A 144179-nucleotide genomic window follows, 5' to 3' on the forward strand; every position below is an offset into this window, starting at 1 on the left:
TCTTGGGTCAAGCCGAGCAGAGCTGGGAGTGCTGAGCAGACTCACTTGCTCTCTCACAGTCAGTGAGGCTGGCTGACGGCTGCTCTTCCCGTGCCTGCTCGCTGTCCTGTCACAGCTGTTTCTGTTCATTTCCAACTTACGAATAGTTCCTGCGAATGGAACCCAGTTGCAATTGGGACTTGCTGTAATAGACTTCTCAACTAGCCATGGTGATTATATTCTACCAATTAATCAAAGGCTGACCTCGCTGTGAAGAGGGTAATGGCAGGTCCAGCGACCTATCCCTGCCTCTTTTCACTCTGAGATTCAGTATTTCTTTCACCAGGCTGCTCGGTCCACTTTCCTCCCAAGCTGATGATGGTATCTGCTGCAGGAATGCTCAAGTGTACCCATCCCAGTGGACTGAAGGGTAAAAGCATAGTTTGGCTCTGTCCTGGAACCCAGCAGCTGTAGGGTTAGGTGGCAGAACTGACTGGGTTCTCGCTGAAAACAGATGGAAGAACATTTAATATAAACTGTGGGTATGGATGGAGAGATGACTATTATTGACTTTATACACTTATTTTACTTAATATATTTAGAGAGGGATCTCTGCCATTTTAATAAGGGGACTCAAAATTGCGTAAGATGTATATAGAGTCCACAGTGTTCTCTCCATTCCCAAAGCAATTCTTCCCCACACTCTGTCTTCATAAATTCTTCTTGTGCAGTTCCTTGGGATCAAGGATGACTTCCACTCTGGTCTTGTGGGTTCTGAGGTACAGTATATGTTGGAGTCAGTGTGGGAACTGCAGACTTCCACACACAGGACAAGAGGTGGAGGATCAGGTAGGTGCAGAATTTGTGTAACGGTACACCTCTGGCCCACGGATTACCATAAAACATTTCATAGAAGTGAAAATCAGTTTCAGCTACTTAATGGAAATCAATATGAGTTCTGGAATGTGCAGTAAAGCTGGTTTTTGTTCTAAATATTGGTTCTTTTTAGAGAAATCAAACTTGGTTCTGTGGCTCTAGAGAAGTTGTCCAGTCGAACAATTTGAGGGAAGTACCACAGAGGAGCACAAAACATTGAAACCACTGTGAGTCACACTGCCTCAATAGGATGTTGGGTCTGAAAAGTGCTCAAGTAGGGAGATGTGAAACATAGGGACTGTTTCTTTTGAGCAAGGCAAGAGGTTCAGAACTTGAGTATTTTGTTGGGACATGAGTAAAATTTATCTTCCTCTATCTGGGATTTGAGGAGGTCACAATCAGGATACCGAAGGGAAAGGCTTTGACAAATTTTGTTACACTGTCGCAAACATTTCAAGCTTTAACAAAGACTTTTTTTGGTGTTTTGAAGCAAAGGAAGAAACGGGGCTCCAGGGAAAGGTTATATTATAGTGCGTACAATTGTAGGAAATAATTGTAGGAACAGACGGGAGTACAATGGCCAAACACTGGTGGCTCGCGTTGCTACGAGGTCCTACATCAGGTTGCCATGAACTAGTTTTTGGATACTAAGGGAATTGGGGGAAAACCAAGCAGAAGTTGCCATTGTTTTAAATCGCAGAGCATACTTGAGAGTTGAATATTTCTCATCACCTCCCATGCTGAAAGTGCTCACAGAAATCGGCTTGATGTTCACACCAATGATTTCTGTCCAAATGTGAATCTAGACTGCGCCAACAAACCTGTACAAAGCTGCAGTACACACATATTTATAGGAAGGTCGGTCCTGATGCAGGGTTTCGACCTAAAACATTGACCATTCCTTTCCCTCTACAGATGCTGCCTGACCTGCTGAGTTCCTCCAGCAGGTTGTTTTTAGCTGCAGTGCAGAAAACTGCCTTCAGCAAGTTCTACATTTCTGTAAGATTGTTTAACTCTGACTTTGGCTCAGTATCCTTTTTTTTAAGTTAAAAATGTCATTTAAAAGCAGAAGGAAAATGGCTAAGACATTAAACAAATATAGTGCTCACTGGACAAATAAAATAAACATTCCAGAAAATGACAGGTTCTAACGACAGAGGAAACCTGAGAAAGTAGTGGAAAACTTCAGGGAATTAAATCTGAGCCTGCATGTTAGTGATGAACTCAAGTTCCCTAGATTATTAAAGTCCCAGCAAATTGGAAGGTTTGAATATGCTGCAATTTATTATAAAGGCCCTTAAGATTTGTCAACCTTTATTTACTTAAGTTTTTATTGAGGTTTTAATGTACAAGTGAGGGAGAAGCTGTAGATAGTTAGATTTTCAAAAGGCATTTGATAAAGCATCACAGTAATACAAGGGTATAGAAAGCTGTGAGTAACATCAATGGGATTAGAAGGCATAATGGGAGGATTGAATGTGTCTTTCAGGGTTGGCAGGATTACAATGAATGAGCCTTCACTTACAACCTACAATGAGATGAAGTTGATGTTTGCTGGTGTTGCAAAACTGGGTGGGGAAGTGAGTTGAGGATGTCGATGGATATAAAGTTGACTGGACAACAGTGGCTCAAGGAGCTTGATAGGGGCAGTGCTTTTGCAGGAAGAACACAAGTGCTGGTTTATAAAATCCAGGAGGTTAACAGGTACACAGCAAGCAATTCCACAGGTAAATGGTATTGATTTTATTACCAGCACACTGGAGTACAAGAATAAATAATTCTTGCTGCAAATGTACAGGACTCTGAGACCATACCTGCAGTACTCTGCTATTCTGTTCTCCATACTGAAGGAAAGAGTTACTTGCCTGGGCTGAGGAAATGGGGTGATCTCATTGACAGGGTGGCCGGTTCAAGACTCTCCAGCCACAGAAACAGTGGGCATAGTCTCAGCATAAGGGGGTAGCCATTTAGCACCAAGGTGGGGAACTTGACAGTATCATCAAAAGGCAATTACCAATGTTCATTTTGGGCTTCTTCAGAACCACATTGTTTCAAACCCCATTAAATCCTTGGTTCAAAGAACTGAATCCCAAGGGTGTAAGGCAGTGATGATTAACGTTCAATGTCATTTGCAGCCCAGACAACACACAGGTATACGCTCAGGTACAGGGATGTGCCAATAAACAGTCCTGCCACACAAATGCCAGCCAATGCCTAACTAAATACTCTTGACATTGTGACTTTACCACCAGAAACTTATCCTGTGGTGATTGATCCACTATTGTTGCAAAGTTTTTCCACCATCTACATGGCAGGAGTGTGATTAAAATACTGTTTGGCTGGGTGAGTGGCGATTCAATGACACCTAAAGTGGGACACCATCTACTCCCTCCAGCACAGGCACGCTCTGGTATAGTGTACAAAATGCAATGCTGCTAATTATCTGACTAGTGTACCACTATGCCCAGGGAAGACAAAGGCAGCAGAAACACCACCACCTGCAGGTTCCCTTTGAAGTGTATCGCTGCTTCTTCATTGGAACCAGCTTTAAATCCAGGAGGTTGAGGGAAATGGGGATTAGCTGCTAAAGTAGATATAGTGCACAACTGGATTCTTATTGAAAGTTGGAGCATGTGCAAGGGGCTGTAAGGACAATACACATCACCCAGCATCAGAAAATGCATTGATGTGGTTACACAAGGTAACAACTATTGAGGCAAGTACTGTAGGTTTCCTCCGGAAGGTTCCGGTCTTCACTGTGTTCCAACCAGTCTGAAACAAACCTGGAGGCCGGCTTATGAATCAACAACTTCACATTTCCCCGATGCTCAGTACAATGTTACAGACAGAATGAACATGGGATGTAGTAGGAGAAGCCCAGAGGTACCGACCCTGCAGTGGTCAGAGTCTATTTGCTGTCACACTAGGGAGTGTCCATCCCTTCTAAAGCTACAACGGACAAAGTCCTACGTTATCTGAGCAGGAACTGGCGCATCCATTTTACATTGATTGCACTTGTCTCCTGAGTGAAGAAGCCAGTAGATTTTACTCCTATGAAAGTGCTGAAGTCTGCAGGTAAAACTGTGGCAAAGGGAAAGCGCTCAACAGTGCTTGATCCTGCTCACAGCGTCTGTTTCTGCACCTGATGCAGCAGGTCAGTCACATGCACGGAGGCCTGTCATTGCCGCGAGAACGTCTAGTCTACCACGTTAAATACTCCATGACACGGCAGGGGAGTTCTACAGCCCCACCTGCCTTTCGTGTCCGATTCGGGTGTGGTGTCTCCACCCTGGGTCCTCTGCTACTCCCGGGCACCGTGGCTCGTGACTCCCTCTTGGGGTGGGCCCAGGATGTCGAGCTCATCCACCTGTGGGTGATGCGGGATGTCGGCGGAGGCCAGGTTGGTGATGGACTTGCTCCTGACGCACTGGAAGTCCACGTGCCTGCTCTTCCCTTCTTCCTTCTCCCAGGACATGTGAATGAAGGGGCGCTGCACGTAGTTATAGATCACCTCGTAGCGGCCGCCGGGCCGCAGCTTCAGCTTCTCTTTACAGGTGGGGTAACCTGAACAACAGAGAACAAGCACATTAACCGGTTGGTCGTTGAGTCGTACAGTGCGGGAACAGGCCCTTTGGCCCAACTCATCCATGCCAACCAAAATGCCTGGCTGAGCTCGTCCCATTTGCTCAAGTTTGGTCCATATCCCTCTAAACCTTTCCTATCCATGTACCTGTCCAAATGTCTTTTAAACATGGTAATTGTACCCATCTCTACCGCTTCCTCTGGCAGCTTGTTCCGTATACCCACTGTCTGAAAAAGTTGCCCCTCAGGTCCCCTTTAAATCTTTCCCCTCTCACCTTAAATCTATGCCCTCTAGTTTTAGACTCCCCTACCCTGGGGAAAAGACTGTGACCATTTACCTCACCTACACCCCGCATGATTTTATACATCTCTGTAAAGTCACCCGTCAACATCCTACACTCCAGGGAAATAAAGCCCCTAATGTGTTAGTTGAACCTTTCCGTGCACAAATTCACTGTGGAGTTAGTCCACACAGCAATGTCATTATAGTCCTTCCACATACAGGGCTTCAGAATGTGCAAGTCTTTCTTGATGTGTAGGTAGCACATTGTCTGAGTCAGAGGCTCACAGGTTGATGTCCGTACAGACACTGAGGAACGATTGTGCTGATACAGGCAGCATGGTAGTGTAGCGGTTAGCGCAAAGCTATTACAGCGCCAGTGACCTGGGTTCAATTCCTGCCGCTGTCTGCAAGGAGTTTGTACGTTCTCCCTGTGTCTGCGTGGGTTTCCTCCCAGGTACAGATTAGTTGTGGGGATGCTATGTTGCCGCCGGAAGTGTGGCGATACTTGCGGGCTGCCCCCCAGCACGTTTTCAGTAGCGCAAAAAGATGTATTTCATTGTGTGTTTCGATGTACATGTGACTAATAAATAATATCTTAGTCAAAAGATATAAGATATTTAAACGTAGGTCCCATCTTTCCTTTGAAGAGGGGCAGGGGAATTATTCCCAGTGTCCCTGACTGGAATTGCAATGGGAGATTTTAATCTATATATTGATTGGACGAATCAAACCTGCAAGGGTATTGTAGAAGAATTTGTGGAGTGTGTCAGGGATTGCTTCTCAGAGCAATATATTACAGAACCTACCTGGAAACAGACTATTTTAGATTTGGTCATGAGTAATGAAGAAGGATTAATGTGAGATCTTGTGGTTGAAGTTCCCTGAGGAGGTAGTGATTACCATATGATAGAATTTCAGATGCAGTTTGAGGCTGAACACCACAGTGCCAAAACCATCATCATTAACTTAAGGAAGGGCAATTATAATGGTATGAAGGTGGACTTAGGAAAATAAGCCAAGACATATCAGTAGGTGAACAGTTATCCCAATTAGAAAGAGGGATTCCATGAGAAAGAGGCACAATTTGTGGCTTAACAAAGGAGGTAAGGGATAACGATAAATTGAAAAGTTGGCCACAGAAAGTGGCCAGGGCACAGGGAAGTTTTAGGATCCAGCAGTGAGACTAAAAAGCTCAGTGTCAGCAAATTGATTTTGAGAGAAAATTTGCGTGTAATACAGAAACAATCAGTGAGAGCTTCTATGGATAAATAACTAGGAAGGCGGCGGCTAAGTGAGGTGTGGGACCTCTAGGGCATGAGGCTGGTGACTTAATTAACAGGAAACAAAGAAATGGCAGATATGTTAAATCAGTTTTTTGCATCAGGCTTCATTGTGGACAGCACTGCAAATAACCCCAAGATGGGCTAATTTCAAATGACAGGGAGGAACTTGTAAAAATCCCAAGAACAAGGGATAAAATATTAGAGGAACCCAAAAGCAGACAAATCACCAGGACCCAATAGCCTGCACCCAGGAGGTGGCTACAGAGACAGTGGACTAGGTTAGTTGGAAGTTCAGAACTTGCTAAATTCAGGGAGGGTACCAGAAGATTGAAAAACAGTCAATGTGACTCCTTTATTCAAAAAAGGGAGGAAGACAGAAGGCAGGGAACTCTTGGCCAGTTAGTTTAACAAGATGATCAAGGAGGAAATAGCTAATGATTTAGGAAAGCTGAATATAATCAAACCTAGTCAATGTGGTTTTATGAAAGGTAGATCATGTTTGACAAATTTGCTTGAATTCTTTGAGGATGTGACAGGGAGAGTTTCGAGGGGAGTCTGTAGATGGGGCGTGTTTAGATTTCCGAAATCATTTGACAAGGTGCCAGATGAGGCTGGTGCATAAGTTAAGAGCCCAAGTTACTGAAGAGTGAAAACTAGCTGTTACATAGAAAACAGTTGGAATAAATAGGTCCTTTTCAGGTTGGAGAGATCACCTGGGGTCAGTTCTTGGCCCTCGATTGTTTACTATTTACGTTAATGACCTGGAGGAGGGAACAAAATGCAAGGTTTCCAAGTCTGCCGACGAGATGAAAAGAGGTGGAAGTACACGTGATGAGGACATTGTGGTTCTGCAATAGGATAGACATAGATTGAGTAACTGGGCAAAAACCAGGCAAACGGAGTTTAATGGGGGAAATGTAAGAGGATTAATTGCATGTTAGTAATAGGATTCAAAATGCGAATTATCTAAATGGAGAGAGACTGCAGGTGAGTGAAGTTCAGAGGGATCTAGGGGTTCTAGTGCATGAATTACAAACAGTACCAGGAAGGTCCAACAAGTAGGTAAGACAACAAATGGCATGTTAGCCTTTATTATTAAAGGAGTTGGAGTTTAAGAATAGGGAAGTTTTGTCACCATTGTACAGGGTGTTGGTGAGGTCACACCTAACACTGTGCACAGTTTTGGTCCTCATGCCTAAAAGAGGAAATAGTAGCATTGGGGACAGTCCGAAGGGGATTCACCAGGCTAATTCCTGGGATGCACAAGGAATCCTGCAGATGCTGGAACCCGGAGCGATCCACAAAAGGTGCTGGAGGACCTCAGGTCAGGCAGCATCCGTGCACCTGCTGAGTTCCTCCAGCACTTTTTGTGTATAATTCCTGGGATGAGAGGCGGAACAGTCTGTGTCTGTAATCATTGAAGTTCAAAAGAATGAGGGGTGACCTTATTCAAACATGCAAGACCCTAAGGAGCTTGTCAGAGTAGATGCTGGGATGTTTCCACTAGTGGGAGAGTCATGAACAAGGGGACACTGTTACAAAATAAAGGGAGGGTGTTTAAAAACTAGGTGCGTAGAAATTTCTTCTCTGAGGGGAGTGAATCTCTGGAGTTCTCTGACTCTGAGGAGGGTGCAGGTCAGATCATTAGATATATTTACAGTGGAGACAGATAAATACTTGAAAGATCGAGGAATTGAGGGTGACGGGGAACTGGTACAGAAAAGGGGTTGAGGCCAGCATAGATCAGCCGTGATCATATCGAATGGTGGGCAGGTTTGAGGGGCCGAGTGGCCTCCTCCTGTGTTCTTGACAGCTTCACCCCTTCAGGCAACATCACCGAAACATTATCTGGTCATTATCACATTACTGCTGGCCTACACCTTAAAGCAAACTTCAATGGTTACAACACACACAGGGATGTTCCAAGGTTATGAGAGGGTCAAATACAAGTGCTAATCTTCCTTCAATGTGTGCTGCCTAGATACTGCAGCTCAGGTTGTTATGAAGACTACTTTGCATTTAATGGAGTCTGAAAGATTGAAGGGTGATCCAATGTGTTTGTAAAATGTTGAGAGAAGTTAACAGGATAGAGGGAGAATCTAGTGCCTCTAGTGGGGGGCAATGAAAACCATGGGAATATAATGTTAAAATTGAGGATTAAATGCTTCTCCCTGCAGAGAGCAGTGGAAATTTGAGAGCTGGGGCTTCCAGGATGGAGGTCAGTTGATTTTTGAGGGGTGACGGTTTTGAGGAAGAAGATGAAAAGGCAGTGAAGTGGGTATGAGTTAATTAACTGAACAGGACAGGCAGGAGGGAGCAAGTGGCTTGTTATTATGCCTCATCAACACACTCAAAGAATTAATTGTCCTTCAGCTCCAGTGCACACCCATGGACGCAGGTCCAAGGGGTAGAATGGGCTCCCTATTTGGATTGCGGGGCTCCAGCCCTTAAAGAGAACCCATTTATTTATTTTCCCTCTATTCCGATTCATGTGGCTGACTGTGTCACCTAACTCAGTGGCATTAAACTTGGATGTTCATCCGAACCTGTCAGTATGCACAAAAAGCAGAGGCCTCTGACCATATCACTGGAGTGCAGGAAAATGGGATTGATGGGTGAGGCTGCATTTGGAATGCTATGTTCGGTTTTGGTCACACTGCTATGGGAAAGATGCCATTAAGCTAGAAAGAGAGCAGAAGAGATCTATGAGGATGTTGCCGGGACTTGAGGGACCGAGTTATGGAGAGAGGTTGAGACATTTTTCATTGGATCGTAGGAGAATGAGGGGTGATCTTATAAAGGTATATAAGGTCATGACGGGCATAGATAGGATGAATGAGCACAGTCTGTTTCCCAGGGTTGGGGAATCATGAACTAAAGGCCATAGGTTTAAGGGGAGAGGTTTAATAGGAACCTGAGGGGCAACCTTATCACCCAGACGAAGTGGTCGAGGCAGGTACATTAACAACATTTAAAAGACAGTTGGTCAGGTACACGGATAGGAAAAGTTTAGAGGGATACGGGCCAAATGGGACTAGTTTAGATGGGAATCTTGGTCAGTATGGACCAGTTGGGCTGAAGGGCATTTCCGTGCTGTGTGACTCTATAACTACGTCTCTACCCTTTGTCCCCATCTTGTCTCCTTCCTCCCAACCCATTTAATAATTACTTACCTCCCAGTCCATCCACACAGCTTTCACCATTAATTGCCGAACTTCATCAAATGTCTGTGACTTCCCCACACAGATAACATGGTTAGACACTCATTTCTCCCCCATGGCTGTGGTCCCCTTTAATGAGCTGTCAGAAACACCAGCAACTACACTGACAACTCTGATCAGCTGAGTCACTCCATCCCCAGTACTGATGACAAGAACCTCCCCACAACTGACAGATCCTGGTTTCTTAAAGAACAATGACATTTGTAGATTTCCAGTCCAAAGGCCCAACTCCAGAACCCAAATCGAAAATTCTGACTAATCAAAGAGTGACTGCAAGCACAGAAACCAGAAGCCAGCTGTTCCTGGCACCTCCAGCTCACCTTCAATTCCAATGCGGATGTTCTTCAACCCCCGTTCTTTCAACACCATTTTTGCAACCTCACGGTTTTCGATATACTTGAAGAACTTGTAGAGTTTGGTGCTATAAATAACTGAAACACAGAAGACATCAGAAATCCTGTACCTCTGCTATGTAGGAGAATCACTGTCAGACCTTTGGCAGGGTGATGTGGACAGTGCTGGATGATTTCTTTACTTCCTCCCTCCCAACAGAAAGAATGACAGACACTCTGGCAGAAAAGGACAAACTAACTGATCCTAGGCCAAAGAGTAAAAAAAAAGGCTGCGTTTGACGATCCTGGATGAGAGGGTTGCAAAATTAGCCGAGGTTTACACATGGGTGTTCAGAAGACACAGGTAACCTTACAGAAACAATTCTCAGGGGGCTTGACAAGGTCGATACTGAGGATGTTTCCTGCTCGTGGGTGAATCTAGAACTAAGGGGCAAGTTTCAGAATAAGGGGTCTCCTGCTTAAGAGCAGAGATGAGGAAGGACTTTCCTCGGGGAGTTATGTATATTTAGAATGTTCTACCCCAAAGAGCTCTGGCAGCAGAGTCACTGAATATATACAGTACAAGGTCAAGATAGATTTTTAGTCAATAGGGGAGTCGAATATTATTGAGATCAGGGCAGGAAAGAGGATGAGAGACAAGATCAGATCAGATAGCAGGTTCAAGGGACCATACAGCTTTACTCTTATTTATTATCTGTTTCTCTTGATATGCTACTAGAGAGAGATTAAAGTGGTAGGAAGAAAAGCAGAGATAAGCTGAGCAGCATTACGTGTTTCTGTGACTTACATTTGACAGTAATCTGTCCAATGGTTTTCAGGAAGTTAAAATCATCATATCAGGCTCACAGACTGCAAATCTCACAGTGATAGCACTCAGTTTAAGGACTGCCTGGTCACATTCAGGTCTTACTTTGAGAATATTCCTCTCCCATCTGAGGTGGGTGCTGTTCGTCCCAGTCCACCGTGTCCTCACGTGTCAGTACCACGATGTGACACTCCCGCTCCCCCTTCCGGGCACTGGACATCATCAGGGGCAACACCAACTCCTCCAAGTTCCTCTCAAACTGCTTCCGTGCCCCGTCATTTGACAGTTCATGTAACAGGGCACCTGCGAGAGGAGATTGCAAGAGAAAGCCGAGAGTGGGCAGAAGTCTTAGGGTCTGACAATTCAAACTAAACAAAGTGAACAACCGGGGCCAGTAAATCCCAAGACTTCACCAGCACCTCCCAGCTCCATGACCTTTACCACCAGACAGTTGCCAGGAACAATTCTTCCTCATCCTTCTGCCCACAAGGCAAGGCCACACTGATTTGGAAACATACCATTGTTTCCCCAGTGTTGCTAGTTTAAATACTGAAGCCCTCTACCCAACAGCACTGCAGACCATCCTCACCACATGGACTGCAGCATTTAAAGAGGATGTCCCCCCCTCCCCCTCCACCCCCCCCCCCCCCCCCCTACTTTTTCCACAGGGAGCCAGGGATGGGTTTGTAGCTTCATCAGAAAAGCCAAATCTCAAGAGCAAATTAAACAAAAATATGGTTGCTCTACAGATTGCACCAGTGACTTATAGCTGAGAGTTTTCTGTTGAGTAACAATATGTTATACCCCTAGGTCTGGGTAACAAAATGCTGCATCAACTTCCAAACGAGCTTACGGTACTTCGTCAGCTCCCTGTTCAAATGAAGTAGTAATAAATGTAGGATGAGAAGTGCCTTGGGCAGTCCTTTAACAGCAGTTACATCTCTCTCACAGTTCAGCGACTGTGTTTGTTTACTCGAGGCGGGTTACCTCAAATGTAACAGAGTCACATCTCTCCCATTGCAAAACCTCAGAAAAAGGATGTTACCCAGCCTTAGAACATGCACTTACTGAGGTCCCGACAGCGGATCGTATTGTGATTGAAGTTGATGCACAGATAGTCACATGCATCCCTGAGTTCTTGGATTGCAATTCCATCCGGACACTGAATGATTCCAGTGGTGTAATAATCCTGGAATGGTAAGAATACAGTTAACATGTCACTAATGGTAACTAATTCACCAGATACTAAACAGTCTGGTTTCCCAAAAGCCAATCTTGTGTTCCAGTAGGGTGTAAACAACAGGGAACAACATGGGCAAAGAAACCTTCTTCTGATCACCACACGCTGTCCTTCCTCTGATGGTGAATCAGTGCTCTTCAATATTGAGCAACACTCGGAAGAAGCACTGGGAGTAGCAAGGGTACAGAATGTGATGGGTGGTGGACTTCCATGTGCATCACCAAACAAGGCCTGCCTCGTGATATTCTACAACGGTGCTTAAGGAACTCACACAGATGTATCAGCTCAAAACTAGGCATCCATGACGCTCTCACCATTGGGAGCAGCAGAACTGTACACCACCAAGTAGCCGAAAGCATCAAGTATAAAAGTCAGGAAGTCATGTTGCAGCTGTATAAAACTTTGGTTAGGCCACATTTGGAGTACTGCGTGCAGTTCTGGTCACTGCATTACAGGTAGGATGTGGAGGCTTTGGAGAGGGTGCAGAAGAGGTTCACCAGGATGCTGCCTGCATTAGAGAGTGTTAGCTATAAGGAGAGGTTGAAACAAACTTGGAGTGATTTCTCTGGAGCGTCAGAGGCTGAGGGGCGACCTGACGGAATTATGAGAGGCATAGCCAGAGTCTTTTTCCCAGTGTGGAAATGTCAAATACTGGAGGGCAGAGGTTTAAGGTGAGAGGGTGAAAGTTTAAAGGAGATTTATGTGGCAAGATATTTTTTTTTAAACACACACACACACACACACACACACACACACACACACACACACACACACACACACACACACAGAGTGGTGGGTGCCTGGAACAGGCTGCCAGGGGAAGTGCTGGAAGCAAATACAATAGTGATGTTTAAGAGGCAATATGAACAGGCAGGGAGTGGAGGGATATGGACCACGTGCAGGCAGATGTGCAGTTCTAATTGGGATCACAGTCGGCACAGACACTGTGGGCCGACGGACCTGTTCCTGTGTCACACTGTCCTATGTCCTTATATCCTTCCTTCCACCATCACAATCAAACCTGGTTCATGAGGCGTGCAGCAGGGCATGCTGGGAACAGCACTCAGCGTACCTGGCGAGGTGCCTACCTGGCAAAGGTACAGCACAGCAAAACAAGCACAGATAACGAGAGCGAGGTGATCCCACAACCAAAGGGTCTGCGATGGCGATGGACAATTGAACAGCTAATGGGAAGAGCAGCCTACAAGTACGTCCCAATCCACAGCAACAGTGGGGCTGTGAGCGAGTGCTGAGGACAAGGCTGAAGTATTCACAAGCATCTTCAGATAGAAGTGCCGAGCAGATGATCCCCCTCAGCTTCTTGAAACCCCACCATCATAGAAACCAGTCCTTAGCCAGTTCGAGTCGCCTCAACAAACAGCTGAGAACACTGGGTAATAGTAGAGGCTACAGGACCAGAAAACATCCTGGCTGTCATACTGTAAACGTGCACACCAGTGATAGCCAAGCTGGTCCGGTACAGTTATAAAACAGGTATCTGTGGGCATCAGTGTGGCTACTTGCCCAGGTACATCCTGCTCAAAAAAAGAACAAATCCAATCCAGTTCATTACCGCCCCATCATCAGCAAATTATAATCAGTTTATAAAACTATGAGAAGCATAGATAGGGTCAGAATCTTTTTCCCAGGGTAAAAATGTCAAGTACTAGAGGACATGCATTTAAGGTGAGAGGGGGAAAGTTTTTGTTTTTTCCCCCACCCAGTGAGTGGTGGATGCCTAGAACAGGCTGCCAGGGGTGGTGGTGGAAGCAGATACGATAGTGGCGCTTAAGAGACTGTTAGATGGACACATGAACATGCAGGGAATGGAGGGATATGAATCAGGTACAGGCAGAAGGGATTTAGTTTAATTCGGCATCATATTCTGTGCAGACGTCCTAGGCCAAAGGGCCTGTTCCTGTGCAGCACTGTTTTATGTCCAATGTTCAAAGGATGGAATGCGTTGTCAACAGTGTTACCAACAAGCACTTACTGCTTTTCAAAAACAATGATTGGAGCCAGACCTCACACAGAGGAAAGTGGTTGTGGTTACCCTAAGAACTGCAAGCAGCCCAAGCCTGCCCTGCCATTCGAGAGGATTGTGGCTGATCCAAAATTCCTTGTTCACTTCCCTGTCCTTTCCCCATAACCCTCAATTCCCTCACTGATTAGAAATCTGTCTGTCTTAGCCTAAGGGATGCATCGGGACTCTGTTCCTATGGCTCCCAGTGGCACGGAGTTCCAAAGACACTCAATCTTCAGAGGTTCCTCTTCATCACGTACAGCCCCAGGACCTCAGTGTGGAAGTTCCTCAGGGCAGTGTCCTTTGCCCACCCTCTTCAGCTGCTACATCAACCACCTTCATTCCATCGCCAGGTCAGCAGTGGGATGTTGGCAGATCGCCCTGTGTTCCATTTCATTCACACCATTTCAGAAAATGAAACAGTCCATACATGCACACAGCAAAACCTGGACAAGATGTGGCCATGGCTGATTGGTGCCTGGTTATATACACGCCGCTCAAGTGCCGGACAAAGACCATCTTCAACAAAAGAGAGTCCAATCCCCGAGCCTCAGCATTCAAATGGCATTGTCATTGCCGAGTCCCCCACCATCAACATCTTGGGAATTTGACCAGAAACACAACTGGACCAGCCAGAAAAATACTGTGGTTACAATAGCAAGTTGGGGCTGGGCATCCTGCAACGTGTCTCATCTCCTGACACCCCAAAGCCTTTCCATCCTTTGAGGCACAGTATGGGATGTGATCGAATACTCCCCACTGGTCTGTATGAAAGCAGCTCGAACCATACTCGAGGAACATGACACCATCCAGATCAAAGCAGCCCACTTCATTGGCACTCCCCCATTTACCACCCTTGCACCAGGGCTGCAGTGTGTACCACCTACAAAATGCATTGCACCTACTTGCATAGACTACTCCAACAACACCTCCCAAACCACAGAGGTATGGGAACACCACCATTTGAAGGGTCCCCTCCAAACTGCCCGCCATCCTAACTTGGAAACGTATTGCCCCTTCTTCATCGTTATTGGGTCCAAGTCCTGAAACTTCCAAGAGCACTGCTAGTGTACCCTCAACAGAATGACTACAGTGGTTTAAGGAGGTGGCTCTCCACCAGCTTCTCAAAATCAGTTAGGAACGAGTAATGAATGCTAGCCTTGCCCGCATCCCAAAGTGAATAAAAACAGGGTGTAGACTCATTATCTTGGTCGGGTTTATTTCCATTCAAGAGTTGCAGATACTTTCACACAGGGATTATGACCACTGTGAATGTGAACTCACTCATCCTACCCATACCCCAGATCAGTAACTCCAAGTTGGCGCCAATTCACAATGTGACTTCACTAAGGGGAATGACATAATGTGCCCCAGTTTGTATCAACTTCCCCAGTCAATGTATATTGTGTCACTTCCCCAGTCTGAGAGAATTTACAGTGTCTATCTCTCCCAGTCTGTAAGAATGCACAATGTGTTATTTCTCCATTCCATGCATAATGGGGCAAATCTCCCAGGCCATTGTCGGGTCCTTCTGGTGTTCAGCCATTGGAAGCAAAGCGTGTTCTGGAATTACGCAGACATACCGAAGCCCAAAATGGACAGAGTGCCAGATGCTGCTGCATCTGTCCTTAAGCACTGCAACTAGTCTCCACGTAGTGTCCAGTGATGGAGCTGTCTTGCCAGGATTCCCCAGTATCATGCTGGTAGATCCTCTGTCTGACCCTACACCAGATTCCATTCACTTCCATGGGCACTCCCAGTCTTTCGCAAGTTAACTTTTTCCATTAACAACGAACAATCTGCTGGAGGAACTCAGCGGGTCGAGCAGCATCTATGGGAGGAAAGGAATTGTTGACATTTCAGGTCGAAACCCTGCATCAGTCCTGATACAGTGTTTCGACCCAAAACGTCGACAATTCCTTTCCTCCCACAGATGCTGCCCGACCCGCTGAGTTCTTCCAGCATACTTATGTTGTTCCAGATTCCAGTATCTGCAGTCTCTTGTGTCTCCATTAACTTTTTCATTGGTTTTCTTAAATTACTTCTAAATTTTTAATGTGCTAAATTATTTTATTGAACTTTTACATTTTACTCAATTCATCACTTCTAACTTTAATAGTTTTTGAAGGTTTCTGGTGTTCAGGGATATGTGAAAAACAAAATTATTTCACACCTTTGACACCAGAAGTTCTCCGCTCCCAGTTCTGTCTCCTGTGAAAACCTCTCAGATGTACTGGAATTGGAGTCTCAGCAGTACATCAACTGAAGTCCAGGTGTCGCTGAGACCTCAGTTCCTGACTCCAGGGTGCAGGGGTCTTGTCGGACTGTCTGTATCGTGACCAGGGAATACACATGTGAGCGGGCTCTGTGCGTAGCTATGGACTATTCTAAATGCACAACTTTCCAGATCTGTTTCCCTGTACCTCAGTCCCTTCTGTAAGCCTACACTTCTCACACAGGTTTCATACTGTGGTTAGAGTGGATTGGGGTAGATGTTGTGAACCTTTAGGGGAACTAAACAGAAGTGCCACGAAGAGGGAACTCACCAGGACTGCGCGGAAGATGGTGGAAGTGATGCCTTCAGCAATCTCGTACTCGCCCTTCTCGTTTGGCTGTACAACGTTATGTTCTCGTGCTGAGGTGAACATTCTGAAAAGGAAAGGGGCAAGGCCATCAGAGCGAGCATCAGACTGCTCCCATACTCCCTACACAGGAGGGCAGGAGGTACAGAAGCCTGAAGTCCCACCCCACCAGGCTCAGGAACAGCTACTTTCCTACATCCATCAGGTTCTTGAACCAAGCCGCCCAACCCCAACCCTACCTCAGCAACACAACACTACGGACCACCTCTTGTGTATAATTTGTATTCTGTGTGTTGTCTGTACCTATGTGCCTGTGATGCCGTTGCAAGCTAGTTTTTCATTGTAATGTACCTCACCGTACTTGTGTACATGACTATATACTTGACTTGACCTGACTGAGGCACCTACTCCAGCCCCTGGGCCAATGTTGGTATCCAACAGTGCTCCTGCTTACCCAATGCTGATTAAAGTTGCTCTTCTCTCTCTCCCTGCCCCTGGTTCACCTCTACCCTCAACCAGATCCCCTGAGAGCTTCAGGTCTGTACATTATAACACAGTCCAGGATCGAACTGGGACATTCTGGGTCAGCACAAACCGGGATTGTTCAGATCAGCTCGGACCTGGATCTGAACAGCTCAGGCAGATCAAAATTGAAGCAGGAACCCTGTGCTGCTTGAAAAATTAAGCCATTAAACCACTGCCTTTCTATTGCCAAAGGCCTGAAGGCCATAGACCAAGTAAATGAGATTAGTATGGATGGGTATTTGATGGTCGGCATATACGTGGTGGCTGAAGGACCTGTTTCTGTGCTGCACAGCTCTAGGGACAACTGGTAGTGATCAATAAATGCAGCTGAAGGCAGGAGCTCTGGTGGAACGCACACAAAAAGTGCCAGAGGAACTCAGCAGGTCAGGCAGCATGTATGGAGAAGAATAAACAGCTGACCCTTCATCAGGAGCTCTGGTGGAATGCACAGAGATGAGCACCTACCGTCCCAGCATGGTGTCAGGGTGTGCGGCAAAGATGACAGGGTCGACCACGAACCGTGTGTTGTCAACAATCAGTACCACCCGCTCACAGGCCTTCCAGGACTTGCAGCTGCCTTTGGCCCGGATGTCCGCCACGGATCTTTTATTCTGACCCGTGTTTTGCCCCACATGGGGAATAGCCCATCCGTCCTTGGGCCACAAGATGGAGGCTGGCTCGAAACTGGAAGGGCTGAGGTCGTCCTGCGAACCACAGACGGGTGAGGTGACACCTTTACATGGCTGTGGGCTTGAGGTCTGAGGGAGTCGCCCCGGGTCAGGATCTGGAGATGGTGAGAGAGAAAGAGAGAGAGATGCTGGTTTTATCTGATGGTGCTTCTCAAACACAGAGTGCAAGGTGGCTGGAGGCTGGTGACTGGGGTGGTTGGAGGTACCAGCCAGATGATTCATCTGCACTGATGACCACTGATCACCGATCACCCAGCACACTTGGGACTTCGGTGATGGGGGACTGACACATTTTCCAGACTATTGGATGTTATTCCTATTGAAACGTCAACAGCCTTAATTCACTTATTACACAGTATCATAAATTTTCCAGTGAATACAGTAGGTTAAAAGGGAAATCAGGGATGGGGGCCCCAGGGAGTGGGGGAGGGAGGGTGGGGAACATTACCTGATGCTGAACCACTGGGTTTTCCGAATGATCGGATAGTAGATCCTTGGGACCTTTGTACTTCCTGTCCCTCAGACAGTAGCAAACCCAACCTTCTGGCACCATCACTGGCAGTTTCCAGAGTCCCCCCATGCCCAAACACTGTGGCAGAGGAACTCTCAGCAGCACTTGGTTACCCTACCAGAGACCAGGTGAAGCAAACCAGGCAAAAGTATCTGGAGTTACCCCTACACCAGTGAAGAGATAATAGGCAGGAATATCTGGAATCAGCCAGATATCTGTGGATGTGCAGAGTTACCACAACGCCAAACCCTGTGACAACAGGTGACAGTCTCCAGAGTGGCCCAGTGACAAAGGTGACAAGCCGAGTTACTCCAACCCTGGAGCTAGTGACAGAGCAACATGCACGAGTATCCAGATTGATCCCAAACACGGAGACTGGATAACAAGCAAAAGTATCCACTGTTATCCCTTTCTTGGACCATGTGATGGGACATGTGGGAGCCCCTGGAGTTTCCCCAACACTGGACCTGGTGACAGGATAGCCTGTGGGAGTATCTGGTGCTGGGCCAATCTTGGAGATGGGATAACAGCCAGGAATATCTGGTGTTATCCCACCCTGGATACCTGGCATAACACACAGGAGTATTTGGAGTTATCCTAGCACTGGAGATGGGACAACATGTGGGCGTATCTAGTGTTATCCTCAGCTGGCCAAGCCATCAATGGGATAACAGTCCAAACTACCGACACTACTTTGGGTGTGCGTCTTCGCCGATGGTACTTGGCTTTAAAGGGAAAGGAGAGGGAGGAATAGGTTCTTGTCCTTGACTCGTCTTCTGCTTCAGGGAGAGGACCGTGGTCAACAGAAGACGAACAGCCCTAGTCACTGGTGGCAAGGTCGTAGCAGAAAGTGAATCCAGGAGAAGGGCACAGTAGCTACTCCTCTTATATCTCCCGTTTCTAACTTGTGTGAAGCAGAATCATTCAGCTTTCGCTGTCAGTAGCGTTTACCTTCACTTCAGCTCAGAGAGTGGCCAGCGTCCACTTGCCAGTCATTACCCAGTGACCTTCTCATCGTCACTCGCTGGCCGGGAGGAATTTCCCCATCTCTTCATCAGCAGGTGACCTCCACCAGCATTGATCCAGGCTCAGAGATTTCGGACCGAGTGAGAGGGAGGAGGCTTCCAGCTAAGTGAGACTCCAAGGAGGAACGAGAACCCTGACTCAAGTGTGGGGCTTAGATGGGGCTGGGGATCAAAGCCAGATCAAGCGAGTTGATCCAGCCCAAATTAAACTCATGCTCACTCCCGCACATGAAAAGCACCAGGACTAAGGTGCACGATCTCTCGACAATGTGCCTTTTCCTGTGGATGGTCACAATATACCCTCTGGGTTCTATTGCCACTGTCTGAAATCAATGACTGATGAAAGTAACCATCTGTGGATAAAATAGAGATACAAGAGACTGCAGATGCTGGAATCTGAAGCAAAAAACTAAATGCTGGAAGAACTCAGCGGGTCAGGCAGCATCTGTGGAGCGCAATGGACCCTTGTCCAGTCCAGATGAAGGGTCTCAACCTGAAATGTCAACTGTCCATTTCTCTCCACATATAAAACATAGACTCAGGTAGTCACGGCACAAAGAGAGGCAGCAGGGATAATATTTCATTAAGTCTAATAATTTCAAATTATTCTAGACCTGTATAAACTGGACAGGTTGCATCTGAACAGACTTGGATCAAAATCCCACAGGGAGGTGTGGTGGTACAGTTGGGTAAGGTTCCGATAGCTTGGCTGGGGATGGGAACCTGAGCTTTAAGTCAAAGGTTCAAAGGGAAGAGAAGTAAATCCAGCAACGGAAGATATACATTGGTGAGGCTGCACTTGGAGTACTGTGTACAGTTTTGGTCACCATATTATAGGAAAGATGTCATTAAGAGAGAAAGAGTGCAAGGAAGATTTACGAGAACGTTGCCAGGACTTGAGGGACTGGGTTATTGGGAGGATTGGACAGGCCAGGACTTTTTTTCCTTGGAACAGAGGCTGAGGGGTGACCTTATAGGAGGTTTATAAAATCATGAGGAGCTTAGATAAGGTGAATGCAGTGACTAAGGTCTTTTTCCCAGGGTAGGGGAGTCTAAAACTAGAGGGTAAAGGTTTAGGGTGAGAGGGGAAAGATTTAAAAGAGATCTGAGGGGCAACTTCTTCATGCAGAGGTGCATACGTGGAACGAGCTGCCAGAGGAAGTGGTAGAGGCAGGTACAATGACAACTTCTAGAAGACATTTGGACAGGTACATGGGTAGGAAAGGTTAAGAGGGATATGGGCCAAATGCAGGCAAATGGGACTAGCTTTTATGGGCATCTTGGTTGGCATGGACGAGTTGGGCCAAATGGCCTTTATCTGTGCTGTATGACTCTGACATTTAGTGAGTGTGGAAAGCAGAAGAAAGAAAGACTAGAAAACAGGCAACAAACATACTTGGCAGTGTACAATGGCAGTGTATAAATAAAGCAGAAAACACTCCGTGAATAAAGACGACGAGCTGAGGGCACAGTTAGAGACTGAGATATGATGTAGTTAATCCTCAGGGAGGCTTGGAGGACAGGATCGGCAGCACAACATCCCTAAGTGAATAAAGTTTTGAAGTGGAAGAGAGAAGAGAATAAATATAAAGTGAGGGGCTATAATATTGGTTAAAGACATGTTTACAGCTGAATAGAGCTATAGTGTACGGGAAGGATCAACATTGAGACTGAATCAGCTAAGGTATGAATGGAAAAGGAGCAACCACACACCTGGGAGGGCAAAACAGGCTTCCAAACAGTCAGCGGTAGAGAAGTGCAAGCATTTGGGCAAAATTCTGATAAGTAAAAAGACAGGAATCGCATAGAACAGCAACATTTCTGATAATGAGACAGATTCGGTGCAAAGAGTATAGATGGAACGGAAGCAGTGGGAGCAATGCAGCAATATGAAATGCAGCCACAGAGGCGGCCTGGGAAACAGAACGGAGAGGCGGAGTGAAGCAGGGCACCAGGGTTCGAGGCCAGGAGACCGACTCGAAACACAAGCAGAAATGCAAAGCGCAATATCACAATCAGACCAGAGGAGGTCAGCAGAACCAAAGGGAACGAGGATAAGTCTGTATGGAGGGACAATAAAGATCTAAAATCAAGCAACATCAACAGCACGCTGCCAGATCAGTGTCCAACTAGCGACATCTTGTTGGATGGCAAGGGAAAGTCAATTTCAAACTAGGACAAGAATTTAAATGTAAATTAAAATATAAAGGGATATTACATTGCTGGTTTAATAGGGTTTTTGAGGTCAAACAGAGAGAAGAATCAAAAGGAGTGCGTCTGTTTAAACCATTTAAACTTGTTCTTTTCTTTAAAACCAAGTATTTAAAATATAACTCTGAAACACTGCTTAAATTGTGAACAAATTTGAACTACCAGAGTGTCAAGTAGTTCAGGGAGAGTGCAGGAAATTGGTGTTGAGCACTAAATTAGATCAGCCGTGATCTGCTTGAATAGTGGAATAGCTGTTTCTTATGTTCTTCTGTTTAAAAAGAGGGTGCTCAACAGTTGTAAACAAATGAGTAACAAATGTATTTGTAAAGGAAATAAAGAAATACAGGTTTTCTTAGATAATGAATTGGCTGCTATTTCCTTCAGTTCCTGTGACATGTGGGTACAGCCCTGGGGAGTGTTGTAGAATAAAAGACCTAAGTGTACAGGTACATGGCTCCCTGAAAATGGCATCACAGGTAGACAGGGTGGTGAAGACGACTTTTGGCACGTTGGCCTTCGTCAGTCAGGGCAATGAGTATAAAGGTTGGGAGGTTCTGTTGCAGTTGTACAGGATGCTGGTGAGGCCGCACTTGGAGTACTGTGTACAGTTTTGGTCGTCCTGCTATAGGAAAGACATGGTTAAACTGGAAAGAGTGCAGGAAAGATTTACAAGGATGTTCCCAGGACTTGAGGGCCTGAGCTATAGGGAGAGGTTGGACAGGCGAGGACTTTATTCCTTGGAGCGTAGAAGATTCAGAAATGACCTTATAGAAGTGTGTAAAATCATGAGGGCATAGATAGGGTGAAAACACTCAATCTTCTTCCCAGGATTAGGGAATCAAGAATTGGAGGGCATCAGTTTAAGGTGAGAGGGGAAAGATTTTATAGGAACTTGAAGGGCAACTTTTGTTTTTAAACAGAGGGTGGTGTGTATATGGAATGAGCTCCCAGAGAGAGTGGTTGAGGCAGGTACAATAACAACTTTTAAAAGACATTTAGACAGGTACATGGATGGGAAAGGTTCAGAAGGATATGGGCCAAACAGGGGCAAATGGGACTTGCTTGGATGGGCACCTTGGTTGGCATGGGCCTATTTTGATGCTGTATAACTCAAATCTTGGGATGCTGCAAATGAAGAAGTTCCTCTACCTGGCTGATCAAGTTCAATATCAACATTTCCAAATTTGAGGGGTAGCTGGAGCCATTGAGGAGCAGAAGGAAGGTTGAAGGTTTCTTGGACTGTATGTTCCAGAAGGTGGTCACTCTGCAGTCGAGGTGTGTTCACGAATATCCAGGGACTGTGCACACTCAGAACGGTACTCAGCAAAATCTTATGCATTTTACTTAGATCGCCTCTCATTCTTTTAAACTCCAATCAGTCTAGGGCCAACCTGCTCAACCTTTCTTCATATGTCAGCCCTTTCACCCCAAGAACCAACCTGGTGAACCTCCTCTGCACTGACTCCAAAACATCATTCCTTAAATACAGAGATCAAAAATGTATGCAGTACTCCATGTGAGGTCTCTATCAGTACCCTGCGAAATTCTATCAAAGCTTCCTCTCTTTTATACATCATACCTCTTGCAATAAAGACTAACATCCCATTAGTGTTCATAATTACTGCTGTACCTGTTTGCCTACTTTTTGTGTTTAATGTACATGGACCCCCAGCTACCTTTGTTCAGTAACAATTTGTAGTCTGACCCTGTTTAACTAATATTTTTCTTTCTCATTCTTTCTTCCAAAGTGGATATCCAAACAGATTTCTCAGTGATAAATTCATAAATCCACATTGACTTTGCCAAATCCTATTCTCAGTTTTGAAGTGCCGTGTTACCACTTCTTTAAAAACAGATATAGCAATGACAGGCTCACTGCTCTATAAGCTCCCTGTTTCCTCTCTCTCTCCTTTCTTCAATAACGTGGTCACATTTGCTATATTCCAATCTGTGGGAACTGTTCTGTACTCCGGGGAATTTTGGAAGATGACAAACAATCCATTCTCTGCAAAGTTACTTCTTTCAAGAGCATGGGATGCAGGTCATCATATCCTGGGGATTTATTGGTGGTCAGTCCTATTTATTTCTCCTTTTTTAAACTAGTTTAAATGCCATTTTCTTTTAGCACCTCATTGACCTGTTCTCACTGATGTCAGCCATATGATAGTTGTACAGGAGGAAGGGGGTAATTACAGGGCTTCGAGGGATAACGTTAAAGCATAATTCAGAAAGGCATGGATTAATCAAAGGCAGTCACCATGAATTTGTTAACAGGAATCAGGCCCGATTAATGAACAATTTTTTTCTGATAAGGCAAAGGATCTTATCGAGCTCTTTGACAGGATGGCATGTTAGAAGACGAAAAGGCTGTGTGACTGAAGGGAAAGTGACAAGTTGGATCCAAAATTTGAGCAATTGCCAAAAGGTGTTCTTTGATGGGAAGGCTGCTTCCTGAGTGGTGGTCTCAGCACTCCATCCCTTGCTTTTTGTGATGTTTCAATGAGATAGGCTTGAATGTAGGCACAGTGATTAAGAGGTTTTCAGATAAAACAAATTATTTGTCTGACTGATAAGGAAAAAGCTGTGGAGTGCGGGAAGATATCAATGGTCAAGCAGGCAGAAAAGTGGCAAATGAAATTCAAACCAGAAAAGGGTGGAATATTGCACTGGAGGATAAACAAGGTTGAATTTTTTGTGGAGGTAACAAAATGTATTGATGAAGGCAATGCAGTAGATGTGGTTTACACAGACTTCAGTAAGGCCTTTGACAAGGTTCCACATGGGAGATTGGTCCAAAAGGTTAGGGCCCATGGGATCCAGGGCAAGTTGGCAAACTGGATCCAAAATTGGCTTGGCAATGGGAGACAGGGGGTGACGGTAGGGGGCTTTTTTGTGAATGGATGCCTGTGGCTAGTGGTGTCTCACAGCGATCAGTGCTGGGACCCTTTCTGTTGGTAATATACACGAATAATTTGGATGCGAGTGTAGGAGGCATGATCAGCAAGTTCGCAGATGACACTCAGATTGGTGGAGCTGTTGACAGTGTGGAGGGTAGTCATAGGCTACAGGGTGATATCGATGTGTCAGTGAAATGGCAGATGGAGCTTAATCCTGAAAAATGTGAGGTGATGCATTTTGGGAGTACTAATGAGGCTAAGACGTACACCATGAATGGCAAGGTCCTAGGGTGTACTGAGCAAGAGGATACCTTGGTGTGCAAGTCTAAACATCCTTGAAGATGGCAGATAACATGGTTAAAAGGCATTTGGGATGTTAGCCTTCATTAGTCAGGGCATTGAATACAAGAGCAGGGAAGTCATGCTCCAACTTTATAAAACGTTGTTCAGACCTCACCTGGAGTACTGCATGCAGTCTGGTCACCACACTATAGGAAGGATGTGATGGTGCTGGAGAAGATGATGCAGAAGAGAATCGCCAGGATCTAGCCTGGGATGGAGCATCTCAATTTAAGAGGAGAAACCAGAGAGGCTAGGTCTGTTTATCTTGGAGTGGGGGAGGTTAAGCAGGGACGTGATTCAGGTATATAAAGTTATGAGGGGTATAGATAGGGGGGATTGCAGGAAACTTTTCCACTTATTAGAGGTGAAAAAAAAAAGTGGTAAGAGACTTAGAGGAGATCTGAGGGGGACCTTTTTCACCCCGAGAGTGGCGAGTACCTGGAATCCACTGGGTGTCCACTGGTCGGCATGGATGTGATGGGCCGAATGGCCTGTTTCCCTGCTGTATAACTCTGTGACTCTAAGGTAAACAAGGCAAGCAGACACACAATAAATGGCAGTGTGGTGAGAAGAGGAGAGGAGCAAAGACAACCAAGGATCTCAAGACAGGCAGATAACTTCCTTCTATTAGATGAGGCTCAGAATGCAAGCTGAAGGAGGTAATGATGCAACAGTGTATAACACTAGCCAGAGAGCTGCATATGGTTCTGGTCATCATATTACAGGACGGCTGTGATAGAGCAAGAAAGCACACAGCAATTAATGAGGATGGTGATGGTACTGGAGAATTTTAGCAAAGAGGGTAGATTTATTGGCCAAGTTATTTGGAACAAAATTGGCTGACAAGAAATTTAACAACTCCATAAAACTGAGATAGGTCTAGATAGGGTCAACAGGAAGGAACAATGCCAGAGGGTACATATTGAAATGAGTTGGTAGAAGGGTTAGAGTGTTGGGACTCTGGAATCCACTGACAGAAGGAAATGTAAAACCCTCAAGATGTTTTAAAAGTACTTAGGGGTGCACTTGAAATGCCATGCCTGACAAGTTTACAGAACAAAGGCTGGAAAGTTGGGCAGTTCTCTTTTCATCAGCATGAACATTGGCTGAAAGGTCTCCTTCCATGCCGTAAATTTTGAGGATTCTGTGAACATCAAGGCAGCTTCCCCTGCTACCTTGGCCACCACTGATCGCTCAAGCACTGATTATCACTTTGTTGTTTGGAGAGTCTCACTCTGTGCAGATTGGTGGCCACTTTTCCCCACCCACATCACAACAGTGACACACTTAAAGGTACTTCATTGTGTTAGAGAGCATTGAGAGGTACTGAGTGCTTCCTAAATGCAAGTCAACCCTTTTCTAATTGCTGAAAAGCTGATAAAAGTGTTGTCGATCCACCCACCTGGAGTCCGCTGCCTGACAGAAGGGGCTGTGTGGCGGAGGCAAGGGAGGAGATTGCCTTCTTCCCTTTGGTCGGGGCCTTGGTTGATCTGCTGTGAAGGATACGAACTCTTGTCGGCCACTGCCACAGTTCCATGAAGACTCATCCTAGGACTCCGCACGACTGGCTGCCTCCGCAAGCGTGTCAGGGACCTGCAGGTGGAAGGGGGAGGGAGCCAGGAATTATTCACAGCACACACTCTGGGGTTTCCTACTGCATCAAGGCGAGCGTTTTGAAGTTAGCAGGATAATGTTACTTCAGTGAGTGCCAGCTGGTGCCCTGGCCACCGAGCCACGGTATAAAAAGGCAAATACTACAGTCCTTTTGGGCTCCAACATCAGTATTCTGCACTGTGCACACGTTGGAAGTGCCGTCTCCTTGCTTTTGACCAACCAATGGGCCCAGTGGTACCAATAACCCATCAATACATTAAAGAGAATTTGGGTTGTTACAGGTGTACCTGACTAATGTGGGTAAAAATCATCATGGGGTCCATTGCAAACTGAAAGCAATGACGGGAATTATTATATTGAAAGCAATGACACAAAAGCCACAATGCACGAAGAACGGGCAGGTTTACTGGTCAACTACAGTTAGTATGCCGGCAGCAACACTAGCGAGCCCTGTTTTCTGTAATCAACAGCTGTTGGAAGTGCAGTTCAAAGAATAAATATTGAACAGTCCCTACTCGACATCCGCCAAGAACAAAGACAGCACTCTGCATTGTTACCAACCTGTCACAGGTGGACCCATGACGGTGCTGGTGGGATTAATCACCACTCAGTCCTTTGTAGGGGCAATGTCCCCTCTTCACATTGAGAGCACCATAATGTGCAGAAATATCTTAATTCTAAAGGACATTGGCTCAGAACAGATCTAGCAGTTCAAAACTGAGCATCAGGGACCATCATCGTTGTACCCCATCAGATCCAATATCTCATTAAGGGGTGCAGGTGGGTGGCCAAGAAGTATTGGTATTGGTTTATTATTGTCACTTGTACCAAGGTACAGTGAAAAATTTGTCTTACAAACCGATCTTACAGGTCAATTTATTACACAGTGCAGTTACATTGAGTTAGTACAGAGTGCATTGATGTAGTACAGGTAAAAACAATAACAGTACAGAGTAAAGTGTCACAGCTATAGAGAAAGTGCAGTGCAATAAGGTGCAAGGTCACAACAAGGTAGATCGTGAGATCAGAGTCCATCTCATTGTATAAAGGAACCGTTCAATAGTCTTATCACAGTGGGGTAGAAGCTGTCCTTAAGTCTGGTGGTACGTGCCCTCAGGCTCCTGTATCTTCTACCCAATGGAAGAGGAGAGAAGAGAGAATGTCCCGGGTGGGTGGGGTCTTTGATTATGTTGGCTGCTTCACCAAGACAACGAGAGGTAAAGACAGAGTCCAAGGAGGAGAGGCTGGTGTTTGTGATGCGCTGGGCTGTGTCCACAACTCTCTGCAGCTTCTTGCGGTCCTGGGCAGAGCAGTTGCTGTACCAAGCCGTGATACATCCAGATAGGATGCTTTCTATGGTGCATCGGTAAAAGCTGGTGAGAGTCAAAGGGGACAAACCAAATTTCTTTAGCCTCTTGAGAAAGTAGAGGCGCTGGTGAGCTTTCTTGGCTGTGGCATCTACGTGATTTGACCAGTGGTGGGGGGGGAGAGAGAAGGGAGACAGATGAAACACTCCAAAACACTTGAGCCCTGTGCTCCATATAATCTTTTTGTATGGTTCAGGTCAGTCTGTGCTGCCTGGTTTTGACATTGGAAGTCTATTACAATTTGACTTTTATAGAGTCCCAGAGATACAGCAGATAATTCTGCATAAAAAAAAGCATTCCATTAAGTTTCCTCACAACTTCATCAAGGCAAGATGCTGCTTTAAATATCTTGTGAAATTGAGTTTCTAAATCCCTCTGCAGTGCCACATCATCCAGTCAAGTCCCTATCTGTATAATTACCACTCTGGTTAGCCAAACTGTGCCACTTCACATTTAACGACATTGATTTTCCATCTGCTTTTTCTTTTAAAGAAAACCTCCTTCTCCTATCTTCTCCACTTATCTTTGCACATTCCTTTGGCCCCAAGAATTATTTGCTATTTGACATTTGTTTGACATTGTAAGTTTGAACTGTGTTCTTTAATCCAACAGCCAAAAGAGTAACATTTATGTTAAGCAGAAGTGAGTCGAAAACAGAGCTAATCACATCCTCAACTTCTATTCATACTCCTCTGCTTCCCCTCTTCTGCAAATCCAATTTTGCAAATCCAATGTGCTGCCCTTTTCCTAATTCTATACCCATTAATGCTCACCTGCGTGATAGTGAGGCAAAGGACTTCTGCAAGTCCACGTCCCCGGGTCAGCTCTGTTTTCCTTCTGATCACTTCTTCGAGAACACATCCATTCTTAATGCATCTTCCTGGGCTTCTGCTAGTTCTGCCCAAATCTCTCAGGAGCCTTGGATCTATCCCATCAATTTCTGGCAACTTTTCTTGAAAGCCTTCCTTTTATTGTATCTATTAACTTACTTTTAACCAATTTAGTAGTTTACTAATCACTGGATATTTTCCTCCTTTGTAAATACAGTTAACCAGTCTGTCCCCGGGTAACAAATGGGTCCTGTTTTTACAGACATCCTCAAGTCAATTTTGTCCGTTAAGTCGGAAAATACACAAAGAACAATCGATATGGTAACCATACCTCCACAGTATTGATGACATCAAAAGCACATAAAACTGATTAAAAAGAACATTTACTAAAAGTGGGGAGAGGGAAGAAACTAGTTCTGCCATTCACATGAACAAACATATGTACGTATGTCAGACTTTTGAATTTAATAATATTATGGGAGCTTGAACGTATGTAGGGATGCTATAACCCAGGGATGGCCCGTATATACAATATACACAGAAGTTCCTGTTTATTCTCTCAGCAATCCCGCATGGTCTTTAACTCTTTACTAATGTATAGGATACTACTGGTTACACCTATATAGTCTTTGGTTCAGTGCAATGATGGAACGACTATTCAATGCTGCTCACTGTCAAAGATACAAAGAAATTTGATTTAACCCTCAATTCCCCATGATGCTCAACACTCTCCAGGATGTGCTGCAGTTTAACTTTGTTTGTCTTCCTTTGTGTTCCTAGCCAAACTTATCTCTGTAGAATATCAAAGATCACTGAAGATATCAGGTTATGTTGCAGCTCTGGTTAGACCACACTTAGAGTACTGCGTTCAGTTCTGGTCACCTCATTATAGGAAGGATGTGGAAGCTTTGAGAGGGTGCAGAGGAGATTTACCAGGATGCTGCCTGGATTAGAGAACATGTCTTATGAGGAAAGGTTGAGCAAACTAGGGCTTTCTCTTCGGAGCGACGCAGGATGAGAGGCGACTTGACAGAGGTGTATAAGATTATGAGGGGAATAGATAGAGTAGACAGCCAGCACCTCTTCCCCAGGGCGGCAATGGCCAATACCAGAGGACATCAGTTTAAGGACAGAGGAGGAAAATTTAGGGGAGATGTCAGGGTAGGTTTTGTTTCTTTTCTATACAGAGAGTGGCGAGTGCCTGGAAAGCACTGCTGGGGCTGGTGGTAGAGGCTGAAACAATAAGGACATTTAAGAGACTCTCAGATAGGCACATGAATGTAAGAAAAATGGAGGGTTATGGGCTGTGTAGGAAGGAAGGGTTAGATTGATCATGGAGTAGGTTTATATAGGTTGGCACAACATCATGGGTCGATAGGCCTGTACTGTGCTATAATGTTCTATATAACCCCGTTTGGCATGGTGCTGTGGCTTTGACGAAGCAGTGAAGGGGATAAGTAGCTTCAACATGTCCAGTGTAGGGACAGGTCTCTTGGGCCCCACTGTACAACAATCAGGCACCACTGACGAAAAGCGCTTGCGAAAGAATCCATGTGGCATCTAAAGATAGCCAGCACTAATGAATGCCTTTTGGCTGGCACCTCCATCCTTCCCATTCACTCCTTCCCTCCTGCATTCTGTGCTGCGATCAGTCCTTCGTCCTCTCCTCCCTTTCGTTTTCTTTCTACATCTTAAAACATTTTCAGCTCGAATTCATGCCAATTGTGATTCAAGGTAATGGAGATGAAATATTAATTGCTTATCTCTCTGACAAAGCTGTCTGACCTGAGAATTTCCAGCATTTATCACAGGCTCTTAAGTATAATTTGCCTGATGGTCATGGATGATAGTTGAAGGAGTTGAAACCTTCACACTCAGTGGAAATACATTGAAGTGGGTTTCCTCCACTGGCTACAATCAATCTCTAATGAGATTGAGGAGAGCCATTTTTCCAGAGAAGGTTCAAAACCATGGCACTTCCCCAAGCAACATAAAATAACCTATAGCACTACAGAAACTAGTGCTAGGAGATCATCTTAACATTGGTCCACCGTCAGTCTCTCACCCACCATATCAACATAATCAGCGCATTCACTTTCTTAGGCGTCTGAGAAGATTCGGCTTGTCCACGAGGATTCTCTCAAACTTCTACAGATGCGCTACGGAAAGTACTCCGACATGTTGCATCTCAGCCTGGTATGGCAACTGCTCTGTTCTTGACTGACTGAACCTGCAGAGATTGGTAAACACTGCCCAGTCCGTCACAAGCTTGTCACTTCCTTCCATTTGGTCCGTCTCCATGGTGCGTTGCATCATGAAGGCTAGTAGTATTGTCAAGAATGCCTGCCACCCTGGTCTTTACCTTTTGTCTCTTCTGGGAGAAGATACAGGAGATTGAAGGCCCAGACATGCAGACTTAACAGCCTCTTCCTCACTGCTTTCAGACTCCTGAACCAATCACCTCTTTCACATCCCCTTCCCGGTGGTGCTGCCACGTTCTTGGACTCTTAACTCCAACTCTCTCGGTTATTCTGGTATCATCATTTTAGTAATATTTTGCACTACCATGTATACTGTGAGCTTCAGGTGAACAAGGAATTTCATTACAACCTGCTGTATATGACAATAAACTAATCTAATATAAAGCGTGCACTTGATATTTAACCTTATTCATTGTTCAAGATTTGTCACAGTTGGATTCCACTTGAAGTTCACTGGCTGTGAAGCACTTTGAGCTGTCCTGACTATCATGTTTGCCTTACCCTGCACATCCTTCTTTCCTGTATTGGACAAAATGGATTCAAGCTGGGAGACAGCTGCTGCCCACAAAGTGCCAATCCAAACTCAAAGCCACTTCCATCCACAAGTATAATGCCTCCATTACAGCACTATAGTCAAGTCCCACGAGGTGCTTGTTGGGCTCCCTTGGGATTATAATTAACGATAAACGACTCAATCTTTGCTGAAAATAGATTTAAAAGTGTCAATTAGGACTATGCTTCAATTGTTAAAAATAAACTCCACGTCAATGGTGGATATTCATACGGAAAAAGAAAACGTTACTTGCAAGCAAGAGCATAGCTCAGAACACAGCCAGTTCCCTAACCAGTTAGTACCCTGATCAACTAGCCTAACATTAAGAGTGGGGGTTGGACAAAACATGGGGAACACAGTACAGTCATAGAAGACATACAGAGCAAGAAGAGGTTTGAAGGGGACAGGAGGGGAGGATTTGAACCTGCTCAAAATGTGACATTAATCAGACTGCAATAGCGTTCCCACATGTAATGCATGGTTATCACTGCAAACTGTGTCAAATAGTCGCCTACTCTCAAAATATGAGACTAGATTAAATAAACAGAAGGATTAAAAAAAAACATTGGTGCGAATTTCAATGAATTCTACGAATACAGTGATCTGGGTATGGAATGAAGACCCTAAGGTTATTTCAAACACAGTTCTCTGGTTGGATGGATCTGCGTAGGTTGAAGGCCTTCCGGACCTGTGCATTGTGAAATGCACTGCCTTGTATTGATAGTATGCTGACTGTGAGAGTCTCTGGGCTCCTATTAGGACACCTCCCAGTGTAGGTGTGGCTGACACTCAATCCATCATTAATTATTGATGCCACAGAGTACGTGAGAAATCAGAGTTGCCTGGAAGAGAACAGCAGTTCGCCATTCACATTGAAAGATCCCACCAGCACCAACAAGATGAGCAAACCTGTCCACTGCACCCAGAAAAAGATCCATCTCCAGGACAATAACACTCCATTTCCCTCTACAACATCCGGCCCTGGAAAGTGAGCCACACCAAGTCAACGGAAGCTCTGCCCAAGTTGATCCACAACCTTTCACTCTCACATTTCCACCGATGGGACTTTTTAGTACTTACAATGAAAGGGAGGGGGAAGGGTGGAAGGCAGAAAGGGGAAAAGCATATAGGGAGGGTACGAGAGCACGAATGCAGGGACGAAAAGTTGAGAAGTTTTTACTAATTAATTTACAGATGTGGACATCACCAGCAATGCTAGCATACACTGTCCATCACTAACTGCCCCTGAATTGAGAAAGCAACTAAGTGTAACTGCACTGGTGGATCCAGAGACACAAAAAGACCTCTCTCTTCTTGGGCAACACACAACATGCTGCAGGAACTCAGGTCAGGCAGCATCTGCGGAGGGAAATGGACAGTCAACATTTCGGGTCGAGACCTTTCATCTGGACTGGAAAGAGAGTAGATAGCTAGTATAAAAAGGTTGGGGGGAGAGAAGGGGTTGAGCAAGAGCTGGCAGGTGATAGGTGGATCCCAGTGAGGGGGTGTGATAGGCAGAAGAGGATTCACTTCTTGGGATTGAGTTAGAGTTGTACAGCACAGAAACAGGCTCTTCGGCCCATCAAGTCCATGCTGACCTTTTTGCCCATCTACATGATCCCATTTGGCTCTGACGTTTGATGACGAGTTGCTTCCATTCCGGCTCCAAGTTGAACATTGAGGCTAGTGTGGGAACGTCAGATTTTGCCACAGATGGGGTGGGAGGTGCCTGGCAGGTGGGTAGTTTGGAGGGCAATCCCCTCCTTCCGCTGTTTACAGGCAGGAGTGGCCAGCTCAGACAACAAGACAACAGATACACCTCCTTCTGGAAGGACAGTTTGGAAGAAGGTTATCATGTTCATGGAGCTGGCTTGTCCGTCAATAACGTGCTCATCCGGTGCCCGAGCAGCTCTCCCTGAGGCCTCATGGCCTTCCAAGTTCACTCGGACGTAGGACCCTGACCCACAACTGATACTCTTGGCGACTTCAGCACCAGAGGGGCAAAAATGCAATCCTCTGCATTAATAGAACCAGTTCTGGAGCAGGAAGGATTCAGTCAAGGTAGGCGAGAGTACATGAATAGAGCTGGGGCCAACGCCTTTGCTGGAGTGTTAACCAGTGCAGGGAGATGGTCACCAGGGTGCAACATTTGACAAGAGGAACCAGGAACACAATGTACTGGGGGAAGATACAATTCAGAAATAGGAGCACGCATTGCCACCTTCTCAAGGATGATTAAGAAAGGGCAATAAATGCTGGTCTTGCCAGTGTCATATCCCAGGTATGACTGAAAACAAAATCAGAAAGCACAAGAAAAAATGTATCACTAATGCTGTCTCTGCAAAATGCTGCCCATTCACTGGAAGAATAAGCAAATCAACATCAACATACATCCTCAGGCCAACTTCCCAAACACCGAGGCTCTGACTACACCCACTCATCTAGGTTGGGCGGGTGACACGGTTCGCATGCCTGACACCAGATTCCCGAAGCAGACACTTTATTCCGAGCTCTGTCGTGGGACGAGATCACCAGGTGGACAGAATAAAAATAAAGGGAGTGCTCAAGGTTTCCTCGAAGGAGTGCAACATCAACTCCTGGGAACCTCTGGCCCATGACTGCTCAAAGTGCAGGAGCAGCATTTGGGATTGTATCGAGAACCTCAAGACCATGCACTGGGAGCACGTGGAAACCCTACATAATAAATGGACAACCACCTCACAAACTAGCCATCTGCCCACCCCCGGTAGCTACCTGCTGACCATCTCGGTAGAGTCTGCTGTTCTCATCAGTCACTTTTGCAAGACTGCAGTGAAAGCAAGTCAAGTTGAGTGACTTAGATGAAAGAAAATAGCGTGTTAATGAAATATATTGCTTTCAGATTTAGATTAAGTTTCTCCACAAATAAGAGCCTCAAGTTACAGGAGCCCCTTGCTTAGAGAGCGGGCTATAGATGAGGATTGTGGCTGATCTGTGTTTACTTAAGCCTGGAGCTGGAGGTTTACACTGGGATTAACAATGTGATAAAAGCAGGGGATTTTTAACCTGCTGCTTTCATGGACACCATTCCAACATTTGTAATGAGCAACTGTTTTCACGTCAGATACTGGTCACAACGAGCATATTCAGAGTTAAAATAAAACCAGAACATTCTAGAAATAGTCAGCATCTATGGAGACAGGATTAAAAAGAAATTAAAGAAAGAGCAGCCATACGGACTTAAGCCTGCTTTAATAATTTCATATCTGATCTCATTTTGGCCTCAATTCCATTTTCCATAACCTTTAGTCTAAACTCTGCCTTAGTCTTGCAATTAACCAATGACTTAGTTTCCACTGTCCTCTGAAGTGGATTCACGACCCTCAAGAAATTTCACTTCATCTCAGTCCTACATGGGTGTACCCTTACTCTGAAAACAAGTCTCTAGATTCCTTCATGAGGGGAAATCATCCTCTCAGCATCTAACCTGTCACAAGCTCCTCAGAATTTTGTTTTTATTGTTCTAAAGTCCAGTGAGTTATATTCCCAATCCTCTTTACACTGTCTCCAATGCAAGTATATCCCCCTTTTAAATAAGAGGGCCAAACCTGTAGTTTTTCCTGATGGAAGTCATTGATTGACCTGAAATGTTAACCGTTTTCCTTCACAGATTGTGCCCAACATACTGAATATTTCCTGTACTCTGTTTTAATTTCAGGTTTCTGACATCCACAGAATTTTGCGATGCCGAGTCATTTTAAGCAAGCTGACCTGCTGGCTACAGCAGATTGATCACCACCAGGGAGCACAAGGATCCACTTGGATCAGCCCACTCACAACTTCTGTTTGTGACTGGAAGGAGGACATATCATTGATGACATCTAAAACTCTGGCCTTATCATCTCTCACACCAAATACCATGAAAAAAAATCTTGTGTTGAACAAAATAGAGCAAAAAAATTGAACTTTGTGGTCAGGTTGTAAATGTGACCTGCCATTCTGCTCAGTTACACTCCTCCACTTGGCTGAAATAGCCTGTGTTCCAGCTCTTCTCCCCTCGAGTCAGGGTTCATTCCACTCACTTGCTTCACTCTAAACTGCTGTCATAGAGCTATACAGCACAGAAGCAGGCCCTTCAGCCCAACTCATCCATGCCGACCAAATTACCTAACTGAGTAACTCCCATTTGCCGGCGCTAGGTGTCTCTAAACCTCTCCTATCCAGGTTACTGTCTAAATGCCTTTTAAATATTGTAATTGTACCCGCTTCTACCATTTCCTTTGGCAGCTCATTCTATACGCTTGCCACTCTATATGAAGACATTGCCTCTCAGGTCCCTTTTAAATCTTTCCCCTCTCACTTTAAACCTTTTAACCCTTTACCCTGGGGAAATGACTTTGGCTATTCACCTTATCAATGCCCCTCATGATTTTATAAACCTCTATAAGGTCACCCCTCAGCCTCCCACACTCCTAACCTATCCAGCCTCTCTTTATAACCTTATGTCTCATGCATTCAGTTGACAGCATGCAAGTCAACACTCAACACTCTGCAAGATAAATACAAAACCTTGCGCACTATTTATCCATCAACCTACATCAGTTAAACAAGTCAAGTAGTCATTTATTTCTTTTCTATTTCTGGGAGTTTGTTATCTGCAGGAAGCACAACAAGGCCTTGTTCAACAGCATGACCAAGACCTCCATTACACTGAATGTTAGGGCCTCAGGGGCACAGGAACACTGCAGTCTCCAACTTTCCCAACTTGGAAAGAATCACTACTCCATCACTAACGCTGGTCAAAATCATTGAACTCCCAACCTAACTGTTATTCAAAAATGCTCACCATTTTCTCCAGTGAGCTAGGGATTGCAATTAACACCAACCATGCCAGCAATGGTCATACTCTTCACAGAACCGTTGTTCAGTTGCTGGTACCATGTTCCTTACAGCAATGACCACAATTCAAAAATTACTTCACTGGCTTTGAAGCACCTTGAGACAGTAAAAGTGAGTCGGCCCTTTTTAAACATCACTGAGCAACCGTGGAAGACAAACAGGAAGCATAACACAGCACCTTAACTCCTCCAGGAGATTCAGGGCCAAATCATGCAAAATCTAAAATGAAGCCACCCTGTTGTTAGTAGGAGACATAAAAAACGGCAGATGCTGGAATCTGGAGCAACAAACAATCTGCTGGGGGAATCTGCTGCTGCAAGTACACCTGCATTCCTCATTCTTCAATCAACAACCCTATAAGAGCATTACAAACCTTGGCTTCTTGAAAAACAATTGTAGACGGGCAGCATTCTGGGGTGTCATAGGATGTGGCTTACATTCAGTCCTTGTTATCCACTGACGTACTCTCTCTGAATCTACGTACTCACGAGGTTGGCCAGGCCTCATCTTGAATGTTTTTTGAACAAATATACATCTACATACATAGAGGAACCAATCATTGTCTGTATAAATACTGTGATCAGTGTCCAGACTACTTAAGTCGAGTAGCTCTCTGCTGTACACTGTTGAATTAGAAAGCTGTCTTTGCTTTCACACCTGCACCTAGTGGTGCCAAGACTGACCTCAGCTTTTAAGGATTGATCCATTCAATGGGACTCGTTTGTTAGCTAATACCATTGTTTCAGCTACTCAAAGGTTTTAATGTTTATTAACACGTATTACTATTTTTTAGACCATTAAGTGCATGTTTGTGTTTTGGAGTTGTAGTGGGTACAAAGGAAAGGACTTTAGTGGTATCTACGTTTTTTTGTCCTCTGCAGGAAGTCTGCACCCTTGCCTGTTGAGAATAACAAGGACCTAGTGTCGTGGTTTGTGATCGCAAATGCTTTCTTTATTCAGTCTGGCATAAGCTACAAATTGGCTAAACCCTTTTCAAGTGACAGCATCCACAAGCAGCCACAAAGTGGGTGGAGGTGCATGGATTCCAACTGCTGACTCACTCTGAAACTGGCATGTAACTCTACGGGAACTGTAGGGACCTCGTTAGCAGTGGGTTTTTTTTTAGGTGGGGAGAAGAAAATGTGAATGAGATGCACTGAGACCAGAATCTTGGACTTGGAGATAATTATGAAAGACAGCCAGCTTTCAGATCCTTGGGCCTGTGCCCATGGTCCCTTTATCAACTGCACTCTCCTGTGATGGGTTAGATCATTTAATACTTGAGATGGGTGTGGGGACTCTGTATTGCTTCACACAGTTTCTTATACAAGTATTTGACTACTAACTGGAAAAAATTGTCACCAAGCTGGATGCGGAGAGAGCCAGTCACAAACTCATCCTGGAAACATGCCTGGAACCCACCCCTTTCATCACAACCACTCCTGGTCTAGTTCTATTTTCCTGAAGGAGGTGGTACTTACTGGGGTACACCACCACAAGACCAGCAACTTTCCAGCATCTCACCCTTGGTGTGTCTGTCTAGATAGCAAGTGTTGGTGAACTGTTCCACTCTGGGGTGCCACAGTCGATTGTGATCCCAGTATTTATAAGTTTATGCAGGACAGTGATCAGATATAGAAACACTGATCTCCCTTTTCTGTAATGCAGGGATTGCTGGGGAGTGATCAGAAGGAACCCAGGTTGATACATACTCTCTAACACAAGGGTCACAGGATGTAATCAGGAGCAAGAACCCAGGCTGATCACCCCCACGGTCTAGTGATCTCTTACAGGCAATCAGCACTAAGATACAAATTTGGTAAATCATAGTCAGAGAGTCATGCAGCATGGAAAACAGGTCCTTCAGCCCACCGAGTCCAGATAAACCATCAAACACCCACTTGCAATAATCCCATTTTTATTCTTCCCACGTTTTACCACTCAATCACACATTAGGGGCAATTTATAGTGGCCAATTAATAGACCCAAGCTGCACACCTTTGGGTTGTGTGAAGACACTGGAGTACATCCATGTGATAACAGGGAGAACATTTAAACTCCAGGCAGACAACACAGGAGGTCAGGACCGAACATGGGGCTGCTGGAACTGCAAGGCAGCAGCTCTACTAGCTGTGCGATCCCAGAAGGAATGGCCCGCAGGGTGATGGAGGCATACTCATCTCTCTGCTGGGGTGACATCAGCAGCCCGAACTTGCAGCATTCAAGGACCTGCGCGTGTCCCCTCATCCCTCCCTTGATATTTGGGTGGTTCCCTGTCATACACTTTCCAGATATTGTCACTCCAATCAGTCTGCAACTCCCTGTCATTCTTATCATTTATGTGGTGAGACTACTCCATCAGGAGGTTTGGAGTCAAAACAGTATGAATAAAGCCAACTCAAAAAATATTCCAGGGGCAAAATGCCCTACAAATAACAAAACGACAATAATCACAGATGGAAAAGGAAGAAAATTGAATAGAATTTCTTTTTTCATACAGCTTGGAGAGCATTCAGCCCATTGATTGAATGCCAGCTCAGTGCAATCCCAACAACCTCTTCCTCCACTTAATTCCCTGCAACCTATTTTCTCTCATATGCCCACCAACTTCATCTTGATTCTTGGAATTACAGCTCATGATTATTCTTCAAAGGAGTATCGACACACAGTTCAGACTTGTCACTCTTTGCCAAGCCTGTATTTTTAATCTGAATTCAGCACTGACATAAAATCACTTAGACTTTATAGTAGAGAAACAGTTTGAATGAACTGTGCTGCTGTTACTGTTCCACACAAAACTGCCTTCTACATCCCATCTCAGCTACACAGCTTGCTTCTCCTTTTCCTTCAAATAGCTAAAGAGCCTTTTATCCTCAAAACAGCACATGTGGGCACAGAATTTACATTGTAGTTCAAGGTTAGAAAAAACCCCACTTGTCCGTTTCAATCTCTTATTTATTGTTAACAGATACATTTGCATTTTCTGACCATTAACTGGCAAGGCAAATCTCCTCAATCAGGGCAACCAGTAAAACAAAGCATTCCACTTGCCAGTCCTCAGAGAAAACCCAAATCCAGTCCAGGTCCAAGCTCAGCTCTCACTTACTGCTGTTTCATGACCCTGCGAAATTCACCTTCCATCAAGGAACCAGGACAGAAAAAGGCCAAGTCATGAATGATCTCCAGTATTTGAAATCTGCTCAATTAACATGATCCCCGCCCTCACTGCATGGGACTCAGCAGGGGCGGGTGCCTTTAAGTGTCAAAGTAAGAGTCCACAGTGCAGTTCAGTGTGCTGCAGTGCATACAGACACACATTGACTTAAAGAGACACTTCAACATTCAAATACACAAGCTTACAGACAAATACACAAATTCTCTCTCAAACATAAATATGGCTGCAGAGGGTTGTAGACTCAGCCAGCTCCGCACAACCCTCCCCACCATTGAGGACATCTTCAAAAGGCAGTACCTCAAGAAGGCAGCACCTCAAGAAGGCAGCATCCATCATTAAAGACACTCACCATCCGGGACATGCCCTTTTCTCATTACTATCATCGGTAAGGAGGTACAGGAGCCTGAAGAACATTTTAGGAACAGCTTCTTCCCCTCTGCCATCAGATTTCTGAACGGTCCATGAACACTACCTCATTATTCCTCTTTTGCACTATTATTTACTTTTTTGTAACTTATAGTAATATTTATGTCTCGCACTGTACTGCTGCCACAAAACAAATTTCACGACATACGTCAGTGATAATAAACCTGATTCTGATACACTTAAACCTGCTCAAATTTACACACACACCTGACTCAATGTCTCTCACACACACAAACATGTGCAACCTCAAAATCGTTAGACAGAAACTCAGATATAAATATACAGTCTGCCTACAGTTGTCAATGTGGGGACAAAATAAGATTGCTGCTTCTCTTCCTCTCCATTTCTCCTTCTCTCTCAATATCCCAAAGTCAAACACTTTAGAATCAGTTCCAGACTCCATCTTTTCAGATCAGCAAAATTATACTTATGGAAGGACATCCTACACTGAATTTCTTTGGGGTGGCCATTTAAATGCAGGACTGTTGGCAAGCCCCAAGTCCAGTGAAACCCTCAATCACAGGTATGTTGAAAGATTTACAGATACACACACACTGGGCAAATGTATTTTATTTAGTCATAAGTACTCATTTAAAAAAAAGACAAATTCACAAGTTACACATCTACACAATGGGCTCACTGCAGTATGGACGTGAAGTATTAACATCTTGTACTGCCTTACATTCGTCAAAAGATTGAGACTAGTTCCCTGTACTGCAAGAAATCCAAATTTATTAAAACCCTTTGTATAGGATCACTCATCCTATCAACAGGGTGAAAAGCTAAATAAATGGTATTTCAGGAGTGGGGAAGATGGAAAGATGGAAAGATTTTGAGATGGGCAAACTTGTGGTCAAAACAGCAGGAAGCTTTTGAATGCATGGGGGGTAGGAGAGTTAAGGGAGAAGCCAAAACTATGAAGGCCATTATAAAATGGTGGATAAATGAATGTGGAGGGACCGTGTGTGGCAGTGGAAGGAAGATTGGGGGTACCTAAAGCTGGGACGATTGTTTTCCAGCCTGTCTCTTCTAGAGTCAGTATCAGAGAGGTGATACATGTTGGTAGAGAGAATGAGAGACAATAAAAATAGAATGGAACAATTTTAATTGGCTGCAGAGTCGCACGATGTATACATCTTTGAAGGCAAGAGGGCTGTTATACAAAAACCACAGGAAATATAGGCACAGAAATTCACTTGCCTTTTTGTTCTATGGGGATTCAATTGAGATATGAAATCAATTACAAAGCACATTTGCAACATTCTGGCACATAATGCATGTGACTTTGAAGCGCATAATATTCTACATGTTACACACTTATGCAAGAAGCACAGAGTGCACGTGATTTTAATTGTTATGCAACAGCTAAATGATGCAGACATTTTTTTGTTCCAGAAATATCCGGTAGTGGATCATGCACAGGAAAGCTCACCTCAACTCCCATGGTCAGGAGTACATTTTTGCTATGACATTTAGGTTAACAGCGCCAAAACCCAGGTTCAATCAAGGCCGACACTCTGACATTCAATAAAATCTGACTCTAGAAACAAGGTATATTTGACGTTTAACTAACTTTATCTAACTTTGTCCTTGGTCAACTAAAATGTATTTTTTAAAATTTGCTTCATGCTGAAAAATGCATGACACCATCTAGTCAATTACTTATAATCTGTTTTTGGGAACTTAGAGTCATACTTGTGAGCCCTGGAGGTTGGGATGTTAGGCTGACTTCCTGACAGGGAAATGATGACACTGGAAGTGTTTATAAACTTTTTTTGTTGCCATGCTTTAAGGAACCAGTTTTACAACTTGCCATTGTAGAATGCAAACTAATTATTTCTAGGTTTCCTGTTTGATCACTGAACCCTGCTGCAAAATATGAGCAACTTTCAGGAAAATAAAACCAGAGTTGTCCTGTGCATGCCCTAGTCTAATTGAGAGAGACCAGTAAAAAACCAAGATGGAAAAACTTACTTCCGTTTTATCACTAAGTAGTGATGAAACGAGTCCGTCCAACCAGAGAAATCCTAAGGACTCTCAGGTCGTCACAGATCTCCGCCTGGAGTACAGAATATAGAATGGAACCCTTCCTTTGCCAATGTAGAGTAGCACAGTGGTACAACTCAAAGAGATGCTGCTTCACAGCTCCAACAACTCAGGTTCAATCCTTACCTCAGGTCTGGAGTCTGTATGTCCTCCCCGTGACCATGCGCATTTCCTCTGGGTCCTCCGGTTTCCTCCCATATGCCAAAGATGTGCGGATTGAAAGGCTAATAGCCTCTATAAATTGCCTCTAGTGTTAAAGGTGAGTGTTAGAGTCCAGGGGTGGGAGAGGATAGGAATGTGGAAGAATAAAATAGGATCAGTGAAGGATTAGTGTGGATGGGTGCATGATAGAGCAGATTGAGTGGGCTCAAGGGCCTGTTTCCATGCTGTATGATTCCATAATTTAAAAGCCAGAGCAGCAGTTTGCAATCATACATAGGTGCTTAAAATGCTCATGGTTTCTGGGCTCACATCAGGGACATCACTGAACTGAAACATAACCTCATTCATTTGCATTCTCAGTGTTACCTATCTATTACACTACCACCGTCCCACTCGCCATCCCTCAACCAATAAGAAAGGAAGCTGTTCTAGTTTCAAGCGTAACCAAGGCGTCAAGTCATCAGGTGCTGAAATTACAGCTGAACATTCAGAACTTTCCCTTTAGTTTGCACTTCCAGTGAGTTGGAGGAGGCCAAAGTAAAAACGTAGCTGTCCAAGAAGGGATTCCCGAAACATCTACAACACTGTGTTGACCCAAGTTTATACAGGCTAATATTTATTCTTCAACCAGCTTCATCAAAAACAAATGACTTGGCTGTCTTCACATAACTGTTGTGGTACCTCCTCTGCACATTTAGCCTCCCATGTTCCCAACATCATAACAGTGACATTGATTTCATGAATGGAGCTATGTACATAACAGCTCCTTTCTTTCTGGGAAAATTAATATTTTATAACCAGTGTAAAAGTAGAATTGTTATTCTAGAATACACTACGAGTAATGTTGAACAAGTTATTTCTACAGAGAATGCCTTACTCCATTTCTTTGAATCTTATGCCTGGGAGGAAGAGGAAACATTTGGAGCTAACTGGATATGCCCAAAGACGGTCTCTGAGATCAAAGGGCATGAAGAGCTTGCACCATTCCTGCTGTGTTCTCACCAAGCTCAACTGCCCTGGACCATACATTTGCCTCTCTTGGATGCCAGTGCTCTGCCTCCTGCCAGTGCACGAGGCAGAGCAGTCTGCAAGCAGCAACCTGGCCTCCAGTGGAGGAAACCAAGGTTGTGTCCCAAAGTTCATCCTGTCACAGCCTTTTCCACCGTTTCTAAATGCCACTGATGGAACAGACATTTACAGTTGAAAAACATTTAAAAGTAATAAATTCATTGATAAATACATTCAACATAAATTAAAAGTACTAATTACAATAAAAGCAAAAAAAACTACTTACCTTCATTTAGTAATGGCTGGCGACTCCATGCAAATGAATGGGCCTACACTAGACATGCCAGCAATCGGTGGCTTAAGCAAATAGCCAGCTAAAGCAACTCAGTTATCAGTCATTCATGCTTTAAAGATCACCTCTCACGCTTCTGAGCCAGGGTTTCCCATTTGCTCTTCAGAGGATACCCTGTCATCCCCAAATCAGTCTTATAAAGCACACTACACTGACTTCAAGGGATGTCCTTCCCCAGGTGTGGAGACAAGAACTACACACACATATGGTCATACAAAACCTTGTTCAAACCCTATTACAATAAAAGCCACATAACATTTGTCTTCCTAACTGCTTGCTATACCTGCACACATACTTCCCTTCTTCTCCTGAACCAGCACATGGAGATCCATTTGTTTCTCACCATTTCACAAAAGGAAGACCACTTTTCTATTTTCCCCAGTCAAAATGCACAAACTGACATTCACCCACATTACTTAAAATCTGCCACCTAGTTAACCTATGTCCTTCTGCAGACTTACGGTTTTCTTATAGCTCATTTGCCCTACCTTGTTTTGTACCAGAGACTGGATGAAAAGATGATGCAAGCTATCCAATTCATGTAAAAACAGTGAAGAGTTGATGCCAATATCTGTAACATGCCACTAATAAGACTGCCAGCCTGAAAAAGCACATAGATTCCTCATTTCTTGTCCCCAACTAATCCTCTTTCCCTGCAATTTGCCAAAAATCCCACAGGTCTTTGTTTTATCTAACAGGCCTTTGTGTGGTACTTGGATTGTCATCTTTTGAAAATCCAGATATACTACATCCACTACTTCCCCTTTATCTACCCTGCTAGTTGCATCATCAAAAAGCTCTTAAATTTATCCAACATTACCCTTCATGCAGCAGTTGACATGCAGAACTCACAACCAATGTGCATGCAGTCCATGCACCACGTGGAAAACTGCAAACCTTGCAAAACCTGCTCACTTTGCTTGCTTCATTCTCTCAAAGGGGGTTCTCTCTGTACGGAAAACCTCAATGACCTCTCATACAACACAGGAAAGGCAAACTGCAAGATGTTGTTTATCTCTCCAGCAGCAGCCTGGAAAAAAAATTGAAATGGAAGACTTGTATTTCTAAAGAATATTTCACATTTCTTGCAGAACATCCCAAACTGCTTTATAGCCAATGAAACTCTTTTCAAGCACAGTGACTATTATAATTTAGTAAGGAGCAAGACTCAGAAGTTCACAGTCAAGTCACCTTCATGAGGCCATAAACTTTCAGCTGTATCTTGCTGTAAAGTTATTATAGCTGCAGCAGTTAGCAGATTCCAGTGATATCCTCCTTAATGATGTTCTGACACCTTGCATATTGTTCATCACCAAGGTTTGGATACTTCGCAAATGGGCCCATTAGTCTCCAGCTGTCAGTCCCTCTCTCACTCCTTCCAGCAATTTGCCTTGCTCTGCAGTGTCTTGTAGTCATGCTCCATTCTAAAAAGGCCCATTATTTCATCATAATGAGAAGCTGCTGTTTGGTTAGAAGTCTTGAAATTAGAAAACTGTGCTTCAGTAGCTGTAGACTTTTGAAATTTGGAGCAACTGGAGGACATGGAAAATAGGCAGAAGTGTGGCGACTGCAAAAAGAAAGTAACGAGCAACTAATTCTACGTCACAGAGATTCTCTTTGAGTAGCACCAGTAGGGATCTGTACTGGTACTTTATGTATTTTAACTGTGCAAGGTTGAAAAGAGGTGTCAGCTAGAACAGGGAACTCTAGAGCAGCTGTGGTAGTCAGTGTTGCACTGTCACTGTTGTCACACCTGCCTGCTTGGCATGCTTCTGGAGAATGTTACATGTACAGGTGCTAATCTCTTTATCAAGCAGCATCCAGTGCTTTCACATCTGAACTGTATGGTGAGAATGTTATTCTGAAGTCCCACTTGTACCCTTGGCTGTGCGAAGCTCAATTCCTCACCCATGGCTTGTAAAGCTTTGGGGCAAAGGAGCCTTTCATCAGTTCACACCTGCAACTACTATAGACTACTCCATAAAGATTGACTGGTCAATAACTTTTTATCACTTTGCCATGCAAACACTATGATGGTTAAAGGTAAACTAGATGGATCTATGCAAGAATTCCTATGATCCTAATTATTTTTAGAAGGGGTCAAATCATTGATCCAAATTATGAATGGATATACTGCATGCAAAGTTTGTTAAATATCTCAACCTAGAAATATTGATCAAGGTTAAGGATCAACAGGGAATTCCATCTGGATCAGAAGGACGCACTTTGAAAGAAGCCTCAATGGCCCAGGTTTTGCAGGGAAGTGCCGCAGTTCTGCGAGACACTGTCAGAATTTCCACAGAGGCAGCAAGTTAAGGATTCCAATGCATGCACAAGCAAGGGTGAGCATCCTGCAATTTCCAGCTACTATTTGCCAGAAGTCCTAGCAATTCCCCACCATTTATAGCGATGAATATGCTTTAACAACTGTTAGGTTAGACCTAGTGCAGTTTGCAGCATCAATCGAAGAAGGTCCAGGCTTTAGTCAATTTCCATTTTTTAAAAAATATGGTTTTGATTTATTTTACATTTCTAATCATATTAAGTGTATTTAAATATATTTTAGGGTAATTTTTGAAATTTAATGGTTTGAACTTTCTTTTATACACTAGTGTAGTGGTTAGCGTAACACTTTACAGTGCCAGCGACCCGGGTTCAATTCCGGCCACTGTCTGTAAGGAGTTTGTACGTTCTCCCCATGTCTGCGTGGGTTTCCTCCGGGTGCTCCAGATTCCTCCCACATTCCAAAGACGTACGGGTTAGGAAGTTGTGGGCACGCTATGTTGGCGCCGGAAGTGTGGCGACACTTGCGGGCTGCCCCCAGAACACAATACGCAAAAGATGCATTTCACTGTGTGTTTTGATGTACCTGTGACTAATAAAGATATCTTAGCTCTTTTTGTTTAAAAATGTAAGGAACTGTCTTTTGGCAGATTTGTCAACAAACTGCACAAATCAAAGTTTTATTTCCCCCAGCATCTTTGTGGGTCAAAGTTATTCTGCTCTCTACCCCTTCCCTCTTCCCTAATCCCATGCTTTTATGTGCCAAAGACTCTCTCCTGATGATGGCGCCACCTTCAACATGCAAGTTACCCCAGGGATAGCTGCACAAGTGTAATCTCTTTTCAGTCAGCAGCAAGTGAACCACTGATTGCAAATTCTGGGCCAATACACAGGGGAATGGCTTTCAAAGGGGAAGTTAATGTACAAGGGAAATGGGCTGTTTTGTGAATGCTGGGCTCTTACAAGGAAAGGCTTTAGGGTCTGGGTTCCAAAGAGATTGAGATTCGTTGGGACAGTTAATATTTTAGAGGGACTGGCTTTGCTGAGTTAGATTGGCCACTGAGGTTAGGGTTTCTGAAAAAAAATTAATATATTAGAGAGATGGATGTTGAAGGGAAAGTTTCTTGGTTTTCAATGAGAGATTTATTGCATTCTAGAGGAAAGCTAATGTATTAGAGCATGCAGGCCCAAATGTTTGGTATTCATTTTTAGTTAAAAAAACATTTACTAAAACCATCTACTAAAAACCATTTTCAGTAGTTACTGTTGTGATGTAAACAATATTGCAACCAATCTGGACATAATCGGCTCTCATGAAGAGCAAAAGCACAAATGTCCAAATGATCTGTAATTGCGATGTTATGTGGAATTCCTGTTTTTCAAGAAGAGTGCCACAGAATCTTTTACATCCACTGAAGGGGCAAATGTGGTCTAGGTTTAAGACTTCATTTTTGAAAGTTACGCCTTTGCTTCTACACTGGAGTGACTACCAGTGCTTTAATTATATACCAGTATATACTTTTTTTCAGAAACCCTAACCTCAGTGGCCAATCTAACTCGGCAAAGCCAGTATACAGAACACTGTATACTTGAGTCTCTGGAATGGGGCTCGAGTCCTGAACCCTTCAGAGAGGGGCAAGTATTGGCACTGATTATGGCTGAATGCTAAATCTTAAGACTCTTACTTTTAAATGATGATTTAAACAAGACTCCACCCTCTTGGCCAGTAGCCCAAAATCAAACTAAGTGTACTGTTGTTAACAATTACCGTGCACCCTAACAGGCAACAGTAAATCACCAGACGCACAAAAGGAAGATGTTACAATAAAATAATTCGTAATTACTGGGGGGGGGGGGAGGTTTACAGCTGGATGCACCAGACTATACTGTATACATTGACTTTTCCCCCCCACTACATTCAGGAGAACAATGAGAACATGTGGAAAGAATCCTTGCAAAGAAGAAACCTGCTAGACAGGCTTGCAGCAATTGACCAATCACTGTAAACAGAATGCCAGCCTCTATCTCTTGTCCCTTGTGCCTGCAGGTATTTCTAACTATGATACTTCTCCATTTCCTTTTGACCATTCTGGGGATTTAAGCAAAGCCCTGGTGCAGCATAATCGTAAACAGAAGTGGAAGAATAAGCACTATCTATATAGGACCAAATGCAGTTACTGTTCTGTGCTGACCTGTGTTGGCTGTTGAAACTGAGAGTGGCAGTCGAGGCAGAAACAATCAGTACCTCAGGGCTCTGGCAGAAAGGGAGTGGGAGAGGAATTGGCCTGGGTTCCGACTCATGACTCAGGCCTGTTTGTGTGTCAGGTGGACAGAACTGGTGGTGCTCGCCAAGCTGAAACAGTCTGCTGAAACTTGCTCATCCTTCAGCTTGAGCATGGCAAAGGGCAATTTGGACAAGGTGCTCGCGCTTCAAACGCCATACTTATTTGGCTCAGTCCTTCTGTGAAAGGGAGGAAGGGTGGGGAATGAAACTGTGCCCTTTCATACATTCATATAAAACTTGTATTTAAAATAGCAAATGGCAAACACCCAGAGTGCTTCAGAGGCTGGACCACATGGCCAACTATTGGGCCTCATATCCCCTGTTATTCTGTGCAACCCTAAAGATCAAACTAAATCTAACAGGTAAAGTAATATTGGGGTAGACAGCTAAATACTTAGCCAGGGATACAAGTTTAAATGCATCTAAAAGGAGGAGAGGTAGACTGGCAAAGGTTTAGAGAGGGAATTTTGGAACTGAGGGGTGTGGTAACCAAAGGCCTGGCTGCGGGGGTGAAAATCAAGACCATCAGTAACGGAGGTAACTCAGGGAATTACGTGGTTGGAGGAAATTAGAGTTTGTCAAGGATGAAGTCATGAAGGGTTTTGAAATTAAGGAAGGGAATTCTTAATTTGAGGTGTTTTAGGTTGGCCAGTGAGGACAAGTGTGCTGGGTACACATGCTCTGCCCGTTTTGAACCCATTAATTCTGATAAACATTACAGTCCATTGGGTTCTATGTCTTTAATATCCTTGTCTGGAATACAGTTCTTCAAGCCTCGATTGCTTTATAGAGATTTATCCAACTGACTATTCTAAGCATTAACTGCCTCTCATAACATTCTGGATCCATCTCAATTCCTTGTATGGTACAAAACTGGAATCATAAATTCCTTTACACCACTAATGTTAACTTTGCCTGGAAACTTCCAAAGGAAAGCATTTATGCATTTGTTTAATGAGGGAAAACTTTTTCTTTTTCCATCAAGTACATTGAGTACTTTAAAAGAAGAAGGTCAAAGTACAGATGTAAAAATACCAACTTGACTGAAATGACTTGTATTTCCCTGCCTACAAAATGAATGATTCATTTTCAATAACCACATTTAACCAGCCAGCAGGGCAGAAACTAGATCTTATGCATCATTAAGTATTTCACTCACCTGAATGCTTCCACGGTTAAGTATTAAATAACAAAAATCTGAAATAAATAACTTGTTGGTTGCAGAGCCTGTAACCCTTACCGTGCTAAATACATATTCTGTAGAGCAAGTGATCCCTATCCTGCTGGTATTTCTGTGGCTGCACAGCAAACAATGCTAACTTGCTGACTAGTACTTTGAATAGTTACAGTGCAAGTAATCATTAGCCTGCTGAAACGTAACTGTGAGGTTATGTAGCAAGTTGCCTGCACCCTGCTAAGGACACATTCTTTACAGCCACACAGCATTTACATAGGATACAAGCAGCACAGATAGTAGAGCTGCTGCCTCACAGCTCCAGGGACCCAGGTTCAATCCTGACCTCTGGTGTTGTCTGGAGTTTGGATTTCTCCCCAGCTGCTCCAGTTTCTTCCCACGTCCCAAAGAAGTGAAGGTTGGTCGGTTAACTGAGTGTTACAAATTGCCCCTAGAATGGAGGCGAGTGGTAGAACCTTGGGGGGAGGGAAGTGGGTGGTTGTTGATGGGAATGCAGGGGAAATAAAATGGGATTAGTACAAGTGGGTGCTTGATGGTCAGCAGGAACTAGATGGGCTGAAAAGCCTGTTTCCCTGCTGCATGAATCTATGACCCTTTGCAAAGAACAGCATTCCGTCCAATCAGTCCATGACATTTACACTTCTCTCAAGCCTCCAACCATCTTTTCTCATCCAAATTCAGTCAGCATAACCCCACTGTTCCCATCTGATCTCCTTTGAAATCCATCTATACTGCTCACTTGGATCACTTATTATGATAGCAAATTCCACATCTCACCACTTTTCAGTTAGGCTTCTTCTGAATGCCATACTGGATCGCTTGGTATTGATGGCCCCAGTTGTGTTCTTCCCCATATGCGGGAACATTCTCCCTGTATCCATTGTATCAAAACCTTACCATTTTAGAAACACAGCCTTCTCTTCTCAAGAGAACAAAGACCCAGTCCATCCATCTCTTCCTGGCGTGTATACCCTCATTTCTGTTATCACCTTTGTGAATTTTTTCTGCACCCTCTCCTGTGCCTCTATATGCCTTTTATAATGTAGCAATCACAACTACATGCAGTACTGTGGTCTAAACAAGATTCAACATGGGTTTAGCACAACCTCCTTACTTTTCAATTCTATCCCTAATGCATGGTTTCCTTTCTTTATAGTCTTGGTAACCCGTGGCTCAACTTTTAGTGACTGATATTTGTATTCTCAGACCTCTTTGTCCCTCTACCTTACATTCACACCTTCCAAGTAGGAAGTCGTTTCTGTATTCTTCTTACTGAAATATATACCTTGCATTTATCTGTCGCTTGCCTATTCTACAAGATTATTAATGTCCTCTTGTAACACATTGCGATCTTGCCAAGTATTGACTTTTCTCTCACCTCAATTTAGAAATTATAGTCTTGATTACAAAGACTAAATTGTTAATGTAAATTGTGAACAGCAGTGGCCCAGCACTGCCCTTAGCAGAACACCACGCCCCATCATTCAAGGATAGGTTTAACCATGTCTTAAAGGGGGAGTGGCAGAGGATTAGAGAGGAAATTCTGGAATTTGGGACTAGATGGCTGAAACCAATTGCCCGTACTGCAATGAGGAAAATCAGGACTAATGGGCTGTACCAGAGAACAGTGATGGGCCCCAGCTGTTCACAATCTATACCAATAATTTTGATTAGGGAAGTGGGAATATACATCCACGTTTGTTAATGACACAAAATTAGGTAGCAGTGTGGTCAGCGAGGATGCAGGGAGGCTTCAGTGGGAAAGCAACTAGTTCAGTGAATAGGCAAGGCCATGGCAGATAGAATACAACATTCATTTGGGTAGAAAGGCAGAGTGTTCACATTAAACGGAAGGAGGCTGAAGGGTGTTGGTGTTCAGAGGGACCAAGGTGCCCTTGTATGATGAATCACTGAAAGTTAACATGCAGATACAGCTAGCAATTAAAATGCTGACCTTTACTGCAAAAGGATTTGAGTACAAGGATCTTGGCCCAATTACACAGGCCACATCCAGAATATTCATGTATAGGTCTGATCTCACTACTTAACAAAGGTCATATTTGTACTACAGAGAGCCCAGGGAAGGTCCACCAAGTTGATTCCTGGGAAGACAGGTTTGTTGTACAAGGACAAATTAGGCAAACTAGGCCTGTACTCTCCAGAGTCTAGAAGAATGCGAGGTGACCCCATTGAAAGGTACTAAAATACTTACAGGGCTTGACAGGGTAGGTGTGGAGTTGATGTTCTCACTTGCTGAGGTGTCTAGAACCAAGGGTCAGTTTCAAAATAAGCAGTCAGGCATTGAGGAGCAAGATGAGAATGAGGGCAGGGAAACTTTGGAATTCTCTGCCCAATAGAATTGCTGGTGATTGATACTGTTAGATTTTTAGATATCAAGGAATAAGAGATATGCAATTAGTGTATTATTAGTTATGGGTAAGTGGTGCTGAGCCAAAAGATCTGCTATGACCTTACTGAATGGCAGAGCAAGAGGAGGGCCGAATGGCCTACTTCTGCTTCTATTTTTTTGTTCATTACTACCACTCTCTGCCTTCCATCTTGAAATAGCTAACAATCCAATCTGCTTCAACTTAACCCTCTCCCTCCTGAATAAACAGTAACATACTGTTACTCTGCAAACAATCTTTATCCTATTACTGACAACTACACAGGCAGTATTCTTTATTCTGAACAATTTGCATTCCTTCCTGAACAAACAGAAGCTCGGTGCAATAAACTCCAGTAATTATCTTCAGGTTTAGACTGAATGGAAGAGAGAATTTAACATGGTTCTCAGAAAATCTGTTTAAAACTTCCCAGAACAAAAGAAACCAAAATTCCCAATGATTAATAAAACTTCCAAACATTGCAAAATGAATCCCAGCATTTCCTCGCAACATGAAATGGTTCCGAGTGATACTCAGTAATTCATATCAATTCCCAGAGGTTCCCAAAATTCCAGTGATTCTTAATGGCTATCCGAATGAGTCCCCATAATTCTTTGTACTTTCCAATAATCCCCAATGACTCTGCATTATCACAGAAACTCCCAACCAATCCTAGCGACTGCAAACCATTACCAATGACAACATAGTATTTAGAAACATAGAAAAACCTACAGCACAATTCAGGCCCTTCGGCCCACAAAGCTGTGCCGAACATGTCCCTACCCTAGAAATTACTAGGCTTACCCATAGCCCTCTATTTTACTCATCTCCATGTACCTATCCAACAGTCTCTTAAAAGACCCTATCATATCCACCTCCACCACCGTTGCCGGCAGCCCATTCCATGCACTCACCACTCTCTGAGTAAAAAACTTACCCCTGACATTGCCTCTATACCTACTCCCCAGCACCTTAAACCTATGTCCTCTTGTGGCCACCATTTCAGCCCTGGGGAAAAGCCTCCGACTAACCACCCAATAAATGCCTCTCATCATCTTATACACCACTATCAGGTCCCCCCTCATCCTCTGTCGCTCCAAGGAGAAAAGGCCAAGTTCCCTCCACCTGCTTTCATAAGGCATGCTCCACATTCCAGGCAGCATCCTTGTAAATCTCCTCTGCACCCTTTCTATGGCTTCCACATCCTTCCTGTAGTGAGGCGACCAGTACTGAGCACAGTACTCCAAAGTGGGGTCTGACCAGGGTCCAATATAGCTGCAACAATACCTCCTGGCTCCTAAATTCAATTCCACGATTGATGAAGGATTGATTCTCAATGATCCCAACAATCCTCTGCAATGCAGACTGATTCCTATTCCCTTTCTAGTGGATGCAAAACCCCTCTAAGATATTGACAGATGTTCAAAGCTCATGAGACACACAATGGGTCCTGCACAGTCATCAGAAGGACAACCACTTCCTACTTCAGGGTCACTACAAAGTCCCATTGCTAAGTTCTGCCTCCTCAATACCAATCAGAGATCAAGCCGAATGCTTGTCTGCTTGGTGTTGTACCCAACCCAGAGATGTGGTGCTACCAGTTTTTTTGTTTACAATTCAAAGCATAGATGCGAGGAGAGTGTCAATATGGGCACCAGGTCTTTTTTAATTCTAAACTTCCTTACGACATACGAGGAGACCATTCGGCCCATTGAGTCTAATCTGACTCACAGAACAATTCCTTTTCCCCACTTAAGTTTCCCTGCAACCTCTTCTCCCCACAATACCAGCAACTTCCCACAGATTCTGCAACCTTCACACATTAGGGGCAATTTACAGCGGCCCATTAACCCACCAACCCACGTCTTTGGGATGCAAGAGCAAACCGGAGCACCCAGAAACACATGAGGTCACAGGCAGAACGTTCAAACTCTGCACAGAAGGCAATGGAAACCAGGATTGGACCCAGGTCACTGTGAGGCAGCAGCTCTTCCAGCTGAGCCACTGTACTGTCGTTCATCCTTGGAAAATAGATATCACTTTTGAGATTGAATCCCTCTGCATAGGCAGCCCCTTGATGTTTTGTTGTATTAAAAATCTACACTATGAAGTACAAGACATTTTATTGCATCTCCCACAGTCTACATTGGCACAATGGGCTTTGCTTTGCCATCTACTGGTAGAAATCATCAATTGCAGAGTCCTGGCCTCGTCCACAAAACAAGTCAGGACTGTGATGGAACTTAGAAGGCCAACTTTGTACTTCAAATGCAAGGGGCAGTTAGTGGGCGAGGCTTGTAGTACCTCACCAGGAAGGATTCTAGTGGGTCAAATATTTGAAATTAAGTCTCAATTCATTTGGAGGTAAGCAGGAAGCTGACTCACAAATGACACACTGGGTATTTGTCTGTCAAATGACACACTGGGCATTTGTCTGTCAAATGACACACTGGGCATTTGTCTGTCAAATGATTCTGGGCAGATGTCCCAAGATAATTTCCAGGACTCCATCCCTGTAGATTATATAGCACAATAAATGCCTGAGGCTGATATCGTGCAGGGAAGTTAATTTCTCTTAAATACAGGATGTCCCATCCAATATGGGACTGCTAACAACCTGATTCCTCCCATAAAAAACAGAATGCTGGAAGAACTCAGCTGGTCAAGCAGCATATGTGGGGGCAAAAGGTGCAAGTTGACGTTTCAGGTCAAGACCCTGCATCGGGACTAGGAGGGAAGAGGAAAGGTTGCCAACATACAGCAGTCCAAGGGAGGGTTGGGACAGAGGCTGGTAGGTGACAGGTGGAATCAGATGGGTTGGGGATGATGGGCAGAAGGAACCAAACAAGAACATAACAGCACAGTACTGGCCCTTCAGCCCACGACGTTGTGCCAACACTATCCTGCTCTAAGATCTATCTAACCCTTCTCTCCCACATAGCCCTCCAGTTTTCTATCATTCATGTGCCTATCTAAGAGTCTCTTAAATGTCCCTAATGTATCTGCCCCCACAACCTCTGCCGGCAGTGCGTTCCACGCACCCACCACTCTCTGTGTAAAAAACTTACCCCTGACATCCCCCCATACCTTCCTCCAATCACCTTAAAATTACGCCCCCTCGTTAGCCATTGTCGCCCTGGGAAAAAGTCTCTGACTGTCCACTCGATCTATGCCTCTTATCATCTTGTGCACCTCTATCAAGTCACCCCTCCTTTCCTCCTTCTCTCCAAAGAGAAAAGTCCTAGCTTGCTCAGCCTATCCTCATAAGACATGCTCTCCAATCCGGGCAGCATCCTGGTAAATCTCCTCTGCACCCTCTCTAAAGCTTCCACATCCTTCCTATTATGAGGCGACCAGAACTGAACACAATACTCCAAGTGTGGTCTAACCGGAGTTCTATAGAGCTGCAACATTACCTGGTGGCTCTTGAACTCAATACCCCGACTAATGAAGGCCAACATACCATACACCTTCTTAACAACCCTATCAACCTGCACAGCAATCTTGAGGGGTCTATGGATGTGGACCCCAAGATCCCTCTGTTCCACCACACTGCTAAGAATCCTGCCATTCCAAAGTGTATCACTTCACACTTATCCAGGTTGAACTCCATCTGCCACTTCTCACCCCAGCTGTTGTAACAATGTCCTGTTGTAACCCACAGCAACCTTCTACACTATCCACACCACCAACCTTTGTGTCATCTCCAAACTTCCTTACCTTCCACATACTCATCCAAATCATTTATATAATAAAATCACGAAGAACAGGGGTCCCAGAACAGATCCCTGCGGAACACCACTGGTCACTGACCTCCGGTCAGAATACTCTCCATCTACACTCACCCTCTGTCTTCTAAGGGCGAGCCAATTCTGAATCCACACAGCCAAGTTTCCCTGGATCCCATGCCTCCTAACTTTCTGAATGAGCCTTCCATGAGGAACCTTATCAAATGCCTTACTGAAATCCATGTACACCACATCCACTGCTCTATCTTCATCAATGTGCTTTGTCACATCCTCAAATAATTCAATCAGGCTATTGAGGCATGACCTGCCCCTCACAAAGTCATGCTGACTGTCCCTAATCAGCCTATGCTTCTCCAGATGCTTATAGATCCTGTCTCTAAGAATCTTCTCCAGTAATTTGCCCACGACTGAAGTAAGACTCACAGGTCTGTAATTCCCAGAGTTATCCCTATTCCCCTTCTTGAACAAATGAACAACATTTGCCACCCTCCAATCATCTGGCACTACTCCTGTGGCCAGTGAGAACACAAAGATCATCACCAAAGGCACAGCAATCTCTTCCCTCACGTCCCATAATGACCTTGGATATATCCCGTCCGGCCCCGATGACTTATCTATCCTGATGTTTTTCAAAAGTTCTAGCACATCCTCTTTCCTCACGTTGACATGCCCTAGCATATCAGTCTGTCATACGCCATCCTCACAAACGTCAAGGTCTCTCTCACTGGTGAATGCTGAAGCAAAGTATTCATTAAGGACCTCCCCTACCTCTTCCGACTCCAGGCACGTTTCTTCGTTTATCGCTGATCAGTCCTACCTTCACTCTAGTCATCCTCCTATTCTTCACATACGTGTAGAACACCTTGGGGTTTTCCTTAATCCTACTCGCCAAGGACTTCTCGTACCCCCTTTTAGCTCTCCTAAGTCCATTCTTAAGCTCCCTCCTGGCTACCTTGTAACTCTTCAGAGCCCTGTCTGATCCATGCTTTCTAAGCCTCAGGTAAGCTTCTTTCTTCCTCTTGACAAGATATTCTACATCTCTTGTCAACCATGGTTCCTTCACTCTACCATCCTTACCCTGCCTCAATGGGACAAACCTATCCAGAACCCCATACAAGTACTCCCTAAATAACCACCACATTTCTGTTGTGCACTTCCTCAAGAACAAAGGACATCTATTCCCAATTTATGCTCCCTAGTTCCTGCCTAATAGCATCATAATTTCCCCTCCCCCAGTTAAATATTTTCCCATATCATCTGCTCCTATCCCTCTCCAAGGCTATAGTAAAGGTTAAGGAATTATGGTCTCCAAAATGCTCTCCCACTGAGAGATCTGAGACCTGATCAGGCTCATTGCCTAGTACCAGGTCCAGTATAGCCTCTCCTCTAGTTGGCATGTCCACATACTGTGTCAGGAATCCTTTCTGGACACACCTAACAAACTCTGCTCCATCTATCCCCTTTACACTAAGGAGGTGCCAATCAATATTAGGGAAGTTGAAACCACCCATAACAACAACTCTGTTATTTTTGCACCTTCCAAAATCTGCCTCCCAATCTGCTCCTCAGCATCTCTGCTGCTATTGGAGGGTCTGTAGAATATTCCCAATAGAGTGATCGCTCCCTTCCTGTTTCTGACTTCCACCCACACTGACTCAGTAGACAATCCCTCCAGGACATCCTCCCTTTCTACAGCTGTGATACTGTCCCTAATCAGCAAAGCCTCTCCCCCACCTCTTTTGTCTCCCTTCCTGTCCCTTTTGAAACATCTAAAGCCCAGAATATCCAGCAGCCATTCCTGCCCTTGTGACAGCCAAGTCTCTGTAATAGCCACAACATCGTAGAGGATAGGAGTGGTCAGGACTGGGGGGGTGGTGAAGCATCCTATACCAGGTTACATCCTGGTGAATTTCCTCTCTGCACTCTCTCCAGTGCAATCACGTCCTTACAAGACTGACAGTTCTCCAACAGGCAGTGGATACAAGAAAATGATTGAACTGAACCTTCTGGTGCATCCTAACTTTAGTACAACCTCCTAACGAAACAGCCACAGACTACAGGAGTGGGAAGTGATTCTCAGAAAACTGGAACAGAGTTAGACTCAGCACATAGATAAGTGATCAATTCCTAACGCTCCATAATCCATTAAAAAAAATATGAATGGGTGATTCTAGAGCAACAAAAACCTCAGTGACCAACACAAAATACCCATCATTGGGATATATCCACTAGCAGTAAAACTGATAATCCAGCATCTGACTATTGGGAAATCCTGATGATCCAGCATCTGGCTCACTTATTAATGAGAGCCAGGGGGGGCAAGTGGGATTTGCAGCAGCAGCTAGGGCCACAGACTGGGGCCGGGTATGTGGCCAGACACAGGTTGGGATCTGGACCACCAAGGGTCAGGAATGTGGGGAGGTTCATGGATGGAACAGAGATCCGGAACACTTGTATATTTTCTAGTCGCTTTAAACTGACTAGGCTCACTGGAAAATTTATTACACCACTTTGTAAGTGTAAAAAAGTTAAATAAAATTGAGAACATCCAACAGTCTGGAATGTCTGACAGTCTGGCACCAAAATTGAAAGGTGTCAGATTATCCAAGTTTTATTATACTTAAATGCACATAGTCACATGAACACAAAGTAAAATCCTCATTGGAATTGGTAACACACCTTTAAGGCTGTGTTACCACCGTCTCCACCAGCCCTATAATAAAAACAGAAAATATGGGAAACTCTCAGGAGGTCAGGCAGCATCAGAGAAAGAGTCTATGACCTGAGATGTTAACTCTGTGTCTCTCTTCACAGATGTTGCCTGACCCACTGACTGTTTTCCAGTGTTTTCAGATGTCCAGCATCTGCAGTTTTATTTTCATCCACCAGTTCTGTGTTGGACTGCGAAGGGGAAGAGTGGTGAGGGCACGGGTACCCACAGGAAAAGGAACTACACAGCATGAAGGAGAAGGCTTTCTGGTTAGCGTTAAGCTTTGTGGTTTTATTTTAGAGTTAAAATATTTTAAACATTAACGGGCAGCACAGTGGTGTAGCTAGTGGAGCTGCTGCCTCACAGCTCCAAGGTACGGGTTTGGTCCTGACCTCCAGTACTGTCTGTGTGGAGTTTGCACACTCTATAATTGCATGTTTCTTCCGGATGGTCCAGCTTCCTCCCATATCCCAAAAATGGCCATATTGGTAGGTTAATTGGCCACTGTAAATTGGCCTAAGTGTGTTGGTGAGTGGTAGAATCTGGGGGGGGGAGGTGGGTTCATGGGAAGAATTAGTGGAAAAACTGGTGGTTGGCATAGACACAGTGGGCTGAAGGGCCTGTTTCTATGCTGTATTTCTCCATTTGCCCATTAGTCAATACAGCATTAGAATTCCATTATACATCTATCACCGAGGTTGCTGGGGATAAAGTATTGTCAGGGTGAAGGTTGTGGAGTGGAAAAGTCTCCAAGGTCAGTGCCTGTTTTACAACAAAAGTTTATCTCCTTTTGATGAACGCTGCCCTCTTCTTGCATCAAGCTGCTTACCTGGCGTGTCTGGAGTACCTGCACTGGCGACGAATCACCTCCCTGGCCCAGGATTCTCGCTCACTGCCGTCACTGTCACTGAACCAAGACTCTTCAGTCATCCCCTCACACTACCAGCAGGCAAAAGATTCCAACAGGTCCCATTCACACAGCACCTGCAGGTACAAAGCACATAGGCATTTCAGACACCCACAGTTTAGTTAACAGCAGCATCCTGCCTTTCTGGTATGCAAGAAGAAAATGCACCAAGACAAGTGCTGAGCAAAAGCACAGAGATTAGGAATCAAATACCTCAAAGGGATGAACTTTATGCAGATGCAAAGAGGTAGAGCAGTGGGGGGGGGGGGGGTGGAGGAGGGAGATCTAAAGGAGGCACAGCTCCCAGTGGTTGGGATGGGGATAGGAATGGGGATTGATAAACTGAACCTTATTCAAGATATCTTTATTAGTCACATGTACATCGAAACACACAGTGAAATGCATCTTTTGCGTAGAGTGTTCTGGGGGCAGCCCGCAAGTGTCATCATGCTTCCGGCGCCAACATAGTATGCCCACAATTTCCTAACCCGTATGTTTTTGGAATGTGGGAGGAAACCCATGCAGGTATGGGGAGAATGTACAGACTCCTTACAGACAGTAGCTGGAATTGAACCCAGGTCGCTGGCACTGTAAAGTGTTACGCTAACTGCTACACTCCTGCCAGCTGAACTCAGGGCAGTTGGATGACCTTGGCAAGGTCAGTAGCTGTTATCTATTGAGACGTGGGGAAGGACTACAGTTTAGGGTTCTTCTACCACAGGAGAGGGAAGGGCAGGATCAGGCAAGAAAGCCCCTTAAATATTGTAAATACGGGATTGGGGTAGTCCCCCAGGGAGCCACATGAGTGACATCGGTGCTGTGTTTTTTTATATAAAAAGGTAACACTAATGATTGATCCGTACACGAATGTAAAGGTTTGCGCTGTTTTATTGTTGTATATAGTTTTTTGTTATGATGAATAAAGTTTATTTTGGAATTAAAAAAACTGAGACAACAACATTGAAACAGGCCCTTCAGTCCACTGGGTCTGCCCCAACCATCAACCTCTCATTTACATTAATCCTACACTAACCCAATGCTTTTATTCTCCCCACATTCAACTCCTCCCAGATTCTACCACTCACCAATGGTAATTTATAGTGGCCAAGAAATCTACCAACTCACACAGCTGCCTGGTGCCTTGACAGGGACCATGCACACGACAGGTGCTGTTAAATACAAAGTTCCAGGATTCTGACCCACTATACAGCCAGAATAGAATGCTGCAAGCTAGTAGAATGATAATCTTCAATCTATAGCAGCTCACTAGGCTCTGCACCTAGGATCAGAAAATTTTAAGAATATATTGCAAAATTCAGCACCTGTTGATAATTCTCCACCTCTTAGAATGAAGATATACGAGATTTTCTAATATGTACTCACTCCGTGTGCCAGGAGCAGTGAAGATTTAAAAAAAAATCTTTTAATCTTCTGCTTTTCTTTAAAGTTAATGAGGATATGACATTTCCTCATTGACAGCAAAGACTAGAAGTGCAGAAGAGAAGATAAGGTGACTCCGCACCGGTGGGTGGTTGAGACCAAATGAGTTTTAAAAGCCATGGGTTGAAGATCATGCCTCTCTGCAAAGATGGGGAAAACATGACTTTGGGTGCTGGTACAAAATTGGTTCAAAGGAATTTTATATACACGCTTTTTTTTGTTTTAAAATGTAAAATGAGTCCATGTCATTAAGTCACGGAGAGATTCAACACAAAAAAAGGCCATTCAGCCCACCAAGTCCACACCAAGTTTCAAGTCTCATTACGCTGATCCTATTTTATTCTCCCTACTTTCCCATGAACTCCCCCCAGATTGTGCCACTTACCTACACACGAGGCCCAATAAACTACCAAATCACACATCTTTTGGATGTGCGAGCACATGGAGGAAACCCATGCAGTCACAGGGAGAACGTGCAAACTCCACACAGACAGCGCCCAAGGTCAGGATTGAACCCAGGTCTCTGGAGCTGATAGGCAGCAACTCTACCAGCTGTGCCACCCAAAATGAGCAGGTAGGAACCACGACTGGGAGGTTTGCAATAACGTATTGTTTCTAAAACAAGGGGGGCAGGGGTCAATGGCTGATTAACAGAACCAACAGAGGAACATTAAACAAACTTATTACAAATTTGTCCAGAAACAATGACATGAGTATCTGGGATTTTATATTATCTCATATTTGACTGCAAGAAGAAAAAAAACACTTTCATTTCTAAAGCAGTTTTACAGCCCAGTCACCTCAAAGCATTTTGCAGCCAAGGAAATACTCTGGAAGGACAATGCTGTTGTACTGCAGGAAATGCAGTGGCTAATTTACACCTAGCAACCTCTAAGCAGCAACATGATGGTGACCAGATGATCAGTTTGGTTGACATTGATTAGTGGAGAAATATGAACTCAAAACACAGACGATAACACTCAGCTCTTCTTCAGGAGTGCCTCATGGGCTCTTGAGTTCACCCAAGAGGACAGACAGGGTTTGCACCAGATGTTAACTCAGATTTTTTTTTTACTTGGGTCTCTGCTCCACAACACTGAAGCAGATATCTGCTACTGAACCTATCACTTAAAGTGAAGCACAAGATGCATAATGTTTCAATTTAAACCGACTGAATTGATTTCAACTTAAATAAATTAAGTAGCTGAACCATCTAAAAGAATAGCACAGACAAGTTACCATCTTAACTCTTCCCTTTTAAATCCCTGTTCAGGGATAAAACACAACAACAGAAGAATACGTCAAAATAAGAAGTGTATTTAGCACGCAGGTGCCTAATTCCCTATTACAGCATGACTGACAGTCCCAGGGCAGATTGTCAGTATAGATGAACTTATTCTTGATTCTGGGTCTCTTCCCCCTCCCCACTTGGTTCTCCTCTCTAGTCACCTACCCCTCCATTCACATCTCCCTCCTCAATCCACCAAAGCCCCATGCATGTCACTAGTTCCCTCACATCATAGGGCCCTCCCAGCCCACCTCCTCAGAGTCACAGGACCCCCCCTTACCCTTCCCTCCAAGTCACAGGGCGCTCCCTGTGTTATTATGTAGTTATATTAAAGAACTACAGTTCCCAGCAGGCAATGCAAGGGGGTCATATGAGGGAAACAAGAAGTGGCTGTAAAAAGAGAGGGAAAGCAAGTCACTGGGGCGTTGGTTAATAAAATGCACAGATGTTAAACCCACGTGAATTTTGTCTCTTGATGAAGAACAAACATAACACTCCCAGCCCACCCCCTCAAAGTCACAGGGCCCTCCCAGCCCACCTTACCCTTCCCTTCTAGTCACAGGGCCCTCCCAGCCCACCTTACCCTTCCCTTCTAGTCACAGGGCCCTCCCAGCCCACCTTACCCTTCCCTTCTAGTCACAGGGCCCTCCCAGCCCACCTTACCCTTCCCTTCTAGTCACAGGGCCCTCCCAGCCCACCTTACCCTTCCCTTCTAGTCACAGGACCCTCCCAGCCCACCTTACCCTTCCCTTCTAGTCACAGGACCCTCCCAGCCCACCTTACCCTTCCCTTCTAGTCACAGGACCCTCCCAGCCCACCTTACCCTTCCCTTCTAGTCACAGGACCCTCCCAGCCCACCTTACCCTTCTAGTCACAGGACCCTCCCAGCCCACCTTACCCTTCCCTTCTAGTCACAGGACCCTCCCAGCCCACCTTACCCTTCCCTTCTAGTCACAGGACCCTCCCAGCCCACCTTACCCTTCCCTTCTAGTCACAGGACCCTCCCATCCTAAACCCCCCACCCCACCCCACCCCAAGTCACCAGGCTGTGCTCCCCGCTCCAATCACCGGATCCCCAACCCCCAGCGCCGATTCCCCGCACCTCCCACACACCGCAGTCTAGGCTCCAATTCCTCTGCAGGACCAGCACTCTCCTCCCCATCCACACCTGCCACTGCCCCCGGTCCTGACCACTCCCATCCTGCTGGGCTGGGCCTCCTCCTCTCCCTGCTCCCTGCTGCCCATCTCCGGCCCTGGCACCCTCCCACCCCAGTCTGCATCACCTGCCCTCACCACGGGGCCCTCCCTCCATCTCCCCCTCACTGCAGCCAACTGACCGCGGGGCCACTCTCATTTACCTCCCCCCCCCCCCCCCGGGCTCAAGCTCCGCTGCGGGTTACTCACGCCGCGCCTGCCGCAGCCCCATCGCTCCTCCTCCGCCTCGGGCCGGCCGCAAAAGTGGGGCACAGCGCCGCCCGCGGCCGGGAGGAGCGGGGGTCGCAGCGCCGCCCGCGGCCGGGAGGAGCGGGGGTCGCAGCGCCGCCCGCGGCCGGGAGGAGCAGTGAATCACAGCAGCCCTTCGTTGGCCTTGGTGTCTTGGGAGGACTGACTCAGTGATTGAGGCTGCTCCCTGTGCTTCGTAGTTGGGGAAGCCCCTCCTCCAGTCACTGAGAGAAGGAGATGGAGGAGGATTTTGGTAATAACTCTTCCTGTGGCAAGCAGCAGGGAGCTCTCTTTGTAGTTACCACAGTTGAGTTGTCTCCTTTGTTGAAGTTGACCACAGTTACAGTGCCTCAGAGGACCCGTGGCACATCCCAGATGTGGGGAATGAGGTTGTGAATTTGTGACTAAATTTCTTTGAGGCAAATTTTAAAACTTCAGCAGAGAAATCATCTGCTTGTTTTTCAGTTGGCAAAGAACCTTGGTGGTGTAGGCAGTATGTAGGCAAAGCTTGCGTATCCATACATTGGGAGAGCGGGCTCCAAATCATGGATGACTCGTTCACTGAAGCATACAAGAAAATAGACCTGCTTAATGTCTGCGAGAAAATGTCCTCCATCAATCTGTCCCCTTCTGACAATAAAGGTCAACATGGACTATTTCCCATATCCTGGGAGCTAACTCTCAGCCAAGACAGTTATCAAATGTCGAAATTCACCATTGCCCTCAGTGAGCCAGTGTAGTCTTTGGCCATCCGAGGAAAAGATTGTTTGAAGATCAGGATCTCAAACCTGGCACAAAGCTCATGGCCCACTAGGGCAGTAGTAATCCCTACTTCTGTATGCTTCTGTGACATAGACAACCTACAGCAGGGACCTCAAAGTACTGGGGAGATACCACCAATGCTGTCTCTGCAAATCCATTGACAAGGTAAGCAAACCAACATCAGAATCCTGAGGCCAGCATCCTGAGCATAGTGGCCCTAATTACGCCGTGGTGGACAGCACACATAGTTTGCACGATTGGCACCAGACTCTCTGTTCAAAGCAATTGGTTACCAGGTGCTGAGAGGAAAGGGTTCAAGAATATTCTAAAACACTCCTTCACAAAAATGCATCATCCTCACCGATCCCTCCCTCATGATCGCTCAAAGTGGGGAAGGAGCACTCAGGATGGCATTGATGACCTGGACTCCATCTGTCAGGAGCAGACAGAAGCTCAACATAAGCAATGGAAAGAGCACTCTACTCCCCAAACTATGCACCCCCCAGCGCTGTGAAGCACCTCCTGCTCACCTGTAGAAGAGCCTACAAGTCCCAGATTGGCATCCTCAGCTCCCTCAGAACCCAGGGAACTGGAGTGCAAGCAAGTCTACCTCAACCCTGAGGGACTGCCTAAGAAGTGCAATCACAGCCCATCAGACCATTGTTGCTCGTCCTTGGATCATTGCTTATCCACAGAACATTTGCCATTTTGATCCCTCTTCTGTTAAGCTCTCCAAAATCTTTTTTTTTAGTATACCATTTCCCTTGCCTGCTTGTTTTGCTATAGCCTTATCAATGCTTACAAATGTATTTAAGCAATAAAGCTAATTTTCTTATAAGCAAATTTCTTATAAGCATTACCTACAATCACGGCGTTGGATCCAAAGATTGAGGATAAACATCTTTGACTTCAAGGTGTTATGGCAACTCTGACTAGATTTGTAAATTACCATCATTGAATACCTTCCCAGCATCATGGGGTTAGAAGTGGGAATGTTTTTAATGGGAGCTCAATTTTCTGTTCCAGTCACAGCTCTTCTGATAATAAAGCGGTCCATGCCTCCATGCTGCGAGAATTGTGCAACATTTTGACATGGACAGATAGGTGGCAAGTAATATTCATGCCACAGAAATGCCAACCAATGACTATTTCACATGAGATGCTAATCATCTACTCTTGACATTCAATGGCATTACCATTGCTGAGTCACTCATTATCAACATCCTGACAGCGTCACCATTACATAGAACAGTACAGCACAGGATCAGGCCCTTCAACCCACAAAGTTGTGCCAAACTAATTAAACTAGTAATTAGCTGCCTAACTAAACTAATCCCTTCTGCCTACACAATGTCCATATCCCTCCGTCCTCTGCACATTCATGTGCCTATCTAGGAGCCTCTTAAATGCCTCTATCATATTTGCCTCCACCACCACCCCTGGGAGTCCATTCCAGACACCCACCCCTCTCTGTGTAAAACTTGCCCCATACATCTCCATTGAACTTATCCCCCTCACCTGAAATGCATGCCTTCTAGTATTAGATATTTTGACCCTGGGAAAAAGATACTGGCTGTCTATCTATGCCACTCATAATCTTGTAAACCTCTATCAGATCTTCCCTGAGCCTCTGCCATTCCAGTGAAAACAACCCAAGTTTGTCCAACCTCTCCTTATAGCACATGCCCTCCACCAGGCAGCATCCTGGTGAACCTCTTCTGCACCCTCTCCAAAGCCTCCACATCCTTCCTATAACGGGGCAACCAGATCTGAATGCAATACCCCAGACACGGCCCAACTAGAGTTTTATAAAGCTGCAGCATAACTTCCCGACTCTTGAACTCAATGCCTCGACTAATAAAGGCAAGCTAAAATGTTAAAGGCATTAGTTAAACTCATTAACCTGGACCAACCACTCAAATACGGTGGCTGTAAGAGCATGCCAGAGGCTGTATACATCACAGTACGTCAATCATCTGAAAGCCTTTCCAGCATGTGTAAGGCACACATTTGAAATATGATAAAAAACGTTCCACATGCCTGGAACAATGCAGCTCCAATAGCACCTAGAAAACTCAACGCCATCCTGGATAAGGTATCCCATGTGATGAGCATTGCATCCATCACCCTAAATGTTTATTCCCTCCACCACTGGTACACTATAGCCGCAAAATGTACCTGCATAAAATGTAGTACAGTTACTTGCCAGGGCACTTCCCGAAGTAGTGACCATTTCCAACTAGCAGGGACAAAGGCAGCAAGCGCAAGGGAACATCATTACATGAAATCCCGATTCCTTCATTTTCACTGGGTCAAAATCCTGGAATTGTCTACCTTGGAGCAGCCTCACTGGAAGGATCTCCTCAAAGGCAGTTGTGGTCTTGGGATCCAACAGTTAGATTTTGAGAAGAAACCACAGAAACGAGCCTTGAGTTCACCGGAATGTAGAAGTTTGTGGCTTTGAAAGAGATTGCTGGGGTAGATAGAATTTTTTGCACTGGTGTAGGATTCTTGGACAACAGGATAACCTTCGGACAGCCTCTAAAATCAGAGCCAGGACATTCAGGAGAGGAGTTAGGCATCACTTTTCAAGCAAAGAGTGGTAGGAATGCAGTTAGTTAAATTTTCAGTCCAAACAGGAAGGTTTTTGTTAGTCAAATATGGAGCAGAGATGGCTAATGGAAATTGGGATACAGATCATCCATAAACACATTGAATGGTCCACAGGGTAGATTTCCTTCTGCTTCACCGTTCCTGTAACAGCCATTTTGATGCAACAATGTTCTGTCCACATCTAAATCTCCAGGGTTTTTTTGTCAGATTGGAGGCTTGTGACCCTTGGTGTGCTGCAGGGATTGGTGCTGGGTCCACAATTGTTTCCATCTATGTGAATGATTGCAGACCTCCCCATGTTACCAAAAAGTCAAAGTCAAGTTTATTGTGATATGCACAAGTCCATCTGTGCACAGGTGCAATGAAAAGTTTACTTGCAGCAACATCACAGGCACGTAGCATCAGATAAGCAGTGTTCACAAGAAAAACATACATTATACACAATTTTTACAACAAAGAACACAATCAGGACAAAAAAAAAGTCCATTGTAGTGCAAAGTGGTCAAAGTGGTCATAGTGTTGCTATACTGAGGTAGTGATTAGGGTTGTGCAGGTTGGTTCAAGAACCGAATGGCTGAAGGGAAGTAGCTGTTCTTGAACCTGGTGGTGTGGGACTTCAGGCTTCTGTACCTCCTGCCCGATGGTAGCTGCGAAAAGATGGCATGGCCCGGATGGCGGGGATCTTTGATGATAGATGTTGCCTTCATGACGCAGCGCCTCATGTAGATATTACCATTGGTGGGGAGAGATGTGCCCTTGATGTATTGGGTTGAGTCCACTACTCTCTGCAGCTTCTTACATTCCTGCGCATTCGAATTGCTGTACCAGACCATGATGCAACCAGTCAGGACACTTTCAACAGTCCATCTGTATAAGTTTGTTGGAGTGTTTAGTGACAAGCTGAACCGCCTTAACCTTCTAAGAAAGTAAACGCTGGCGCTCCTTCCTTGTGATTGCTTCTGCGTGCTGGGCCCAGGACAGGTCATTCAATATGTTAATGCCAGGAATTTAAAGCTGCTGACTCTCTCCACTGCCAATCCCCCAATGCAGACTGGCGCACATTTGCCCTCCTTCCCCTTCCTGAGCCTACACCTTTGTACTGTGTGACTGCCCCCTTCTCCCACATCTCCTCTCACCCTCAGATTCCTCATTCCCACTCCCACCACTGAACCGTTCATGTTCATTTCAAGTTATGGTCATCAGGGCAGCATCAACCTGATCTCTGGAACATCTAGATAGCAAAGACACCTACATCATACTCCTATTTATTGACTTCTCGCTGCCTTGGCGAAGCAGCCAGCATAATCAAAGACCCCACCCACCCAGGTCATTCTCTCTTCTCTCCTCTTCCATCAGGTAGAAGATACAGGAGCCTGAGGGCACGTACCACCAGGCTTAAGGACAGCTTCTACCCCACTGTGATAAGACTATTGAACGGTTCCCTTACACGATGAGATGGACTCTGACCTCACAATGTACCTTGTTGTGACTCGCACCTTATTGCACTGTACTTTCTCTGTAGCTGTGACACTTTACTCTGTACTGTTATTGTCTTTACCTGTACTACCTCAATGCACTCTGTACTAACTCAGTGTAACTGCACTGTGTAATGAATTGACCTGTACGATCGCTATGCAAGACAAGTTTTTCACTGTACCTTGGTACAAGTGACAATAATAAACCAATACCAATATAACTTCGCCTTCAACAATAATTCCAAACAAACTCATCTCCAAACTCCTAGACCTAGGACCCTGCACCCTGCTCTGCAACTGGATTCTTGACTTCCTGACCAACGGACCTCAATCAGTAAAGATAGGCAGCAACGCCTCCTTCACAATTATCCTTAACACCAGTGTCCTGCAAGTGCCCCTGCTACGTCCTCAGCCCCTTACTAAACTCCCTATACACTCACGACTGTATGGCCAAATTCTGCTCTAACTTCATTTGCAAGTTTGTAGTGGGCTGGATCTCAAACAATAACGAGATAGAGTAGAGGAAGGAGATAGAGAGTCTCATGGCATGGTGTCAAGACAACAGCCTTTTGCTCGACGTCAGCCAAACAAAGCAGCTTGTCATTGACTTCAGGAAGCGTGACGCAGTACACGCCCCTGACTGTATCAATAGTGCTGAGGTGGAGATGGTTGAGAGCTTCAAGTCCCTAGGTGTAAATATCATCAATGATTTGTCCCGGTCCAGCCAAGAGGATGTTATGGTCAAGAAAGCACACCTATCCCTCAGAAGGCTAAGGAAATTTGGCATGTCCCCGATGACTGTTACAAATTTTTAAAGATGCACCATAGAAAGCATCCTATCTGGATGCATCACAGCTTGGTATGGCAACTGCTCTGCCCAACACCGCAAGAAATTGCAGAAGGTTGCGAATGCAGCCGAGTCCATCGTATAAACCAGCCTCCCCTCCATTGACCCCGTCTACACTTCCCGCTGCCTCAGGAAAGGAGCCAGCATAATCAAAGACCCCTCCCACTGCAGTCATTCTGTCTTCTCCCCCCTCCTGTTGGGCAGAAGATACAAAAGCTAGAGAGCAAGTACCGCCAGTATCAAGGACAGCTTCAATCCCGCTGTAATCAGACTCTTGAACAGATCTCTCATACCCCTAAAGATGAACTCTTGATCTCCCAATCTACCTCATCATGGCCCTTGCACTTTATTTGTCTACCTGCACTGCACTTTCTGCATAACTGCAACACTATATTCTTCAGTCTGCTTTTCTTTTTACTACCTCAATGTACTAATGTGCAGCATGATCTGTCTGGATGGCACGCTAACAAAAGCTTTTCATTGTATCTTGGAACATGTGACAATAATAAACCAATACCAATAACTTGCCTGTGTCCAGTTCTGCAGGTCACAGGTATTGGCTCTAATCCTTGCTGCGTTATGACCTGCTGAGCAGTAGGAACAGCTGGCAGAGGGAGAGGAAAAGGGTTGGGGGGAGAGTGAGGAGGTAGAGAGCGGGTGGGGAGAGACAGAGAAAAAGGGAAAAAGAGGAGGGCTAGGGAGAAGGGGTGAGTGGGAAAGGAGGAATGGAGGAGCAGCAACTAGGAAAGATGGGGAGAAGGAATGAAAGAGGGTGAGGGAGGTAAATAGAGAGGGAAGGGGAAAGAGAGGAAGGGAGGTAGGAGCATGAGAGGGAGGATGCAATGATGTAGGGAGACAGACCCAGCTTTGAAGTCTTAATGCTTTGAACGTTAGATGTCCTACTAATATAGGATTTATATTAACAGTTAATGTAATTTTACTTAGTTTGATCACTTAAATATACTTGGTAGACATTTAACAAAGTAGAAATGAGGGGTATTATTGCAAATATTGGATTGTATTGCATCAATGTTTGATAACTGATAGCAAATATTTTAAACAAAAAGAGGGAAGTAAGCTAAAGGTCATTTAGCAGCAATTGAAAACTTCAGAACTGGGGCTGATAGATTTTTTGTTATGTAAGTGATAGAAAAACAAGGCAGGTCGAGATATTGCAGAACAGACCATGCAATAATCAAACGGCTTAACAGGCGCGAAGAGATGAATGTCGTCCTCTTGTTCCTATGACCATCTGTTATATGTTTTTCCCTTTCTGATCCCAGGCATGTTACCGTTGCACCACAAATCCCTAGAGTTGTCCTCGTGAAGATTAGCGAACTCACCACTGATGAGGCAGCACATCTGAGATTTCACACACATGATGAGAGATGCATCTGCCACCTGAAGCCAGGATGAGCAGGTCTGGTTAAGGAGTTTTTACCGGATACAATCTTGAGTTGCAAGTGACAAGTCCCAGCTAGAAAGTAACACACAATGAAGTCTACAAAGAGCACTCTCTAAGCCAATTGATTATCCAGGTAAGTTGATGAAGGAGTACCACCACTTTGAGGGCAGATGGCAGGTGCCAGCATTGTCCACATCCCAACCTTGTTTTCCGGAGAGGAAAGGTGAAAAAGCCAAGCTGCTCTGCCTCAACGCAGTCTCTGCTGCTGGAACTGGAAGCCGCGCATGTCCCAAAATCAGTGGGGTTGCCTGCATGGGCCCTGTGTAAGAGCTGCCCATTCAGTCTTGTTCCTCTTGTCTACGCCCGGATCACTGTATCTTTTTGTTTTTCCACTGTTTATCCTCCTTAAAATTATTTCTGACTTTGTTCCCCTACCACATGCACCAACAACACCCCCCTCACCCAACCCAACCCATGGGAATGTCTGATTAAACATTCCATGACCTAATAATCCTCCCCATTCTCTCCCGTCTGTTACTTGCTCCCTTCACGTTGTCTCTGGTCTTTGGTCTCTGTTCCATGCAGCCTGTTCTCCACTCTCCAGCCTCCACTATCTGCTTCCTGCTGTTCATTCTCTGTTTCATCCTGCCTTTACTCTACACCTTGCTGCCTGCTCTTCATCCCCAGTCTCCACTCCCTGCACTTGCTGCTCCCCTCTCCTTGCTGCTTGCCTTCCACACGCTTCCATTCTCGACTCCCCTGCCGTTGCTCTCTGCCTCCTTCTCCTTGCTGTCTGCTGTCTGCTCTCCATTTACCATTCCCCACTGAGAGCTCTCTACACATCATTCCCCGCAGGCTTCTCCTCTCCCTGCTGTCTGCTCTCCATTTACCATTCCCCACTGAGAGCTCTCTACACATCATTCCCCGCAGGCTTCTCCTCTCCCTGCTGTCTGCTCTCCTCCCTCACCCCTTGCTGCTTGTGCCCCATTGTCCACTCTCTGCTTCCTGTCATCCGCTCTACACTCCCTACTGTCAGATCTCTCTCCATTCCTTGCCATCTGCTTTCTGTTCCATCCTGTCTGCTGTCCACTGTCTGCCATCGGTTACATAGAAGCAGACAAGTGCATGAACTAGGAGCAAGAGAAGGCCATTCAGCCCCTCAAGTCTGCCCTGCCATAGCTGATCGACACTGCATTCCTCTCTACCTACTGTAACTCTTCAACCCTCTTAGGAATCTATGTCCCTCTGCCTTAAAAATATTCAAAGGAAGAGAGTTCCAAAGATTCACAACAAGAAAATACTTCACCTCATCCCTGTTTTAAATAGGTAATCCCTTATTTTGACCAACAAACAGTACGCCGGAGGAACTCAGCGGGGGTCCGGCAGCATCTGTTGGGGGGAAAGGAACTGTCGACGTTTCTGGTCGAACCCCTGCATCAGGGCTGAGAGGGGAGATGGCCAGCAGGGGCGAGGCGAGGGGGAACGGTGGGACAGGAGCCCGAGGAGACTGGTGGACCGAGGGAGAGGGTGAAGGATAATGAACAGACCGAGACAGGTAGTGGAGGGGGGAGAGGTGGAGTCGGGAGACAGAGGCAGGTGAGGGGAGGGAAGGGTGAAGGTGGAGACAGTTGGGAGGGTGGTTAGCAGGAACACAAAGGCTATCAGTGCTGGATCCCATTCCCACAACTGATCTCTCCATCCTCGGCCTTCTCCGTCGCCAGGGTGAGGCCCAATGCAAACCAGAGGAACAACACCTCACGGTCCGCCTGAGTAGTCTACAAGCCGATGGTACGAACACTGAATTTTCCAATTTCAGGTAACCCTCCCCTCCATCGTGTTCCCTCCTCCCTCCATCCCCTTCTCCAAACCAGCCCTTCCAGCTCCCCATTACCTGCTTATGTCCCCTTTCCCCCTCCTGGATCCGTTCATCCACTATACACACATCTCACCCACCAGCTCCTCCCCCCCCCTCCCTTTCTCGTCCTGGCTCCATCTGCAATCCACCCCTCCCCTAATGACTCTGGTTCTGGCTCCATCTGCCCCTCTCTTTTTTTTTTGTCTTCTTCCTTCTTTCATCCACCTGCCTCTGTCTCCAAAACCACCACCTCCCTCTCCCCTACTTCGCTCAACCTGCCCGCCATCCTTCACCCCTCCTCGGTCCACCTATCCGCTACTAGCCGCTGCATTACCCCTCCCCCTCTCCTCTTCATACTGGCCACCTCCCCTTTCTACTCTCGGTCCTGATGCAGAGTTTCGATCCGAAGCGCCGACAGTTCCTTCCCCCCCCACAGATGTTGCTCGACCCCTGCTCCTCCAGAAAATCACCTGTTGCTCCTGATTCCGGCATCTGCACTCTTGCATCTACGTCTGCATCTACATCTGCATCTACGTCTGCATCTACGTCTGCATCTACGTCTGCATCTACGTCTGCATCTACATCTGCATCTATGTCTGCATCTACGTCTGCATCTACGTCTGCATCTGCAGATGCATCTGCAGTCTGGGGTCTTTTAACCCCACCTCTTGGATTCTCCCACAAGCAGAAACATCCTCTCCACATCCACCCTGAAGAGCCTTTGGGATCTTATATGTTGGGGTATCAGAGAGTCATACAGCATGGAAGCAGGCCCTTCGGCCCAACTTGTCCATGGCACCTACCAAGCTAGTCCCATTTGCCCACATTTGGCCCGTATCCCTCTAAACCCCTCCTGTCCATGTACTTATCCAGATGTCTTTTGAACGTTGTTTACTGTCCCTGCCTCAACCACTTCCTCTGGCAGCTCGTTCCATATACCCACCACCCTCTGCATGAAGAAGTTGCCCCTCAGGTCCCTTTTAAATCTCTCCCCTCTCACCATAAGCCTATACCCTCTGGTTTCTAATTTTTTTTCCCCTGCAAAAATGGTGTGTTCACTCTATCTATACCCCTCATGATCTTATTCACTTCTATAAGATCACCCCTCATTCTCCTACGTTCCAAGGAATAAAGACCTAACATGGCCAACCTCTCCCTATAACTCAGGCCCTCGAGTCCTGGCAGCATCCTCAAACCTTCTCTGCACTCTCTCCAGTTTAATGACGTCTTTCTTCTATCAGGTCCTCCTTCTTCACTCTTATGGACTCCAGCAGGTACAAGTCAAGCCTGTCCAACCTCTCCTGTTCCCTCTATTCCACTGTCTGCTGTTCTCTCTCTGCTCCTTCCTGCCTGCTCTACAAAATCCACTGTCTGTTTTCCACTTCATCTGTCTGCTCTCCACTCCCTGTTCTGTGGCCTCTGATCCCTGCTGTCTGCTGTACGTTCCTTGCTGACACAGGAGACCGCAGATGCTGGAATCTGGAACAACAAACAGTCTGCTGGAGGAACTCAGCGGGTCGAGCAGCATCTGTTGGGGGGGGGGGGGGGGGGGGGGGAAGGACTTGTCGACATTTCAGGTCGAAACCCTGCATCAGGACTCTTGTGAAGGTGAGGTGCAGGGGGTCAGGGAATCGGAAGCTGTCCAAATAGTGGAGGGCATGTGAGGTGTCCCGGATGTCGGTGGGAAGGGACTGGACAAGGGGAGAGAGTCGAAAGTAGGAGGAGATAAGTTCAGTGGGGCAAGAGCATCTGAAAGCTGTTGTCTGGCCTCTGCAAGGTAGACATTCCTTATTGTCTGCTCTCAGCTCCCTCCTGTCTGCTTTTGACTTTCCACTCTCAACTCCCTGCTGCCTGCTCTCCACTCTCTAGTCTTAGCTCCATCCTGTCTGCTCTCGACTTTCTATTCTCTAATCCCCATTCTCGACTCTCTGCTGCCCGCGTTCCCCTGCCTGTTCCCTCCTCTGCACTGCCCTTACTTGAAAAAAAAAGATGTCACAAAGATGATGAACCAGAAATTTTTAATTGAGCTTTAACTAAGATTTTACAAAAGCAGTCAGCACCACACAGTAGAGGCAACGAGCAGACTGAAGGAATAACACTGGCTACGAACAAGCATCAATCCGTGGAAGGATTGGTTCACTGTGTTGAAATCTAATGTACTTCATTCAGGCCCTTTATCACTTGAAGTGCTTCAGAAGCAGCATCTGCTTTCGTTTTCTTTATATTTGCTGTGTCGATCTCCTGGGATCCTTTTGGATTGAGCGTCTGGTGCGGAGCAGGCTGAGAGCCCAGTCCCTCTGCTGCGCAGTGTGCACACCCCTCATGGCACTGTTGAGCCACATCAGGCGCTTGAGCTGCTCCACCGCCTTTCCTTTGTCGTGGAGGAGCTGATGTTCTGTGACTGTCCGCTTGCTGAAAGATAAACCGGGCAACTCAGGGTGGAGATACCAGCAACGGTTGTCGTATTCCTAAAGGCTTCATCGTGTAATCTCCCAGTTTCGGCCACTCTGCCTCCTCAATCATCCCATTGTTTGGCACTCAGTTTATCCATCCATATGGGGCTTCACCTTCCCACATTAATTGTTAACCACTTGGGTAATTCGTGGCAGTCATTTAAAGACCTCTTTTTCCCAACAGCCAATACTTCCATAACTAATAAAGAAGAGCATTCAATGGAAATGGAAAGTAAAAGAATTTCTCAGTGCATGTATGATTTTTGTCCTTAACTCCTTGCTGGGACAATGCACAACCTGGAGGTGTGGACGATCTATGGGGGTTGACCATCATACCATGAGGTCTGAGGTTCGGAGATAATGAGTGAATCTTTGCTCCTCTGGGGGAGTTCTTTATGAATCCATTATGATGGCCTTGCACTTAAATTCTCTAATTTCAGATGGTAAACAAAATATAAAAGTTTAAGACTATTCAATCCATTGTACTTTCCCGATCCCACTAACCCTGATTCTCCACTATGGCTCAGTTGGGAGTGCTCTTTGCTACTGAATCAACAAATTATGGGTTCAAGTTCTAAGTTCAAGCATACTTGAGTACAGTACCAAAGCAGGGCTGCAATATTTGGATGAAACGTTTGTCCTCTGAGGAGGGTGTAAAAAATGTCTATTATTTCAGAGAACAGCTGGGGAGCTCTTCCTGATCCCTTGGCCAAAATTTATCCCTCAGCCAGCACCGCCAAAACAGAAAATTTAGTTGGTATCTCATTGCTGTTTGTGGGATCATGCTCTGTAAAGTCAGCGACACATTTCCTACATTTCAACAGTGACCACATTTCAGTGAACCTTATTTAAAATTCTTTGGAATATCCTGAAATTGCAAAACTCTACTTTGGGAATGGCAGTTCTTCTTTCTCACTGTACTCTTCCATTCCATCTCATGAGGGAAACACTCAGGCTATTTCAATGCTACAGTTGTTTTTAATATAAACGTGTTTTAATATAAACAAATTTCCCCCTTCTCTCTCATTTTCCTAACCCCAGCTGGTGACAGCAAAATAAAATTAGCCTGAATCAGTTTGCCCAATTCTTTTGAGCAAACTTGCCACCCGCTCCATTCATGTGATGCCCGGTGTCGAGTGATAGAGTACCCATACGTGTATGTGAAAGGGGAAATTTATCCCAAGTCAAACTTCCATTTACATTTCCCCATACATAGACCGTTGGTTAGGTTCATCAGTGAAGTCCCATCCACGCTTTGAATGAATGAACAGCATTCTGCATGCAAGAGTCTCAGCAACCCTCTGAATACCAATAATGAACGTATCTATATTAGCGCTCTGCTTCTCCGCTGCTGCCTCAGTTGTTTAACTGAGTGAGTCCAGGCAGGGAAAGAGAGTGGGCATAATTCTATACTGCATCTTGCATGAATTCAGAACATCACAAGGGGACAGTTTTCAATTATTATTTGAGGGAACAGTTAGCAGCTAGTTTGTACACAGCAAGGTTCCAGAAACAAGGATGAGATTATGAAGAGATTGAGCAAACTCGGCCAGTGTGAGGTGTGAAACGTGACCTCACCAAAATAGTCAATTGTTATGCAATTTAAGAGGGTGGATGCTGGGAAAATGTCTTCCCAGGTTGGGGAATGAAGAGTCAGCCAACTAGGACTGAGATGCAAAGGAAGTTATTCATTTAAAGGTTTGTGCCTCATTGTGGGTTTTCTATGTCAGAGAACTTTGGATGCCAGGTTGCAAAGGTACGTTCAAGACAAATTAATGATTGATTTTTGGATACCATGGTAATCATGGGATCGGAGATGAATTGGATTTTGTTTTGGAAAAGAAATAGACATGAAAGTAGAGTTCTGAATGGCAACGTGCAGTACTCACCCTTTCTGTTTTAATGAATAGTTAATCTGTTTTGGTACTAGCTGAGGCATCAGTGTTAGCTGGATCAATGGAGTGATCTCCCATGCTGCTGATTAAAATGGTTGTATAGCATCTTCTGCATTCACTTGGCCCAAAGGTCACACTTACGCTGTGCTGCATTGCCTTAGTACATTCAAGACAAATTAATGATTGATCTTTGGATACCATGGTAATCATGGGATCGGAGATGAATTGGATTTTGTTTTGGGAAAGAAATAGACATGAAAGTAGAGTTCTGAATGGCAATGTGCAGTACTCACCCTTTCTGTTTTAATGAATAGATAATCTGTTTCGGTACTAGCTGAGGCATCAGTGTTAGCTGGATCAGTGGAGTGATCTCCCATGCTGTTGATTAAAATGGTTGTATAGCATCTTCTGCATCCACTTGGCCCAAAGGTCACACTTACGCTGTGCTGCATTGCCTTAGTACTGCACGCATGTGAATCTTATGGAGGCCACATGTCAAAATTAAACCTGTGCCGCATTGTTATGGCACTTCTCTGCATGTTTATGCACCAATGCATTAAGATCAGCCTACTCCTCAGTCCCCACCAATCAGAGAGGACCGCACTGGGGAACTGTTTTCAGTTTGTTCAGATATAACCATTACCCCAGGGAAGGTTTGTACCATCACAAAACATGTACTTCTTACTTTTCTTCCAGATTCTGGGCACTGCCTGATGAGCAAAAGAGGAGAATTGCAATCGAGATCATCAGAGTGTGGGTGGGAAGCAGCTTCATAATCTCAGGTCCTCCTTTAAACAAGACATAGAGATGTGTTAGTGATGGACCTGTCCAGGGCACCAGCAATCTGCTGGACCTATGTCCATTGTGGAACAAAACTAACTTGGTTTGCAGAAAGTAATTAGTAATTGGTTTATTATTTATAACATGTACTGGGATACAGTGAAAAGCTTTGCCATCCAGACAGATCATTCTATACATAAGTACATCGAGGTAGTACAGAAGGGAAAAAACAGAATGGAGAATATAGTGTTCCAGTTACAGAGAAAGTGTAACTGCAGGTAGTTACATTTCGGAACAGACTGCAGTATTCCAGGTAGACATCCTGTCTTCCTTACAAACCGTGAAAGGGAAGAGTCCCAGTGCACATGGGAAAGAAATCTGCATGGATCGTCAGAATGGAGAAGTGTCAAGAGGCTTAATGGCCCAGTCCTGACAATATGTTGCTATCGTGGGCATAGAACACGGGTCAGCAGAGCTGCTGTGCTGCTGACCAGGACAGTGCCAGTGGAAGGAGCCAGAGTGGGAGCTGAGGTGTGATCAGGAGGGAGGACCGTGAAACCCCATGAGTTTTTGATTTAAACTAAAGGGATTTAAAGTGGGACATCAGAAATCCATCGTTTAAGCCAAAACGCTTGAGTGCAAGTAAATTATTTGGTTGGCCTCACGGCTCCCACGACCCGGATTCAGTCCTGATTTTGGGTGCTGCCTGTGTAGGGTTTGCATGTTCTCTCCGTGACAGTGTGTGTTCGTCCCGGTGTGCCTTCCTCCCACATCACCAAGAGGTGCTGGTACGTTAATTGTCCACTGTAAATTACACATTAGTTTCAGGTAGTGGCAAAAAGGGGAGTTGATGTGCGTGCTTCAGAGAGAAGAGGATTCAGGGGTATTGGGAAGTAAAAGGGGAAATGGGACAAATATGTTTGCCTGCCCCGGGAGCTAGCATGGACCTGAAGGACCGAATGGACTGTTTCATTATAAGTACTGTATAAAATAAATCTCCCACTACAGGCTGGGATTGAGCTGTGTAAATGATTCCTGACTGCGGTCTTGGAATCACCAGGAGAATCCTCAACAACTGTCACCCTGTCAAGGGGAAGAGCAAGCAGGAAGTCCATTGTATAAAGCAACTGCCAGGATAGCTGTTGGCAACCTAGGTGGATCTTGGTCTTTTTCTTTGTCCAGGATTTCCTTTTGGACATGAACAACCATCTCAACCAGCTCAAAGGTTCATTTTCCTTCACAAATTAAATATCTGTAAAGTGTAAGAAACCATTGTTCAGGCTACTAATCCTTGATTCAGAAAGGGCTTCTGAAATGCACAGGGAAATGAACACTCCATCAACCTTGCCCAACTTACAGCCTTTATGGGGTCATTCAGAGGTACACAGAAACTGCTCTTCACCTCCGCACTGATCATGGCTCTCACTTACACTGATCCTATTTTATTCTCTCCACTTTCCCATCAACTTTCCCCAGATTCTCCCACCGGTAGACTAGCGGTTAGCGTAACGCTACTACAGTGCCAGAGACCCGGGTTCAATTCCCACCGCTGCCTGTAGGGATTTTGTACGTTCTTCGCCGTGTCTGCGTGGTTTTCCTCTGGGTGCTCCGGTTTCCTCCCACGTTCCAAAGGTGTACAGGTTAGGAAGTTGTGGGCATGCTATGTTGGCGCCGGAAGCGTGGCGACACTTGCGGGCTGCCCCCAGCACATTCTCAGTAACGCAAAAAGACGCATTTCACTGTGTGTTTCGATGTACACTGTGACTAATAAAGAAATGAATAAATAAATAAGCCTGCCTACACATTAGGCTCAATTTACACTGGCCAATTAAACTTTGTTCAATCCAAAGCTCCCGTTGTCTCAGAATATTAGACAGCTCTTTAAAAGGCAGAGTGTTAATTTTGTACCTCATTCCATTCTCACTACTTGTAACAGCAGCAACATCCTGGTTAGTTGCTTTAGCCATGAACTCCTGTGGCATGACCCCAGCAGTTTAACTGCGACTGGGCATCCTGTGGAGTCTTGCTGCTTTGATATCAGAGGAGCAGACTCGATGGGCCAAATGGCCTACTTCTGCTCCCTTGTCTTGTGATCTTGTGAGAAGCTGGCCAGGGTGGAGGGAGGAGCAAGGAGAAGTGGAGGCTTTCCCTTACGCCAAAAGGAATACCTGACATGTCAAGAGGCCACGTAAAAACTTCTTTGCAAGAAAATTTCACCTCATTCTGGGACGCCTTGGTCTTTACCACAGTCTGGACCTAACCCTGTCATATTATCCAAGCCCTGGTTTGATCCAGACCTCTGGTGCTGTCCGCATGGAACTTACACTGTTCATATTTTATATCTCCTGATAATGTAAGAGGCCATTTGGCCCATTCGAATCTATGTTGGCTCTCGGAACAATCCTATCAATCCCATTACTCCACATTTCCCTGTAGCTTATTCTCTCTCACGTGCCTATCAACTGCCCTATCTCACATCCACACCAGGGGTAATATACAGCGGCCAGTTAACCCGACAATCAACATGACTTTGGAAAGTGCGAATTAACTGGAGCACCCGGGAGAAACCAACCTGGTCACAGGGAGAACGTGCAAACTCCACACAGGCAGCACCAAACTCTGGTCTCCAGAGTGGTGCAGTGTAACATTCCTTACACCAATGCCTCGTTTCATTGTTCTCTCCCCCAGTCCTGCCTCTCATCCTCCCCTGACCGTTCACCTTTCTCTCCCTTGGTTACTCACGTCTCTCCCCCAAGATTATTCGCTTTATTCCCCCGACCTGATTCCTCATCACTCTCCCTCATCCTCAGCATTCACTTGATTACCCCCCTCACCCCAGTGCCTCTATCTCCCCCAAATCCTCACTTCATCCTCCTAATTCCTCACCTAATGCCTCAGCTAATATCATCAGCTCAATCCCAATTCTTCACCTCTTCCCTCTCCCCAATTACTCACCTCTCTCTCTTTTCTCCTCAACCCTCCACCTCTCTCTCCCCAGTTCATCTCCCTTCTCCCAATTCCCCACCTCACTTCCTCTGATTCCCCAGCTCCTCTTCCCCTGATTCCTCTTCAAACCCTCCCCCGATCCCTCACCTCTAACTCACATCACTGTAACTTATTTCTTTACCTCCTCCACCCGTGCTTCCTGGCACCTCTTTGCTCACAGTCCCGTCTTCTTATTCTTCACCTCTCTCCCTAATTTCCTCTCTTTCCCTCCTCCCCCAATTCCTCAGCTCTCCACAGTAATTCCTCAGTTCTCCATCCCTTGGGTCCACATCCATCCTTCGATTGCTCGCACCTCTCACCTCACTGATTCCTCACCTCCAGGTAAGGTAATCAGGGAATAGTGTATGGGCACATGAGAGAGAATAGGTTACAGGGAAATAAATGTAGGAATGGGATTGCTCTAACAGTCAGCATAGACTCTGGGCTGAATGGCCTTTTTGGAAGTCATAAGGAGATAGGAAAGACGCAGTCTGATCAGAAAAGGTAAGGATTCTCTGGAAAACAACTGAAGATTTATGAAGCATGGAAATAACAATGGAAAATCGGGTGTAATTTGATTGAAATGGTTTTAGGGGAAGAGGCAGGCAAGCAGAGTAAGGATAGAAAATTAATGAAATCAGATATATGCATATACAACAGAAATGTATATATGTGTGGCTTTGCACAGAAGGACTCATCTGCACAGATGTACAGAAATACGGATATCTGTATGTGCAAGCACCCACACACATCTTTCTGCTGACACTGTGTCACTCAGGACACTTGGCATGCCTGGAAGAAGCAGGATAGTTAGAAAAATGGAAATGGAAAAAGGTTAAGTATCCAGAGCATCATAAATTGATTTTGGTGAGGTTGTGCAGTTGTAATGGAATTAATAGACCACAACAGGCATATGAGGAATTAAATACTGTCGGGTGAAGAGCACTTACTGTGGAATGGGAGAGCAGTGAGCGTCTCGCTGAAGCTTCCTTCTGGTTCGATGGCAGGCAAGTTTTCTCAGTGAGAAGAACGTTGATTCTAAATCCTAATCGAAGTACCTTTAGAGTACTGTAGGGTTGTGGCTCTAGATTGAACGTCTACAAGCACACTAAGGATCTCTCAGAGCCTACACCTTTAAGTAAGTCTCTCGGCATCAGAGGAGTACGTCAAAGAGTCAGGGAGGGGAATCCAGTACAAAGGATCTGACTGCTCTCACACTGGGACCTGCTGCCACTCATAATTGCCATTATTTTTTTGTATCACATCAGAGTTGTCCTTTGGCCCTGGAGTCAATGGCTCAGCATGTCTCTTGTACTTCATTTTCTTTTTTATAGTTAATCAATGTGAGATATTTTGCGACAGAATATTCTTCCAGGGTGTAATGGGCATCAGGAGATCTCGCAGTTTGTGATGTTACCGACATCAGGAATGTTAGGTAAACTGGCAATCCATCACTGGATTCACCTGGTCAGTTCTATAGGTAAAAGGGCTTGGACTCTGAGTGTCTTGTATATAATAACCAAAACAAATCTTTGATAGCCACCTCCCATTTCATAGCAGGTTTCCCGTCCATGGTTTTACACCAATTCCACAGGTTCAGTGCTGAAACATTTGTTTTGTCCAAGTCAATATATATTTCCTTAAATAAACATCCCTATAAAAAAAGCAGATTATCTGGTAATTTGTGCCATAGGAGTTTGTTGCAGTTTTCTATGCATTGAGGGAAGTGACTCATCTCTTGACTCCCCAAAGTCTTTCCAGGATTTGCAAGGCACAAGTTAAAATTATGTTGGAATATGCTCCACTTGTTAGAGTAAGTGCAGGTCTAATACACAAAAGGAGATCAACACATTTAAGATTCAGATTAAGATTAAGATATCTTTATTCATCACGTACATCGAAACACACAGTGAAATGCATCTTTTGCGTAGTGTTCTGGGGGTCATAAGGAGGTTGTATGTTCTCCCCGTGTCTGTGTGGGTTTCCTCCGGATGCTCCGGTTTCCTCCCACATTCCAAAGGTGTACGGGTTAGGAAATTGTGGGCATGCTATGTTGGTGGCGGAAGCGTGGCAACACTTGCGGGCTGCCCCCAGAACACTCTGCGCAGAAGATGCATTTCACTGTATGTTTCGATGTACACATGACTAATAAAGATATCTTATCTTATAACGTCTCACCAGTAGCAGCACCAGGGGCTTTCTCAGCTGCCATAGACTTATTTTATTTGTTGGGCCGAAGGACCTGTTTCCATGCTGTACTGACTCTGTGACTACAACTACCATTCCTCCTTCACACTGGGTTAAAAATCTAGATCCCCCTACCTATCAACACCATGGGGAGATCTTCACCACATGCACTGTAGCAGTTCAAGAAACCAGCTTGCCACCACCTCTGATGGCAATTAGTAATGGGTAGTAGTGCTGGGCCTGCCCCACAGCTCACGAATGAATGTGCCAAACATTGCTGGATCCTGAAGCACTGTATGGAGTCACTGCCCGGGGATTACTTCTGCCCACACTCACTGGGTGGGTTGCTGGGGGGGTGGGGGTGGGGGGTGCAATCTCGTGGGCACTTCGCAGCCTAAAACCAGGTGGCAAAGCCGCAGTACTGAGGCACAAGGGATTCTGCAGATGCTGAAATCTGACCTGCTGTGTTCCTCCGGCATTTTGACAGAGTACTGAGGCCCTGCCCTCAGAGCACCCCGACTGTCCTTGACAGAGAAGGCAAAGCTGGGTGTGGGACTTTGCTCTCCATCAAAGCCTGCAAGTGAAATTTAACAGATTTTAAATATCTGTGGTGTTCCGACAATTAAACCTGTATTGCTGGAGTGGAAGGCAGTGTGGAAGAGGGGGTGTTGGGTGAATGGGTTGAGGTTTAGCCAGGAGAGTTTGAGATGAATTCAAGTTTACAGAAGATGCTGATGACTTCAGTTCCCTTGAGAAGCAGTGGGAAGGAAGTGGGTCAGCATTGCAACAGGTATCCAGTGAGCATTGTAGGAAAAATGTGCATCTGAGGTTACAGTGCTGCTGTGACTTAGCTCTTGAGTGTAAATAGCTTTTAGTATAGGTCTGCTTGTGAAGAATGGCTACTTGGGTGAGGTACGGTTTCTGTGGTACCATGAAGCAGAGCACGGCTTCATGTAATGGCATATCCCACATACCAGCTGGGTCATGTGAAATTCTGTCCGATACTATGGGACACTGTGATCCGTACAATCACCGTTTTGTGTTTGTTACAGTACTGGTGTCACTTCGTGCAACCCAAGGGTAGGTCGACCATTCACACTGCTCATAATTATGGACTGGTATCATCAGTCTGCTGGCATGTAAATGTCATTGTTGAAAAATTGCTAATATTTCACAATATTTCTGGTGTTCGTTGTGTTGAAATTAACCTACTGTCTGCTAGTTCCTATTGTGCCTTCCAACCAAGGGTCTTGCAGGGCTACAATAAATGCCTTTCTTATTATTTGTCCTATCCACACCCAATGGTCACAGGAACCATTCTATGTCCTGCAACCTTTTGACAACTCTTTCCTCTGGCCGTGGTCTCTTCTCCATCCTCTCCTTTTGCACAGCTTTGGCCAAAGCTGCCCAAGCCACTGGAGTTTCCTTTCTAGATCTCTGTCACCTCTAAGCTGCTTTTATAACCAAGCACATGAGTACCTGTCCGAATGATTCATAGAGTCATACTCTGAGAGTGGAAACAAGCCCTCCGTCCCACTGGGTCCACATTGCTATCAAGCACCTATCTACACCAATGCTGCACTAAGCCCATTTTTAATTCTCCCCACTTTCCCTTCAACTCCCCCCAGGATCTACCACTCACCTTCGCACAAGGGGCAAATTACACCGACCAATTAACCCACCAACCTGCACGTCTTTGGGATGTGGGAGCAAAACTGGAACACCAGGAACAAGCCCACCTCGTCAACGGGGAGGACGTACGAGCTCCACACAGGCAGCACCCAAGGTCAGGATTGAACCCAGGTCACTGGAGCTGTGAGGCAGTGGCTCTACTCACTGTGCCACCCTGTCGCTTTTCATTCTTTGGCCTATTATCTGCTTCATCTGTTTGCTAGCTTTCTGTGGTTCATTGCAAAGAGTTCCCAAATCCCTTCGTGCTGCAGATTTTATCCATTTAAATAAAGCACTGTTCTTTTGTTCTTCCTTCTGAAATAAACAACTTCACATTTTCCCACAATAGACTCATTTGCCCACTCACTTATACTCAGCTTATAATTATGCATACATTGTAGAAATATTTCCAAGAGGCCTTTTGAAATTATACGCTGGTAAACGCTGATGTGGGAAACACTGATGAGTGCAGAAGGAGCATCAGTTTCATGGATGATGCCTTAAACACCACTGGAGCAACAGAAAGTTGGGTTATTTGTGGAAATGAGGAGCAGGACTCTTCACTCATTGAGATTAAGATATCTTTATTAGTCACATGTACATGTACTGTGCTGTAATGTTCTATGTTCTATATCAAATAAATCCAAGAAATAATATTATATAACTTGTGAAACTTTTGAAAGCATCAGAGTCCTATCAAAAGTTCATAGTTTGTGAAGAAACCAGTTCCCTTTTCTCCACTCTCAGACATGTATATTGTAACACACACAAAATGCTGGAGGAACTCAGCAGGTCAGGCAGCACCTATGGAGGCAAATAAACAGTCAACATTTCAGGTCGGTGTGTGTTGCTCCAGATTCCAGCATCTCTTGTGTCTCTATGTTGCATATTGTGACCTGTTTCTACCGATCAGCTGTCCTAGCAATGTCAGCACGGCCCTGGAAAGTGCCATTAAAACAATTCACAGAAGTCATCAGTGGAACGGATATATAGACCAAAATAGGCCTTGATGTAGCATAGAAAGGCTTCGGAGTGGTGCCTTTTGTTTAACTAACTACCCTTTGGAAATTCACTGGACATCTAAACATGAAGATAAGTGTTCTGGTGCGGGTTCCCACGCTAAGAGAAGTCCATCCTGTTACCTGCCTTTTTATAATTGAATAGGTGAGCTGAGGGGGTGCATCTGAAACAGTGACTTGTCTTGGAGGTTTTGCTGCCTCTAAAATGGACCATAAAAACAGGCAGCAGAGATCAGAAGCCAAGAGAAGAAGGTAGACAGAACTTTCCAAGGCAGATCTCATGCAAGTTTTGGTTTGTCCTGCCTTAACACTGGCTTGAGAAGTAGACCAGAAAGGATCATGACTGTAGGCTGCTAGTACCGAACTTCCCTATTTACTCATTGGTCAGCTAGATTCCTTTGCTGCAGGTCGTATATCTATACACCCCTTCTCTTTCCCACCCCCGTACCCTCTCCATCTGTCCATGACCCACATGTTCCTCCCTCTGGTTCCCCTCCTCACCTCCTTTATTCCATGGTCCACTGTCCTCTCCTATCAGATTCCATCTTCTTCAGCCCTTCGTCACTTCCACCCATCATCTCCCAGCTTCTGACATCATTCCGACTCTCCCCTCCCTCATCTGCCCATCACCCCCCCTCACCTGGATCCACCCATCACCCGCCAGCTCTTTCTCCGCCCCCTCCCCCACTGATTATCTCCCCTCTTTCTTTCCAGTCCTGAAGAAGGGTCTCGACCCGAAACATCGACTGTCCATTTCCTTCCATAGATGCTTCCTGACCCGCTGAGTTCCTCCAGCACGTTGAGTTTTGCTCCAGATTTCCAGGGTCTGCAGTCTCTCTTGTCTCTCCGTATATCTATATTATGTCATTTTATTCTGGTATTTACAGGAGCTGTCAACCCACAATTACACAGGCCTGTCCTGGTAAACCTGTATTGAAGTACATCGGCAACGAGGACAGGATACAGAATCAGATTTTGTTGGCAGACTTCATTGGTTCACGAGAGTCGACACACTTAGTCAATTGAGACCTCAGTGAGTCCGAATGTTCAGGTAAGAAGTTACAAGCATGTGAGTTCAACTTCACCAGTAAATTCAAAGTCAGCATCAGCAAAACAACAAAAAAAAGGTCTGGTATTGAGTTGTAAAACTCCAATCGGCTCACAATTATCTCTTCAGGAAAAGAAACTGTCGCACCTTCCAAATCCATGCTAGCTGTGAGTTCTGTCAAAGAAACGAGGCCTTTAGCACTACAGGGCTGGGCAATAACGACAGCCCTATAATCAGAAGCTAATACAACAGTAACTTCTCCTTCAGTGTTCTTTCATGTTTCACTGTCTGAAGGTCACACTTCTCCTGTCAGTGTATCCAAGGTTAGTGAAATGAAGCGTGGTGAGATACTTACACAGTGTTTTTCTGTTGTTAGGGGGAGTTGTTGCCTGGGAGATCTAATGATTGCAAAGAGTGTGACATTTGAATCTTGGTTATGATTTCAAAGGCTAATGATAGCAGAGAACGAATAAGTGCGGACGGATGCTTTCAGATTAAATACAATCCCATCTTCCATGACTCTGGGACAGAACGTTATCATTAGAGATGATTAGTGTCAATCAAGCGGCTCAATTCATCATTGTCCGTGGTTCATTCCTCGTCAATCAGCCCAGGTAACGACCCATCCTTTGCTTCTCTGGAGATGGTGATTAATGCACAACCTTTCATAGCTGCCTCAACATTTCAACTTCATAACCGTTCAATTATACACAAGTGTTTCCTATTCTTGAATCAGTTCATCCAGGGCAGTTGTTGGAACACCCAGGAATGAATATAAAAAGAGGAATATTGGGTTTTATAACTCCAGTTCGCTTCTATCCTTCCACTTGTTTGTGTAGCTGTGTATTTCTAACGTACTCTTAAGACAGGTTGCACTGAGCATTTTGTGCAAGGTAGTGAGTGAAAATTGTTCAATAAACTGTGACACAGGAATAAATATTCCTTTACACTGTTTAGGTAGTAATTGCCCCCGTGTGGCTGGGTGTCACCTCCGGCAACTGCCCAGTGCCCCCATCCTTGTAGAGTCCCCTCCCAACCCAGAGAGCTTCACCCAACCCTCACCTACAGTTGCCCTTGCCCTCACCTTCACCCCCTGCTGCTTCCGTCCTCACAATGTACCTTGGTTCCTCCTGGTGCTCCACCTCACCCGACTGGTGACCGAGCAGCTGTCGGACAAATCCGCTGTTTGGGTCTTGATCAGTAACGTTCACACTGCCACCATGGTATAGCTCCCCTCCTATACAAACTGGACCATCCCTCTAAAAATTCTGTATCCATCCACCATTTGTGCTATGGCATAGACAGAGTTGTACAGCGTGAAAACAGGCCCTTCGGCCCGACTCATCCATGCCGACTGAGATGCCCATCATCGCTAATCCCATTTTCCTGCCTTTGGCCCATATCCCCCCCATTCCTTTCCTATCCATGCACCTGTCCAAATGCCGTGATTGTACCCATCTCTACCACCTCCCCTGGCAGCTTGTTCCATACACCCACCACCCTCTGTGTGTAAAACCTGCCCCTCAGATCTCCTTTAAATATTTTTCCTCTCACCTTAAATCTATGTCCACCTGTCTTAGACCACCGTACCCTGGGAAAAAGACTGTAACAACCCAATCTACACTCCTCATGGTTGTATAACTATCTCTAATGTTATCCCTCACCCTCCTTTGCTCCAGGAAAACAGTGTTAGTCTCTCCTTGTAACTCAAGCCCTCCATTCCAGGTAACAATCCATTGATTATTTGGGCTGAGAAGTGGCAGATGGGGTTCAATCCGGAGAAGTGTGAGGTGGTACACTTTGGAAGGACAAACTCCAAGGCAGAGTACAAGGTTAATGGCAGGATTATGGGGAGTGTGGAGGAGCAGAGCGATCTGAGGGTTCATATCCATAGATCACTGAAAGTTGCCTCGCAGGTGGATAGGGTAGTTAAGAAAGCTTATGGGATGTTAGCTTTCATAAGTAGTGAGATTGAGTTTAAGAGCCGCAAAGTAATGATGCAGCTCTACAAAACTCTGGTTAGACCACACTTGGAGTACTGCATCCAGTTCTGGTCGCCTCATTATAGGAAGGATGTGGAGGCGTTGGAAAGGGTGCAGAGAAGATTTACCAGGATGCTGCCTGGATTAGAGAGTATGCATTATGAGGAGAGACTAAGGGAGCTAGGGCTTTACTCTTTGGAGAGAAGGAGGATGAGAGGAGGCATGATAGAGGTGTACAAAATATTAAGAGGAATAGATAAGAGGGCGGTATGGTAGCATAGTGGTTAGCGCGATGCTATTACAGCGCCAGCGATCAGGGTTCGATTCCCGTCGCTGTCTGTAAGGAGTTTGTATGTTCTCCCGTGTCTGCATGGGTTTCCTCCGGGTGCTCCGGTTTCCTCCCACATTCCAAAGACGTACAGATGGGTTAATTTGGGTTTAAAATGGGCGGCGCGGACTCGTTGGGCTGGAAGGGCCTGTTACCACGCTGTAAATAAAACTAAAAAAAACAGAGTAGACAGCCAGCGCCTCTTTCCTGGGGCACCAATGCTCAACACAAGAGGGCATGGCTTTAAAGTAATGGGTGGGAAGTTCAGGGGAGATATCAGAGGAAGGTTTTTTACCCAGAGAGCAGTTTGGCCATGGAATGCGCTGCCTGGGGTGGTGGCGGAGGCAGGTACATTGGTCAAATTCAAGGGATTGCTAGATAAGCATATGGAGGAATTTAAAATAGAGGGATATGTGGGAGGAAGGGGTTAGATAGTCTTAGGCGAGGTTTAAAGACCAGCACAACATTGTGGGCCGAAGGGCCTGTATTGTGCTGTACTGTTCTATGATTACCCTTGCTTAGTGGGCGCTGACTGCCTCTCTAGCTTTGGTGGATTCCATTCTTGGCTCTCAGTGCTGTGGGCTTTTGGGTGTTTGGGCCACATACAGTCTTAAAAATCCGCGCAGATCATGACTGTTGCTGGACTCCCTGTGCTCTTTCGATCCACTGTCAGTCCTTTAGGTCACTTGTTTTTCCTTGGACCTCAGGCTTCGAGTCATCAACTTATACACCATGGAAACAGGCCTGTCGACCCAACTCGTCCATGTCGACCAAGGTGCCTTCCTGAGCTAGCCCCACTTGATTGTAGTCCAGTGCCAGTGGAGCCTCAAGGGTCACTCTGCCCTTGAGGTCGGGTGAGATTTCCAATTGAAGAATGCCTTGCTTTTGGAGTTAATTAACTGGTCATTTTGATCAAGCCAATCCTCTGGTGCTTTCTGGTAAAGAAGCCAAGAGTCACTTCGTACGGTGGAATCCAGGGCAGTCAGCCGCACAAGCGTAGCTTGCAAAGATTCTTCAGCACAGTCACAGAATCGGCGCAATGGTACAGCAGTCAGTGCTGCCACCGCACAACCTCAGTGAAACGGGGTTCGATCCTGACCTCTGGTGCTGTCCGTGAGGAGTTTGCATGCTCTCCCTGTGACCGTGTGGGTTTCTCCTGGGTGCTCTGGGTTCCTCCCATCTCAAAAAAACCCTGCCGGTTGGTGGGGTTCATTGGGCAGCTGTTTGAGTGGGTGGCGGGAGAACCAGCAGGGAATTGATGAGTACGTAAGAGAGAGAGGTTTGTGGGGTAATGGGACCGATGAGAATGCTCTGAGAGCTGGCATACCCTTAATGGGCCGAATATCCTCCTTCAGTGCTGGAAGAAAATGTTTGAGAAGTGGACATTTTGCTGTTAGTTGAAGCTTGAAAGGTTGTTTGTGAGCCTCATCCAGGAACACGATCTTTACGAGTTCTTTGAGACCAACAACACTGATTTACTTGGGCCATTGTTTCTGTTGCCACTGTTGTTTTGGGGCAGGAGAGGGTATGGTTTGGGGAAGAAGCACTGCGGAGGGAGGAGAGCAGAGAGCCAGAGGAAGGAGAGGAGAAGGGGTGCAGGCAAGGAAGGAGGAGGCCAATGGGCAGAGTACAAGAGAGTGAGAGGAAAATGGTTGTGGGTTTGGAGGGAGTGTATCTGAGGGAGGATGGGAGGAAGTCAGCGGCGAGAGAGCCACCAAAGCATAAGAGATGCAGGGATGGAGAAGGTCAAGGGAAGGGAGGGTGGTGGGGTGGCAAGGAAGATGTGGTTCCTGTGTGAATGCATACACAGCTGATAGATGCCTACATTTATGTCCACCTATTTGTGTGTGGTAACATCATGCAGAAGAATCTGGTCTCCCGTCATTTTGAACCCCTTGCTACTGGATCAACACCTTGCCCTAGTCAAGTCCATGCGGTGGCTGTGTGCAGTGGCTATCCCACACTAAAATAAATCACACACAGACCACTTCCGCCCCTCAGTATACAGTAATGGATATTGCTGGAATGTAACGAAACTCTTGGACAATTCCAGAGTTGACAGACCTGAATGCCACTCTGTTATTGTAACATAGGAACTCACTTTACATTGACGTTGCTGTTCTTATGGTATGGAACATGAAGGTTGGGAGATAGCCAGCTCAATGAACAAGGTGGAGGGTATACTAGAAGGTACAAGGACATGCAGAGAATGGACCTTGTGTAGGCAAAAGGGACTAGTTTAGTTAGGCGTTTAATTATTAGTTTAATTAGTTCAGTGAGGTGTTTAATTACTAGTTTAATTAGTTCAGCACAACATTGTGGGTCGAAGGGCCTGTTCCTGTGCTGTACTGTTCTATGTTCTAAGGTAAACAGGAGAGGGACATCATAATCATGGAGTGAAGTTTGCCATCAAGAATGAGCTAGTCTGGCATTTCAGCAACCCTCCCTGTGGGATAAATGAACCTCTCATGAGTTTTTGCCTACTCTAATGTGGAACCAGCACAAATGCAGCAACCCTGGAAGCTACAGACAAGGCCAAGGAGGATCTCTATGCTGACATTAGAGAAACCCTGGCCCTGTATCCCGGATGGAGACACATCGGACCCTCACGGTCACTTCTGTGGCAGGATCAGAAGAGGCACAATCCTCTGGCAGAGTGTGATTGGGAAGGAGGAAGAAGGGAAAGCCAACTTCAATGTACTCCTCCTCCTGACAGTCTTGTCATAATTAACAAGACCCCATCCCACCAGGGAGACAAGCACAAGACCTCATGGGAAAACTCTAAAGGGGCATTTAGATGTTATATTTTATTATCATCTGAGTGAGAGACCACAACTTAACAGATACTGATGACTATTGCAAAGGCCTCTATGTTGTTATCTCCACATCCATACTGTACTCTCCCACGATCTGTACTCTATCTTCCATTACCCATTCTGCACTGTCCCCCTATCCATTCTCCCTCAAACTATCCATTCTGTGTCCTCACTCTCTCCATTCCATCCATATTCTACCCTGATTCTGTCCGTACCACCCTTCCTCCACCGTACCACAGGAGTAGACACTCCTATTCATGCTGTCCCCTCCCACGATCCATATAGATCCATTTCTGATGAAGGGTCATAGAGCTGAAACATTCACTCTGTTTCTCCCTCCACAGATGCTGTCAGACCTGCTGAACGTTTCCAGCATTCTCTGTTTTTATTTCAGATTTTCAGCATTGGTAATTGCTTACTTTTCAATCGGTACTGTCCAATCTTCCTACTCCATTCATGCATTCCCTCTTTCCATACACTGCCTTTTCTTTATCCATAATGTACCAAGTTGTTACATTAAGTTACACTTTCCCTGTGTGCTATCACTACTGTACCTTTCATCTCCTATTGCCTTTCCATACAGCACCCATATGATAACGGACTGTTGCAAAAACGCATTTTGCAAATCTGCAAAATCTGTTGCAAACTTGCAATACAAATTAATTGAGAACCAGAGATTTCTGGATGTTAAACAAGGTGACCTGACACCTTATTTCTGGACGATGTTGGAAGAAATGGGATGTCTTAAGTGAAACACCGGATCTGCTCAGTAACCAATTCCATCAGTGCTCCTGAATTTGGGCACTAGAGGTCACCGGAATCTTGAAGAAAACACATGAAGTTAACTACTGGTGTTGGGCAGGTTGAGTTATGAATAAAACTGGAAAACTGTAAGTTTTGTCCTTGGAAGGAAGGATCTGAGAGATGAGTTAATATTAGAGGAACATGATGGTCGGTCAAAGAGCACTGGTTCAAATGAGTAAAAGCAAATATTCAAAATTCCAAGTTTAAGCCACCATTAAATTAAATTTTTTTTAAATTAAATTTTATTTACAGCATGGTACCAGGCCCTTCCGGCCCAACAGGTCCGGGCCGCCCATTTTAAAACCCAAATTAACCTACCCGTACGTCTTTGGAATGTGGGAGGAAACCGGAGCACCCGGAGGAACCCCATGCAGACACGGGAGAACGTAAAAACTCCTTATGGACAGCGACGGGAATCGAACCCCGATCGCTGGCGCTGTAATAGTGTCGCACTAACGGCTACGCTACCATGCCGCCCCTAGATGGAAAAAAAGGTTCCTGAAGGTGTTTTGCTAAACTACAACTTCGGCTGTTTGAAAGGGAGTTTTCCTGACTGCGGAAGTGGTATTTACCCCCGATGCAAACTTGGAAGATCATTAGACCATAAGGTATAGGAGCAGAATTAGGCCATTTGGCCCATCGAGTCTGCTCCACTATTCAATCATGGCTGATCTTTTTTAACCCCATACTCCAGCCTTCTCCGCTTAACACTTAACCCCCCTACCAGTCAAGAACCTATCAATCTCTGCCTTAAATACACCCAATGACTTGGCATCCACAGCCCTCTGTGGCAACGAATTCCACAGATTCACCACCCTCTGGCTGAAGAAATTCCTCCTCATCTCAACTTTAAAGGGATGTCCCTTTATTCTGAGTCTGTGCCCTCGGATTCTCGACTCTCCTGCTAATGGAAACATCCTCTCCATGTCCACTCTGTCCAGGCCTTTCAGTATCTGGTAGATTTCAATGAGGTTCCCCCCTCATCCTTCTGAACTCCAATGAGAACAGGCCCAGAGACATCAAATGCTCCTCATATGTTAAGGAAGAATCCATGAAGAACAATAAAATGATACAAAACAACACAAAGTACCAAAGTGTCCACTTGCTGGAAGCTTATCAAGGAGAGAAAGACAGAGAGCACCCGCTGAAAGGAGCATTTTGAAGAACTCCTCGCCCTTGACTCTGTCCCACAACAAACAATCTGATCCAGCCTGCTGATACCCCTGACTGACAATAACCTTTTACCACAGTTAGAATTAAAACAGATTTTAAGTTGAGGGAAAGGAGGAGGAGAGAACAAAATGGAGGGTCTGTGATAGGGAGGAGACCAGCAGAAACTGAATGACACAATCTTTGACTTGATGACTCTAAGTTTGTTGAAAGGGAGATTTTTTTTAAATAACAGAAGGTGTGTCTATGGGAAATGTGAGTAAGAGATGAATCAAAGCTGAAATTCAACAAGAAACCTGTACCTCCACTCACTGTGTCTCTGTGGCACAGAACAGCAAATCACTTCTCTAACCTAACCAATATCAGTGCCAGTATCAGAGCTGGTGCTTTACAGGAACAAGGGCACTGAAGCAATGAAGTGCTCTTCAGTTGAAGCAGCCAGCACTGGCATCTCTTTCTGCGCTCCAGGCAACTCTGGTGGTTGTTTACGGGTTGAAACTCAGGGCTACCTCCTTGAGGAAATCCTGAAGAGGAAAGAAATACACGTTGGAGGGTCCTACAGCAATGCTGAGCCACCAATATTATCTCAACAACAAATGTGCCTCATAATTGCATTGAGAATGCATGCAGCCTGCAACTTTTTTGCAAAGGTTGACTTCTGGATATCTTGGCGGGACCACTATCGGAGCGATGAACTCATGCTTAAACAAATGACTCAGGCCTGGCTTATGACTACTGGACACATTAGCCAGACTCACTACTTTCCAGTGAAGCCTGGAATGACTTATGCCCTTTCAAGATTATCAGTATGCACCTGATACAAACATTGACTGGAGAACTACAGTGCTGCTATTGTAAGAGCACTCCTGCTCCCAGAGTCCTGTATAGCCTGTCTCTAGCATCCTTACCTTAAGCTCCCTTATGATATTTGTATTGAGAATAGAATCTGACTGCATGTGCAGTGATGGTGTCTGTGGTAAACATGTTTATATTGGATTCAGTGCTTATAAAGATTCAACCCGGATAAGTGTGAAATGACACACTTCGGGAGATTGAATTTGAAGGCAGAATACAAGGTTAATGGCAGGATTCTTAGCAGTTTGGAGGAACAGAGGGATCTTGGGGTCCACGTCCATAGATCCCTCAAGGTTGCCGTGCAGGTCGATAGGGTTGTTAGGAAGGTGTATGGTGTGTTGGCCTTCATTAGTCGGGGTACTGAGTTCAAGAACCGCGAGGTAATGTTGCAGCTCTATAGAACTCTGGTTAGACCACACTTTGAGTATTGTGTTTAGTCTGGTCGCCTCATTATGGATCATTAGGGATGTGAAAGCTTTAGAGAGGGTGCAGAGGACATTTACCAGGATGTTGCCTGGATTGGAGAGCATGTCTTATGAGGATAGGTTGAGTGAGCTAGGGCTTTTCTCTTTGGAGAAAAGGAGGATGAGAGGTGACTTGATAGAGGTGTACGAGATGATAAGAGGCATAGATCGAGTGGACAGTCAGGGACTTTTTCCCAGGGCGACAATGGCTAATACAAGGGACATAATTTTAAGGTGGTTGGAGGAAGGTCTAAGGGGGATGTCAGGGGTAAGTTTTGTTTTACACAGAGAGTGGTGGGTGCATGGAACGCACTGCCTGCAGAGGTTGTGGGGGCATATACATTAGGGACATTTAAGAGACTCTTAGATAGACACATGAATGATAGAGAAATAGAGGGCTATGTGGGAGGGAGGGGTTAGATAGATATCAGAGCAGGATAAGATGTCGACACAACATCGTGGGCCGAAGGTCCTGTACCTCGCTGTACGTTTTATGTTCTAAAGATATATAGATATGTAAGACCCAGGAGTGTGGAACTGTCCCCTTGACACGATGTTTTGCATTACTGATGTGGATCTGTCCCAATGCATAAATTATTGGCTCTGCTGGGGTGTTTTGCAAGTGCTGCTCAATAATATTTAAGCTATGTGTCTTTGTTTGCGTCTGACTAACGTACTGATTTGTGCCTAGAAATTGGATCAATTTTTAAGCCCAAATCTGCAGTACGTGAATTGTACGCTACACAATATAGCCATTCACAGACAATATCCAGTAACGAGGGCAGAGAAGCAGACAGACCCGGAGCCAGAGAGACATGGCATGGCCCCAGGAGAAGAAGATGAGGAAGATGAGTCCCAGGAGAACGTCACCAGCATCAGATCCCAGCAGAGTGAAGAAAGGAAGCTTTGACTGACAGGTAATAAAGAACTCCCTCAGAGAAGTATTCCTCCTAACCTTCCAACAAATTTATAATCCCCAATCCACAAAAAAATGAGCTTCTCCACATAATAACAATAACATATTTCCATCAGTAGTCATTCCAGACGACACATGGTAATTCCTCACAACCTCTTCACACTGTACCTCCCACTGAATCAATAGTTTCCTGACCCTATAACATCAACAGATTGAGACCAAAGATTCCTGATGAATGGCACTTTGCTTAAACAACAATGACCTCTGCACAAAATATATTTTCTTCAGATCAGCTCAACTCAGCGAGGCGGAAACATTGGTCAAACGCCTGACCCCTTTGGGTTACCACATAACATTGATGGTGACTTGTCAGCATTGTAACTGTAGCAGCCGAAAGCAATGCACAAAACAACATAAGGACGAGATTGTGATTCATTTGGTAAGGACATGCATCCCCTAAGGGTCTAAACATTTCAAGCCAGTGAAGTGTATAATCATTCAGCTGTGGAAATCTCTCATGCAACTCCAGTTGAAGTTGATGATCATTTGAAGTAACGCAATAGGCCAGAACTGATGAATTATTATTCATTCAACTTGCTATAAGTGTATCAATGTTAAGCTTTCCCACACAAGCCTTCATTTCTCATAAGTGTTCCCTCATATAATCCTGTCCTTTTCAAACCCCACATAGCAGGGAATTATAGGTAAGGTGCAGTGTGGAACAGATTGTTGTCTAAGCAAGCAACCTCCCTCATATTTCTCTGCTTCTTGTAAGAGTCCCTTCATGAGAGGTGGTGATGATAGCTACATTTAGAGGAAAACAACCAAGGATATGAATGGTGAGGTAGTAATCCACCTCATATTGGGGATTAAATAAGATAAGATAAGCTATCTTTATTAGTCACATGTACATCGAAACACATAGTGAAATACATCTTTTGCGTAGAGTGTTCTGGGGGCAGCCCGCAAGTGTCGCCATGCTTCCGGCGTCAACATAGCATGCCCAAGACTTCCTAACCCGTATGTCTTTGGAATGTGGGAGGAAACCGGAGCACCCGGAGGAAACCCACGCAGACACAGGGAGAATGTACAAACTCCTTACAGACAGCAGCCGGAATTGAACCCAGATCGCTGGCACTGTAAAGCATTACGCTAACCGCTACATTACCGTGCCTGCCAATCAGTGCCAGAATATTATTGCAGTAGTCATGCTGTTTTGTTTAGAGGGGGAACCATCACTCAGTGTTTTAACACAATCAAAGTTTTGTCAGAGAATTATAGTCACTCAGCATAGAAGTAGGCCCTTCAGCCCACCATGTATATGCTGATCTGTCTTATATTATCCTATTTACCAGTATTTGGTCAGTGGTCTCAAGTGCTCATCCAGATGCTTGTCAAATGCTGTGAAGTTACTTGACTCCACCACCTCTCCAGCAATGTACCAGCTTGAACACATTCACACAAAACACAGCAGCAAACTTTCCAGTGAGGCATTTAACACTGTCTGCAGCTGCCACACCCGTCACCCATTGTTTTGTTATTAAGTATGAAATTGTTACTAAACAGAAACACATTTCAACAGTGCTAACACCTTGAGAATACTTAATAACAATTAAAAATCAAAATATACTGTCAAAGAAATCATTACATATTTCAGTGAAACAAATATCCTCATACCTTGACTGATCAGCACTTTACTTGTAGGTTTGGATGCCCTGGTGTTATGCTGCTGTTTGACTCCCTCTAAGACTTCACGGACCTCATCGATCACCCACGGGAATCTCTTGCCTGGGATCGGTTGGCTTCGGACTGCTGCCCAGGGCAAATTGAAGGGACATTCAGGAACTGCTGACTCTGGGGCATGGGTGAACGTATTCCCTGAGAGGCTGTGGTACAAGTCAACCTATTGGCCACATGAGGGTTGTTGTCACTGTGCTGAATCTGTGCACCAGACACCGTCTCAGAGGACTGGGTAGACAATGGTACCATGTCTTGCTTCACTCAGACTGCACCACCACCAGACTGGGAGCAAAGATGGACAACAGACCCCGGATCTGTGTCTGGTCCTTGTGGTCTTCAATCTTTCCCTTTGACTCAGCTGGTTGAACCACTCTGCTCTCTGTGAAGAGGGATGTGGGTCAGGGGGCCACCTCTCGACTCCTGCGCGGCATGTTTCTGCCCTGGCGAAGGACCAACCTGCTCACGAGGCATTTCACTGACGAAAGGCCGCATGTCACCGAGTAGAATTACCGCTCCTGGGTGTCAAACCTGTGCTGAGAGTAGAAATTTGCTCGCGAAGGGTGTCTTGCCATTCCATCAGGAGAGCGTTCGGCTCACGCGTGGCATCTCTCTGCTTAACAAGGACGTGAAGCCACTCGCTGGTGGCATGTCGCTGTTCAGCTAGAATTTCAATTGGCTCCTGTAAAGCAGAAACCAGACCTCCAGCTGCCTCAGGGTGTTACTGCACAGAGGCACGTGGCCTTCCGTCCAGGGGGTGACAGGATTGTGGCTATGCCCGTACAAAGAAGTGTAATCACCTTCAAAGTGGAGGTCTTGGACCCCCTTGCTCCTCACAACTCCTGTGAGAATGTGGGGATGAATTCCTCCATGATTCTTGTCATCACTTACACTCAGTCAAGCCAATTGTGTACGTATAATTTATGTTTAATATATGTTTTTCTTGTGAATGTTGTGCATCTGATGCTATGTGCCTGTGATGCTGCTGCAAGTAAGTTTTTCATTGCACCTGTGCAGACATGGACATGTGCACATGACGATAAACTCGACTTTGACTTTGACCTGAGCCCTCACACACTGTCTCGAAGACAAACATTGCCAATGAATCCATCGCCACACCAGTTCAGTCAGTTGGACACTTTATCCCTCACTCTATTATGGGCCTTACACCTACACTCTTGCACCCACTCCCTGCCTATTCCAGACAGTCATTCAGGGAGGCCACAAAATCATGTTAACTCAACTGCCTCTCGCTATTGCTCTCTATTGCAGGTGGCGGTTGCTAGGTGAATGGTACTCATAGAGTTATAGAGCTATACAGCACGGAAACAGGCCCCTTGGCCCAGCTCATCCATGCTGACCAAGTACTTTTTGCAGGAGCCTCAGCCTCTCCGCTTATTGTGTTCAGTTCTGGTTGCCTCATAGAAAAGATGTGGAAGCTTTAGAGAGGGTGCAGAGGAGATTTACCAGGATGTTGCCTGGATTGGAGAGCATGTCTTATGAGGATAGGTTGAGTGAGCTAGGGCTTTTCTCTTTGGAGAGGAGGAGGATGAGAGGTGACTTGATAGAGGTGTACAAGATGCTAAGAGGCATAGATCGAGTGGACAGTCAGAGATATTTTCCCCAGGGTGACAATGGCTAACACAAGGGGGCATAATTTTAAGATGATTGGAGGAAGGTATATGGGGGATGTCAGGGGTAAGTTTTTAACACAGAGAGTGGTGGGTGTGTGGAACGCACTGCTGGTAGACGTTGTGGGGGCAGATACATTAGGGACGTTTAAGAGACTCTTAGATAGACACATGAATGATAGAAAAATAGGGGGCGATGTGGGAGGGAAGGGTTAGAAAGATCATAGAGCAGGATAAAATGTCAGCACAACATTGTGGGCCGAAGGGCCTGTACTGTGCTGTAATGTTCTATGTTCTATGTTCTAGGTATGAGATTCTTGCAATTGGATGCCATATTATCAGAGTTTTACCATATTACTGTTCAATAAGATCAGAGAATTGTTTCCATGGTTCAAAAATCAATGTAGGTGAAATAGGTTTCAATTCTTGGGGCACTGGCAAGTGTGCTGGGAAGAGAGGGAATTGTTACATTGGGATGGGCTTCACTTGAATCAGACTGGGAGCAATGTCCAATGAGTTGAATAATCAGAACTGTAAATAAGGCTATTGGTGGAGGTGGGGGTGGAGTGTGATCCTGATGAAGGGAAGTTTAGAAAGATAAAGAAAAAAGACATGGACAGTGCAGAGTAACATAACCAGAGTCTGTCAGAAAGGGGCACAGAGCACAAAATTTGAGTTTACTTCCAATTAAAGTCAGAACAGGGGAAAATGGTAGAAAGACAAAATTGAAGGCTCTTTATTTGAATGCATTTGTAACAAAAGAGATGGATTAATGGCACAAATAAATAATTGGGTACGATCTAATAGCCATTTGAGAGGCATGGTTGCAGAGTGACCAGGTTGGAATGGTTGGAAAAGGTTGGGAATAAAATATTCCTGGATACTCAGCTTTTAGAAGACATAGACAAGTGGAAAAGAGGGCAGATATCCCTGATAATAAAAGTAGGATAAAGGCAGGAGAGAGAAAGGATCAACTGCATAACCTCATTGACAGCTTATTCCCAAGGCAAGACTGGCCTCGCCCTATCAGAGAGATTCCCTTTGTCCTATCCATCCTTGTTGTCTTCCGTCTTTCCCAGTTCCGACAAAGGGTCTTTGACCTGAAATGTTAACTCTGTTTCTCTTTCCACAGATGCTGCCTGACCTGCTGAATACTTCCAGCATTTTCTGTTTTTAGTTCAGATTTCCAGCATGTGCAGCTTTTTGATTTTCATGTAACTGCCCAAAATCAGGATTGAAACAGCGATCTTCAGATCTTTTGTCTAGTGCACCCGCAACTTAGCTGCTTAGACCCTCCCCCACGCTGCCCTTGATCTTTTCCCCTGTGTAGCTACAAAGGATAGCAGATGATTCCTTCTGCTTTAGTGTACCACCTGCCCAATATCACTTAAGTTCCTGCTTACATATCACCGACACAGAAACACCAGTGCCAATTGCCACTGAGGGAAAGACTGACATATAGAGAGGTTCAGTAGAATGCTGACTTAGTGAGAACAAGCTTTATGTTCACCTAGGTCACCCCTCTGCCGTTGTGTACAACATCCATTGATCTCTTTAATAGGTTTTGTGCAGCTCGGTTGACTGAGTTTGTTTTGCTTTCAAGCAAATTGTTGAGAGATGTGTCTTGAAAACCACGATTACGTTGAACAGATGCTTTGTGCCTGCACTCAATGCCATGTCCTGCCACAATGATAGTATCTTCCTTTCTCCTGAACATGAGCCAGGCCACACTTTATTAACACACTGAGCATTCACTAGGTGATACTGCAAATACTATGCTTGATTGACTACCGTCTCTATTGCTTGGGCAATGTTAAATGTGTGCTCGGAAATCACTTTTTCCTCACTGAGCAGTTCCCTTTGAGTACTCACATCATGGATTCCACAAACTTTGTGACCCTGAAACATCTGCTGCAAACTTGTACTCTACCCATGTTGTTCATTAATTTGCCTCAGACCTGCAACAGAGTCTGACTCAGTTTCAACTGGATGCTGCTTCCAGTGGTTAATCTTGTACTGCTGCACTATTGGACTGGGGCGGACACTCATTCCGTTTAAGCAATTTAATTAGCTCTTGTCTTCTCGTTCGTTTAGCGCCGGCTTCGTTCAACGTAGCACCTACATCTGAGAGCAAAATGTTACTTGCAGCAAATAAATTTTTCAACCTTTCCCCATGTTCCAATCCATGACTCAACTGAAAGAATCTGATTATCAGTTGCGGTCATTTTGACTTAACTCTGCAGCATCACAACTCATGAAAGAATGGAAGATTCTGTCAATGAAATTCAGCTCAGTCTCCATAAACTATTGCACTGCACTGATAGAAAGAATCCTAAAAAGCAAGCAGCGCTTACTGCTTAGACTGTCCTGGTTAGTTTTTAGACTGCAGATGCTGGAATCTAGATGAAAAACACAATGATGCTGGAGGAACTCAGCAGACCAGGCAGCATCCGTGGAGAAAAGCAGGCGGTCAACATTTCGGGTCAGGACCCTTCTTCAGGACTGAAGATAGGAAATGGCGAAGCCCAATATATAGGAGGGAAAAGCAGAGCAGTGATAGGACGACAACAGAGGGGAGGCGGGGTGGGCACAAGGTGGTGATGGGTAGATGCAGGTAAGAGATAGTGATCGGCAGGTGTGGGGGAGGAGGGGAGAGCAGACCCACCGGGGGATGGGTCAAAGGTAAGGAGAGAAAAATAGGGCAGGGTGGGGGAAAGAGAGATAGGCTAGGAAAGGGAAGAAAAGAAGAGGCATGGTTGGGGGTGTGTGGGGGGGGTGGGGAGACATGGGGTGTGGGGATTACTTAAAGCGGGAGAATTTAATGTTCATGCCGTTAGGCTGCAAGGTTCCAAGATGGAAAATGAGGTGCTGTTCCTCCAGTTTGCGCTTGGAATTCTCCTGGCAGTGGAGGAGGCCAAGCACTGACATAGTTTTAGTTTATCTTCAATGGCAATTATCCTAATGGCGCTGTACAATGTATTCAAACATTGAATAAAACAGCAGTCACATTCAACAGTGTAAGTATGTGCAGGGTTATGCATAAAAGGCATTTTTATCTATGCAATCCTTCACTGGAGGAAGTTAATAACATTAGTGAGTGGAAGCAGAATCTCCTTGTTAAGCAGTCTCTCAAGACTGAGGACAACTTGCTTCCACTCTGGTTCAGTGGGTTCTGAGGTGGCTCATGAGGCCAATGGAACTGCAGACTCTTTCACAGATGAGGCAGGCGGTAACGGGATGGTTGGCGGGTAGTTTGTGAGGTAGCGTGCTCCGCCTGTCATTTACACTGGGCTTCTGTACACACAGAAGCATGGACTTGAGATTCTCAATGCCATCCTGAATTTTCCTTTGAGTGGTCCTGAGCTAATGACTTCCAAGAGTCAGTGGGTTACTGCAATTTTTCAAGGAGGATTTGAGATGAATCTTTTCTTGTGATGTAGCTTCAAATTGTGCGGCAGTTTTGGGAGGCTGGTGTCAGGCATGGCCAACGGACACCACTGAATGTAACTCGGGCCTTAATGCTGGACATTCGCTTATCCTTCCAATAGGCTTTGTAGACACAGCATTAGTGTTGTGTCTTGAGTACCTTGTGGTGCTTACCACAAAGATAGCAATGTCACCATTGTAACAGGCACCTCAGACCGCTGCACTGACCACTGCCCATCTCCTTCAACCGAGCCCCAAAACATCAGCACCAACAGAAGTGCTGCTGCAAAAGGATCAATGTCAAGACTCCAAGGACTCCATAAAGCTGGCTCTTCTGAGACAGCTCCTCACAAGCAACCTATCAATTCCCAGGTGCCAGTGTCTGCAGCTTACTTGCTGCCCTGAATTCCACTATAACTGGGAGCTGCGAAGAGACCCTTGGCTTTTTTTTCATTTCAAAAATATACTTTATTCATAATAAAATATATATACAAAAAGAAACAGTGTAAAAATGTTTTACATTCTTAGTGTCATTTGGTCAATACATTCAGAAGTATTAACACTATTTAAAAGAAAACATAGAATCATTGCCTCTCACGATGATGCTGGAGGAACTCAGCAGGCCAGGCAGCATCCGTGGAGAAAAGCAGGCGGTCAACATTTTGGGTCAGGACCCTTCTTCAGGACGAAAGGTACTGATCCGAAACGTTGACCACCTGCTTTTCTCCACGGATGCTGCCTGACCTGCCGAGTTCCTCCAGCATCTTTGTGTTTTTCATTGAGATTCCAGCATCTGCAGTCCTTTGTTTCCCTATCATTGCCACTCACGTGGCCCCCTGGGCTGATACACCCTTTCAATGTTTGAGGGTGTTCCCCACCTGACTCTGCCCCTCCATGTCCAGTAGCGGAAGGACTCTAGTCTGTGGTCCTTCCCCACAGAGCCTTTGCGTTGGCTGCACTGAGCTTCAGGGCATCCTTCAGCACGTACTCCTACAGCCTGGAATGTGCCAGTCAGCAGCATTCCCTTATGGACACCTCACTGTGCTGGAAGACCAACGGATTTTGGGCAGACCAAACAGTGACTTTCGGCCTGTAGATCAGAGTCCTCTGTTACACAGCTGCTTAGGATGAACCAAGACCAGGACCCTTGCATCCACCTCAACGCCCTTTTAGCAAAGAGGTGGGTGACTGTCTCCTCCTCACTGCAGCTGTCCCAAGGGTAGTGTGCTTTGGGGACGATGTTTCGACTGTACAGGAAGGATCTGACTGAGAGGGCCCCTCTTACTGCTAGCCAAGCAAGGATTTGCTCAGGAAGCCACCCCACAGTATCCAGAGTCCCTGTCACGCAGTATCATTGCTGACCACTGCCTGCTGGACTTGTGGTCAAAGGTGTTTGCTTGGAAGAACTTTTTCCACTAAGGACAGGTAGTCGTGGCAACGTCCAGCTCCCGGGGACGTTGCGTGGCAAGTCCTGATGAGGGGTCTCGTCCCGGAAAGGTCGACTGCTTATTTCCCTCCATGGTTGCTGCCTGACCTGCTGAGGTCCTCCAGCACTTTCTGTGTATGGTTGCAGCACCTGCAGGGCTTCTTACGCCTTCGCCGCGACGCCAGGGACAAACTCTTGCCTTGTGCAGCAAGAGCCAGCGCTGCCCCTGAAGGCTGCAGCCAGGCATGTTGCCCTACACGGTTCGAAAGGAATGAATGAGCGCTTTCCACCAATCAGCGGCGGGGAAGGCGCCGGGGGGGGCGGGGCGTGTGGCGGCACCACGTGACCGCGGCTATTTCCATCGGTTGTGGCGCAAAGCGGCGGCCATTTTGCTGTTGTGAGGGGAGGCGAGCGGCCGGTCGGCGGGTGGAGAGCAGCAGGTAACCGGGGTGGGGGGAGGCCACCCCGCCCCCGACCGACACACACCCGCCGGCCCGCAACCCCGCCGGGCTCCGATTCCCAGGGGGAAGGGGGGGGGAACGCGATGAGAAGACGCGGGAAAGCCGGTGCTGGGCCTCCGTGTGGATCCCAGGCCTCGGGCCCGGGGACTTGCTGCAGCCTCCCGCCGGTGGCCCGGCCCGGCGACCGCAACCGTTCGCCTTCCGATCTACCGGCCGTCGAGTTGAGCCGCGCCCCGGCCGCCGTCGGGCTGAGCGGGGCGGGAGAGCGGGGCGGGAGGGCGGGGCGGGGCCCGAGGACGGCGGCGCCATTTTCTGCCGCCGTCTGAGGCCCATGTGGGCGAGAACAAAGGGAGGCGGCGGGAGAGTGCGGGCCCCACCACCCCGGGGCCCCGCTGCTGGCCTGCCGCCGGCCCCGGGGAGGACGTGAGCCCGGCCGGCCGCACGCCCGGTGGTTTTCGGGCGGAGGTGGCCGTGTGCCGCCCCGTTGTACGGACCGCCCGCAGACCCGGGCCCGCTGCTGCTCGGCAGCCGCGCCACTTCCCCCCTCCTCTACCCGCAGGGCTGGACGCAACGTGCAAGCCTGCAACATTATCTCTGTATCCTCCTTGCACTCCGCTTGATTCTCAGTCGCACATCGATTTGAGGCGTGCATGCTTTTCGCCGGAGGTCCTGCCATTCATTTTGATGCTCATAATGTCATGAGAAAATTTAGGAATTTGTGTTTAAAAAAAAATCGAACTGTGCCCCTCAGCAGCGGCGTCTTGTTTCTGTTCTTGGCATCTCTATTAGAGGTGATCAGGTTAATCCCGTGGTTTTCCCGGGGGTATATTATTGTCGAAGACTTCCCAGTAACATTTTAACTCGTACGTAGCATCTGGGTGCCTTTTGAGTCCGTTACAGTGCAGTATTTGAATGCCTGCTTCGTGTCTCCACTTCGCCCTTTTGCCATAGCTGGTTTTGTCATCTTAAAGCTATCCGCACTTTGCTGTATTTTGTTACCTTTTTGGATAGTTGTAGGGCCACTTCCACAGTTTACTGGTCTGGAATTACTTGATCAGTAGTAGTTTCAGCATTCCTCCTGTGGGATAGTGAATAGTTGCACTGCTTTCAATGAGCCCTTTCTGATATTTTAAAAGGCTTAAGTAGCGTTACTGACAATCAATCCTTGGTGCTTTCACGCTTACCAGCTAAGTATTAGCAGCCAAATTTCAGATTCTCCTCATTCCGTGATGTCTTGAGAGTTGGCATTAGGACAGACTCTCTCCTTTATTCTACCTAACTTACTCTTATGCAGTATTAACTGATTCAAATGAATTCTTGATCTATTTTAAAAGGCTTTATTATTCTGATCTTCTAAGTTAGTGTTTTGTGCTTTCAAAGAGGTGGTTGCAGGCAAAGTTTTACCTGAGGAAGCTCTGGTTGTTAACTTACTGTATCCCGTGTTGCAGCCATGAATCATGGTTCGTGTCCTTTAGACTGCAAGGTGTATGTTGGGAATCTTGGAAATAATGGGAACAAGACTGAACTGGAGAGATCATTTGGATATTATGGCCCACTTAGAAGTGTGTGGGTTGCCCGAAATCCACCAGGCTTTGCTTTTGTTGAATTTGAAGATCCACGTGATGCTTCTGATGCTGTCAGGGAGCTCGATGGAAGGTAAAGATTATTTCCTCAATTTTCACTGCTTCCCAATAAGCCATTCAATTCTGTACAGCTTTTCCCTTCTGCATTCTTTTCAGGTAACTTAATTGTGCCGTTGATGGAGCTGCCTTTCAGTGATTGCAGCCGCCCAAATATTGCTTTGCCTCCACAATTGCTCCACCTAATGACTGGAATGAGAGATTGCAGAATGCCACAGCTGTGGAGCTGCTTTTAATTTCCAAGTGTCCATTTTGTGTGACTGCAGCTTTGTGATGCTTGCCAGATAAATTCTTGTGACTGGATGGACTATTACTGATCATAAATCTCTGGTACAGGAGATTGATGGGTCCATTGAATCTGTGCTGACATTCCTGTTAAGTTTTTTTTTAAAACTTGCAGTTTTTTTTAGCACTGAGGAGTCCAATAAACATTTTCTAATTACTGTGGTTGTAAAGGAGATGCTATAGCAAATTAAAGTAGTTTTGGTGCCAAATGTCTGTACAGTACAGTGGAAACATTTGGTATATTCAGCACCTCTTCAAACCTCTAACTATCCCTAAATTTTGACCCAGAGTTAAAGCTGGAAGTTAATTATTTGGGCTTTAACTATCTAAGCATTCTTTCCACAAATACAAAAGCTAAAAGGTTTTCCTTATTTTTATACTGACACTGAAGTCCCAGATTGCAATGTATATTGAGCTATGTTTAAATTTTAAGCTTTGGAAGTTGTAGGAGTCTTTATAACAGCACAGAAGGAGTCATTGGGTGTATGCTGGCTCTTGGAACAATATCATTAGTCCCATCCCCCTCCTGTTTCTCTTTATCCTTGCAACTTTCTCTCATTCATGCTGTTCAACTTCCCTTTGGCTCTTTCTCACATTTACATACACTAAACAGTAATTTACAGCAACCAATTAATTACCAGTCTTTGGGATGTGGGAGAGCACCCATACATTCAGGGTTAGAGCATGTGTAAAGTCAGCACAGACAGCACTGGAGGTCATGATGGTACCTAGGTCTATTGAGCAATGTGGCATTAATATTAACTGCTGTAACACTGCTGCTGGATGTCTTAATAAGTTTTATCTCTTAATATTAAATGTACAAGCACATCAATAAAATTGCCAAGTTTTTCAATCTTTGGGAGCCAATTGGTCCTTGACTTTTTAGCTTTGATATTTTACTACTTGATTGCATGAATTTTTTTTTACTGTTTTGAGGCCCAGTTTTCATGGGTTCAAACAGTTTCCATATGAGGATACAGTTCCCATTATGCATGATCTAGATATTCAGTGACTCCATGAATGATTTTTTGTTTGTAGATATTTGCTTCAAGACAGTTGCTATCTTATCCAAGAGGTACTGTTCATAATCTTTTAGGATGTTGAGATTTTCCATGGAAGTTGCAATGGGCAGTATAGTGTGCCCATGTTATTACTTATGTTTATGCAGGAGATGTGTGAGTGGGCAGCTTCTGATTTGCTGATTTTCAGGAATCTCTGTGGCTGCCGTGTTCGTGTAGAACTTTCTAATGGTGAGAGACGCATTCGTAATCGTGGCCCACCTCCAGCATGGGCCAGACGTTCTCGCGAGGATTATCGCCGCAGAAGCCCCCCAGTCCGGCGCAGGTAACATCTATGGGCTTTGTAGTCTCATGTTAGCTGTGCATGTAAAATTTCAGTTTTTAAAGTTTTAATTGATTTTTGTTTGTGTAATTCATCTATTTGAGATGTTTGCTTGATGTATTGGCTACTAGTGATGGGCGACATGGTTTTCAACAACAGCCTGAACTTTCCTGTTGTGTACAGTTGCATTTTGATAAGTTTGGACAGGGATGAACACCATGATTTTGAGTTTGGGATGTCACTGAGGATGTCATGATGAAGGTAACTGTCAAAGCTCATTATCACTATCTGACTACTAAAGTACTGCTATTTGAGGAGGTCAGGTGAACTCCCAGTAGCCAGATTGGGAGTTGTCCAGGTGGTGAGTAATCTAGGCATGGACATGTCTCCTGGCCTTAAGTACCATGCTATTGCTGTTGAGAGATGGTTTAAAAGCCTGACCCAGCAGGACACCCAGTGGTAAAGCTTATCTTCCATTGGTTATATTGCCAATCAATTTGCATTTTTGCAATCACTGCAGATTTTACTCTAATCGTGACATCCTCTGTTGCCAGCCTGGTAGCGTCTGTGGTTCTGGAAGCATCCCATATGTAAATGTAGTGGTCTACTGCTCGGGCTGTTGCTACTTCTCTCTGCCACTGTTGGTTCAGAGCTTTAACTTCTGCTTATTTATTTTACAGCATCACAAATTATCTTAAGCTTTGGTAAAATACTGGTGCACAGAGGTCAGAATTGGCTAGCAGGGGCTGCTTTGAAAGTATCACTGAAATGGGTTATTTTCACCCAAGTTTTTCTAAAATCTAATTTATTTTGCGAATTCTACTGTATTTTGCAGTAGGATAAATGGTTAGTTGTGGGTGTCTAGTAAACTATTGTTTCCACTCCCTAATCTGGCTAGCCTTCCACTGCTCTGCATATTTTGTCCAGTGAGTTGCCTTCAGGTTACAAACCCAATGAATATATGAATTTGCCTGCCAATTCTGTAGCTCGAGGATCAGTGTTTTAGTAAGTGGCAAAATACTGGGCTGTCTGCACCTGAGATCCCTTTGGATAACCTAAATAAAGGTGAAAATTCTAAAATGAATGCTCCATTCAAATTTGAGAGATGTTCTTTAGGGAATGAGTTTTTCTTTAAAGGGAATACTGGAAGATGGCCCTGTGGTGACCAGAGGTTAAGATAAAGATGTTCAAAATGTTTCCAAACGTGTACCATGAAATTGAACTACGCAAAACATTAATGGCTTAAATTCTCCAATTTGGTAACATACTCTGAGCTTTATCTGAGCCACTGGTTTACTGAGCTTACTAGTGCATACTCAGCTGGGAGTTTTTGCAGAATGCAATGATCTGAGCTGAGGTTATTACTGGGGTGCACTGTGCCTTGTGAAGGTACATTGAAGCCTGTTGCACTCCAGCCAGGGTTCCTTCTGCTGTAGCTTTACTGATAGAATTTGAAATGAGGCAGACCTTTCCTCATGGTGTGGGAGAGTTTGTTGGCCAGTTGGCAATAAGTAAGTGCTCTTGTCTGGCATATTCTGCCAGCGGCTCAAGATTATCTGTTGAAGGTTCAAAGCTGTAACTCTGAGCTCATCTTCACATCTGAGATGCAACTTGGATTCTTGATGTTCAAGTACAGCAGAGTTGGCACATCTCTTCCCCTTTTTGGGGATCCAAATTCTGCCTACCACAAAGGAGCAGCATGCAGGTTAGTAGCAAGTCTTTCCTTTCACTGGTTGCATTCAGAAGGAACCCTGTTGAGCAGATATAAATTGCGCAGCATGTTGCTGGATTCTGGCCACTTGCAATTAGAATGATACAAAGTTAATAGGTTAGATATTGCTGTTTTGCATTGTCACTCATCACTAATGGCTAAATGACTTGATAATCAAAGATTGGTTTTACTGATGGCTTGTGTATTGCACTATGTTATTTTTAAAGTTGCATTTTATCCATTTATTTATATATTAATAAAAATGAACCCCCCCTTGCAGAGTCACCATCATGCCTCTTCTCACCACCCTTCGAATCTGCATTAGCCAGTCAACTAGCCCTTTCAGCGTCATGTGACCAGCGCGCCCCAATCAGCTTGGCTGGTGTCGGTATCACATGACCAAGGCATGTCCAGTCGTCAGGTTGCACCACCGCCCTTTGGTTCCCAAGCATGCTGTTTCTCAGCCTCTTCTCCAACCATGACCAATCGGCAGCGGCTGCCTCAACTGCCCGCACAATTCTGGTCAATCAGCTGTTTACTTTACTCGTTGTCTCCACAACAGCAGCCGAACACTCAGCATTTGTGTCAGCAGCCTTCGGCTAAATAAAAAGCAGGAAAAAAAACCACTACACCCCCCTCTGCCAACCAAATACCACGCATCTGGCAAACCTTTTCAGCAAATTCTACCTGGCCGTCAGTCCGGCAGCCTCACCTCTCCATTTCTAGCTTGTTGAAAGCCAAATGACTAGTAAGTTTTTCCTGCTTTATACAATAGTCTACTGCTGGTATAATGGAGTAAGCTTTTTGACAAGGTAAAAAGACTAGTGTTCTGTTAGGGGCTGGCTGTATAAAGACTAAATTTAACTTGAAAGCTTTTTTTTAGAAGGGGGCAGGACTTGTTTTGCACTTGGGCACTAGAATGACATTAAAATACTTGAGCATTTTAGCTTATGTGATCATTGTTAATTGATACCTATGATATTCTTGGCCTTGAGTGCAAAAATTTCTGTAATTGGGCCAGAGTAACTCTGAAGGGATGTGCCATATGTTAGGACAGAGTTGGACATTCAAAAGGATGAAGTGATGTGAGAATTAATTCTCAAGATTTTTACTGACGTTCTTGCTCCCGTTGATTGCTGAGAACAGATGTAAAGTTTAATAAACTCCCTTTGAGTTTTAAAGACTTGCATCTATCATTGGCTTTTTCAGGCATCTGGCTAGGCATTGAAAAATGTACGCAGTGTTGCCTCAAGTACTACCTGTGCTTTTATGAAAGTTGGAGCTTGTTCCCTTGAGAGCTGCCCTGGCCCTGGTGATGGTAAAGTGGGAATGATAGCTGAGGTTTCTGTTGAAGATTGAAGGCTAATCAGAGAAGATAGTCGTTGGTGGAAAGGGAAAAAACAGCATGATGGAAAAAAATCATCACTGGGAAACTGGCTGTTCAATAACCACATGTGTGCTTGAGCCACATTGAATTGGCAGTGGCCACATTGTGCCAACTGTCCAGCAGTGGTCATCTGGTCATCTTGGTGGCACTGGTCCTGATTGCTTTTATTCCTTTGAGAACTCTCCCCTAGATTTTTTTTTATTCCCCCACTGAGGATAGTATACAGTGGTGGCTTTATTGGACAGTGGTTTGTTTCTGCACAGTGCTGTCAATCACTTGTATGGGGAGCAATTGGAATAGTAAAATGTATGCATATTTTCTTTATTTTTCATGTTTCATTGATAATGGGGGTGGGAGATGATTCTGCCGGATGGTGGTATATTCTGTAATGACCTCTAATTTTAATGAAAAACTGGCAGAATTTTTTTTGTTGGTTTCCGAATTAAATAGTTTGTAAGCCACTACTGGATACATTGCTTCCTCATGTAAGAAGTAGGTTTTGCTAAGTTTAGAATGCAAAAGTCAGGCCTCCAGGTACTGCAGAGAGTTGATGAAATTGGACTTAAAGCCAGTTAACCCAAGCATTTGAGGTAACAGAACACTTTTCCATGTGGGTCTTTAAGAATGTGTGATGTATCAAATTGTGATAGCTAATGTAATATGTCAAAGTGCATTGCTATGATGGTACCATTTGTGCACCTTAGCGTTCTCGGGGATGGAAATCGAGTAGGAAGAGAATCTATTGCTGGGGTGTTTATCCCTATTTTGGGAGTCATTTAGCAAATTAAAATGTTGAGCAACTGCAATCTGAGCTTTTCACATCCCGGTGTGAAGTTACCAGCAGCATTGTAGGTGCTGATAACATGCAGAAGACCTAATGTTTTATTAGTTTAGTCCCTAACCAGTGGACCTGTCTTGAATGTTTTCCATCCCTGCTGTTAACCAATGAATTCCACTAATTTTTGGAACATGCAGTGTGCAATTGATTTGTTCCATCATAGCAAGCATTTTATGGAGGTTGTGTTACACCATGCAGGGTTTTCTGGGATTGTTTCACCCTGGACAGGACCATCAAAAGCTGAATAGCCAGCTGATCTGTTCCTGTGTTAATTCAGCAAATTGGATTTACTTGCCCTTGCTGGTTTGCAGTTCTTTTGTGACATAATGGTTATGCATTGACCGTACAATTCTCCAGCTTCCATTTTATTATTTGATTTTAAGGTAAATTGTAATTTTATCCCCTGTTAGGAATTGGTTTATTTGCAAGCCATGTCTTCACTGAATTGGTTAGGAGGTCTTTTGAAATGCTCCAGTAATGAGAACCCTGCAATGGTTTGTCATCTTGAAACTTCTTCCTTGTCATGCTGTGTAGATTACTTTTAATCTTTAAAACCAGATTTTTGTGCAGGCGGTTTGTCAGACCTCAGGTGCATATGGTACTGTGATTAATGGCTTTTATTAGTGAGTTGGGTTATTGGGACCAGCTGTGGTACTTCACACCAAGCATTGTGTAGACTGCAGTCAGTTTATTTCCTAACTAATTTCCCTTCTCGCTCCTAGATCACCACCTCGCCGGAGGAGCTTCAGCAGAAGTCGGAGCAGGTACGTATAGTATTACTGGCGGATCATTGTTTCAGTGGCAAGCTTCGCCTTGGCTCATTCCAAACCTGTGCATCACATTTGTTCAAGCTGCCATTGATATTACAAGATCGTATCACAGTATCCTTCATGGCCTCACCTGTTGCTGCATTCCCTCTGAATTGAAACCTTGTGTGCTAAGCTGATCTTTGTCTCATCATTTTCCAGAATCTGAAGCAAATTTATGGCTAGTTGAAAGTTCTGAGTGGTTTCACAGCTATTAGACTATGTTTGCTGCAAGTGGTCTAAGGTAGTTAAATGATGTATTGTGATCTCATAACATGTTTTCCTTTTACTATAGGTCCCTCTCAAGGGATCGTAGGCGAGAGAGATCCCTGTCTAGGGAGAGGAACCATAAGCAATCTCGCTCATTCTCCAGGTCTCGCAGGTAAGAAAGTTGGAATGCTCACAGTGAGGGGAACCAGTAGAACAAAGTAAGAAACGTTAATTCTGGAGAAAAGGAAGCTTTCACTTTTGTTGGAAGTTTCTTCATGGTGTAATATTTCAGTTTGTATGTTTGATGCTGCAGAAGTTTAGATTTTGTTTTGAGTTGAACTCTAAGCAGAACATTAATTTACACTGGAGAAAGCACATTATTTCTAGTACTATCTGAGTATAGAAGACATTTTGGACATTGTAAGTCCTGCAGAATTAAGATGCAATAAAAGTACAGTTGGCTCTGTTCTAAACCTTGTTTCCTTTCCTTTTTATTTTAGCCGCTCCAGGTCAAATGATAGGAAGTGAATCTGAAGCATAGTGGCCTTTGAAGATCTGTGTACAGACTGTCGGAGTTAAGAATGTGACTTGCATTTGTTTAATAGACTCAACATGTAGTTAAGCATTTTTTACCCTGTTTTAGCTGTTCATTGTTTTTCTTTTCATGTATTCTATAATGTAACCAGTGATCAGATTTTCAGATGCAGAAATTCAGACTTGTGAATTGCAGGCAGAATTTTTATAAAGGTGGGATTGTATTGTGGGCTTCTACTAGGGTTAACTTTCGTCTCTTGCTGGAATTGCTAAGCTTGTCCATCTTCAATTGATGAGAATCTTTCCCTCTCCTCTCTGTCCCATCCTCCCACAAGCAGGTCTGACCAGCAGTGGTTTTTGTTCATTTCTTGGTTATTATCATATAACCATTCCAAGCCTCGAGGGCTTTTTAACTTTATAGCATACCTGTGCCATGCTATCTGTGGGTTAGGTGCTGTGATTGGTTTTTGTATGTATTAGTTTTTCATGTTTCCTGAAATACAAGCAAGAGGTGTTTAAACTGTAGTGTTACTGTTTGTTAATCCTGCACTTGTTAGTTTGTGGTAGAGTTCATTTGTGTAGTGATTTGGAGACATTGTTTGGAGGTGAATAGTCATAGTATGGGTGCACTGGAAATTTTTGCAATATTCCAGTATTCAAGGAGATGTTCCTTGAAATTCCACAGAAAATAAGTACATTAACAGTTAAAGAGTCCTGCAGGCTTTTAAGATGATCTGTGATGTCGTAGCTCTTTGGAAGGATAAATTTAATCTAGAAAGTAACATTTCTTGCTATTGGTGTGTTAACTTTTCCTGCATGAATTTCACAGATACTGGCTACAGTGTGAGGGGAGAAGAGTTTAGTATTTGTGGTACTGGGGTAATTCTTGACATGATTAGTCGTGAGATAAAATTGTGTCCAGAGATAGAAGAAAACTGCTGTTTCCTGTGTCAGAAATGCTGGTGCTTAATCCTTCTCTCGTCAATGACTGCATTGTAAATATGTGCGCAGCCCTGATGTGTGTTTTGCCCACTGGAGATATTATGAGAAATTGGAGCAATACATTTTCTCCTTTGTGATCCTGATCCTGCCATTACACTGCACCATTTGTATGCTGTTTTGTGACTTTCTTGGAAATAAACTTTGGTTACACATTTTCTGCAGTAGTTTCTTGGCTTTTGTTCAATGTGATAACCTGAGATGACCTCCTATAGGAGCAGCAATTCTGGAGTAAGTAAGGTTTCCAGATTGAAAGAGACACTTAAAACATGAAGCAGAAAATTGCAGCAAGGATGGTTCCAGCACAGTAATTAAGTAGGAGTTTGGTAGAGCTTAAAAGCTGGCAAGGCCTGAAAGATTCATGAAAATGAGTTTCGTAGGACTCTCTTTGCAGCAGAGGGCATGGATGGGCAAAGTCTATCAAATCAATGATGTCAGCTCTCAAAGATAAAACTGCCTTCAACCATCACTGTGGTGAAACTGGTTGTGCCACTACCATGTGGCTCCAGCAACCATGGTTTGATCCTGACCACCACTGCTGTCTGGAGTTTGCCTGTCCCTCCCCGTGATAGTGGTGGTCCCCCATGTTCTCTGGTTTCCTCTTGCATCCCAAGCATGTGCTAGTTGGTAAGTAACTGGCTGTGTAAATCACAGCTGCCATAATGTACATAGATTGTAAGTGAATCAGGGTGGGGGCAGAAACGGCTGACTACAAACAAGACCTGGATTTAAAAAATTGTTGGGTAAGGGTGTATGAAATTAAATCAGCTTTCATGCAGTTGGTTGGCTATGTTGGATAGGCCACACTTCACATCTCAAACTCCTGAAAGCGACACTCCATCCTGAGCTCTACCATGGGGTGAAATGTGCAAAGCTGCTTTGAAGTGCAGCATCCCCACTGACTCCTGGGAATCTCTGGCCAGTGACCACTTAAAGTGGAGGAGGAGAATTTCTGATGGTATTGAGGATCTCAAGGCTATGTATCAGCACATTGAAGCCCTCCAAGAGGCCAAAGGAGCACACCACCTCAAACTATCTTTCTCCCAGCCTGCCCCTTCACTGTGGAAGAGTTTGCAGTTCCCAGAATAGCCACCACAGAATACATAAAACCCAAGTGGAAACAAGTCATCCTCAATCCAGAAGGACCGAATAAGGAGGAGAAATGTTACAGCTTAAAACTGAGTGGCTTGTCTACTTCACACTAGTTAAGACAGCCACACTGCTGCGGGGGCAAGGGTCCTAAGCCAGAACAAGACGGATGGCATGTTTCCTTCCCTAGAGTAAAACAGGTAACAGTTTAACTAAAGAAATTCCAGTACATGAGAGAAATACTTCATGCAGTAAACTGCTCTAACCTGTAATTCACTGCATGTGGAAGAACATTCAATGGTAATTTTTAAAGGAAATTGGATAAATACTTGTCAGGAAAACAAATCCTGGGGTCCTGAGGAAAGAGCAGGGGCGTAGGACTATTTGGACCGTTTCAAAGCTGATGTGCACAATGGAACATATAATCTGTTCTACCTTGATTCATGGTTGCTATTATTATTACCAGATATTTATTGCTGGATACTTAAAATGCTGTTTCTCAAATGGCCACAATGGCAACTGTGTTCATGTTTTCTATATTAATATTCTAATGGCACAAAACTTGTTTCAGGGATTTTGAGCATTTCCTCACACCCTGCTCAAGGGGATAGAGGCCCAAAGGATTCTCCTGATTGTCAGCTGGTAGGCAGGGCAGTCATTGAGAAATAAAGCACTGCAGATGCTGGAATCTACATTGGGGGGGGGGGGGGGGGGGGGGGGGGGGGGGGGAAGAGAAACAAGATGCTGGAGGAACTCAGCAGGCCAGGCAGCGTCTGTGGAGAAAGACAGATGGTCAACATTTTGGCTCAGGACTGAAGGGTCTTGACCTGAAATGTTGACAGTCTGTTCTCCATGGATGCTGCCTAGCCTGCTGAGTTTCCTCCAGCATCTTGTTTTATCATCAGGGGAGTCATTGACCTTTGGGGTTATGGTGGCAAATTGGAAAAATCTCAAAATATCCATGTAGTGATTTATAGGACAGAGTAAAGCAATTGGCATGTGCCCATCTACTCAAGTTCTCTGGAAGAGCTATATACTTAAGTCTTAGTTACAAAGAATAGGGACAAGGCCTTCCTGGATAACAAAGATATCGTTAAGGCTGCTGACAATGGCACCAAGGTACATAAAGTCCTCTACCTACTGACTTAATATCTGGATCTTGTGAGGTGGCCTGTGTATTACTGGGAGGGTTGTAAATATAGTTCGGTACTGCAGTCACTCCTGTGGAGTCCGTTACCCTGTTTGCCTTGTACTGGCAGGCAGTGAAATATCAATAGTAAGTGTGAGGTGGAAGCTGGGGATGGAGTCAGGAGCATGCGTAGCATTTACAGTTAGAGCTGGGTTTTCAGGTTGTTTGGATAGGCTGAAACTTAGAGAAATTGTTAGATCCACAGAAGGGTTGCTCATTGTGCAGTGGTATTGGCTTATTATCATGTACTGAGATACAGTGAAAACTTTGGTTTGCAAGCCATCCATACAGATCATTTCAAAACATAAGTACATTGAAGCTGTCCAAGGGAAAAGCAATAACTGCAGAATATAGTGCTCCAGTTACAGAGTGCAGTGCAGGCAGACAAGGTGTGAGGGCTGTGATGAGGTAGTTTGAGGGGTTCATCATTAATGTACAAGAGGTCCATCCAAGAGTCTTCTAACAGCAGGATAGAAGCTGTCCTTGAGCCTACTAGTATGATAATGCACCTTAATAAACTGGTACAAGGCATCCTGTGGCAAACAGGATTCACCAGACTACACAGGAGGAGCATCTGGAGTATTGCAATATATTTACAACACTCCTGGTAATACACAGCTCACCTCAAGATCCACAGATAGTAAGTCAGTGGGTAAAGAGGACTTTGTGCAATTAGTCCCATTCCCATCTCTTTCCCCACAGTCCTGCAAATGTTTACTCTTTAAATATCTCCTTTCTGGAATGTTACTGTTAAATCTTTTTAGGCAACTCGTAACAAAAGATAAGTTTTCACCTTCGCTCTGCGTTCTTTGGCCAATTATGTTAAATCTGTTTCCACTTGTTATCAACCCTCTCACTGGTAGAAGCAGTTTCACTTATGCTATCAATATCTTTCATGATTTTAAGCACTTCCATTTAAACTCCCCTTAACTTTCTCTGCTGTAAGAAGAGTTATTCCAACTTTTCAGGTTCACTACATAGCAGTTTCTCATCCCCATTACCATTCTAGCAATTCATCAGGCTCTACTTCACAGCCTTGATGTCCTTTGTGAAGTGTGGTGCTCAGGAATGAGCACAGTACTCTAGTCAAGCCATGCATCCAAGACTTATGCTGGCGCAGCAGCATATCTGATCCAAGGCTGTCAGCATTGGTCCATCTGCATACTGACGATGGATGGTGGGATGTTCTGCACAGGGTCTGCTGCTCGTTACTCAAAGGGGAATGCTCAAAACACGGCTAAACTGAGTAATATAGTGAGGATTCAACAGCAAAGACTATTGGGTTGGGAAAAACATCCTCACTCATGGCTCAGACCAGCTACCAAGAATATGGGCAGGCATCAACCAATGGTAGAGTACTGGTTGGGTTAATGACCACCTCCACAACGACTGGAATGTCAAACCCATCCTCACATCTGGCTGGCATTTGGAAAACCAGGCAGTGGATCACATTGTAAACCATCACTCAAGGTGGAAACCTGCTGAGGATTTCCATCAGATAATATCCAAAGTTTTAACCCAACTTCAAGACCTGGACATGTCATTTTAACGTCACAGATCTAACCATTATATGAAAGGTGCAGATCTTGAGGAGGAAAAGGGGTAGTTTGGTATAAGAAAGGAGAAAGGGTGATGTGTTTCTATAGTGACTTTCACAGCCTCAGCAGAGTACTACTCACAGTCATTGTAGTATCTTTGAAGGGTAATTGAGATTGTGGTATAGGAAATCCAGCAGTCAACTTGAGCACAGTAAGATCTTACAAGTGAAGTAATCACCAGATCATTTGTTTTGGAGGTGTTGATTGAATCTTGACAAGATGTCAAGGAGAGGGAGAACTTTCCTCAATAAATTATGAGGGCAGATGTGACCTCAATTTAATGTTTTATCTGAGACCAGACACCTTTAACAGTGCAGTACTGCCTGAGGGTGTGCTGGAGGGAAACTATAAAAGGACTTGATCTATGTATGATCTTTCAACCTCAATACAGGAGCTTCCGATTGATGCTGTATAATTCAGCTACAATTTTATCTTCCTTCATTTGAGCAGCAAAATGGTGTGTAACCAAGGTATCCACCAGAGGTCCATATTGGACTGCAGCACATTGTGGATTATCCACCTATAAAACCTCATCACGTGCCAAGGAAAGTGTCATACTACTGGATATAGTTGGATATTTGCCCATATTGTTTACACTTGAAGTAGCAATGCTACAGGCGCTGCTCAGGCACTGCATTCTGGCGCACAGTGACTCAGTAGAGCTGCTGTCTCAGCACCCGAGACCTGGGTTAAATCCTGACCTCGGGTGCTGTCTGTGTGGAGCTTGCACGTTTTTCCTGTGACCGCATGGGTTTCCTCTGGGGGTGCTCTGGTTTCCTCCCACATCCCAAAGCTACTTGGCTTGGCAGGTTAATTGGGTGAGGACTAGAATCTGGGTGGAGTTGATGGGAATGTGGGGAGGATGAAAAAATGGGTTCAATGTGAGATTAGTGTAAATGGATGATTGACGGTCAGTGAGGACTTGGTGAGCCAAAGGCCCTGTTTCCCTGCTATATCACTCGATGATTAAATGCTGCACTCAGAATCCCCCCAACGCACGCACCTTGTTTTCCCATGCTCTGTAAAGCTTTCAATAGCAATACCTGTGCGCCTCTTAATAAAGCTGTAGGCTTGCAGCCTGGAAAGGCTTAAAACGTTCTCTAAAGATGTTTCACTTTGAATGTCCGTTGGCTTTTCATGGTCCCTCTGAGAAGCAGTATGGGTTTCAGAACTGGGAGCACTGAGATTCACAATAACGTTGCTTTTGCCAGGAACCAAATAAGCTCATGCTGTGGAAAGTTTTGGAAATACTCAGGTAATTTTATCTATTTTGTTGTAGGACCTGTGCCTCATTGATTGAAGTTTTGCATAGTTAATTATTTCCTATTGTATTCCACCCAATCTCCTAGCATTGATGGACAGTAGGAGTTTCTGCACAGTTAATATATTTTCTCATGGCGTTGTCCCTCTTGGTATCACCTACTGTTAAACAACGTTCTGACACTCAGTGACCAGAGAGCTTCCTGGATCCGTTCCAATTTGCTTACCACCACAACAGGTCAACAACATGCGATTTCTCTGGCTTCTCACTCTGCTCTGGACCACCTGGACAACAGGAACTCATATGTCAGGCTGCTGTTCACCGACGACAGCTCGGCGTCCAACACAATCAGCCCGTCCAACACAATCATCCCGTCCAACCTCATCATCAAGCTTCAAGACCTGGACCTCTGTACCTCCCTCTGCAACTGGATACTCGACTTCCTCATAGACAGACCTTGGTCAGTGAGGATTGGTAACAACATCTCCTCGCTGACCATCAACACAGGTGCACCTCAAGGCTGTGTGCTCAGCCCCCTGTTCTACTCTCTATACACACATGACTGTGTGGCTAAGTGCAGCTCCAATGCCATCTTCGAATTCGCCAACACTATTGTTGGACAAATCACAGGTGGCGATGAGTCAGCTTACCGGAGCGGGATAGGACACCTGGTTGAGTGGTGCTGCAACAACCACCTCTCGCTCAGTGTCAGCAAAACTAAAGAGCTGATTGTTGACTTCAGGAAGGGGAAGGAGGGTGAACATGCACCAATCTACATAGGGGGGGATCAGCGATGGAGAGAGTCAGCAGCTTTAAATTCCTGGGCGTTAATCCATTGGATGACCTGTCCTGGGCCCAGCACATAGATGCAATCATAAGGAAAGCACGCCAACATCTCTTAGGAGGTTAAGGAGGTTCGGCATGTCACCGAACATTCTAACAAACTTCTACAGAGGTGTTCTGACTGGTTGCATCATGGCCTGGTACAGAAATTTGAAAGCATAGGAACATAAGAAGCTGCAGAGAGGAGTGGACTCTGCCCAATACATCACAGGCACATCCCTCCCCACCACTGGTAGTATCTACAGGAGGCGCTGTCTCTAGAAGGCAACATCTATCATAAAAGACTCCCACCATCTCGGCCTTGCCATCTTCTCACAGCTACCATCGGGCAGGAGGTACAAGAATCCTGAAGTCCCACACCACCAGGTTCAAGAACAGCTACTTCCCTTCAACCATTCGGTTCTTGAACCAACCGGCAAAACCCTAATCACAACAGTTTATCAACAGTATGACCAGTTTGATCAGTTTGTACTAAAATGGACTTTGTTTTATTTTGTTCTGCTTGTGTTCTTTCTTGTAAAAATTGTGTATAATTTATGCTTAATTTATGTTTTTTTCTTGTGAATGCTGCTTATCTGATGCTATGTGCCTGTGATGCTGCTGCAAGTAAGTTTTTTATTGCACCTATACATACATGTACATGTGCATCTAACAATAAATCCTCCGGGTGCTCCGGTTTCCTCCCACATTCCAAAGACGTACGGGTTAGGAAGTTGTGGGCGTGCTCTGTTGGCGCCGGAAGCATGGCGACACTTGCCGGCTGCCCCCAGAACACTACGCAAAAGATGCATTTCACTGTGTGTTTCGATGTACATGTGACGAATAAAGATATCTCATCTTAGTAGGGTAAGATTGGCTGGTGAAGTGAATCGGGTGTCCCAGAAATTTACATTGAGACAGTTTCCAATCACTTGGAGTCAGGAAATCAGTACAAACAGGTCAATATTGCAGGTCATATCAGACTAGGAATGGATGAGAATTGGCTTTTTATTGGAAGTCTATCACTAATGTATCAGACTGTAATTTTTACTGTCAGAGCAGTGTATCTATACCAATGGGACAGGCTGTATATTTGCTAATGGAACAGACTATATGTTTACAAATGGAACATTGTACTTTTACTAATGGAACAAATGGTGCTTTGCAACTAATGGGACCTACTGTATGTAACCACTGAAAGACTGCCTTTACTAATGGAACAAGTGGTGTATTTACAAATGGAACAGACTCTATGTTACCATTCGGACAGGCTGTGTGTGGCTACTGGAACTGACTGTACCTTTATTAATGGAACAAATCATGTTCACAAATGGAACAGACTGTAATAACTAAGGGAACAGACGGTATATTTATTAATGGAACATTTATTAATGGAACAAACTACATGTTTACTATTGGAACAAGCTGTATTTCCATGGTAGTGTAGCGGTTAGCGTAACACTATTACAGTGCTAGCGACCCAGGTTCAATTTCGGCTGCTGTCTGTAAGGAGTTTGTACTTTCTCCCAGTGTCTGCACGGGTTTCCTCCGGGTGCTCTGGTTTCCTCCCACATTCCAAAGACGTACGGGTTAGGAAGTTGTGGGCATGCTATGTTGGCGCCAGAAGCGTGGCGACACTTGCAGGCTGCCCCCAGCACATTCTCAAGTAACACAAAAGATGCATTTCACTGCGTGTTTCGATGTACATGTGACTAATAAATATATCTAATGGGACAGACTGTAGGTTTAATGGAACAAGTTGCTGTCTGGAAACTTAAGTGTGCACGTTCAGGTGTGCTAGAAGAGACAGAAGTGGGCTGACAGTGACCATCGTGGTCACCGATCCGCTGCATAGTACCTCAGCTGCACATCTCCTGAAGCTGGCCTTGGGAGTTGGGTGTACGTCTGGGGGGAGGGGGGGTGGTGCGGAGGCACTGGAGCCTGGCGTTTGTTGGTGTGGGAGAGATCAGGAAGGAAGGACGTGCACTTTGTGCTGGGGATGCCCCCGAGCTCATCTGCAATGCTCCAAAAGGAACATGCATGGGAAATAACGCCATCCTGTGCAAGGAAATTGCATTGGGGTCATAAGGAGGGATTAAAGCAGGAAGTGCTCAGTCCAAATTTCCAAGAGACATGAATGACCCATAAATAGCCAGTATCATGTTTCACTCTGGGGGTAAAAGATCAGTGCTCAATTAGATAAAACCGCGTTATGCAATTTAATTTTTTTTACCTCCAAATGGAACAAACTTATTGGAACAGATTGCATAGTAATTCAACCAATTTCACCTTTATTAATGAAGCAGCCTACCTGTTTATGAATAGCACAGATTGTACACTTTACCAATGGAACAGACTGTGTTTACTGTTGGAGCAGACCGTATACTAATAAGGTGGATTTTGTCATTACTAATGCAGCACACTACGTCCTCTAGCTGTGGAGCAGACTGTGCCACTATTGAAGGAATGGATTTTGGAAGATGAGATGGATCCTGCTGGAAAACAGATGCTGGAGTTGTAATCTGCGAGTAACTCGCACAACTTTGACCCAGTGCAGAATGGACCTAAAATATCTGCTCCCACCTCGTTATGGAGCAGTGGCCATAGTCAAAGTGTGAAGTTTAAAATAGAGAATACAATTGAGAATCTGTCTTCATGAACTATTTCAAAATAAACTTGAAGCAGTGATCAGTTTTGATACTGAAAGACTAAAAGGGACTGCAGACGCTGGAATCTGGGACAAAAGAAAAACAGAACACTGGAACAACTCAGAAGGTCAAGCAGCATCTGTGGAGGCAAAAGGTGTAAGTCGATGTGTCGTGTCGAGAGCCTGTGTTAGGACTGAGAGGGAAGAGGAAAGATCCCCGTCATATAGCAGTACGTAGCAGAGTGGGAGAGAGGCTGGTGGGTGATAGCTGGAACCTGAGGGGGAGGGGATGATGGGCAGATGAAACCAGGTAGGGGAGGGGATGAACAAAGGGAGAAGAAAACTAGGCAGACAGGTGAGTGCGTGTGGAAGGAGGGCACCAGGGGTGGGGGTTACCTGAAACTGGAAACCCAGTTAACATAGAACATAGAACAGTACAGCATAGAACAGGCCCTTCGGCCCACAATGTTGTGCTGACGTAGCTATTCCCTCCTACCTACAGAATGCCCATATCCCTCTATTCCTCTCATCCATGTGCCCATCCAAGCCCCTCTTAAAAGCCCCCAATGAATTTGCCTCCACCACCCTATCAGGCAACGCATTCCAGGCATCCACCACTCTCTCCCCATCACCTTAAATGCATGCCCTCTGGTATTGGATCACTCAATAATGGGAAAAAGATATTGCTTGTCCACCCTATCTATGCCCCTCATAATTTTATACACTTCCAACAGATCACCCTTCAGCCTCCATCACTCCAGCGAAAAGAGCCCAAGTTTGTCCAGCCTCTCCTGATAGCACATGCCCTCTAATCCAGGCAGCATCTTAGTAAACCTCCTCTGCACCCTTTAAACCTCCTCTGTACCTGTTCATGCCATTGGGTTGTAAGCTCCCAAGCAGGATATGAGATATTGTTCTTAAATTGGTGTTAGGCCTTTCATAGCAATGGAGAAGGCCGAGGACAGACAGGTCACTGTGGGAGGACAGCTTTGTGAACAAGCAGCACTGTCCGCAGAACACAGGCTACTGGCCCACAGCAGGAGGCCATTCAAAAGATGTGGTTTGTAAATTGACATGACCGCAAGATGTTGGTATTGGTATTGGTTTATTATTGTCACATATACTGAGGTACAGTGAAAAACTTGTCTTGCATACCGATCGTACAGGTCACACAGTGCAGTTACATTGAGTTAGTATAGGGTGCATTGAGGTAGTACAGGTAAAAACAATAACAATACAGAGTAAAGTGTCATAGCTACAGGGAAGTGCAGTGCAGGTAGACAATAAGGTGCAAGATCACAACAAGGTAGATTGGGAGGTCAGGAGTCCATCTCATCGTATAAGCGAACCGTTCAGTAGTCTTATCACAGTGGGATAGAAGCTGTCCTTGAGCCTGGTGGTACGTGGCCTCGGGCTCCTGTATATTCTGCCCAATGGGAGAGGAGAGAAGAGAGAATATCCCGGGTGGGTGTGGTCTTTGATTATGCTGGCTGCTTCACCAAGGCAGTGAGAGGTAAAGACAGAGTCCAGGGAGAGGAGGCTGGTTTCTGTGATGCGCTGGGCTGTGTCCACAACTCTCTGCAGTTTCTTGCAGTGTTGGGCAGAGCAGTTGCCGTACCAAGCCATGATGCATCAGGATAGGATGCTTTCTATGGTGCATCGATAAAAGTCGGTAAGTGTTCTCATATACATCGGCCAAACGTAGGACAACGTTAATTGGCCTCTGTCAAACCAGGCATCAGACACCTTCAGCTAAGTTACTTGGCACCATTGTGACAGAGATCAAGGAATGCTCCAAACCAGACTGGTTGTTTTGTCACTTAACACATTGAACATGGTAATAGGCTTATTTGTTCTGTCAATTAATAACTGGGGTACTTGTGTACCCAGAGAGTCAGCCTTCACAACGCCAATTTTGAATGTCTACGGTGTTTGTCTTTAGAAACTTTTCAACCATACGTGAGAATTACTTTGTCCCAACAGAGATGTTTGAATATTCAGAGGTATCTTGTCACTGGAGATGTGCTCCCTTTCTGAATATGACATTCAATGGAACTATTTGTCTGCACCCAGAATATTTAAGTAAACTATGTCAGTATATCTATTGAAATTGTATTCAAATGCCTCTGTCTTGAAAGTATAAAACCTCAATGTACTTTCAGTTCAGAGATATTCTACCAAGAGATTCTCCCAGAGGATTCTTTCACCAGGTCTTCTTTACACATCTGCTTGCTGTGTTGAATAAAGGCCTTTTATATCTCCAGCTCTGGTCTCTGTGTGGCTCATTCGCGGTCACACCGAAACTCTATCAGGAATAGGGTGCCCAGACAACAACAGTCGTCTCGTTTTATTTCATTAGAGTCCACCTACAGCGATCAACTTTGTGAGTTGCTAGCACCAGTTGAAGGTAGCTGATGCTGGTCAGGCCTCTTAAATTGGAGGTAGGCATTGACTCCAGCAACTGCTGGAAGTTGTTCCACGGTTTTGCAAAGATCGGGCCAACTCCGGCAGACGGAAGCTGAGGGTGGACACCATGATATTTTGATGTGGCTTTGACACTTTAGTGGCTAAGTTAGAGAGAAGGACGGTTCGCTGGGCCAAGAACCAAGGAAGCGATGCAGATCCATCAACTATATGTGTGTGGAGTCAATCACCTTCTGCTCTAGGGGACAGCCTACTACTGTCATGAAGCCATGGAGTCATACAGCAGAGGAGCAAGCACTTCGGCCAGCCAAGTCTGGAAATCTCTACCCTGGAGAGCTGCAGAGCACTAGGAGTATTTAAAGAGGAAGGAGATAAGCTTTTGAATGATCAAGGAATTGAGGGCTCTGGGGAATTGACACAGAATAGGAGATAAGGCTTGGGGCAGATGAGCCATGGTTGTATTAATGGCAGGGCAGGCTGGAGGGGCCAAGTGGCCTCCTCCTGCTCCTAGTTCCTTGTGTTCTTATGAGTCTATGCCGTCCATCAAGGACGCATTTGTACTAATTCTACATTAATCCCATTTTATGGTCATCGGTAGTATCTACAGGAGGCGCTGCCTCAGGAAGGCAACATCCACCATCAAAGATCCCCACCATCCGGGCCACTCCATATTCTCACAGCTACCACTGGGCAGGAGGTACAGAAGCCTGAAGTCCCACACCACCAGGTTCAAGAACAGCTACTTCCCTTCAACCATTCGGTTCTTGAACCAACCAGCAAAACCCTAATCACTACAGTTTGACCACTTTGACTGCTTGAATCACTTTGCACTAAAATGGACATGATTTTTTGTTCTAATTGTGTCCTTTCTTCTAAGAATTGTGTTATTATGTTTTTCTTGTGAATGCTGCTTATATGATGCTCTGTGCCTGTGATGTTACTGGAGGTAAGTTTTGCATTGCACCTGTGCACACATGGACTTCTGCACATGACAATAAACTTTGACTTCATTCTCTCCACATCCCCATCAGCTCCTCCCAGATCCTACCCCTCACCTGCACACTGGGGGCAATTTGCAGCAGCCAATAATTCCCTGTGTGTGCCATCCGGGATGAGATCTCCATGGGTTACTTTTCTGTTATGATCTTGGTTTGATGATATGCTGATAACTGGGTGAAATCATGGTGATTTTCCCAAGTAGGTATAACTGAGAGAATTCCTGGTCTGATTTCTTGAGTGGAGTTAACTGGATAAATTCCTTGGTTTGACTTCTTGGTTTGATTGATTTGTTCATGTATATTCATGTATTAACTTCCCCATGTGATTTACCAAATGCAATCTCTGGACACTGTTTCTCAAGGTTAATTTTCCAGCTATAATATCCTGGTGTCATTCCCTGGATCGGGTTTCCCCCTTTGTATGACTTTCTGGGTTTTCCCTTGTGGATGCCATTTCCCACCATGAATTTCTTGGTTTGATTCCCTGTTGTGACATCCAGTGTTTAAGTTCTGGGGCTCTTTCTCTGGGTGCCTGTTCCTGAGTTTGATCTGTGGTGTGTTGTCTGTGGCAGCTAAATAACCTAGTGGAGTTTGATTTCTCACCTCAGTGCTGATAGCTGGGTTACCTGTTATCTTGGTGCGTGAGTGCAGTGTGTACCTTGTAATTGACTTTACATCACTAATTTTACAGGTCTGTAAGCTCCCAATCTCTGTCACTGATTCCATCATTCCCTTAGCTATTTTTACCTGTGCGGCTGGACTTGGCCCTCACTCTGTGTCAATATTGTGTGTACTCAGCTGTTTTCCTATCACTCCCAGCAAGGTGTTGACTCCCATTGGGTTACAGCTCTGCTAGCTGTAGTCACAGTATAGGGCTTCTCTGGCTGGCATCAATCCACTGACCAGGGTGCTGGCTGGTTTGGTGGATTAGGATTGAGCGACTCATGTGGCAACTGGCCAACAGCACGCAGAAAATCCCTTGCCCTTTCCTCCCACCTCGAGCTGGTGTCTTTACCCTTTTCTCCACTGCAGAACACAGGATCTTGGCTGTGGGATGCGGACAGGAAATTCCCGCTCCGTGTGGAGACAGACATGAGACGTTGGCTGTAGCAGGCTCCGGACTCCTCTCGACGCCCCTGTGATTGACAAAGAATGCCATGGCCTTAGAACTTGTTTAGGACATTGTAGAGTCCAGAGTGCCCATGGATTTTAAGTTGACTTTGGGGCACTGCCACTCTGTGTTGACTCCCCCTGACAGAAATCTTCCCAGGTTGGCAACACAGCGTAATGGTTATCTTAGTAACCAGTGATCCAGAAGGTGAGAGAGGAAAGATTTGAAAGGAGCAACTTCTTCCCGTAGAGGGTGGTGGGTAAATGGAAGGAGCTGCCAGAGGAAGTGGTTGAGGCAGGTACAATAACTACATTTGAAAGACACACGGACAGGTACATGGATAGGAAAGGTTTAGAAGGGATATGGGCCAAATGTAAGCAAATGGGATTACCTTAGATGGGCACCTTGGTTGGCATGAACCAGTTGTGCTGAAGGGCCTGTTTCCCTGAGTTCAAATACAATAGCTGATGGATTTCAGTTCAGATAATTAAATTGTTTGAAATTAAAGTTAGTATCAATAACAGGGAAACTCCACATCATAAAATCCCAGCTAGTTTGTCGGTCTCTGAGGGAAGGAGATCTGACCCCCTGACCAGGTCTGCTTCACTCGTGACTCCAAGCTCACAGCAGTGTGGCCGACTCTTATCTGCCACCCAAAATGGTGTGGCAAGCTGTTAAGCTGTCGGAAAAATGCTCAGCAAGTTGTGAGGATGAAACTGGAGAGGCCGCTCAGCATGGGACTGGGGATCGGATTCGGATGCGGCAGAGGTACAAGAAGCTCCATCCACCTCGGAAAGCCCACCTCACGAGCATCTAATTCGGGAGTGTGGACCCATTCACTGGACAAGCAAATGGTGAAAGGAATATTCACAGCATCACCTTCCCGGCCAGAGTCTTGGTTCCTCCATCAGTGGTAAAGCTTCTTTAGAGTTCCCAGTTCGATACCGACCTCCGGTGCTGTTTGTGTGGAGTTTACGTGTTCTCCCTGTGACCACGTGGGTTTCCTCTGGGTGTCCCCGTTTCTTCCCCTGTCCATAAGTCATGCGGGTTGGTGGGTCAATTGGTCACTGTAAATTGCCCCGAAGCTTGGAGGATGGGTTGAGCGAGCTGGGGCTTTTCTCTTTGGAGAGAAGGAAGATGAGAGGTGATTTGATAGAGGTGTACAAGATGATAAGAGGCATAGATCGAGTGGACAGTCAGAGACTTTTTCCCAGGGTGACAATGGCTAACACCAGGGGGCATAATTTTAAGGTGATTGGAGGAAGACATAAGGGCGATGTCAGGGGTAAATTTTTTTACACAGAGAGTGGTGGGTGTGTGGAACGCACTGCCAGCAGAAGTTGTGGGGGCAGATACATTAGGGACACTTAAGAGACTCTTAGATAGACACATGAACGATAGAGAAATGGGCTATGTGGGAGGGAAGGGTTAGATATATCTTAGAGCAGGATAAAATGTCGGCACAACATTGTGGGCCGAAGGGCCTGTACTGTGCTGTAATGTTCTATGTTCTAATTCCACCACCCACCCACACACATTAGTGTAAGGTCAGTGTAAATGGATGCTCGATGGTTGGCACAGACGTTGAGCTTTAGGGCCTGTTTGTGCGCTGTTTGACCATGACTCTAACTGCAGCACTTAACGAACTTCAGCTGCTTCATCAGTGACTTAAGCTCAATTCCTTATCCTTGCCTTCTGCACAAGGTCAGAAATGGGAATGTTCACAACGGTGATAGTTCCATTTAGATACCTTTATTAGTCACGTGTACATCGAAACACACAGTGAAATACATCTTTTGCGTAGAGTGTTCTGGGGGGCAGCCCACAAGTGTCGCCACGCTTCCGGTGCCAACATAGCATGCCCACAACTTCCTAACCCGTACGTCTTTGGAATGTGGGAGGAAACCGGAGCACCCAGAGGAAACCCACACAGTCACGGGGAGAACGTACAAACTCCTTACACACAATGGTCGGAATTGAACCCGGGTCACTAGCACTGTAATAACGTTACGCTAACCACTACACTACCGTACGATGCCATCCATTCAAATGCAGCAAAACCAACACGAGGACACCTAACATTATAAGCAGCATCCCCGCCACTCCCATCCAAGGCTCCGTCTTACGAGAAGAAAAATATAAGCACCTCCCCTTGGCATTCAACTGCAATGCCGATGGCATCAAAATCCTAGAGGTCACCATTGAGTTGAAAGTAACTGAATCAGGCACGTAAATAGTGTGGCGAGCAGAGGGAGCCAGAGGCTGCATTCACTTCTTGGCTTTGCAAACCTTTCTTCCATGTGCAAGTCACCAGTCAGGGGTGACAGAATACTTCTCACTCCTCTGGATGAGTACAAGTTCAACAACATCCACGAAGCTTGGTGTGTTATCCAGGACAAAGCAACCACTTGATTGCCATGGCATCCACCAGACTAAATGTTCACTCTCTTCACCAGCAGTGACTGCAGTATCCAGTCCACCAACTGTAAGCACTGCAGGAGCTCATCAAAGTTTCTTCAGCAGCACTTCCTAAACGTGAATGCTACTATGTGAAATTCCCCTCAAATTCATACAGCAAACTAACACAGAAATACATCATTGCAGCTGAGTCAAAGTTCTGGATCTCACTGTCTAACAGCACAGTGGCACACAGTTCGAGAAGCTGGCTCACCATCACATTCTCGGGAGTAATTTAAGGATAGACAGCTTATGTTGCCCTTGTCAGCAATGTCCACATCCCTCGAGTGAGCCGTTAGAGAAATGGCAGCTCCAGAATCCTGCCGGTTCTCTTGATGAACTGCCTACTGCATATTTGATTTGATGTATCTCCCTCCTTGTCTGGGCAGGCACGTAGTATAGCGGTTAACGTAACGCTTTACAGCGCCAGTGACCTGGGTTCAATTCCGGCTGCTGTCTGTAAGGAGTTTGTACGTTCTCCCCGTGTCTGCGTGGGTTTCCTCCGCGTGCTCCGGTTTCCTCCCACATTCTAAAGATGTACGGGTTAGGAAGTTGTGGGCATGCTATGTTGGTGTTGGAAGCATGGCGACACTTGCAGGCTGGCTCCAGAACACTCAACGCAAAGAATGCATTTCACTGTGTGTTTCGATGTGCATATGACCTATAAAGAAATCTTATCTGATCTCTGTGGGTTGAGGAAGGTCATCAACATCCAAGACACTGATTAGTAAATCTGGTAACCTGTTAACCATCCTTAACCTAGTTCCCTTTGGGCCACGTAGGGTTTGCATCTCTCTATGACTATATCTTCCGGTAATATATTTCATGAAATCTAGCCATCCCAGATCTAACACTAACTTATTGGCCTAGCTTTAAAAGAATTTTGGATTCTCTCACTATCTTCAAGTCGAATTTATTGTCATGTACACAAGTACGGTGTGGTACAGGTACAATGAAAAACTTGCTTGCAGCAGCATCACCAGCAGGTAGGTACAGAGAACACACAGAATATAAATTACACATACAACTATACCACACAGTGACAAAAAAGGCTGTGCAAAAGCAAGACTTTAGTGCAAAAAAAATGAAGACACAATCGAAGGTAAGTCCATGGTAATGCAAGAGGTGTTCTGTAGTATTCCATTGCTGAGGTAGGGTTAGGGTTGTGCAGATACTTCACTCCTGAAATACAAAAGGACTCCCAACCAGTGAAAATACTTTCTATCTATTCTTAAATTTTGAAAACTCTGATCAATTTATCCCGTAAACATCTAAATTCTCAGGAATGCAATGTAATTTGTGTTATTTCTCCTTGTAATTTAAACCTGAGAAACCAGATACCATTCTGGCTTGTTGCATTTGTCGCTTTTCTCTAAGACGGTAAACAGTCTGTGGATGCCACATCCAGCCCATGGATTTTCCATAGGTCTGCCTCAAGCCGGCTCTTTCCTATCCACACGAGCTGCCACCTGATCAGTGAGATCAACAACATTAAATATTCAAAGACGATTAAAAATTAATGATGCTATTAACATTTTTCTAAACAAAACTTGTAAAAGTCATCTATAAAATCACAAAAGCGATGAGACACTCGAGGATGGCACATCGTTGCGTGGGACTGCTCTGTACGACCATCTCCACCCCAGGTTCCCAATGTAAAGAGGGAGAACTGTCACATAGAGAGTCCTCCACTGGGGAAACCCTCCCCCCATTGCCAGATGGCAGAATAGACGGCACGTGTGGAGGACAAGCGAGGGTCTGTTTGTACAGTTGCTCACAGACTCTGTTGGGTGCTCAACTCTTGCACAACCTGCTCACAGACTTTGGCCTACATGTTGGATTCCATAGCAGTTACTTATCCAGACTTACACTGGCAGTAACTTAAAAACCTGCAGCCTCTACCAGCCAGAAATACAAAGACATTGAGCAGATTACAGGGCCATGGTTACCTGGTTAGGTAGGGTGACTATATGAAGTCTATTGACTATTAATCCAGGGACATGAGTTTAAATCTTACCTTGGCACAAGATGATTTTAAATCATTAACTAAATCTGGAATAAAAAGCCAGTGTCAGTATTGATCACCATGAACCTACTAGATTAACACGTAACACAATAATAGTGGTTAGCGTAATGCTGTTACAGCGCCAGTGACCTGGGTTCAATTCCGGCCGCTGTCTGTAAGGAGTTTGTACATTCTCCCCGTGACTGCGTGGGTTTCCTCCAGATGCTCCGGTTTCCTCCCACGTTCCAAAGACGTCCGGGTTAGGAAGTTGTGGGCATGCTATGTTGGCGCTGGAAGCGTGGCGACACTTGCGGGCTGCCCCCAGAACATTCTACGCAAAAGATATATTTCACTGTGTGTTTCGATGTACACGTGACTAATAAAGAAATCTTATCTAAAATAGGAGTAGGAGGAGGCCAGTCGGCCCCTCAAGCCTTGCTCACCATTCCGTATGATCATGGCTGCTCTGCCTCAGATCTCACCTCCTCTGTCCCAGCGCCCCATCTCCCTCAATCTCCTGACGATCCAGCCTCCATAACCCTCTGGGGATGAGAATTCCAGAGATTCGCCACCCTCTCCAAGAAGAAGTTCCTACGCATCTCAGTTTTAAACTACCGCCCCCTTATTTTGTAAACATGCCCCTTCATTTGGGACTGTCCCGGAGTGACAAATGAGCGTTGAGAGGAATGGAGCCCCTCCCTTTATCTGTGCTACGTGGTACAGTTTTAAGGCCACACTGTTCCTACAGGGAGTCCATGTGATGTTGTTCCTCAACTCTCGGACGATTAGTATAATTAAACCGGTTGTTTCTTTAACCAGCAGTCACTTGCTATCTGTTCCATCTGCTGGTTACTCACTGAAACACACTTTCATCTTGTGAAGCAAAGACGTCATACAGTTTGATACAAAGCTCTCTGATGAGGATATCAGCTCATTGTTGAAGTCTCTGTGACCCCTGCACGCGATGCTTGCTTTTGTTATGTTCCTTCACTCTTTCACCACCTTTAACGTTAATCAACTTTGCCTTAAAGAGCCAAGTAAACTTCAGATCCTGGACGTTAGCACCGACATTTAATCTGTAACCCAGGCAGGATTGAAGAGAAGTTACTGATCGCTCCTCTTAATCCAGATATCTGGGGAATGGGAGAGTATATCCAAGAAGGGAGTATATAGACCTACCCCCACCCCACCCCAATCAGACACCAGCCAAGCCCCAAGTCCACAACCAGTATGAGATCCAGTTCGTCTAGTCTTGGAGCTTGGGCTTTGTAGACAGGGTTTAGACATGGGTCCATCCAACTAGGCTGAGCATGCACTTAAGTGGTTAGTAAGGGGGTGAGAAACAGTGTCACGTTGCTCCTTCTGAATAGGACGACACAGTGGCGCAGCGGGTACAGCCGCTGCCTCACCGCGCCAGAGACCCTGGTTCGATCCCGACCTCCGGCGCTGTCTGCGTGGAGTTTGCACGCTCTCCCTGTGATCATGTGGGTTTCCTCCGGGTGCTCAGGATTCTTCCCACATTCCAAAGGTGTGCAGGTTGGTGGGCTAGTTGGCCACTGCAATCTGCCTCTAATGTGTAGGCGAGTGGTAGGATCTGGGGGGAGTTGATGGGAGTTGGTGGCGAAAATAAAAATGGGACGTGTGGGATTAGTGGTTGACGGTCGGCACGGACTCAGTGGGCCGAAGGGCCTGTTCCCGCGCTCTATCTCCCTATGACTCTAGGGCCTGTCTGACAATCAGTCCTTAACTCAGCAGATGGTGACACCGGTCACTTCTGCCTGAACGTCACTACACCAGCTTGTTAAAAGGAGCTGATAGATGTCACATCGACCTGCTGCCACATTGAGTGCTGGTGGGTACCTTGTGTGAACATGTGCTGCCCATGATACGAGCACTTTTAAGATAAGCACACGTTGTTTGGTGCATACCCTCTCATCCCAGGAATGAGCTGAGTGAATCTTCTCTGGACTGCCTCCAATGCTGGCATATCCTTTCTTAAATTAAGGGGACCAAAACTATACACGGTACTCCAGGTGTGGCTCACAAACACTGTGTACAATTATATTGATACTTCTCTGCTTCTGAAATCCAACCACTTAGCAATAAAGGCTACTATGCCATTTGCCATTTGCTGCACCTCCCTACTAACTAAAGCACGAGAACACTAGATCCATGAAGGGTCTCGGCCCCAAACGTCTACTATCCATTTCCCTCCACAGATGCTGCCTGACCTGCTGAGTTCCTCCAGCACTTTGTGTGTTGCTCCAGATTTCCAGTATCTTGGATACCTTACACTGGGATACCTTACACCCTGCCCCCTCCTCCAAATAATTAATATATATTTGGCAAATAATTGAGGGCCAAGAATTATCCTTGGGCCATTTTCAATGGTTACATCTCCCCAGCCTGAAAAAGACCCACTTATTCTGCCTCTCGCTCTTCTATGTGGTAACCAGTGTTCACACACTTCCCCCAGCACCGTGAGCTTGGAACTTGTGCACCAGCCTCTCCCGTGGCACCGTATCAAGAGGCCGAACAGGATGGAAAACCGAGCGGGTCAGACTTAGAGCCGCCCATCATACTTGCTGTACTGGATCTGCTTCTTCTAACTGGTAGTGTGCAGCGCCCGATCGTTTTGAACTGGTGGTCATCCTACCATCGACTTACTCCTCTTCCACCCTTCCTTCTCCTCTCTTTTACTTTCCTCTGTCACCCTCTACCCTATGCCCCTCCCTGTCCCTTTCTCTCCCCCCTTTACCCCTTCACCTGTTCCCAGCTCAACCACATCTTCTCACTTTTCTTATGCCCTCCCAATGTTTCTTCCCCCCCCTTCCTCTGCCTCCTTCTCTCTGTCCCCTCTTACTCTCATTCTGTGTCTGCTTCCCCTCTCTCCTTATCATTTCCCCACCCTTCCTTCTTGCCCCCCGCTCACTATCTCTGCCCCCACCCCGCTCACTATCTCTGCCCCCACCCCACCCTCTATCTCTGCCTGTGATGTCTTCTGCTAACACATTCACAATGAGTAATAATAGCTTATTAACAAGACTGAACCCTCAACACCCGAACTACATACAGGTTATCCCTACCCGTTCCTATTCCAGACTGCAGTAAAAATCCGACAATCCACCATCTGGTTGTTTGGAAATCCTGTTGTTTTGGCATCTGACTCACCAGGTGATGTCCATGTTCCTCGTAACCTCGCTGGACCCTGTTCCCACGTTATTTATAGACTCACTGGGACACCATTCCCATGCTCACAGAGTCACCATGTTATACAGCATAGAAACAGGCCCTTCGGCCCACCGTATGTAGGCTAACCTTCATGCCCGTCTAGACTAATCCCACTTGTCCGCAATGATTCCATATCCCTCTATGCCTTGCTCATTCAAGTACCTGTTAAAATCCTTGTAAACTCAACATGGCCCCATTTCCAAGTTCCCTTATATAACCCTACCAGGGCCCGGTTCCCATGCTCCTTATAAAATCACCAGGACCCCACTCCCAACATCCTTTATAAACCTACTAGGGTCCCATTTCTATGCTCCTTATGAACTCACCTGAGCCCCATTCCTGCACTCCCTTTAAATTCACCAGGTTCACTGGAAGATTTATCAAGTTGCTGTGTAACACCGAAAATATCAAAAGTTTGTTAGGGTATCAAGTCTGGAAAATCTGCCAGTCTGGCATCTCCAAAATCCCGAGAGTGCTGGAATAAGATAAAATAAGATTTCTTTACTAGTCACATGTACATCGAAACACACAGTGAAATGCATCTTTTTGCGTAGAGTGTTCTGGGGGCAGCCCGCAAGTGTCGCCACGCTTCCGGTGCCAACATAGCACCCCCACAACTTCCTAACCCGTACGTCTTTGGAATGTGGGAGGAAACCGGAGCACCCGGAGGAAACCCACGCAGACACAGGGAGAACGTACGAACTCCTTACAGACAGCGGCTGGAATTGAACCTGGGTCGCTAGCGCTGTAATAGTGTCACATTAACCGCTACACTACTGTGCCTGCCCCCACCCACACCCTACCTCATCTCCATCCCTCTCCTTCAGTTCCTTCCTCCCCCATTTCTGCTACTCATTCCTGAAATGTAGCACTTTTGGGAGCACTACTGTAGTCAAATTATATGCTATTGTGAAAGGAAGGCAACTGCTAAAGAAAGCAATTCAGGCCATTGAAGGGTTAATACTTATGACATCAAACTCCTGTTACTGGGATTGGAGGGCTTGAGTTGTAAGGAGAAACTGGATAGGCTGGGACTGTTTTCCCTGGAGCAAAGGAGGCTGAGGGGTGACCTTATAGGGGTTTATAAAATCATGCTGGGCAAAGATTTAAAGGGGACCTGAAGGGCAAGTTTTTCGTACAGAGGGTGGTGGATATATGGAATGAACTGTCTGAGGAGGTGGTAGAGGACGATACAATTACAATGTTTAAAAGACACTTGGACAGGTACACGGATAGGAAAGGTTCAGAGGAATACGGGCAAAATGCAGGCAAATGGGACCAGCTCAGGTCTGGATGGATAAGTTGGACTGCAGGGCCTGTTTTGCTGGTATATAACACATTTTTTTTCTCTTCACTGTCTTGTATAATTTATTATGTGTATTTATGTCTTGTGTGCTGTCTGAACCCACGTGCCTGTGTAGTTGTGGCAAGCAAGTTTTTCATTGCCCCTATACCTCCCCGTACTTGTGCACATGACAATAAACCTGACTCTCTCTATGACTCTCTCTCTCTATGACTCTCTCTCTCTATGACTCTCTCTCTATGACTCTCTCTCTATGAATCTCTCTCTCTATGACTCTCTCTCTATCTCTCTCTCTATGACTCTCTCTCTATGACTCTCTCCCTCTCTCTCTCTCTATGACTCTCTCCCTCTCCCTCTCTCTCTATGACTCTCTTCCTCTCTCTCCCTCTCTCTCTATGACTCTCTCCCTCTCTCTCTCTATGACTCTTTCCCTCTCTCTCCCTCTCTCTCCCTGTTAGCTTGGGATTTCCAGCATTTTGATATTATGGAGTCCCAGAGTCCTACAGCACGGAAGAACCCAGCCCCCTGTCCACACAACATCCCTTGTCCCCTTGACCTTGGTACAGTGTAGAACGTTGCAGTAGGAGGGTAGGGACTACCACCAAACACTCACTGATCCACTTACACTGCTGGCTTACGATGCTTTCCCTGGCATGGAGCAAGCTACAGGCCACTTTATCTCCAGTGTTTCCCAGTTTTGGTCACCCTAAATTTTTAACCAGTTTCTGCTTCCCGGGCTGCTGCCTGACTTGCTGAGTTTTCCTGTCATGTTCTGATTAAATTTCCCAGCCATCAACTCAACAGCGAGCTCAGTAATATTGTCAAAGTAACAGATGTCCCCAGGACACGAGGCAGAGTATTGGGTTCCAGATACAGTGTGGATATTAATAACCGGGCTGTGGTGGGGTCTGAACTCACTGAACATCATATGTTTGTGACGATTGCTTCCTCTGTGACTGTCATTGGACAGTTGTTGGCCCATTCCTCATGCATCACTTGCAAACACACCAAATGCACAGCACACGGCACTGCCTCAGGAAGACCACAGAACTCCTGGGATTAAGGATGATGATTCCATTGGCTGGCAGGGCTGGGCTGATGTTACAAGAGCTGGATTCTGATGTAATGACGGATGCTAGGAGCTATTCTTAACCCTTCTCATTTCCCTCCCTGCTGCCTGTGTTTGATGCGACTGACCCACTTACACTGACATGGGGAGGAGGGAGTTCTGTAGCTTGTCAAAGGAAAACCTTCTGAGGACCAGAGGCAGCAGAGAAGCCAGTCTGGTGACAGGAACTGGGATGGAAATAGACCTGGGGTAGATAGGGAACTGGGATATACAGGAGGCTCGGATAGACGGGAGGCTGGGATAAACAGGCTGGGATAGACAGGAGGCTGGGATAGGGAACAGGTATCTGGGATACTGTTCAGGAATCTGGGATAGGGGACATGGAGCTGGGATAGAAACATAGAAATGTAGAAAACCTACAGCACAATTCAGGCCCTTTGGCCCACAAAGCTGTGCCGAACATGTCCCTACCTTAGGGGACAGAGATCTGGGATAGAGGACAGGGATCTGGGATAAAAGACTGGGAACTCGGAAAGGGGACAGGGAGCTGGGACAATGGACGTGGAGCTGGGATAATGGATAGAGGAGCTGGGATAAAGGACAGGGAACTCAGATATCCCAAGGAGCTGCGTTACGGTAGTGTAGCGGTTAGCGTAACGCTATTACAGCGCCAGTGACCTGGGTTCAATTCTGGCTGCTGTCTGTAAGGAGTTTGTATGTTCGCCCCGTGACGGCGTGGGTTTCCTCCGGGTGTTCCGGTTTCCTCCCATATTTCAAAGAACCATAGAACCATAGAACCATACAGCACAAAACAGGCCCTTCGGCCCACCATGTTGTGCCGTCCATCAAACCACCCTCACACTACCTAACCCCTTCCTCCCGCATATCCTCCCATCCCACACTCTTCCGTATGCCTATCCAACAAGCTCTTGAACCTGTTCAATGTATCTGCCTCCACCACCACCCCAGACAGTGCATTCCATGCACCAACCACTCTCTGGGTGAAAAACCTCCCCCTGACATTTCCCCTGAACCTCCCACCCATAACCTTAAAGCCATGACCTCTCGTCTTGAGCATTGGTGCCCTGGGAAGGAGGCGCTGACTGTCTACTCTATCTATTCCTCTCAGTATTTTATATACCTCTATCATGTCTCCTCTCATCCTCCTCCTTTCCAGTGAATAAAGCCCTAGCACCTTAAGCCTCTTCTCATATTCAATACTCTCTAATCCAGGCAGCATCCTGGTAAATCTCCTCTGCACCCTTTCCAACACCTCCACATCCTTCCTATAATGAGGTGACCAGAACTGAACACAGTACTCTAAGTGTGGCCTAACTAGAGTTTTGTAAAGCTGCATCATCACCTCGCGGCTCTTAAACTCAATCCCGCGACTTATGAAAGCCAACATCCCATTGGCCTTCTTAACTGCTCTTTCCACCTGTGAGGCAACTTTCAATGAACTGTGAATATGAACCCCCAGATCCCTCTGCTCCTCCACACTGCCAAGTACCTTGCCGTTCACCCAGTACTCTGCCTTGGAGTTAGTCCTTCCAAAGTGTACCACCTCACACTTCTCCGGATTGAACTCCATCTGCCACTTGTCAGCCCAGCTCTGTATCCTATCAATATCCCTCTGTAAGCTCCGACAGCCCTCCACACTATCCACAACACCGCCGATCTTAGTGTTGCCCACAAACTTACTAACCCAGCCCTCCACCCCCTCATCTAAATCATCTATAAATATCACAAAAAGTAGAGGTCCCAGAACCGATCCCTGTGGGACACCACTAGTCACTGCCTTCCAATCCGAGGGCACTCCTTCCACCACAACCCTCTGCTTTCTACATGCAAGCCAATTCCTAATCCACACAGCCAAGCTTCCTTGGATCCCTTGGCCTCTGACCTTCTGAAGAAGCCTACCATGAGGAACCTTATCGAACGCCTTACTAAAATCCATGTAAACTACATCCACCGCACTGCCCTCATCAATCTCCCTGGTCACCTCCTCAAAGAACTCTATCAGGCTTGTGAGGCAAGATCTTCCCTTCACAAAGCCATGCTGGCTGTCCCTAATCAGTCCATGATTATGAAGGTGTTCATAAATCCTATCCCTTAGAATCCTTTCTAACAGCTTACCCACCACAGACGTGAGACTCACCGGTCTATAATTCCCTGGCCTATCCCTATTACCTTTTTTGAACAAGGGGACAACATTCGCAATCCTCCAATCCTCCGGCACCACCCCCGTAGACAACGAGGACTCAAAGATCCTTACCAGCGGTTCAACAATCTCCTCCCTAGCCTCATGAAGCAGCCTGGGGAAAATCCCGTCAGGCCCCGGAGATTTATCTGTCTTAATATTATTTAACAACTTCCACACATTCTCTCTCTTGATATCTACAACCTCGAGAAAATTACCCCTACCAGCACTCCGTTCCGCATCATCAAGACCCCTCTCCCTGGTGAATACCGAAGAGAAGAACTCACTGAGAACTTCTCCCACTTCCGCCACCTCCAGGCAAATTCTCCCACCTTTGTCCTTAATCGGACCTACCTTTACCCTAGCCATCCTCCTACCCTTCACGTACGGGTTAGGAAGTTGTGGGTATGCTATGTTGGTGCTGGAAGTGTGGCAACACTTGTGGGCTGCCCCCAGAACTGTGTGCATTTCACTGCGTGTTTCGATATACATGTGACTAATAAAGAAATCTTATCTTATATAAAAATTGGGAACTAGGATGAAAGAGCTGGAATAGGGGATAAAGAGCTGGGATTGGGGAGCTAAGATAAAGCACCCGGATTCCGGATAGAGGAGTTGGGAGAGAGGACAGGGAGCTGTGAATGGAGACATGGAGCTGGGATATGGAACTCAGAAGATGGATGGGGAAGGAGCTGGAGAGGAGATGGTAGGATAATGTAGGAAGAGAGAGTCGGGATAGAGGATTAACATGGACACTGACCATGGGATAATCAAATTCAGGTGAGCGGCAGGCTGAAGGAGCAGAGGCCAGACAGATGGAGGGTTGGAGGACCATTCCTGGAAGGGTCTTTAACTGACCCAACTGGGCATTTTCACTTTGCCCTGACCTTGGAAACCCATCATGGGTTAAAATTCCATCAGAATCCCAAATTTGATACAGGACATGGGATCATTTATCAACTGAGTTTAATCCATTGTCAAATCCACAGGAATGGGCTGGAATTGAATCGTGCCTTTTAAGCTGCTTCCTTACTCTTCGCCCGCTTTTGGGGAGTGTCAGAATTTCCCTCCAGAATAGAAACCTTGGCACCAGCGTCTTCTACGTTCACCACTTCTGGGATTGGTCCTGGGAATTTCATGCACTTCCTGGAAGGATTTGAGATTTTCTTTCTCATCCATGTGTGCCTTGGATTCTATGTCCACTGTCCTCACTGTAAGTAAAACTGACTCAGCAGATTCTGCCTCTGCATATTGCTTTGGCTAAAGGTTATTAAACTCCTGAGAACACGCTGGTATGGAACATTTCTCTCGAAAATGGTGCACTGATATACCAGGGCAGGCTAAACGCATGTTAGTGAATAGTGAAACGTGGCATGTGTTTCTTGAGGCACCTCCTAGTGTGTGAGCAAAAAGCATGTGAAATGCTTAAATATAATAGTCTCATAACAACTTAAGGTAAATGGGCCATTCAGCCCCTCTAGCCTGGTTAAGTTCATTTGATCCTGGCCTCCACTCCTGTCTATTCATTGTAACCCTTGACTCCAATGTAATCCAAAAATCTTGGTCTGCCTTGAGGAGGTCATGAGGTGACCTTATGTCCTTATGTCCAGCTGGTGTTGGGAACCTTAACCTTCGACGTTATGGTAGTGTAGCGGTTAGCATAATGCTTTACAGCGCCAGCGACCCAGGTTCAATTCCGGCCGCTGTCTGTAAGGAGTTTGTACGTTCTCCCCATGTCTGCGTGGGTTTCCACCGGGTGCTCTGGTTTCCTCCCACATTCCAAGGACGTACGGGGTAGGAAGTTGTGGGCATGCTATGTTGGTGCCGGAAGTGTGGTGACACTTGCGGGCTGTCCCCAGAACACTCTACGCAAAAAAGATACATTTCACTGTGTGTTTCGATGTATACGTGACTAATAAAGATATCTTATTTTACCTGTAAACTAGGACTGAACACCAATCATTGGGACGCAGGGAATGAATCTGTAGCTTTGTCATTGACTCTGAGCCTGAGGTGACCAAGGGCATTTCCAGCACATGTTCTCATTACTAAGTCCCAGACAGAGGAGAGGGCGTCACAAGAGATTCTGCAGATGCTGGAATCTGGAGCGGTACACAGAAAGTGCTGGAGGACCTCAGCAGGTCAGGCAGCATCCGTGAAGGGAAATAAACAGTCGACGTTTCCGGTCGAAACCCTTCATCAGGACCGGAAAGGAAGAGGGCAGAAGCCAGAATAAGAAGGTGGGGGGAGGGGGAGGAGCACACACAGGCAGGGGACGGGTGAGTTCAGGTGAGAGGGGGGAAGGTAGGTGGGTGGGGGAGGGGGAGAAGATGTAATAAGCTGAGAGGTGACAGGTAGAAGAGGCAAAGGGCTGAAGAGGAAGGAATCCGGTCGGAGAGGGCAGTGGACCAGGGAATAACAGATGGGGGAGGGGAGGGGAGGAGATGGGCAGGTCATCAAGGTGGGGGAAGGGAGCCACAGGAACAAGGGAAGACAAAGGAGTTGGGGGTGGGGGGGTGAGATAAAGAAGGGCTGGGGTTACCGGACGTTGGAGAAATCGATGTTGAGGCCATCAGGTTGGAGACTCCCAAGGCGGAATATGAGGTGTTGTTCCTCCAACCTGCGCCTGGCCTCAGTGTGGCAGTAGAGGAGGCCACGGATAGACACGTCAGTATGGGAGTGGGATGTGGAATCCAAGTGGGTGGCCACCGGGAGGAGAGGGCATTCTCAGAACAAGGATACAACTGAGCCCCAGACATGACAGTATCATGCTTAAGGTCACGGGGGGAGCAGTTCCAGGGTATGTCCTCCACCCTGCACCCTAGGTCACAGAAGGGGTATTGTTAGGGTTAAACCTCAGTGCATCATCCCAAGTCATTGAGGGGGCATCCCCAGGGCTAAACCACAATGCTGAGTCATTTCCAGATGTGAACACTGTGTATGGAGTCCCTGAGACATTGTGGATACTAATAACCGGGCTGTGGTGGGGTCTGAACTCACTGAACATCATATGTTTGTGACGATTGCTTCCTCTGTAACCGGACGATCAGCCTGTCATTGGACAGTTGTTGGCCCGTTCCTCATGCATCACTTGCAGACACACCAAGTGCACAACACACGGCACTGCCTCAGGAAGACCACGGAATTCCTGGGACCGAGGATGATGGTTCCATTGGCTGGCAGGGCTGGGCTGTGGTTGCAAGAGCTGGATTCTGATGTAATGACAGATGCTCTGAGCTATTTTTAACCATTTTCATTTCCCTCCCTTTGTTTGATGCGACTGACCTACTTACGCTGGTGTGGGAGGAGGGAGTTGCTGCAGCTTGTCAAAGGAAAACATGCTGAGGACCAGAGGCAGCAGTGAAGCCAGTCTGGGGACGGGTACTGGGATAGGTAGGGAGCTGGGACAGGGGGCAGGGATAGACGAGGAGCTGGGATGGACAAGGAGCCACAACAGGATGCAGATGCTGGGATCTGGAGCAAAAATCCGCCTTGATGGGGAAGAACTCAGCGAGTCGAGCGGCATCTGTGGAGGCAGAGGGTCAAGACCCTGCATCAGGGCCGAGAGTGTAGAGGGAAGATACACAGTATATAGAAGAGAGAGGGAGGGGTGTGACAGAGGCAAGTAGATGAAAAACACGATGATGCTGGAGGAACTCAGCAGGCCAGGCAGCATCCGTGGAGAAAAGCAGGTGGTCAACGTTTTGGAACCTTGCAGCCTAACAGCATGAATATTGAATTCTCCCACTTTAGGTAATCCCCACCCACCTTCCCACAAACCAACCCCCCCCCACCCCACCATGACTCTTCTCTTCTTCCCTTTCCTAGCCCTTTTTTCCTCTCTCTCCTTACCTTTGACCCATCCCCAAGTAGATCTGCTCTCCCCTCCTCCCCTGCACTTGCCCATCACTATGTCTTACCTGCATCTACCTATCACCACCCTGTGCCCACCCCGCCTCCCCTCTTCTGTCCACCTATCACAGCTCTGCTTTTCCTTCCTATATATTGGGCTTCCCCTTTTCCTATCTTCAGTCCTGAAGAAGGGTCCTGACTCGAAATGCTGACCGCCTGCTTTTCTCCACGGATGCTGCCTGGCCTGCTGAGTTCCTCCAGCATCATTGTGGCTTTCATCTAGATTCCAGCATCTGCAGTCCTTTGTTTCTCTAGATGGTGGTGGAGGCGGATACCATAGGGTCTTTTAAGAGACTTTTGGATAGGTACATGGAGCTGAGAAAAATAGAGGGCTATGGGTAAACCTAGTAATTTCTAAGGTAGGGACATGTTCAGCACAGCTTTGTGGGCTGAAGGGCCTGAATTGTGCTGTAGGTTTTCTATGTTCTATGTTCTAGAGGCAAGTGGGAGACTGGTGAGGGGGAGATGTTGGGCAAAGGTAACCAGGCGGGGGAGGGGATGGGAAAGGTGAACAAAGGGAGAAGAAATCCAGGTAGAGAGATGTGTGGTGATGGGCAGGTAGAACCAGGTGGGGGGAAGGGAGGGGGTTAATGGGTCTTGGTAACGAGGGGGAGAGGGATGGAAAAGGTGGAGTACCTGGGTGGACTGGTGGGAGTGGGCCACCTGTAACTGTAAACTTGAATGTCCATACCATTGGGCTGTGGAAGATGGGGTCCCGTTCTTCTCGTCTGGGTTTGGCTTTGCTGGGGCAGCGGAGAAGGCCGAGGACGGACAGGTCAGTGCGGGAATGGGAACGGGAGCTGAACTGACATCCAGCCGGGGGTTTGAGGTGGCCATTGTGGACAGAGCGTGGGTTCCCTGCAAAACGGTCACCTGGTCTACGCTTGGTTAGTTTGACACCTTCCATTGGGAAAAACGTTAGAAATTTGGGGTGTTAAGTTAAACAAGGGTGTGGGATTATTGCAGGAAAGTGGTGCTGAGGTCAAGGATCAACCCCTCATGATCTTATTGAAGGCCAAAAACGTGGGGCTGCACTGTCTAGTTCTGCTTTAATTTCTTATGTTCTTCAGAATACAGCTCCTTGGAAAATGTCCCATTAAAAAACTCCCAGGACAAGTACATCCTGGTTTAGGCAAAGAATAAATCTCCCTCCACATTGACTAATGAAGACAGAATCATGGCTTTAAAACAAAATAAAGCTGGTGGCACTGATGCAAGGGTGGCTCAGTGGCGCAGCCTGTAGAGCCGCTGCCTCACAGCTCCAGCGAACAGGGTTCGATCCCGACCTCGGGCTCTGCCTGTGTAGAGTTTGCACC

General features: G+C 45.6%; 2 protein-coding genes across 4 annotated transcripts; one reads left to right on the forward strand and one right to left on the reverse strand.

The window, feature by feature from the left end:
• Positions 1 to 2177: 2177 nt before the first annotated feature.
• Positions 2178 to 62797, reverse strand: LOC127580979 (BTB/POZ domain-containing protein KCTD20-like). Of its 3 annotated transcripts, none has more exons than XM_052035011.1 (9): positions 62747 to 62797; positions 58555 to 58691; positions 25830 to 26020; positions 17218 to 17536; positions 16192 to 16294; positions 11451 to 11571; positions 10488 to 10685; positions 9545 to 9655; positions 2178 to 4419 (listed from the first exon to the last, which is right to left on the reverse strand). In XM_052035011.1, exons 2-9 carry the CDS (start codon positions 58635 to 58637, stop codon positions 4157 to 4159), a joined length of 1389 nt encoding a protein of 462 aa, XP_051890971.1. In that variant the 5' UTR covers positions 58638 to 58691; positions 62747 to 62797; the 3' UTR covers positions 2178 to 4156. The 3 variants fall into 3 exon arrangements, with proteins under 3 accessions (XP_051890971.1, XP_051890970.1, XP_051890972.1); XM_052035010.1 differs by having other exon boundaries at positions 58537 to 58691; XM_052035012.1 differs by lacking the exons at positions 58555 to 58691; positions 62747 to 62797 and adding an exon at positions 39037 to 39089.
• Positions 62798 to 103712: 40915 nt separating this feature from the next.
• On the forward strand, positions 103713 to 113705 carry srsf3b (serine and arginine rich splicing factor 3b). The gene is made up of 6 exons (XM_052034902.1): positions 103713 to 103775; positions 105245 to 105452; positions 106931 to 107065; positions 111721 to 111762; positions 112100 to 112186; positions 112515 to 113705. The coding sequence occupies exons 2-6, from the start codon at positions 105247 to 105249 to the stop codon at positions 112540 to 112542; spliced, it is 498 nt and encodes a 165-aa protein (XP_051890862.1). The 5' UTR covers positions 103713 to 103775; positions 105245 to 105246; the 3' UTR covers positions 112543 to 113705.
• The last annotated feature ends 30474 nt before the right edge of the window (positions 113706 to 144179 follow it).

This window comes from Pristis pectinata, chromosome 20 (assembly GCF_009764475.1).
Source record: "Pristis pectinata isolate sPriPec2 chromosome 20, sPriPec2.1.pri, whole genome shotgun sequence".
Taxonomy (NCBI): domain Eukaryota; kingdom Metazoa; phylum Chordata; class Chondrichthyes; order Rhinopristiformes; family Pristidae; genus Pristis; species Pristis pectinata.

Coding starts and splice junctions, on each gene's coding strand:
- LOC127580979 (XM_052035010.1), bottom strand. CDS start 58,637: ATGACTGAAGAGTCTTGGTTCAGTGACAGTGACGGCAGTGAGCGAGAA. Junction 9,656..10,487: donor GGGAGAGGAATATTCTCAAA/GTAAGACCTGAA, acceptor TCTGTGTTTCAG/TTATTTATAGCACCAAACTC. Junction 4,420..9,544: donor CATCCGCATTGGAATTGAAG/GTGAGCTGGAGG, acceptor TCTGTTGTTCAG/GTTACCCCACCTGTAAAGAG.
- srsf3b (XM_052034902.1), top strand. CDS start 105,247: ATGAATCATGGTTCGTGTCCTTTAGACTGCAAGGTGTATGTTGGGAAT. Junction 105,453..106,930: donor GTCAGGGAGCTCGATGGAAG/GTAAAGATTATT, acceptor GCTGATTTTCAG/GAATCTCTGTGGCTGCCGTG. Junction 112,187..112,514: donor TCATTCTCCAGGTCTCGCAG/GTAAGAAAGTTG, acceptor TTTTTATTTTAG/CCGCTCCAGGTCAAATGATA.